This window comes from Zingiber officinale, chromosome 8A, assembly GCF_018446385.1.
Source record: "Zingiber officinale cultivar Zhangliang chromosome 8A, Zo_v1.1, whole genome shotgun sequence".
In the NCBI taxonomy this organism is placed as follows: domain Eukaryota; kingdom Viridiplantae; phylum Streptophyta; class Magnoliopsida; order Zingiberales; family Zingiberaceae; genus Zingiber; species Zingiber officinale.
The window spans coordinates 77,350,600-77,477,278 of record NC_056000.1 but is presented as its reverse complement, the minus strand read 5'-3'; the positions used below and the strand labels follow the sequence as shown (position 1 = coordinate 77,477,278).

The window sequence follows — 126,679 nt, the reverse complement described above, 5'->3', positions numbered from 1 at the left end:
AACTTGGAAACTTTTAAAAACTTTAGTGTTTTCTTCCAAGTTTGTGCCTAACTATTCAATGATGATTACTATCAAAAGATAGCCTTCACCAAAGTTTTCCAAAAGCATTTTAAAACCATTTTCAAAACCAATATCCAACCATATTCTTTAGGCTCAATGTACATGACTTGTACATTAGCTTTCCCAATGATTGGAAAACACATAACTATGTGTTTTGATGAAATTAAAAACTCAAAAGAATGTACTAAATCAACATCTTGAGTTTGGTTCATCATCCTATCATCTCACTTGTATTTAATGTGTACGAAACCACATACAAGTCACCTTATAGTTCTTTAGTGAGATGTAAACTTTGGTTTTGCCCTAATCTAGGAGTCATGCATATCTATCTAGGCATTTTGAGATTATGAACATCCACCAAGGATATTACTTGTTAATGGATGTCATTTGTCCTTAATTTGAAAGGAATTAAACATGATGCATGATGATGTTATGGCATACATTAAAGATAAATAATTTTCAAAAGATAATTTCCTATAACTACATGATGTATGTATCACATGACATGATATGATATTTTTGTATTTTTCATAATAAAACATGAATGCAAAACATGATGTCATGGCATATTATGAACAAACAAAGCATGAAAAATTAGTATAAATAGAATACCTAGATTAACTATCTAAGTATCCTTAAACCTTAGCTAATCTTAAATTTAAACCCTAGATTGCTCAATATTTCCCAAGAAAATGTCAAAACCCAACTTGATATTTCTTTAACTCTTGATTAATTTGTGCCAGTTAAGATTTTGCATATTCCTCAAATCTTTGGCACAATTTACTCTTACCACAAGAGTAATCATTTTAACCTTAAGGCCCGGATTGCCTTTAATTTCTTAAGAGCATACCAAAATTCTAACTTGGTAGTTCTTATGATTTTCCTAAATTGTGCCAATTTAGATTTGATCAAATTCCTCAAATTTTTGGCACATTTTACTCCTTTTAAGAGTAAATGAATAATCCACTTCATTTTCAAAGGTTAATAATAACCTTAAAAATGTTCTCTGAGTGTCAACTTTATCATGATTAGGTTAACTACCCTTTCAATTTGAGTTGACACTCTCTAACCCATCTAAGGGGTAGAGAAAATGCTCCTAGGAATCCAAAATCTATTAGTGCTCCTTGGATGCTCTAGGTACTCACTAGGAAAAACTTCCCTAGATACCTTTCTAGTGGCCTTGTTAGGCTTCTTAGAAGCCTTGATCACTTTTTCTAGATCAACCCTATGGATTTCTTCCCTTGTGACCTTCCTAGTGACTTTCTTAGACTTCTTAGAAGTCTTAGTCACGTTTGTTGTTGCAAAAATACTTCTAAGGATAACTTCCCTTGTATTTTTGACTTGACCACTAGTCCTAAGGTTAGTTCCATAAGTATATGGAATCCTATGGTAAGAAATTGCATCCTTCTTGGTTTTAGGTTTGTATCCCAACCCCTTACGACCATTGGATGACTTTTGTACTCCTAGACCTAGGTTATGATTTTTGGACCCTTGTGTTTCATTTGTGATTTTCCTAAGGATCCTTTCCATTTTATCAAGTCTTGACCTCAAGACTTGATTTTCCTTCCATAGTTCCTCAACCTTAGATTTTTCACTAAAATCTTGATTTTTTCCTTTTCTTAGGCATATGCTTAAAACCCTAAGAATTATTTCCTAGTTGGTTATCTACCTTCCTAACCTTAGGTTGAGTGGTTTTAGCATGAAAAGCTACATGTTTTTCCTTAATGCTATCATGCTTCTTATTTTTGTGGTAAATAGCATTAAAATGATAAAAATTAGAACTAGGATGCTTTTTACCATAATTTAAAGAGGTAGGCTCAATAAATGATACCTTGCGTTTTACCTTTGAAGCTCCCCCTTGATCCATGCTTCCTCCTTTAGCTTTGACCACTTTCTTCCCCTTAGGACATTGACTCCAGTAATGTCCTTTTTGATGGCACGAGAAGCACACAATGTGCTCCTTACTCTTCTTTGTAGTGAGGGTGGTCTCCTTAGGCTTCTCCTTGCCCTTTAGTGTCACTTGGCCCTTCTTCTTTACCAAGTTAGGGCACTTAGTTTTGTAGTGCCCATGTTCCCTACATTCAAAACATATGATATAATTTTTATTATTAATAATTGAAACATTTTTACCTTTGCTTGTAGGGATGACACTTGCTCCTCCATTTGATGTTTCTTGATTTTTGGAGGATGCATTGTCTTCTTCTCCATTTGACCAGGATGTAGAAGCTTTTCCTTCTTCTTGATCCGATGTCAACAAAGGTCTCTCCCCCTCAATCCTAGAGGTGGAGGCTTCTTCATCTTCCTCTTGTACATGGAACAAAGAGTATGCTCCCTCTTTGCCCTTTTCATTGTATTCCTTTGAAGATGAAACTTCTTGACCCTCTTCTTCGGAAGTTGAGCATCTCTCAACTTCGGAGTCCTCTTGCTCTTGGTTTTGCTTCAATGAGTTGCCCTCTTTGGATTTGTCTTGATTTGGTATAGTGGAGGGTTCTTCATGAAGCTTGGCCAATTTTCTCCACAATTCCTTTGCGTCTTCAAATTCTCCAATTTTGCATAGAATTGTGCTTGACAATAAATTAACCAATAATTTGGTTACCTTTTCATTCGCCTCGCACCTTTGGATTTGTTCTTGGCTCCACTTGCTCCTCTTGAGGATCTTGCCCTTTGAATTTCTTGGAGCTTCGAAGTCTTCCATGAGAGCAAACCATTGCTCTATCTCCATCATAAGAAAATTCTCGATCCTTAATTTCCAAGAATCGAAGTTGGTAGATACATATGGTGGAGGCACCCTTGTGTCGAATCCAAGTCCATCTTGGAATTCCATTTTGAAGTTGAGCCTTTTGATGAAGTCTTCGACTTGTAGAATTTTCTCCAACTTCTTCACCCTCTAGCTTTTTGCCCATTCCGGCGATGATTCCGGTGAAGAGCGGCCTCGCTCTGATACCACTTGTTGGGACTGAAATGTAGCTAGAGGGGGGGGGGGGTGAATAGCTCGACGCGATCTCATGCTCGTCGTTGCTTGCCTCTTGCGATGATGTGCAGCGGAAATACAAGAAAACAAACACACAATGCTAACTCTAGGGATTTACTTGGTATCCACCTCAAGAAGAGGTGACTAGTCCAAGGATCCACACACTCACGCACCCTCCACTATAAAAACACTCCTTCTCGGTAACTACCGAAGGCGGAGAAGCCTTACAACCTCACAATACAACAATGAGAAGAAAGAAGCAAAATACAAATGAATCTTACAAGATTACAATGAAAACCCTAGCTTCTTCTTCTTCTTGTTGCAACTTGCCTCTTGACTTGAATGAGCCTCCAAGAACCTTCAAGAACTGGCGGTGAGGAAGAAAAGATCGCTGTGGAGCTGTGCTGTGATCGCCTGTGGAGAAGAGAGGAAGAAGTGCCGAAGAAATCGCTCACCAATGGCTTTATCCGCGCCAACGATCGAATCCCAATCGATTGGATTGCTCCCAATCGATTGAGGAGGCTTTGGATCGATCGACCGATCGATCGAGAGTGCCTCTGTGCTTTCTGGAATTGTCCTGAATCGATTGCTCGATCGATTCAAGGCTTCTCGAGTGATTTCCAGTGCTCCAATCGATCGGTCGATCGATTGGAGGTTTCAATAGATCAATCGATCGATTCAGAAGCTTACTGTTCGCTCAGAAACTCTCCCAATCGATTAGTGGATCGATTGGGGAAGTTTCAATCGATTACCCAATCGATTCACAACATTTCTGCACAAAATCGCGTCACCCAATCGATTGAACCCCCCAATCGATCGGCCAATCGATTGGGAAGCAGAAATCTGTGTAGAGTTTGAAATTATCTTCGTTTCGCATCCGAGATCACCTCATTCCGATATCCGAGTCAAAAGTTATGGCCTTCGGAAGCTCACTACGTTCGAACTTCCTAGTTCCATGCCAACTCCCTATTGGACTTACGATCGCTAAGAGTTCGGTCAACTTTTGACTCATCTAGACTTTCTCCTTGTGCCAAGTGTTCAGTAAACCTTGACCCACTTGGACTTATCATCTCGTGCCAAGTGTCCGGTCCTCCATGACTCACTTGGACTTCCTTCTACCAGATGTTTGGTCACCCTTGACCCATCTGGATTTCCTCGTGCCTGGCTTCACTCATCAGGTCTTTCCATTGCCCGAATTCACTCACCAGGACTTTCACTTGCCTGGCTTCACTCACCAGGACTTCTACCTGCCTGGCTTTACTCACCAGGACTTTTCAACTGCCCGGCTTCACTCATCGGGACTTTCACCTAGCTTCACTCACTAGGATTTTCATTTGCCTGGCTTCACTCACCAGGACTTCCCACACGGACGATTGCACCTGCAATCTCCATAACCTGTCAGTCTCCATGTATTGTCTCAATGTATTGTCAAACATCGAAACTCAAACATCAAGACCCAAGCTTGAGCCAACTCAAGCTTAGTCAACCAGGTCAACCTTGACCTAGGGAATATTGTGTTGGGTTTTTCGGGCCGCGAAAACCGCTTTTTCACGTCGCGGAAACCCCGAAACCCCTTAGCCATTGGATCTGTGCGAAGAAAAACTTTCGAAAATACGAGTACGACTTTCAAACTATGATCTACAGTAGATCTACAAAGGAAAAACATTTTATACCTTTGAAGCGTGCCCTTCGCGTATCCCGCTCGTCCAAGGTACGCCGGATCTCGAAGTTGTCAACGTAGACAACTCTCTAGTGATATCCACACGAACAAGAAGTGTTCTCTAACACTCAAGGATGGAGAAGAGAACACCACAAGTGTGCTAGCACTTCTTGATGCTCTCGGATAGGATTGGAAGATGAAGAAAGGAAAAAGAAGAGGACACACTCCTCTAAAAACTCTATGTGACTTTCACTAACCTTTCTTCTTGGATTAGACTCACTCACCTTTCTTCTCCCTTGCTTGAAACCCACGACCAAGAGAAGAGAAGGAGCAAGAAGAGAGCTTAGGAGGAGGAAGATCACTTGAATGAGAGTTACACTTGCAAAATAAAACTCTTTTCATCTAATTAAGTGGTTTGTAACCTCCATGGGATACCAAGAGTCACAACTCTTGGTAACTCCCATGAGGTGGCACTTCACTTAAGTAACCATGATGATGTGGAGCATCATCATTGGTCCATTTAATGCCAACTCACCAATGAGGTGGCATAAAGTCAAGTCAAACTTGACTCTTCATCTTCCTCTCAAGTCAAGTCAAACTTGACTTAATCTCTCTCATGGTTGATCTAATCCAACCATTTAATTCAAGCCAATTTAATATAATGAATCTAATTCATTTAATTAAATTGATTCAATGAGTCATAATCTAAATTAGACTCATTGAACACATGAATCAACTTGAGTCCAACTCAATTAGCCCAATTAGGATTACTCTTAATCCAATTTGATTCATCAAATGAATCTAATCCTCTTGGTTCATCATATGAACCTAATCTCCATCCACTTGTTCTTTGTGTGTGACCCAATAGGTTCTTGTAACGTTGGCAATGCCCCTAAACTCATTTAGAAACATAAGTAATGAGCGGTATCTAGCAATACATCATTACTACCCAAGTTACAAGAATGTTGAGATCCAACATCACCTTGTGACTACTAATTGTGACTCCTCACAATATATGACAAGTGTCCTTCTATCCTAGACATCTAGATTGATCAATGTGAGGCATAGACCGTGTCATCCTCTGATCAATCTAAATCTTGAACTCCAAGTAGACTCACTAAATCAAATGAGCTCAATATCTTATATTGACTCATTTGGGCATGGCCATGCACTTCGTGGTCTCACTCTATCAAGAATACCGATGTCTCTCCCGTCATATAGGAGGGATAGATCCCATCTACGTCACTCACATCCCTCCGCATAATTTGTTACATACCCAGTAATCGCCTTTATAGTCCACCCAGTTACGGGTGACGTTTAACGAAACCAAAGTACATAACTCCTTATGTAGGGAACCATGGTGACTTCAGGTCTAAGGACTAGTAGTCATACTAATAGTCACATGAGAAAGTATATGACACTCATATAACGATCCATGATACTTTCTCATGGCGGGTCATTCAGTATACATTCTCCAATGTATACCCATGTGTCAACTTGATATCTCTATATCCATGACTTGTGAGATCAAGTCATCGAGTTGACCTACATGCTAGTCTTATTGCATTAACATTGTCCCTGAATGTTAATACTCGACTAGGAATAATTAAGAGTAGTGTTCCCTATATCATCTCACTATCGGTTCAACTAACCGATTGATATAGGTGAGAACTGTCTACTCAAGGACGTTATTATACTTAGTTTATTTGGCACCAATACAAGTAAGTATAATAACCAAAAACCAAATGCCTTTATTTATATAGAATATGATACAACAAGTCCAAAATACAATCATCAAATGATTGGCTCTAGGGCTCTAGCTAACAATCTCCCACTAGCACTAGTGCCAATCGGTGTAGGCTCTAAGCCCAAATGACCTAGTGTGACCATCATGCTTCCTCTAACCAAATGACCTAGTGTGACCTAGAATCCGTAAGGTTTAATAATAGTTTTCACAATATATGAACGGTTTCAAACCACTTCTAACTAAATGTCATGGATATAGGAATATTTTAAAACACAGTTAAAACTTGAGATTTATGAGTTCTTCTAAGAGTTATTTCAAATTATGTTTAAAAGTACAATCTATTGATTGATTAAAAATGATCAAAATAATTTTACGTATTAGTTAAGTTACTTGATCAATTATGTAAATCAAAATTATCATGTTAATCATGTATGATGATGAATAAATCAACATGATTTGAGATTAGATACTTATGAATAATGCCATTGAGAGATGTTTCTAATTACAACTCTAAAGATTTTTTTTACAATCAAAATATGAAGATGAAAAAAAAACCTAGAATTCTTGTGAGGATGATCTGATTTCTATTGATTGATTAAAAGTGATCAAAATAATTTTACAGATTAGTTAAACTACCTGATCAATTATGTAAATCAAAATTATCATGTTAATCATGCATGATGATGAATAAATCAACATGATTTGAGATTAGATACTTGTGAATAATTCCATTGAAAGATGTTTCTAATCACAATTCTTTTACAATCAAACATGAAGATGAAAAAAAAACCTAGAATTCTTGTGAGGATGATTTGATTTCTGGTTCACTCTTCCCTCCGCCTTACTTCTTGGGCAACAAAGCCTAGTGAATGTTGGGCACGACCCCACCATTGGAAATCATCGAACGTGCTAGGAGCTTGCTAAGCTCCTCATTGTTCTTCATGGGCAATTGAATGTGCCTCGGGATGATGCGGTATTTTCAGCTAACTCCAACACATTGAACAATAAAGAAATGTAAATTTAGGTAGAGAAGGGGATCCCTAGTGAAAGAACAAAATAATGAAGCGATTTACCTCAACATATATGTACTCAAGGACTGCAGAGAGAGACCGGTGCACTGGAACCAACACACTGAGCATATTGACCGACCGTAAGGTAGCGAGAGATGCAACCTATCGGGAATTGGAGGTCAACCTTCTGCGACCAAGAAACAACCTTCATCCACTTGGCCTTGCCACGACCACTCTTACTCATCATCTCCCCCGACCCCACCGTCGTCGAACTCATCTCAAGAAATTGAAGCTATTCTATAGGAAAAAAAAAATAACAGCAATGATGGATGCCAGATGGGTAGGATTTACACATGATTTTATTGAATGAGTCACCACTCGGATTGCTAGCATGGAACAATTAAAGGTGTTAAATGATGTGCAAAATTTAGATATCCAACTGTCATGATTAGTTTTCACCTGGCGATAATCCTTCCTTTCCAATTCAGTAAAACATGCTACTCAAATCCTCCATTATCAATAATACTTAATAAATGACAATAGCACGATCCATCTCATCGGTTTTTTTTTTTCCTTTTTATTTATTTTTACACATTTTTACTTTTTTAAAAAAATTTAATTTTTACATGTATTCCTTTTTTATTATTTACACACTTTTCCTTTTTAAAATTTTTACATACTATTCCTTTTTTAATTTTTACATATTTTTTCTATTTTTAATTTTTTCATGTTTTCCCTTTTTTATTTTTAAATGTATTTCCTTTTTTATTATTTACACGGTTTTCATTTTTAATTCTTTACACGCTTTTCCTCACACTTTCTGTTTTTTTTTTTCCAAGTTTTTACACATTATTTTTAATAATATTTATTTATCTACTAGTATAATTTAGGCGGGTGCAATTTAAAGTAGGTGTAACCATTATTCATTAGAAAAAAAATAATAATTCTAATTAATTTCATTGACTATCTTTGAGGTAATTAGATCCCATAGAAATTTTCCATCAATCATCGGGATAAATCGAAAAGTGTACGTCGCAGATAGCCCAAAAGCCTAGTATCCTTTGGTTGCGCGTCTCATTTGGAGGAAAAAGTTCTACAAATATGTCATAGCTGAGAACCGAACTGCAGCCACGTCGGAGACAACTTGGATGTCCTACCATGGTACCATAGCCTCGGGGATAAAAAAATGATAATCCCAGTTAGTCTCATTGACTATCCCTGGGGTGACGGGTCTGGTCGCACAGAAGTTTCCCATCGACCACCAGCGTAAATCGTGAAGTGCACGCGGTGGCCAGCTCAGAACCCAGCATCCTTTATTTGTGTCCCCCATTTGAAGAAAAAAATTCCACAAATACGCCATAGATGGGGATCAAATAGTAGGTGTCTAGGTGACAACCTGGATATCCTACCTCTCCACCATAGCCCCGGGGATAAAAAAAAATGATAACCACAGTTAGCCTCATTTGACTATCCCTGGGGTGACCGGTCCGATCCCACAAAAGTTTCCCACCAACCACTAGGATAAATCAGGAAGTGCACGCAACGACCGGCTCAAAAGCCCAATATTGTTTGATTGCACACCCCATTTGAAGGAAAATTTTCAGAGCAATTACCCGTTACCCGTTAGACGAGAGAATATAAGTGGTTTATTGCATCACTAATTCTTATCCATTAAAAGAGAGAATGGTTTATTGCAACACTTTATATAAAATGTTGTTAGCAATTTAAAAATTATTCCTAGAAGTTAAGCTATAAAAACGATGAGTAGTAGTATTTGACATAGAACCGTTGCTACGTAGATAATATCAAAGTGTTGTGATCCATTGCGCCATGACTAGGGGTGCAAACGAATCGAGTCGGTTCACGAGCTTTTCAAACCGGCTCGATAAATATTTGATTTGTATTTGAACTTATTGAATTTGAGTCGAACTCAAATATGTTCCAACTTTTTTCGAGCCGAACTCGAGCCCAAATTATTTAGTTCGATAGTTCGGAAGCCGCTCGTGAGTCTTAATATTTTATTAATATAATATAATTATATATTAAATAAATAAATTTTGAGCCTTTTGAGTACTTATTTATGAGCAATAGTTCGAATAGCTCACGAACATGTTTGAATCTTTTGAGTCGAAGTCGAACTCGAACTCGAGCTTTGATTCGAGACGAATTTGAGAATCACACTCGAACTCAAATATAACTAATTTGAACCATTCAAGCTTTAGATTTTTCTTCATATTCGGCTCAATTTGATTCGTTTACACTCCTAACCATTACTTTGAGTAGAGCCATCAATTTAGGTTGGGTCTATCAAGTTGATACACTTTAATTGTTATTTTTAAAAATAGTATTAATTAATTTTAACTAAGTTATTAGCTAAATTTATTTGGTAAATATATTTAATTAGTGATTAATTCTCTTTTAGCATCTACGATAAACAAAAGATACGCGCGTATAATAATTAGTGGACAAACGAGAGTACGATAACAACAATAGTATAAAAATTGACAACAAAAGAAAAAAATTAAGAAAGAAATAACGGTAAAGTAGAGAAAAATTCCCAATGATAACTTGAATTTTGCATGCAATCCTCACTCATAAAAAACTTTGTTTCCACTCCCTGACAAAGTTTTATTTGCTTCAACTCCCTCATGCAAATATTGTAACCTAATTGCCTCTTATAATTCCTCTTAAATTCAGCACTTTACCTTAGAATCGAGTATATTTTCTATTAAATTGAGTATATTTTTTTTCCTGTTTTAATATAATTCCTCTTAAATTCAGCACCATGTAAAAAGAAAATCTAGTATATTTTATATCCAATTAAGTATCATTTAAAGAAAATCTAGTATATTTTCTATCAAATTGAGTATCATTTAAATAAAATCTAGCATATTCGAGTATATTTTCTATTAAAATTGTCCTTCATATTTTTAGGTATAAATAGTCTAAAAATGAGTATAATTCCTATTAAATTCAGCATTTTAAACTAGAATTGAGTATATTTTCTATTTAATTGAGTATGATTTTTTTTCCTATTTAATATAATTCCTCCTAAATTCAGTATCATTTGAAAAAAATCTAATATATTTTTTATCCAATTAAGTATCATTTAAAGAAAATCTAGTATATTTTCCATCCAATTGAGTACCATTTAAAGAAAATCTAGTATATTTTCCATCCAATTGAGGTGAAAAAGAATCGTACTCAATTTGATAGAAAATATACTAGATTCTAGTTTAATGTACTGAATTTAAGAGAATTTATACTCATTTTTAGACTTTTTATATTTAAAATATCAGGGACAATTAGATAAGTATATTAGATTAGGGAGTGAAAAAAAAAAAATTTTCCAATGGGGAGTGCATGCAAAGTTGTATTTGCCAATGGGGTATGCATGTAAATTTTCCCAAGAAATAAATTTAAAGAGAAATAATCTATTTTAATATTAAATATAATTTTATAAAAAAATAAATATAAAAATATCATGTCCAAATTTAAAAATAAATAAATATTTTAATTTATCAGTAAAACCTAACTTACACTGGAAAAAAAATGAAATATTACTATTCAAATATAATTTTAATGAACAATAAATTAAACATTACAAACAAACTAAATTTAGCTAGTAAAAAATTATATATTATCGGCCAAATCTAACCTTGGTTATAAAAAAATTAAATATTATTGGTCCAAGTTTGTAAAAAAATACACATTACCGACACATAGATTTAACAAGCTAAGTATAACAATTAAATATTACTAGTCAAATCTAACTTTAGTCAGTAAAAAATTAAATATTACTGATCAAATATAAGTTTGATCAGTAAAAAAATTATACATTATTAGTCAAAGCTAAGTTTGACCATTAAAAAAAAGTATACATTACCAATCAAATCTAACTTTGACCATCACACAACTAAGGAAGAGAGAGTGCAAGATTAGGGTTTGAAGATCAAGAGTTGGATGCCATGAAAAGGGCGAATGAACATGTGGTTTAAATAGGAAACAAAGGAAATACAATGATTGGCTATTTTAATGCATTGAGTAGGACAGAGGGGATAATAATTTTTAATTATTGGACCAATTTTAATCTAATGGTAAATAGTATCAAAGGTGGAGCACCTTGCTTGTAATCCATTGCTCTTGTTTTATTCAGTGAGCGATTGTCATATAGATAGACTATTTTAGATCTTAATCAGCAATTCAATATCATCTTGATATCCTTTTTGAAAATTTAAAATGCAAAATATTTCACAATTAAATTTAGAATTCAATATGAGCAATTTGGAAATTGTTTCTAGAAGTTAGAACAATAGAAGCGATTAACAACAACGTTTGATAAAGAACTACTATTAAAAGTATTCATTATCAGTAGTTTCAAGATTATTTTTTAATGGTTGTATCATTAAAAGTGATTTATAACAACAATTAATGTAAATTGATTCTCAAACTATGCAACATGAGCAATTTAAAAATTAATTCTAAAATATAGAGCAATAGAAACAGTTTATAGTAGCATTTTGTACAAAACGATGTTAAAAGTATTTAGTAAGAATGATTTGATAATTATTCTTAGAAGTCAGAGTAATAGAAATAGTTAGTAGTAGCATTTGACATAGAATAACTAGCATGTGACATAGAATCACTGCTGAAAGTACTCAATATTAACAGTTTCAAGATTATTTCTAATAGTTATATCATGAAGAGCGATTTACAGTGATGGTTTATTCAAACCGATGATAAAACTATACAATAGAAGTAGTTTGAAAACTAATTCTAAAGTAATGGAGCAATAAAAATGGTTTATAGTAGCACTTTACACAAAATGATATTAAAAGTGTTCAGTAGGAACATGTTGATAATTGTTCTTAAAAGTTAGAGCAATATAAATAGTTTGTAGCAACGTTTGACGTAAAAGTGTTGCTAAAAGTACTCAATATCAGTACTTTTAAGATTACTTTTAATAGTTATATCATTAAGAGTGATTTATAGTGGCGGTTATTTAAATCGGTACTAAAACTATTCAACAAGAGTGATTGTAAAACCGTTTCGAAAAGTTAAGACAATAGAAACAGTTTAATTCAAACTGATTCTGTTGTTAGATTTTCAAGAGCAATGTTACAACCACTTCTAATAGACCGCATATCCAAATACTCGAATATTTATATCCAATTATTTAATTAGGTTTTAAGAATCTCTCCATACCCTCTTCTATTCAAATTAAATATCAAATTTTTCATCAGGTTTGGATAAAATTATACACAAGCATCAAATATTAAATAAGAGATAAAATGAATGTGTTATTTTGTTGGCATTGCACCCAAAAAAACAGGAGGCAAAATTGATGATTCCTAATGACATGAACTGAAAATATAATTAAATGTAACGAACATTAATTGTTTGATCTTATCATGGCATCTCTCTCACCTCACCTCGCCTCGCCTGTCCTAAGGAAATATAAAACATGGTAATTAATGTCATTGAGGAAATTGAGCAAAGTGAATTTGTCTCCATTTTTGTTTAATTAAGCTCCAGGTACAAGAACAAGTTGACCGACTTCCTTAAAGGAGCCATTATTTCCGGGGGTTGAAATTGAATGGCACGGGCTCGACACTGAATTATTGCCCCAACGACAGCAAAATCATATATATATATATATATATATATATATATAATCATGACGATGACGATGAGTAACTCCAATCTACACCACCTCAAACCGAAAGGAATAACACACTGACCACTACAAGACAAGACAATAAATAAATATAATAATTTTAAAAAACAAACAGATAATACAATAATGAGAATCATATAATAAATAAATAATAAGGTAGAAACTACAACAGCCTGCCGACAAAGATTGCAAGCAGGGTACGGATTTTGCGAGCAACCGTTCTTGCCGTATCCACGAAACCCGGGGAATAAATTCGTATGCCTTTTTATATAATTATATGCCGAGCATAAATGCGCAGTATATGAAATTCACTGATTTAACTCTAATTACATCATTAAGAACTAATATTGCTAATTATTTCTTCACTGATCAGAGCCCAATGCTCCATGTCTGAATGCACAGCCGCACCCTTTTCCTCCACTTTATCATAAAGCAAAAGCAGCTTAAAAAGTCACAAGTAGGAAATTATATAAATATATATATTTATATAAATCGCACCCAAAATTGTTCTTATCGAAAAAGGAAGAGGAGTTGTGAAGAGAAAAGCACACGAGGACAAAAGTGTCCACACCTCTATGCATTGATCAGCTTCTTCCTCTCCAGCCTTTTCTTCACTGATCAAGTGCAGCAGCGGTAGCAAAACATATTCTTCCAAGTTTGGAGATTCTAATCAGTTCTCCTTTCGAGTTCAGTTTAGTTTGAGAGCCAGCTCCAATCTGTGATGCATGCGGCAGATGATGGAGGGAACCAGTGGCTGTTCTGCTCCAGCTTGGTGGAGCTTGAACGCATCCATGGCTCTTCCTCAACCTTCCAATTCTGAGATGTGGCAGCAAGACCATGATCATGGCGGCCAAGATTTGCCAGAGTCATGGTGCCGACTTTTGTTGTAAGGAAAATAGCAAAAAACCCTCTTCTTTTACAGTCATGAGTTAGATCTAACTAGCTAGGGTTTCTGGTTTCTTTGTTTATGTATGTATGTATTTGTGCGTGTTCGATCTAGAGGAGGGTTCATAATTGGGGAAGAAGACCAGAAGCATGGCTTGATCAAGTGGACTGATCAGAGCAATAACTGTGGAGTAGAACCATTTGGAGCAAAAGGTGGGAACCGCCCACCCCAGCGGCCCCCTGCGCCCGGCCCCACAGGTGTGCAGGAGGAGAACCATTGATACATGAGCAGATGGTTTCATCTGTGGCAACACATACATCAGCTACAGGATTTCACGATCAACATCATCAAGCGCAGAGCCATGGACCATCCTCATGGACACAAAATAGTACTGTTCTTCAAGCATCATCTCCCGGATCCTGTGTCACCACCAGTCTCAGCACCCACAGCATGTTGGATTTCTCAGCCAAGCGTAGACACAAATTACCCGCAGACCATAATAACTCTTCTGAGGTAATTATTAATTATTCATCAGGAAGATCATACGAAAATTCTCTATTTCTGAAACTTGTGATGCACAATTTCAGGGAAACAGCACAGAAGCTGCTCCAACTTTGAAGAAAGCTAGGGTTCAAGGCTCTTCCTCTCCACAATCTAGTCTCAAGGTTCATATATAAATATTTAGTTTTAGTTTTCTAGATATTCTGCTAGCTAAAAGAATTGCTTTTGGGAAATTAATGGTCAGTGATGATAACAGGTGAGAAAGGAGAAGCTGGGGGATAGAATAACAGCACTGCACCAGTTAGTGTCGCCATTTGGCAAGGTATTGAATGCATCTTTTAATGCTATGCGTGTATATAATTATCAACCATCATGGAGCTCTCAATAATTATCAAAGTTTGAAATTGATTATAGATTATAAGAATTTTAGCTGACATAGAGTACTCCTTTTTAGACTGACACAGCGTCGGTATTGCAAGAAGCCATTGGGTACATCAGATTCCTCCAGAGTCAAATCGAGGTCAAATCTCTACTCTCTTTCTCTCTAAACTGGTACACTGAAAGCAAGCGAAGCGTTTCTGTGTTTTTATAAAACAAAAAGCTGATGGTGCGCATGCAGCACGCACGCAGTAAAAGCTACATCAGAATTGTTGTATATATATATATATATATATATATATATATATATATATGCAGTACTATATTTTAGTTATCGGTGTCTTGTAAAATCAGGAGGTTGGATTGATCGATCTCTTGTTTATAATATATCTTTGTAGGCACTGAGCTCGCCATACCTGCAGCAATATCATCATCAGCAGCAGCAGCAGCAGCCTGTGAGTATAATTATGAATTAGGCTTAGCAATCCCCTCCACACAAAGTAAAGTACCACTGTCTAAACAGGGGATAATTAGACAATTAAGCTGAACAGGAACCACTGTTTTCAATTATTTAACAGGGAAATAATGAGGAGGAGGAGGAGGAAGAGGAAGAAGAAGAAGAAGAAATTAAGGACTTGAAGAGCCGAGGGCTGTGCCTTGTGCCAGTGTCCTTCACCATGCACGTAGGAGGCGACGATGGTGCAGATTTCTGGGCTCCTTCTCTTGCTGGAGGATTCTGACCGTGGAGGAGAGCAAGGAACTTAAGTATTTCACATGCATGCGGCCATGCAGTGGGTATAGGGTTGGAGGAAGGCATAACATCATTAGCAGTCATTCTGATTGCAAGCTATGCTCAAGGTTGATTGCCAATGATGTTATGGAAGGTTAATCGATTAACTACGTGCTAGATGTACACAATTCATGGTATGTTTGCTAGATGCTAGCCATTGGTGATGTATATGATGTATTACTTGTGATTAATCACGATCAGTTTTGTTAATAAAAAATGTGTAAGTCATTAACCTACCATTAAATATCATATCTTTGTTTGTGTTATAGTTAAATACTCTCCCCTTTTCTCATCTCTCCCCTTCTCTAATCACAATTTTATCCTATTCTAATTGATCTAGAAAAAAATTGAACAAAAAAAAAAAAGTAGTCCGGTGCACGAAGCTTCTGTCATGCGAGGTCCCGGGGAAAGATCAATTGTACGCAGCCTTACCTTGTTTTTTTTATAAGAGATTGTTTCCAGTACATTCGAACCCGAGACCTTTTGGTTACATGATAACAATTTTATCGTTACGCCAAGACTCCTCTTCTAAACGAAGAATAAATAAAAAATAAAATTAATTTAATTATATATATATATATATATATATATATATATATATATATATATATATATATATATATATATATATATATATAAAAGGAAATAATTTGATTCGATTTGGATAAATGAGTGGTTTGTTTGGTGTGCGCTTACTTTCTTGCTTGCTCCGTCGCAGTCGAGAGCGAGGGCCACGATGGCGGCACCGGAACAGGGCCGTACCTGAGTTTTCGTAGGCCTGAGTCGAAGTTTCAAAATTAGGCCCCTGTAATTAATTTTTCTTAATCAAAAGTATTCTTCATTAAGACCTACAAAATACAAAGCAAAATATTAATTTGAAATTGTATATACAATATATGTAATTTAGTTAAACAATAATAAATTATAGATATTACCAATACTCACTTAAATATAACACGTTTTGTCGTTTTTGATGCAAAAATATCAATTAAGCATGAGTAATCAAGATATTCCACAATTTTCTTCTCAATTGACAGCATGGCCAGCCCGTTCAATCTTTCTTGTGACATAGTTGATCGAAGATAATTTTTGATCAATTTCAACTTCGAGAAACTTCTTTCGGCAGTTGCAACTGTAACTGGTATAGTCAACAAAATTCTGTAAGCAATATAAGCATTCGGATAACAACCATCCACATCTTTGAGATGATTCAACACGTCTATTGCTCTTTTTGCTTCTGTTGGTAAAGAATACTTCAAAAGAGTTAACTCCATGAATAACTCATGTCCATCAATATCAGAATTGTCATTATGCTTTAAACATTGTTCAAGATTTTCACAAGATCTTAACAAATTATCATCATCAACACACTTTAATTTCTCCAAACTGAATAAAAACCCAAAAGTTTCTTCATATTTTTTAAATTGTTCAAACCGGCTTTGTAGAGAAGAATACCCTTGATCAATCAAAAAGAGAAAGTAGTTAACTCTGAAAGATTCCTCCGCTGATTGTGTTACCTCATTTGTAATAGTTTCATCAAACTATTTTTTTCTTCTAATAATACGTTTTTCCTTGAATGAAGCTTCAATTCCCAATTCATTTGCCATTTGTTTAGCTTCATTAACAGCCTTTTCAAATCCATGTTCTCTATATTCTTCAAAATTCAACATAAGACCCTTTATATGTTTAATAGCAACATCAATATCTACATCTTCAGCTTGGAGAATCTTGCTTACAATATTTACTGAATGCAACAACTTATACCAAATTACCAAACCAACCAAGAATTCAAAATTTTCAAGATCATGTGTTGCTAAAGACTCAGCCTCACTCTTTCCTGTTGGATCATCACCCATGTCTGCTAAGTCAAGTAAAGCATCTCTTATCTTTGAAATTTGTTCTTTTATTGGTCTCACACTTTCAACGTGACTTTCCCAACGGGTTTGTGACAATGGCTTAAGTGTTAAACCTTCCATGTGATGTTTGAAAATTTTCCATCGCTTGGTAGAAGATGAGAACAATTTATATATCCGTTGTATTACTCCAAAAAATGACATAGCTTGAGGACAACAATTCGCAATATCACATAATGCCAAATTTAGGCTGTGACATCCACAAGGAGTATAGAAAGCTCTAGGGTTAATATCTAATAATCTTCTCTGCACTCCATTATGTTTTCCTTTCATATTTGATCCGTTGTCATATCCTTGGCCTCTTATATCATCAAGATTAAGTCCAAGATTTTTCAACACAGTTTTTAACTCAGTAAAAAGTCCAAGTCCTGATGTATCATCTACCTTCAAAAATTCAACCCAATATTCTTCTATCACTGCAGAGGTTGCTGAATCATCCACACAACGTATTACAAGGGACATTTGTTCCTCATGACCTGCATCTGGAGTACAATCTAGTATAACTGCATAATATTTGGCCTTTTTAACTTTTGCAATGATTGATTTTTTCACTTCATGTGCCAACATCTGTATCAACTCATTTTGGATTTTAGGACCAAGATATGTATAATGAGTTTCACTTGATTGTATCCGACGAATGTGTTCTTTCATTATTGGATCAAACTCTGCTATCATTTCAATCATTTGCAAAAAATTGCCATTGTTTTCAGCATAAATTTTCTCATAATCTCCTCGAAATGCCAAGTTGTTTTTTGCCAATCTATGCACAATAGCAATTATCCTCTTTAATAGTTGTCTCCAATGCTCCTTCTCTTTGTTGATTTCTACTTGTATACTATCATCAATTGTCTTATTTTTTTCCAACCTTTTCTCCAATTCAATCCAATTAATCATACAATCAATATGTTCCTTACTTGCTTCATGATTTTTCAGACTACGACTCAAGTTATGCCAATCTTTGTACCCTTCATTAGCCAATTGACCAATTTTGTACATGGTACTTTGAGTTTTGAATAATTTGCAACAGAAGCAAAATACTTTGTCGGAAGAAATTGAATACACAAGCCACTTTCTATCTTTTTTTTCGCCATTAGGTAGTAATCTCTTGTAATGTGATGCATCAAAATGCCTACCATTATTGTCCTTAGGAAACAAAACACCATCAACTCTACTTGAACCCCTTTCAACTAAAAAATCCCGAATATTTTGATCAATCTTATCCCAATTTGCTGGATCATCAACATTAAGTGGAAACAAAGTCTCTTGATTTTCAGATTGATTATTAACCACATCCACATCATCTTCATCATTCGATTCATTTACATTGAGGGTTTGAATCAATTCTATATCCAAAGATTGATCAAGTTCTTCAACATGAATGTTGCTTTCATTCTCTTGTTCCACATTCGTTGGATTATCAATTGTTTCTTCTACCATCATTCTCTTGTTACTAGAAAAATATTTATCAATATCTCCTGCTTGACTTTGAATTAATGCTTCTTCCTTTTGCTTTCTCTTTCTTTTCTGATAGCCAGATAGATGTTTGGGATTGGAAGCCATTAATTATATTTTACCTAAAAAATATGTAAGAATTATCTAAATATTAAAACTCTTATAGTCTTATGTTGTCAAAAATTTTCTAAGAAATTATATTAACTACAAGAAAAACCCACCTCAAGGGAAGAATTTCCAATTTGATATTTTTACCTATATTATGCTCCTCTTAGTTAACTGTAAGCAAATATACAAGATATAAATAAGATTCCAATTCTTACTACTGCAACTATGAATGTTTTTGCATCAAGAGATAAAAACTAATATCTTATTACTGATTAGGATCGATAAATCAAAAAAGCAGATTACACAACTCAAGAAGACTGCCCTATCAGAAAAATGATTGAGAAAAATATAAAATGAAAAAGAAAAAGTGAATTCTGGTATCACAATCCAAGACCGGAATACACTGAAAAAAATAGAATAAATGCTAAAAAATAATACTTGAGATTTCAACAAAAAAGAAAATACCTGAAATATGAGTCCGGCTAGCAATAGCTTCCACTTCTCCCTGAGAAGCTTAAGTTCCACAGAAGTTTCCGTGAAAACCCTCTTCCATAGCTGCAAAACAAAAGACGAAAGCAACCATCAAAACAAATAAAACGTCAAGAGAGCGATAGAAGTCTCCCTGCACCAAAGTGCAGAGGGAAAAAAAATACTAATCTTTTAGGGAAGACGAGGACCTTCACCTTGGAAGACTCACGAACGACGTAAAGCGTGCAGCAGCAGTGCAGACCGACGGCGTTAGTTGCTGGCGGCAGGGGAAATGAAAAATCGAGAACCTATGGAAGAAAAAGGGGAAATAGGGTTAACTTATTATTTTACACTTTTACATAAAGTTTTTAAAATTATAATTAAGTCCTGAAAAGTGTAGCATGATTATTATAAAAACACTCTATTGTGCTCCAACTAATGGGCCCCCTAAGATGATGGGCCCTGAGACAGTTGACTCTTGGGACTGTGCTCAGGTCCGGCCCTGCACCGGAATGAAGTGAGACGGCGATGCTCGTCATCGATATGCAGGTAAGCCCAATCGAAGAATCCTCTTTTGATTTGGTCTTTTGCTTCGATTTATGGTTTTATTTGGATCAATTGGCAGAAGGATTTCATTTTAGCGGAGAGAGGGAGCCCGTTGCCCGTCGCAGGCGGCCAGGGCATCGTCCCGACCGTGATCCAGGCCGTTGCAGCAGCACGGGAGCGTGGCATATTGGTGATTTGGGTCCGTCGTCGTTTATCACCGTTTGTTTATATATCACCATTCTTCTGATTAATTTTTTTTATCCACGATCTGATGTATAGATTCAAAGGGTTTGCTCAACATTCGAGTCGGGGAGATGTATATAGATGAAAAATACCTGAACCTTAGGGTAGCATTTATTTCTTGTGAGTTCAATTATTTGGGGAAAGGGGGAAGAATGGAGATAAGAAACTTCTGCTACGCGTTTTCATGAATTAGGTTGCTTCTTTGGCAGACTACTGTGAATTAAATGCATAACCAGTTCTTGTACAAGAATGTATGTCAAATAGATGATGGAAGAATTGAGGTATAGTATTGTGGTGGGCTACTTTCCTCTATCTGAGGACAATAACCTGCTAGCGTTGGAATGGCGTGAATAATCTCATATCTTCCATTCATTTTACTTTTTATTCCATTATTAACTCTCTTCCATTGTGATTCCATAGGATAGAGATTTCACCCCCTATTCATTTGGCCGTCGGCTATAAGCTAGGTACTCACCCATATAGGATAGAGATTTCACAATGAGTTGGACAAGGACTCTGGCTTAAGATGTGTCAATTATTGACATTATCCGCAAATCGAAGCCTATTTGATATTACCATCCGTGCTAAAAGTACAATTGAGATTGATGAGGATGATCACTAGAACTTCTAGTTGCATGGTTAACATAATGGGTCTGATTTTTGCACATTTCTATCATCGAACTGTAGAATGATACTCGAGTTCCGGAGTAGCTTTTATGACGCTGGGTATACAGGGATGTCAGCGCTTTATAAGTAATACTTGCAAAGCTACTGTTTGAGGTCGAATACATTCTTTCTTTGATTCATGCATAATCATTATCATCATCATTTAGCTATTTTAGTTCCAACTATCCTAGTATGTGTTAGGGTCGATTTGTAGCTAGAGGGAGGGAGGGGATGAATAGCTCGTCGTACTTCGTTTGCTTGCTTCGGTGTTGTTGATACGTAGTGGAAAGAACTCGAAACAAGACTCACAACGCTAACATGTAGATTTAACTTGGTATCCACCTCAAGAAAAGGTGACTAATCCAAGGATCCACACACGACGCACTCTCCACTAAGAAAAACACTCCTTCTCGGTAACTACCGAAGGCGGAGAAACCTTGTATAATCTTTCAATACAACAAGAAGAAAAGAAGAAGCAAATACAAAGAAAATCTTACAAGATTTTACACAAATGAAACCCTAACTAATTTCTTCTTCTTGTGTGGAACACCTCTTGACCTTGGAAGTGCAGCAACACTTTGCTCCAAGAAGCTTCAAGAACTGACGAGAACCTGTGAGAATCGTGAGAGAGGAGAGCTTCGAGTGATTTTTAGTCGCTGCGAGGAAGACAACTTTAAACTCGACGCTTCCTTCGCAACGGTCACATTCCAATCGATTAACCAATCGATTGGGGAGACTTGAATCGATCGGCTAATCGATTCAGAGCGCTTCTGTGCTAATTGGAAACTGCCTGAATCGATCGACCGATCAATTCAGGCTTTCTTGAGATCGCGCGAGAAAACTAGCCTCCAATCGATCGACCGATCGACTGCAGTGCCCAATCGATCGGCTGATCGATTGGGTAGTATTCTGTGCTCGTGATTTTGCTTCCTAATTGATCGATCGATTGACCAGCCTTCAATTGCAGTCCACCTTCAATAGATCAGTTGATCGATTGAATCGCAGTTCAATCGATTGGCTGATCGATTGACCTTCATTTGACTTGCTTAACTCAAGTCTAAGGTTCCCAAACCCAACATCCGGTCAACCGTGACCTGTTGGGACTTCTTCATGCCCAGCATCCGGTCAACCTTGACCTGTTGAGACTTCTTCACCAAGTGTCCGGTCAACCCTTTGCCCCACTTGGACTTTCCAACACCAAGTGTCCGGTCAACCTTGCTCCACCTGGATTTCCACGTGTCTGATTTCACTCACCAAGTCTTTGCATCTGCCTAGCTTCACTCATTAGGACTTTCCATCTGCCTGACTTCACTCACCAGGACTTTCTGGCTTCTCTCACCAAGACTTTCTGGCTTCACTCACCAGGACTTTCCATCTGCCTGGCTCACTCACCAGGACTTTCCCATTGCCCGACTTCACTCATCAGGACTTTCACCTAGCTTCACATACTAGGATTTTTCCACTGTCCGACTTCACTCACCGGGACTTGCACCTAGTTTCACTCACTGGGACTTTCACCTGCCTAGCTTCACTCACTAGGTCTTTCACCTGGCTTCACTCACCAGGATTTCCCAACTACCTAGCTTCACTCATTAGGTCTTTCACCTGCCTAACCTCCAGTTAGGACTTTCCCAGTCAAGTATCCAGTCAAACTTTTGACCTACTTGACTTTTCTTCACATCTAAGTGATCAGTCCTAGACCAGAAGGGAATTGTATTAACAATCTTCCCAATCGGACGATTGCTCCTGCAATCTCCATATATTGTCAAACATCGAAACCTAAACATCGAAACTCAAACTTGAGCTAACTCAAGCTTAGTCAACATGATCAACCTTAACCCAGGGGATATTGCACCAACACAGATACATAAATCTTAATCCATTGCTATATGGAAAGTCATATCTCTAACTTTTGATGCATGTATACTTAAATTTGACTTTGTATTATAGTCTCATGGATTGAAAGAAAATGTTAAGAGTTGCAGGTTGTTCGAGAACATGATCGTTTTGGAAGAGACGTGGAACATTTTCGCAGGCACTTCTATTCGAATGGTGAAGGACCAGCAGTAAAGGGTTGCGTTGGTGCGGAGCTAGCTGATGGACTTGTAATTGCAGATGGAGACTATAAGTTGGTGAAGACACGCTTTAGTGCGTTCTTTGCCACAAATCTTCATCTTCTTCAGGGCTGTGGAATCAAGAATCTGGTTGTTGTTGGTGAGCAGTGTTAAATATTAGAAATGATATATTTATTTCCACTACTTTTTTTCGCTTAATGTACTTAAAAACAGGGCACCAATTGCATACTATAATTATTGCTTCTTATATATGTTAGGACTTAGGACTTGCAAACAATTTTGTTCAATGATATCAACAAACATTGACACTGGCTTCCAATCTGATTGCAATTAACTTCTCCTGCAAACTAAAAATTAATTGGCAGACCAAATTAAAACTATCGGACATTATTCTTCCAAACTTTTCTTATTTAACAAAGTTGAGGGCTTCATCTTTGGAATCACAAGTTACTCTCTCTAACTTATTTCGTCACTCAGATTATTTCTTTTCATGTTCATTCTCTTTCTTATGACTCCATATGTAATTACTGAGTTTATTTGAATTTTTTTGCTTGGAGAAAATGAATTCTTGTTATCAAAAGCTACTTTCAAAGTAAAATATTATGGCAAAATCCTTTTGTTCTTCTCACTTTACGGTTTGACAAGGCACTTGCAGTTTCAGTCATTGAGTTTTTTTGTTCCTTTTTTCATGTTATCTTGAAATGGAACTGACAAGAATGAAATAGAAGTACGTATTTCAAAAGAAATATGTATTTCTGTGTTTGGTTCATGGAATAATAATTACAACATATCAAATTAAGTATTCTTATCTCTGATACAAAGCATACCTCCAAATTCTGTCAGAGTTGATATTTTAGGTCATTTTGCAATCAGGAGTTTACAACTTTGCAGAACTATCTACATCAGTATGAAATACTATTATCCTTGTGAACCAAAAAGATACACTTAGAGAATGTTAACCAAATTAAACGTCCTTTTCAAGGATTAACATCAAAGACAAACTTTGAAAGTTTAAGAGGACATGTCATTTAAGATAGTTTTGAGTTGGTAATTATCTTATTAGGAGGGTATAACAATCTTGGTAGAATTTAAATTTGATTTGATATGTTACTAGTTCGTTGTCAATTTTGTCCAGATTCTTTAGAAGAGACCTCAACCTGAGCGAGTCTCCTTGGCTGTTGTGCAGCATAACCATCTCTTTTGTATTTGATCACTCTCCATTTCTTAATGCTTCTTTATATAATCCAAAAGTATGTTTGAAGGATTTGGTGGAAAGTAATTAAATTCGGTATATCAAAAACTACTAATTCTTTTTTCACTTCAAGATTAAATGAGGCAGTATGATTAGTTCCGTTTACTAAGTTTTCCTCGAAAAATTCTGATAGGCTTTATTATTATTTGTAGGAGTTCAAACTCCAAATTGCATAAGACAAACTGTATTCGATGCTGTTGCACTGGATTACCATTCTGTGACTGATATCCGATGCTACCGCCGCTGCTACTCCTCAAATTCACTCAGGTGAGTTCCTCAGTCCATTCTTGCCTATGCTTCTGGGTTGTCTTTTGATTACTCAATTCTCTTATATTTTCCTCAAGTTCTTGTTGTGCATAACTCAACGATAAATGTCTATGTGAAACAGAAAATATCTGAGATATGAAAAATATAGGAGTAGCTGCACCAACGTTGCAAGAATGGATGCAGCTTTGATGCTTCATCAAGTGTTCCGTAGAGCATGTTGTCTCAGTATCATAATTTCGTCTGTGGTTCATCATCTTAATTCATCATGGTTAAGAACGGCGTCCAAACTAGCGTGTATGGTTCCTGTTCTGCACTGGAGATTAGCTTGGCTTTTAGAACTCGTGGAGGAATAAGATTTATGTGGTGGATGACTCGACTTGTAGTGGGCTAAATAGAATTTTATTGGTGATGATGATTATACATTACTACCCACTTAGGCTGCACTTGTTTTTTTTAAAAATATTTTTTAGAAAATTAATTTTATAATGTACTTTTTACTAACAGAAATTATTATTATTATTATTATTATTATTATTATTATTATTATTATTATTTTGTAAAAAAAATTATTTTCATTTGTGAAATGTTATAATTGAAAAAAAATACTATGAAGTAAATTGATACTTTTATTATTAAAATTACTATTTTTAGTCATTTGATAACCATTACTTTGGTAGGAATTTTAAGGGGGCGTACACTCCCCTTTAAGTTATGTTTAGTTGAGTGTAATGTAATCTTGATTACATTACTACGTTTGGTAATGTAATGTATGTAATCTTTGATTATAAGGATGATTATATTCTTTTGTTCGGTGTCCATTATTTTTTATAAGGAAGGTAATTCGTATTACTATAAAATGACAAAAATATCCTACGACCTCTACCGACGGTCGTCACACATTTACTGGAGCTTGTGGCAACCAGCGGTCGTCGCCGTTGGCATCCTCCGTCTACGGTCGCCACCGGCAATCGGCGACGGCGACGACCGTTGGCGGCGAAGGCAAAGGCGGCTGGCGATGGCGGCGACGACTGCCGACGGTGGTCGCTGACAGCGGTCGATTGTGGTCGCTGATGGCGGTGGTCGCGGCGACGGCCGGCGGTGGTCGCCGACGGCGGTCGACTGTGGTCGCCGACGACGGCCGACTGTGGTCGCCGACGACTGTCGGTTGTGGTCGCCGGCGACGGCGGCTAGCGGTAGTCGTCGGCGGTGGCGGGCGGCGGTGGTCGCCGGCGGCGGCGGGCGACGGGCGGTGGTGGTCGCCAGTGGCGGTAGTCGGCGGGCACCCGCGGCGGTGGTCGCTTGCAGTGGCCGGTGGTGGTCGTAGGCGGCGGCGGCGACAGCGGCCGGCGGTGATCGGCGGTGGTCGTCGACAACGGCTGGCAGTGGTCGGCGGCGACGACTGGCGATGGTCGTCGGTGGTGGTCGCGAGCGGCGACCGATGATGGTCTCCGGCGACGGCCAGCGGGCGGGGTCGGCGGCGACCGACGGTAGTGGACGGCGACGACGGTGGACTAGGGGAATATTTGATATTTAAATTTTGGTTAAACGATGACATCATAATGTAATCGGATTACATAGTATTTACTTTGTAATCTAGATTACAAAATTTTATTATATTTTGTAATCCAAATTATATTATATTATAAATTTAAAATTAAACCAAACAAAATAATCAATTTTGTAATAAACGTAGTCTTATTTACTAGGTAAAAATAAAAAAGACGTGTCATATTTACTGAATGCCCAATGTAAAAACATTAAATGGGTAAAATTACGATGATGTAACATCATTTTTTTTATTTAAAGATTTTATTATAAATTTTAAATAGGATAACTAAAATTTTTTTTAGTGATCTTATGTATTCTTAAACTTTATAATTTATGAATAATATTTATCTAAATTTAAGAAATTCAATTCATTACCTAAAAAAAAGTTGATTTATTATATTGACGAATGGTCTATCAATACTTATCTAATTAACTGTTATAATGGGTAGTAATTATAATATGTAATAACTAACATAAACTTTATTATAGTCATTTTGACTTAAGTGATTTAAGTTTAAATAATTTTAAAAATTATTTTTTGATATAATAATATTTATATTATAAGATTTTAAGGTTTTTTTTTACAATCTTATAACAATTAGCTAAATAGTTAGTACATAAAAGTGATTTTAATTAATAATTTTGATTAAATTTAAATAGTTTTTATTAGGTTAAAAAATAATATTCTGATATATGATGTTTTATATATGATATTTTCATTAAAATGAACTAATCATTTTTTTTTTACTTTTTATAACCAATGAATAATGACTACTCATCAGCTGCTGTTACAATTTAAAATTTATGGTGGGTGGAAACTTCTCTAGGTGGACCATGTTATCTAATTCATTATTGTTTTTTTAATATAATTTAAGATTGAGAGTGAGTTCAGTTGTAGTTATATAACAATTAATTAAATAGTTATTATAACAGTTTTAAAATGATTTTCATCAACATAAACTAATTTTAATAAAATTTATAAGTTGATAAAAATATTTTAATTTAAGAATCTTTTAATTTATAATTTTAATTAAATTATATATACATATATATTAGAACACTTTACAAGTAGCTGTTGTAACTTGTAATAACACTGAATGGATATTTTCATATAAAATATGTGGTTGCCAGCGCATTTTTTTTTTATTTTTGCTAACTCGAGTTCGACAGTGGAAGTTGAGAGGATAGCATTGTTTGACAAAGAAGTGGAGTGAGACGGCGATGCTCGTCCTCGACATGCAGGCAAAGCCGACCAAAATATCTCCAATTCCGTTATATTAATGATTCTTCAGTATCGATTCCATATATATCTAGAGAAAGGTACATATAGATAAATCTCGGGTCATTATATTAATTCTTAAGAATCGATCCTTGATCATTACGTCGTCAAAGATACCATGCGTCCACTATCTATGTTATCTCCAATTTCGTGTCCTCCTCTTGCAGTTCAGTGATCTTTCCTTTAACTTTTTTTTGTGGGGATTTTTTCTCGATTTATTTCCAGAAAGATTTCGTCTTGCCGGATATGGGAAGCCCAGTGGTTCTCCCTAGCACCGATGTCATCGTCCCCACTATGATCGAAGCTGTCTCTGCTGCCCATGAGCGCGGTATTTTGATCATTGGGTAAGCCATGTAAGATTTACAATACATCATGATCCGGGAGATGAATCACGATAATACTGTTATTCGACCGGTAAGACGCTGAACTTCCTTACACTACAACAAAAATGCAAACGACAACACCCCTACGATAACTGTTTTAAGAGAAAGCGTTACGTATTTGCTCAAAGACAACGGTTTTTGCCAAAACTGTTGTCTTTGAACTCCCCATTAAATATAAAAGACAACGGTTTTAGAAAAACTGTTGTCATTGAGCGATTTCTTTTTGAATCAACAACACTTTTTACAACGGTTTTCTAAATCCGTTGTCTTTAAGCGTTTTTTTAGGGGCTACGACAACAGTTTTGATAAAACCGTTGTCTTTAACTTTATTCGTTTCGTCATTTCCCTCTCTCCGCAAATCTTTTCGGCGCCTTATTTTCCCCTTCGCATTCCCGAACCCTAAGCCATTTTTCTTTCCCTCTCCCCATACCATCTCTTCACGCCATCCTGTCAACCGCGCGACAGTAAGGGGTGCCATCTCCGCTGGATCTTCCTCCACGACGGTGTGCTATCTTCTCGTTTCTTGGTGAGCGGGTTTCTAAGCTCGACGAGTACCTTCCACTGTTGCTTCTTTGGCTCTTTGACTCCGTATTTAGCATGCTTTTTCTCTTCCAATCTATTCTGATCTTCTCTTTGCTAGCTTTCTTCCTTTTCCTTGCTGCTGTGGCTTTAGGGTTGGTTTCCCGCTCTTTGGTGGCCTTAGCTGCGGATTTGAGTGAGGAATGGGGGAGTCATCGCGGGTGAAGGAGCAGTGAGTGGATAGGGCCCGCCGCCAGGTGGTTGCGGGGACTTCTCGGCGGGAAGAAGATAGGCGTCGGCGAGCTCCCGGCGGACCACAAGGAGAAGCGCAAATGAGGCTTCGTCAAGTCCTCTCTCTCTCTCTCTCTCTCTAGACTGCAGGAGCGATTGGCGAACACTACAGAGAGGTGTGGATCGGCGAACACAGTTTTGTAATATGAGAGCAGCAGTGATTCGTCGACGGTTACGGATAATTAATAATCCTTCTTCTGTCATCTTCTTCGTCACCGATTCCTTAAAAACTGGAGTTTGAGCTTTTGATCGAAATCTGATTTAATTTTTACTCTTTTGGAGGCCCATATTTGAATTAAATTTAGCTTTTTATTCTCTTAGATTGCTGACTCTTGCCCTGTTGATTATTATCGAAATCTGGTTTACATTGAAGACGATTCCCCAATATGTTGGATCGGTTCGAAATTGATATTATCGCTCCATGCCCAATTCATGCTTTCGTTGTTTTTTTTCTTCCTATATCAAGGAACTTTAGTTTGACAGTTATTTAACACATTCTTAAATGATTCTTATTTCTGCAGTTTTTTCCTTCCTGGATCAAATTGTTCTTAGCTATTACTTTATTTCCTATTCAGTATTATTTAGAGTGTTGTCCTTTACACCTTTAATATTCAACATTACTGTCACCCAGTTTGACTCGAACCAATATGTGGTATTCTAGCATAATCTACCGACTTTCATATGTACATACATTTTAAACAGATTTTTGACAGATTTTCAATCATCAAAGAAGCATTGCATTTGTCATATAAGCCTTCTTTCTCATTGTATTGTAAGTTGTTATAATTCGTTGCTCTTTTGTAGAATAATTTGATTTTGTGTACTTTTTTAGTGAGGGTTAGTTTGAATAATCAACTAATTTTAATTTTGATTTCTGATACAAGGATATGAATTTAAGGATTTCAGTTTATTATCACTAAAAACATACATATGAAAGTTAATGTTAGCAATACCAAAATATCCTTGAATATAGTATTTAATATTAGTGTTTTAACTATTGTGTGCTCCTTAATCAAATGCAAACAATATTATAGATAATGTTTGACAGTTCAAGCAATTAAGTTTGGTGTCGGAAATTATACCATTGGTAAGGAAAAGTATTATACAATTTGACAAATTGAATTAACTAAAGGTTTGATATCTATGTTCCTGCATATTTTATTTACCTCCTTGGTGTTCCCATTCTATTAAAATGAAAATAAATTTCCTCTACCTTTAAATAACACTTCAAAAGATGGTTGAACTTCATTTGGGATCATTTTGAATCATTTTGTAAATTCTATGGTTGATGATTTTCTTTTTATCCCTCTCTCATTTTAAAATCAGTTCTAAATTCTTCTTTTCTTTAGTTCATGTATCTACTGCTAGTTTTTATTACATTAGTTCCTATTTTTAGACCATTAAGCCTAACTCCCTCACTATTTAAGTATAAATGCAGGTGCACATGGTAGTTTCTTATGTCACTTTCTATAAAAGATTTAAAGGTGATTGATATGGTGCACATAGAAGTTACCAAGACAACTCTAAGTTGGTTAAATTGCTTGTATTGCATAAGTTTGTATTGCATAAGTTTTATTTCTTACAAACTATAAGTTTGTATTGCATAAGTTTGTATTGAATAAGTTTTTTTAAGGGTTTGAAAATTTTCATCTTGTGATTGCTCTATTTTGACGCGTGGAGGCATGTTCTTCTTTGGACAATCGATAATTTTGATGAATGTTGTGCTATTCATGTTTCCAGTTATAAGAGTTATCTTAATTTTTTTTTCTCTAGTTTCCTTATCGAAATGTTGTCTTGTGAAACTCTTCAATGATGCTTTATTGAAAGAAATTAAGGTGATGGTAGTTCGACATCCAGATACTTTGACTGTAAGTGGCTCAGCTTATTGTCCTTTATCAAACACTTAGTTTCTTGATGATTTCTGAGCCGAGTAAAATCATTGGTATAAGATGGAAATTATAAAAGCAGGCAATAAGGGCTATGCTGCAGAGATTTTGGTTGTCACGTACAATCGACATACGGAGGATGTAGATGACGAATCAAAGCTTAGGATACTTCTGGTAAGTAGTATGAATTTACATCTGGCAGATATTAACATGGTGAAGTAATAATAACATCAAGTTGTGCTAAATAAGAGGTACTAAACTTGGATATCCAAAGAAATTATGGTACTTTCTTTGCATCTAACTCATTTTCACAGTGAAGAGTTTATCTAAAATTTAAATATTCTAAAAGTAAAAAAAAACTTAAAGTCATTCAAGTTGTATGATATCCTTTTCATGATGTTTAATGCAATTTTGTCAGATTTTAATGGTTCATATTTGTGACAGAACATTCCTTGTATTCCAAAGCTTTGGACAGCATGGGAGAGAACTTATTACCTCTGAGGTAGCTTGGCAACTACTTTCTATTTTAGCCAAAGAATGTAATATGCAAAGAGTGGATCTTATGTTCATCCAAAAACTGCTGGATAACCTTGTCATAAAGGTAACATAAAACAAGAACTTGAAAGAAACCTTTTGACAGATCATACAAATACTAAATCCTGAAATCACTAGTCATTTGTTAGTTTTACACTTTTCTTAGATAAATTGTTTTTAGATCTTTGTAATTTCAAGTTATACCAGAACTCTGAACTAGATGATATGCATTAGTCATCTGAAAATATCTTTCATTTTATCCCTCTCATTTTAAAATTAGTTCTAAATTATGCTTTTCTTTAGTTCCTGTATCTACTGTTAGTTTTTATTACATTAGTTCCTATTTTTAGACCATTAAGCCTAACTCCCTCACTATTGAAGTATGAATGCAGGTGCACATGGTAGTTTCTTATGTCATTTTCTATAAAAGGTTTAAAGGTGATTGATATGGTGCACATGGAAGTTACCAAGACAACTCTAAGTTGGTTAAATTGCTTGTATTGCATAAGTTTCTATTGCATAAATTTTATTTCTTAGAGATTATAAGTTTGTATTGCATAAGTTTGTATTGAATAAGTTTTTCTCTTCCGTTTTACAGATATTGAGTGTTGTCCTGGAATTCTGGAAATCCTTCTTTCATGTCCAGATATTAGAGCTATGCGAAATATTTATGCTCTGGTTATAGTTCATACAATACTTACTACAATTCTCTTTTTTCTTATATTTTATATTTTTTTTTGATAAGTTTTGTTTAATTTTTCTCTTGTAGGTATGTAACTCGGGCAATTCGTGAGGCTTGAGATTTTTGATGCAAGGAGTGAGCTTTGTTAGGTTCTATCTTGCCTTGCTAATGTGTAAAAGCCATATGGAGAACAATAATGGAAAACATGTGATTTATGGTTTGATACTACTAAGTTTGATGAGTACAACTCATTTTGTATATTTTAGCTGTCATATTTTGGATTTAGTTTTGTATTGGTGGTTGTTTATATTAAATAAAGATTGGTTGTTTGGTATTATCATGTTACATCATGAACATTAAAGACAACGATTAAAAACGTTGTAAAAAGTATGTAACCACAACGAATTTTTTTTTGTAAAAAGTGATAAAAGACAACGGTTTTATCCGTTGTAAAACATATTAAAATTATATACCACAACGTTTATATCTATTGTAAAAAGAGTCTACTACAACGGTTTATATCTGTTGTAAAAAGAGTCTACCACAACGATTTATATCTGTTGTCGAAATTATCTACCACAATGGTTTTAAAACGTTGTCGTATCCTTCGTAAATAAATTTTGAGCATATAAACAACAACAGATAAAAACCATTGTCGAATGTCTACAAAGACAATGGATTCAAAACCGTTATTGTAGGGCAATACATTCTGCAACACCCTCAGTTACAACGGTTTTTTTGACCCTACGACAACGGATAATATCCGTTGTCGTTTGCAGTTTTTGTTGTAGTTAAGATTTCTGGGTGGCGACATATCTTGCAATGCCTTCACCTTGCTAGGGTTCGCCTCGATGCCACGCTCGGTGATGATGTATCCCAGGAAGCGTTCGCTTTTGGCTCCAAACAGACACTTCTGGGGGTTCAACTTGACTTCGTACGTTCTCAGTGTCAGGAAGGTTTCTTCTATATCTGCACACAGATCGACCGCTCGAAGTGATTTAATGAGTATGTCATCTATGTATACCTCCAAGTTCCGCCCGATCTGCTTTCGGAACACCTTGTTCATGAGCCGCTGGTACGTAGCTCCGACATTCTTTAGTCCGAATGACTTCACGTTGTAGCAGTAGGTGTCGTCCGCCGTAATGAAGTTGACTTTCTCTTGGTCTTCCCGGGCGAGCGGCACTTGGTGATAACCCTGATAAGCATCCAGCATGCATATTAGTTTGCACCCGGCGGTTGAGTCCACCATTTGTTCAATCCGGGACAGTGGGTAAAAATCCTTCGGACACGCCTTGTTCAGGTCACGGAAGTCGATGCAGACTCTCCATTTGTTGCCTGACTTGGAGACTAGCACCACATTTGCGAGCCAGCTTGGGAACTGTACCTCGCGTATGTGGCCGACCTCCAGGAGCTTCTCGACTTCCGCCCGTATGATGACGTTCTGCTCGGCACTATAGTCCCGCTTCCTTTGCTTGACGGGACGAGCGTCCGGCCGGACGTGTAGCTCGTGCTGTACGATGCTTGGAGAGATTCTTGGCAGCTCGTGCGTCGACCACGCGAAGATGTCGTGGTTTTGTTGGAGACATCTAGTCAGCTCCTCCTTTTAGCTTGCCTCCAGGTCGGAGGCTATGAACGTCGTGGCCTCCGATTGGGCTGGGTGGATCTGTACCTCCTCCTTTTCTTCATAAACAAAAGTAGGCAGCTTCTCGGTTATAGCGTTTACCTCGAGGCCTTCCGAGCCGACCTCAACTCGGCTCGCACCATCTCCACATAGCAACGCCGTGCTGCCAACTGATCGCCTCTAACTTCTCCCACTTAGTTTTCCACGGGGAACTTGATCTTCTGATGGAAAGTTGAGACGACAGCCCGGAACTCGTTGAGTGCCGGTTGGCCCAAAATGACATTGTACGCCGAGGGAGCGTCCACAATGATGAAATTAGCGGTCCGCGTCCTACTGAGTGGTTCTTCCCCAAGCAAAATGACCAACTTCATCTGACCGACTGGTTGAACCTCATTACCAGTGGCTCTGAACAAGGGCGTGGCCATTGGTAGCAGCTCCGCCCTGTCGATCTGGAGCTGGTCGAACGCCTTCTTGAAGATGATGTTGACCGAACTCCATGTGTCAATAAAGATGCGATGAATAGTATAGTTTGCTATTACCGCTCGGATGATGAGGGCGTCATCGTGCGGCACTTCGACTCCCTCGAGGTCGCCAGGACCAAAGCTGATCGCCGGCCCGTTCACCTTCTCTTGGCTACATCCCACAACATATATTTCAGTCGTCGGGCGTACGACTTGCAAGCTCGGTTGGAGTTACCACCTGTTGGTCCACCAGCGATGATATTGATTTTCCCCCGAGCGACATTACTTCTATTTTCTTCCTTCCGAGCAGATGGTCTGGCTTGCTCATGGGAGACTCGAGGGTTGGCCCTTGGTTGGTGATGGTGCTGCTGATGGTGGTGCTGCTCGGGTGAACGCCTAACTATTCACCGCTTGGCGTGCTGATGATGAGCTCGCCTGTCCAGTGAAGGTGATCGGCGGCGATAGTTCCTCGGCTCAGGTTGGCTGACCAGGGGGAGACTCCGGCAGTCTCGAATGTTATGAGTGGCTTATTGATGGATTTTGCAAAATATGGGTGTCCATACCTTGCCTTTTTGTCTAGGCCGCTCGGCCGCAATGTGCTGAACGGCGGGCGACCTGGAATCTTGAGGTGGCCTCATCCCCTCGTCACGTGGTCCTCTCGGTGGTTGCTGGTTGGTGTGTGTTCTCCATTTGGTTTGGGCTGGGGGCTCGCCTGACGCTTCCTTCTTTCAGGCCGCTTGCGCTTCCTTCACGTTAATATACTCACTTGCTTTTTTCAGCATGTGGTCGTAGTCGCGAGGCGGCTTCCTGATGAGCGAGCGAAAGAAGCCCCCGTCGACTAAGCCTTGTGTAAAAGCATGCATCATTGTCTCAGACGAGACCGCGGGCATGTCCATAGCTGCTTGGTTGAAGTGTTGGATGTAGGCTCGGAGAGTTTCTCTTGGGCCTTGCTTCATGGAAAAGAGGCTGACGCTGGTCTTCTGATAATTTCGGCTGCTGGCAAAGTGATGGAGGAATGCCGTTCGGAACTCTCTGAAGCTCTGAATTGATCCGTCCGGCAACCTCCGGAACCAGCGTTGTGTCGAACCGGACAATGTAGTGAGGAAGACTCTGCATTTGACTCCGTCGGTGTATTGATGAAGAGTAGCAGCATTATCGAACTTACCGAGATGGTCATCCGGATCGGTTGTACCGCTATACTCTCCGATCGATATGGGAGTGTAATGCTTTAGGAGAGGGTCTTGTAAGATCGCCTCGGAGAACTGGCGATTGACCCGCTCGGGGGATGACTCTGCACGCGGTGCCTTCCCCTTCCTGGCGTCCCGCACGGGCGCTTCATCGGACGATCTCTGGTTGGCTAGGGCTAGCTCCGACGGAGTCTGGAACAGTGCCCGATGGAACGGAATAGGGGCGGCTGGCGCGTCTCCTGGTGTGCCGGTCTGCCCCTTGCTCTGCGCCCAGGTAGAGTATTGTTCCGGTCGGTCCTCCATTACCGCTCGACCCCCAGAAACCGAGGCAGCTTGCTGCGCTATCCACTCGGCTTAGGCCTTCTGTTGTTGCTCGACCATCTTCGCAGCTCGCGCTTGGATGAGTGCGTCGAGCTTCTCGGGAGAGAGCATCACCATGAGTTGGCGTCCAGCTTCTTCCATCTTCTCTACTTGGATTCAGGTGCGTTCCCATAGACGCGCCAATGCGACTATAAACCCCCAGCCCGAAGACCGTCGAGCGGCGACGTTAAATCCCAGAGTCGGACCGAGGACTATAAACCCCTCGGCCCGAAGACCGTCGAGCGGCGACGTTAAATCCCAGAGTTGGACCGGTGACTATAAACCCCTCGGCCTGAAGACCGTCGAGCGGCGACGTTAAATCCCAGAGTCGGACCGACGACTATAAACCCCCGACCCGAAGACCGTCAAGCGGCGACGTTAAATCCCAGAGTCGGACCAGTGACTATAAATTCCCCGGCCCAAAGACCGCCGAGTGTCGCTCGGAAAGAATGTGTTCAGAGAAGTAAACAAGAACAAAATTAAAAGGTTATATTGACTCGTCGCAGGGCCAGTACATAGACAAAAGGCGGATAAAAGTCGGATAAGAGTCAGATAAATTCGGATAATATTAACTCGCTGAACGACGAGTATACAGATGAAACACCAAAATTTAAAGGCGCTCCTCACTCCAGAACATCGAAGATTGGCTCAGAGATGGTTTCCAACAGTTCGACAATGTCTTTGGGGGGGGGGGGGATAGACGCTGTTTCCAGAACATGGCCCTTCGCCTTCAGATAAGCAGTTGTAGCCTGGATGACTTCCTCAAAGGCCAGGACTAACCGATCACTGAACTTCTTGCCAAACTCATCTGAGCGGAAATAGTTCTACCTCATCACAGCGAAGCGACCTAATTCACCGTCTTGGTACTCCTTGAAGGCAGCTCGGGCGGCTTCGAGGTCGTCCTGGAGAACCTTCTTATCTCCTTGAAATTTAGCTTCGTCAGCCGATCAACTTTCCCGCTCGGTGGATAGCAGGCCAGTCAATTCTTGGACGCGTTGCTGCAGCACTCGGGCCTGCACATTCTTTGCCTCTAGATCAGAAACGACCCTATTTTTCGTGTTGGTCGATAACTTAATCTCCTGGTCGTGAGATTTGACCTGGGCTTCGAGCTCAACCACCCTGTTTTCCAGGCCAGAAGACTTGTGTCGCTCGACCTCCAGCAGTTTCACTGTTTTATTCAGCTCGGTCTGAAGCATGGCATACGAGGGCCCTTGAATTGGCGCCCCTCCAGAAATCTGAAGTTTCTTCAACTCTTCCTCCAGCGCCGCCAGGCGGTTGCTGACCGCGATGTTCTTCACTTAGTTCTGCGCTCAGATGAAATAATATCAAGAATCAAGTAAAATAGTCATATAGAAGTTTGAGGGGCATACCCTGGTAGCCTGCTGCAAGTGGCTATCATTGAGCTAACCGGGAGTCATTAAGGCAACGCGGGCCCTCGCATCCTCCCATATTTTGGCAAGTGGCCCGCGGATGATGATTTGATGTTCGGGGGCAGTCGGTCGATCAGCCGCCAGAAGGAATTCTTCTGTTGGGAGATGTAGGACAACTTTAATCACTCAACGACCACTCGGATCAGACTGGGATGAAGTTGAGCGATCGGACGACTCGCCAAGCAGAGCGGAGATTATGCCTGAGTGCCTAAGCCGACGAGGGGCTCGGGGCAGAGAATTGACCGGTTGTGCTTTGAGGGAGGCCACTGGTAGATCGAGTTGTAAGGGAGTTTGATCTGAGGAAATTGCCTCGACTGAAACGGGGGCTGGGTCGACTGCTGCAGAAGGAGCACCGACCTGCTCTGACACCGGTTCCACAGATGTGGCCGAACGGGCAAGGGGATCCGTCCGGCGTCGCTTGCGTGTCACCAGTGGAGCATCGTCGGCCGAGGGCCCAACGCCCTCCGACGTAGGATGTCCAGCAGACGAAGTAGCATCGCCGACCGCCTCGGCTGCAAGTTCCTGAACGGGCGACTCTCCGACGGCAAGTGGATCTTCTTCTCTTTCACCCTTGTGTGAGCCGACCGGCTCAATGCCCAGGTCGGCCATCTCCTTAGCTATTGCCGCCTCTATCTCAGCGGCCCTCAACTTCATCCGATCGGCGGCCTTGGCGCGCTACATGATGTCAGCTGCATAAAAGAAGAATAAATCAGTTAGATCAAAAGGAAAGGGGGCGAGGAAAACGCTTACCCATGCTGCTCGGAAGCTTCGTTTGGATCAGACTTAATCCGAATATGTACAACACACTCTCACAAAGCAACTTATGGATGTTGAACTTTTGCCCGGCCAGTTGGTTGGCTGCATGGAGGTAGGTCGGCTGGCTCTTGTATTTACCAAGGTCCAGCGGGGTCAGCACGATGGTCTACCATTTGGTTCGGAAAGCTGGTAGCTTGGGAAGACGAAGGTAAAAGTATTACTCCTTCCAATGTTTATTCGAGGTCGACATTTTGTCGAAGAAAACAAGGCCGATCCGCGACTGGAAGAGGAAGGTACTCCACTCGAACTGTTTGGGATAGTAGAAATAATGGAAAATCTTGGGGACTAAGGGAATGTCGTGCAACCTAAAAAGGACGACCACTCCACACAACAACCTGAATGAGTTTGGGACGAGTTGGCCGAGCGGAAGGTGGAAGTAATTACACACTTCAAGGATAAACGGATGTAGAGGAAAGCGCAGACCGGCCACAAACTGGTCTCAGAAGAAACAAGTAGTGTCGGGTGGCGGGTCGTGTGGTCGATCGGATGAGGTAGCTAATATTAATCTATAGGCAGATGGGAGTTCGAAGTCGCAGACGAAGTTCGTCGCGTCACCCTCATCGAACCGACTCTCCATGGTCGTATACCAGAGGCCGGGAGAGGGATTAGATGGTTGCGATGTGCTCGCCATCGCCAGAATAGTAGAAAAAGCAAGAACCAGAGAACAGAAGGATGGATGAAAGAGAAGGTCGGAACAGTACCGAACGAACACAGAGGTTGCTAAAATACTAAAGAAAGCACAAAGAAGAAGATAAAGGGCAGGGAATCCTTACAGGAAAGGGTGACAGGGAGAGGAGGCGAGAGATTGCCGGGACGCTGGGAAACTGGTTCGCCGGAGTACGGAGCGTGAAAGAAGGCCTCTGAACGCTCGAATGCAGAAGTGCGGCGGGGGATAGCGATGAAGGCTTTACAAGGATGGGCCCGATGCTGCCCAGCCGTGGGATTCAGGTCACGGGACCCGAGGCTTGCATCTAGCCGTTCATTTCAAACAACCTGGGGTCCCATCGGAAGTGACGCCACCGCTGCATGATGATGACGATAGTGCCACGTGGCGCCCGGGCATAGGATCACATTTAATGAGCGCCATTACGTATTCAGGGACGCATGCTCGGCCTTAATGGCAAGGATTTGCACAAATGTTGAAGGGATTCTAAAAGCGTCAGCATGGATCGACTTACAACTGGCCCGACAGCTAGCGGAAAGAAATGAAACAAGTTCTATCAGGCAATCCGCCGAACGGCCGAAGGGCGCTTTCATTGGGCCCGTGCAGAAAAACATTTACATTAGTGGCCGAGCGGCCATCAGACCACTGAGCTAATAGTCTAGTTAGTCGGACCTACAACCTCCTTCGACTAGACTTGAGGGGAAGGCAAGTGATACGGGGATAAGGGTAAGGGGGGCCATATTGGTAGTGGTCAACGACACGTGCTGGGAAGTCAAAGCCCAAGGGGCCCGCCAATGGTTCCCGCCGATAGGAGACAAGACTTGGCCCAGCAGCCGAACCAGCATGCAGTCAAACCAAACCACAGGTCGGGGTGCCAACGCTCAGAAGGGGAGTTGGTCGGCCGAGCGGTCTGTCCGCCCGGTCGAACGCCAAGCCAAACAATGTGGCTCGTTCGAGTGTGTGGCCGAGCGGGCTTCTGGCTCGGTGCGGCACGCCCTGTGACCGGATGCTGGAAGGCCTAAGCGGTCGTCCCGCTCGGCCCGGTGACAGACAAACAACGCAGAAGAGGACAAAAGGGGTAATGGGTGACATCGACCTCGAGACAACTGCCGCCGACGGGCAGCATGGTCGGCGGTCGGGTCGTACAGAGAATCGTACGGTGGAAGTTTCCACTGCCATGGCAGAAATATGCTCGGATAGTTGCGGTATGACGTCAGGTACGCTTTTCTGACATAACCATTCTGAGGTATGCTTTGAGGGACGTGTACACCTCGGGAAGCGTGCACGCACCTCTCCGGGGTCCTATATAAAGACCTCTTGACTTCGACGGAGCTATGTTTTTCTCCTCTACTGTAGCCACAGTCTCGTTATTTTGCCTCTACTTCATCTCGCCGCTGCCTGACTTGAGCGTCGGAGGGTCGTCGTCGGGAACCTCTTCCCGGCCCGGCTTTGTTGCAGGTTCACCAGAGGTCCACGTCACTGAGGAGATCACCCGGAGGCAGCAGAGAGCACTACGCCCCCAGTTTTCATCGACTCAGCGCTCGGACAGGATCACATCAAATATGATCTAACTGATGCATCTACAACAGGATTTAGCTTCAATCAATCTCTAAAGTTCAAAAAATCAAAACAATAGCTTAAAATGGCTGACCTGAATCCATCACAAAGACTATTGCTTTTTACTTATCGCCAGAGTTCCTGCTAGTACAGAATAGTCTTCTACAGGAGTGGCGGCGACAATCCTTATCTCTCTCCTAATGAAGAAGAGAAGAGGTTGAAGAGACTCTCAACATGCCATAATTCATGAGCATCTTCTTTTATATACCAAACTCATCTTATAGGGACTATCCACCTTAAAGCCCATCCATCATTAAGAGTTCATCAATGTTATAAACCAGGTTTTGGATCTACTAATTGAATTCATATCCATTTAATCTAAAGCCTCTTTATATGCTTGAATCATTAGATCACTTAATTGAGTTTAGTTACTTTAATGATAATTAGTTGTGTGTATGTTAATCAAGTGTAAGTCTAACCTTATGAAAATCAAGTTCACCCCTCAATTGGATCTAGTCCACTCATGTGGACTTAATCCTACAATCTCTCACTTGAGCAATACTTAATTCTTTATACACCATACAATCCCTAAGTTGAGCTCAACATACCAAACTTTATGGGTTAAATACCCCTTTAAATAATCTTGTCCATTAAATCAATTATTACAGGACTAAAGAAGTTATAGTTATTATAACTATAACAAAATCCAACAATAATTACAGTAGTAATATCATTAATGACATAGATTGAATGTGGATGTGTAGTTAAAGAATGACATGAAATGTGATCTATAAGTATTCATTCTCAATAAGTCATCTTTATGATCTAGATGGGTCCAAATCTATTTATCAAAACCTTATGCTAAACCGTAGTGGTAAATCATGATTCAACTTTATAACTCTAAATGAAGTTCACATCATATTTACAACAACCAAATATAAAACCATAATAGTAAATATGATATCCATATATCAATGAAGTCAAAATCATGCACACATATAGAAAAACTACAATATATACAATGAGCAAAAAATATGTGTTCATGAACATAGAGCTCTACACAAAATACAGATTCCTACATAATGAGTACTTCATCAAAAGAAAGTATTGGATCGTGACGCATGTGAGAGGGGGGGGGGTGAATCATGTGGTTTTTAAAACTTGTTTACTTTTAAAAATTAAAAGCATAGTACGCAGTGAAAAACGAAAATGAGAAAGTAAAAGCCAAGACATAAGAAAACACAGACAGTTTTTACTTGGTTCGGAGCCTTCGGCGACTCTTACTCCAAGGCCTAGGTCCCGCGGACCTATCGATAGACAATCCACTAAAAACTTCTTTCGGTACCCCTGGAAGAGATAATCAAGTACAAAAAGGTTAGGTCAAGTGCAACACACTGCACTTGCCCTTTTATAGTAATTAAGTACAAAGACAAAGTTACCAACACTCTTATGGATCGAAATGAGAACTCTTCTTGTGTTGATGTCTATCTGTCAGGCGCGATCGGAACTCCTTGGATCAGTCGTTAGGCTCAGCAGCTTTGTAGTAGAGTCGTAGCAGTAATCAGGAGCAGTCGAAAGCTTGAATGAGCGTACAGTAGCTCGTATGTAGTTGTTATGTCAGTGTCTACTTGAGATTGCCTTATAAAAGACTTGGAGGGCGCCTCCAATAAGGCAAAACTTATCCCTAGCAAACCGGCACTTATCCGTGACTTGTCAAAATCTATCCTGCGGAAGGCGCCTTTCATAGCCATGGAAGGCGCCTTTCATAGCCATGGAAGGCGCCTTCTATGAACAATACCAAGGCGTCTTCTATAGCCATGGAAGGCGCCTTCGGGTATTGTTCACCCGAAGGTAGACTTGCTTTCTTGCTTGCCCTGCACAAAATGTGCTAGTCTAAATACCCTGCAAGACAAGTGTTAGCACAAACACAGACAAATAGAAAAGAGAAATTAGTTCCTGTCCTCTCAGGACCAGGAACTAGTCAAGGTCTCAGCTTAGGGATCCCAAATGGACCTATACTGGACCAATGCTTACTATCCCTCAATTGGGACGCGCCCTCACAGTCACTCTTCTCCAGTGACTTACCTTTATTTACTTTTTGCCAAACATCCGATCAACTCGTTGACCAGTCCGAACTTCATGCCAGCTATTCGGTCGGTCCGTCGACCTAGTTAAACTTCCCTGTAATACTGAGTTAGCACAATAGATAAAATGGTAAGGTAAAATAGTGTTAACAGAATTTAATATTCGCTGGTCTGATCAACCACGCGCGGCCGATCGAAAATCAATCGATCACATATAACCTAGGGTTATCTCTCCCTAGGGTTGCCTAGCTTCACTCACTAGGACTTCCATTGCCTAGCTTCACTCACCAAGACTTCCTCCATCTAGCTTCACTCACTAGGGTCCGACTTCACTAATTAGGACTTCCACCACCTAGCTTCACTCACTAGGGTCTGATTTCACTCACCAGAACTTCCACTACTTAGCTTCACTCACTAGGGTCTGACTTCACTCACCAGGACTTCTACCACCTAGCTTCACTCATTAGGATCCGACTTCACTCACTAGGACTTGCGCTACCTAGCTTCACTCACCAGGACTTCCACTTTGCCTAACCTTAGGTTAGGACTTACCTTTGCTAGTCATCTAGTCCTGATTAGACTTATTTCTCCCAAACATCAAGTCCTGTTTAAATCAAATCTTAGTCAAGTTAACCAAACTTAGATATATTGTCAAACATCGAAACCCTAGAGATCGATTGCACCAATAAAAAGAATCTCCATATTCAGCACATGTTGATGAAATACCTTGGGTGACAAATCCTTGATGAGTGGATCCGCTAACATGAATCTGTTCTTATATGTTCTATCATTATTTGACTATTCTGAATTCTTTCTTTAACCGCCAAAAACTTTATGTTGCTGTGTTTAGATTTTGAATAACTGCGGTTATTTTTGGAATACAATTTTGCAGCTTTGTTATCACAATTGATCTTCAATGGCTTGTCAATGCCTCCAATGATCTGTAATCCTATGATAAGGTTCTACATTCATATCCCGTGGTTGGAAGTTTCATAGCAGCCTATAAACTCTACCTCCATAGTGGAAGTGGATATTAACATTTATTTGATGCTTTCCCATGATATAGCCCCCTCCGCCAACATGAAGACATAACCAGAGGTGAACCTCTGGTTATCCAAGCATCCAGCAAAATCGGAGTCTGAGTATCCAATGATCTCTAGATCTCTGATATGTGAGCATGTAATCCTTCGTTCTTTGTAAATACTGCATAACCCTCTTTACAGCTTTTCAATGCACTGGTCCAAGGTTACCTAAATATCTGCTCAATATTCCTATAATGTACATAAGATCCAGACACGTACATACTTGAGCATATAACAAACTCCCTACTGCTCACTACAAGAAAATTACTTATTCGCAGCGCGCTATTAACAGCGCACATTAAAAGTATGCTGTTAATAGTATTATTAACGACATATATGTTAATGTGCACTATTAATAATATAAATTTAAAAAAAGAAAAAAATCATGTATATATATTAACAGCGTACATTAAAATTTATTAATAGCTTGCATGTTAACATGCGCTGTGAATATTTGACAACAATGACTGCATGCAAGAATAAATATGCTATGGATACTTTCATTTACCAATAGCATATGGTATGCTGTAAATGGAATTACAATAAAAGAAGATCTTCCTCAATTAAAAAAAATTAGCCATCGGCGCAAAGTGCCAAATAGCAAGCAAGTTAAAAAAAATGCCAAACGTTTTTTCGCTTAGTTAAAAACACCACAGAGAAGATTAAATAAAAAAACACGGAGTAGATTTTAAAAACGTAACATAGGTTAAAAAAACGCCGAACTTTTTTTGTCTTCTCCTTTCCCTCGCTGCACTCGCTCTGCCTCTCTGCAACATATCTCTCTTTCTCTCCTCACTCGCCGCCACCAGCCGTAGGACTCTTCTCTGCCTCTCCACACTCGATGCCTCCGGCCGCAGGACTCCTATCTGCCTCTCCTCATTCGCCCATCATTGGTCGTAGGACTCTCCGTCTCTTCGCATCGCAGGACCACAGCAAGAGTAAGCAAGCCCTCCGCTAACCACTCCATACTCCGCATCAAACCAAAAGGTCAAAGCCAATGGTAAGCTTAATCTCTAAGTCCCTAAACTTAAGTGGGTGACACCGCTCGACACTAGCGAAGCAATCGTTGTTTGTGAAGTTTGTTTTGCTGATTTGTGATGATTTCCAATGCGTGTAAACTTTTTTTTTAGGTTTTTTTTGGATTTGGAACTTTTGTTTTAGGTTTTTGCTGATTTGCAATGCGTGTAAACTCGAAAGTAGATTCTGGTCAGTTTACTCTGTCTCACTTATATATTTACATTATAATGTGTTCCTTGAAGCACTAATTATCCTTTACTGCATCATTTTATTTTAGACATTATTCTCATGAGAAGTTATGGTCATGCCCGGTAGATCAGCCATTTCATTCTCTTTGGTGATCAGGTTTTCTTTGTCTAAATTTCATTTCTAAAGGTGATACTATGTTAGTATTCACATTAGTTTTGCTTTCAGGTGGTCCTATTTGTACAAAACCTATCAGGTAAGCATCCTATAATTTCTTTTTTATTTTCTCAAGTAATTGTTGTTTCTTTTATGTCATGGATTTGTATTCTTGTATCCACATTAGTTTACTTATTAGCTTCATATAATATTTTGGAAGTTGGATTTGTTTTATGCATTTCTCTTTGAGTGTGTAGAGAAGTTATGGAGTTCTTCCTAAGGTCAACGGCTTACAAGTTGTGGAGTAGGTTATTTTCTTCTGAAAATGGTGAGATTCGTTTACATTTCTTGATAGCTTTGTTAAGGTTTCTATTTGTTTTTTTTTTCTGTAAATGAGTTCTTACTTGCACCTTTTCTTATGTTGAAGGTGATATGGTTGATGTTGTTGTCCCATTCATTGGCGAATATATAACTGATGGAACTTTAGCAACTTTTCTAAAGAGTATGCAATCATCTTTCTCTATCTCTTTGCCAATGTCTGTATATATGTACATACACTTGTACTCACTTGTATGTGTGCATTATGTGCATTTTCACATAACATGAATGGTCATTACTAGTTGGTCTAGATCAACAGAAAATGCATACTAAATGGAGAAATGTAAAAGGTGGACATCAACTTATGACACAAATAGCAAGTCAAGTGAAATTTGCTATTATGAGTAAAAACTTCTCTTGTTCATTGTCTGGACAAGGTTACAAGTTTTTGAAACCCCCTTTCTATTCATCGAATCACCTAAACAGTGTCACACTTTGTTGAATATGGTGTATGACTATGTTTTAATTACATGTTACATCTTGAACTTGTGATGAATGTTTGTCACAAGCAATAAAGATTCAACCATATTTTTGTTATTTGTCTTAATAACAAATGATGCACATTGCCATACAAGAATAGGTTTTCCTTCTATCATGATAAAGTATTGCCATATTTTTGCATGCGGCCTTTATATAATCTGTAGATCACTTTTGACTATCAAATTCTAGATTATGATATGACTAAAACAAGGTGTAAGTAACATTGATCTTTTCTTACCTTTAAACTTTATATGTCAATGTCTGCAACAACATTAATATTAGCTAGATAATTAAATCTTTATGGCTTCATTCTATCTCTACACTTTGTTATGCAAATTCAGTAACAAGAATGACCATACTTGGGATCAACAACATTGATCTTTTCATGTAATCACATTGTGTAAGGCCATATTCTTGGTATTAACAAAATCATTTAGGGCACGCTTGATTGTCATTAATTTTCCTCTCTCTTTTTCCCTTTTTAGACTATCATACTTGATCCAATTTTTAACTAACATTAGATACTGCTAATTTTATTTTCTCATACTTGATTCAATTTCTTCTCATCTTATTTATACCTACACAATTAGTGATTGTGGATTATTTTGTGAAACCTAAGTGAATTTTGGGTCTTATTTTGTTGGTATTGAAAACAGAACCTGGTGATAGAGTTAAAGTTGATGAACCTATTTCTCAGATGAAACTGGCAAGGTTTCAAGTGCTATTCATATATATCTTATTTAAAACATTTTTTTACGTAATTAAGTTTTTATCCATAATCCTTTAGTCAACTCTTATAATTTTATTTGTATATGTTTTAAGTAACTATTGATGTTGCTAGTCCTGATGATGGAATTATTCTTGGAGGATCTCTTTTTTATTTATGCTTTGTTTATATTTTAACGTTTCTTTCTCATGGAACTTAATACCATTGAATTTTTATATGATTGATAGTTCATTGCCAAAGAAGGTGAGATAATGGCTCTTGGGATGAAAGTTGTTATCTCTAAGTCTACTCCTAATGACACTCATGTACCGCCATCAGAAGAGATAGTCGGTAAGGATACTTCACCTGCTGTTCCTGTCGAGAAGAACAAAGATACACAAGTGTCTAAAGTGGAAGCTCTAGTAAAAAAGAAGTCAACTAATTTATAGCGTTGTGTGATTGATATATATTCTACTGATTTGTATGGATTGAAAGTATAATTGCTGTTATATATGTACTAGCTAGTTTGTTAGAGATTTCATATCTTGTTTTGGATCTTCATCCCTTATATTTTGGTATAATGAAAGACAATGACTTTTATTATTTTTGTGTATGGATTAGATTTAAATTTATACTAAATTTGTTGTAAACATTTGGTTAATCATTTTTGTCAATGAAATTGAATTTATTTTAATATAGATAAAAACATCAATATCGTACGTTCGCATGATGCGAATTTGAATATTAACAGCATGCATTGCATTTTATAGAAAATACATTCAATAGTGTATTCGCAGCGCACAACACACGCTGCGGAATGTGTTATCCGCGGTGTGCATTGCACGCTGTGGAATGTATTTTCTACAATGTGCAAATGCACGTTGCGGAATGTGTTTTCTGTAGCGTGCAAATGCACGCCATGGAATGTGTTTTCTGCAGAGTACAAATGCACGCTATCAATAACCTATGACTTTCAATAGCTTTTAATTGTGTAGCATACAATGCGCGATGCGGAAAGCAAATTTGTGCGTTGCGAAAAACTATTTTTGTTGTAGTGGCTGATGCATAGGGGAGTTGCTGCATTTCCTTGATCTCAAGTTTATGATGTGAATATTGTTGCAAGCTAAGTCTATCACCCTTTACCTTTGGAGTGCCACTGGGAGCATAATTCTGCATGCCATATCGAATGAGCACCTTTTCTATATAGGTCTTTTGTGATAGTCCAAGTGTGTATCTTGAATGATCACGAACAATATGTATGCCTAATACAAAAGATGCTTCATCAAGATCTTTCATTTTATATTCACCGGATAGAAATAACTTGGTTTCTAGTAGCAGACTCATATAATTGTTTGCAAGCAATATATCATCCATGTAAAGAACAAGTATAATGAACTTGCTCCCACTGAACTTGATATACAAATATTGATCAACTGAATTCTCCTTAAAACCATATAAAGAAATCACTTGATCAAACTTCCAATACCATTGACGAGATGTCTGTTTTAAACTATAAATAGACTTTCTTAGTTTACATACTAGGTGCTTTAAATCATCCAACTCAAAGTTCTTCGACTGTACCATGTATATAGTTTTTTAATGTTTCCATTGAGAAACACAGTCTTAACTTACATTTGGTGTAGCTCTAGGTCATAATGAGCTACAAGTATCATAATTACTCTAAGGGAGTCTTTCGTCGAAACTGACAAAAATGTCTCCTTATAATCGATGTCTTCCTTTTAAGTGAATTACTTGGTGACTAGGCGTGCCTTATACTTTTTGATATTGCCATGTGAATCCCATTTGGTTTTAAATATTCATTTACAACCAATGAGTTTCACACCTTCAGACAACTCTACAAGTTCCTAAATGTCGTTGTCTGTCATAGACTTCATCTCTTCCTTCATGGCATTGATCCATTTTTCCAAATGAGGGCATTGTTTGACTTCTTGGAATGATGTGGTATTATCTTTCAGCCCAATGTTAAATTCATGCTCTTGGAGATATACATAATCACGAGACATTGTGGATTTCCTATCTCTCATGGATCTTCTCAGTGACACTTGATCTTGAGGTTGTTGGGAGTCATTCTCAACCATAGGAGGGAATACCTCTATTGAGATGATGTACCTTCTAAATAAATTGAAGGTGACATGAGAATATCATGGCCAACTACTTCTTTCGATTGTGCAGCTTCAATTATATGTAGAACGATAACAATTTCACTATCAACCGCATCAGTAGTTACCATAATAGGATCACTAATGTTTTCCTCAAATGAAATTTCTCTAACTTTATCACTCCCACTATCCTCAATGAATTTGATATTACCCGTCTCGAAAAAGGATATGCTCAAGGGGTTATAGAACTTGAAACCTCTTGAGTTTTCAGAGCATCCTACAAAATGACAACTAACGATTCTTGAGCCCAATTTTCTTTCGTTAGGCTTATAAGGCCAAGCCTCAGTTGGACAATCCCAGACATGTAGATACCAAAGACTAGGCCCTCTATCTGTCCACAACTTGTATGGGGCTTTTGTTACTGCCTTACTAGGAATTCTGTTGAGTAGGTAAACTGTAGTCTTGAGTGCTTCATCTCACAAGGACTTCGGTAAAGAAGAAAATGCAATAATACTTTTCATCATGTTTTTAAGGGTTTGATTTTGTCGCTTTGCTATATCATTTTGCTAAAGTGTCTCAGGCAAGGTGTATTGCTCCATGATAACACACTCAGCAAGGTAATCCGCAAATGACCAAGGATGTTGTTCACCTGATCCGTCAAATCTACCATAGTATTCACCACTATGGGTTGATCTCGCGAACTTAATTTTCTTATCAAGTTGATTTTCAACTTCGACTTTGAAGGTTTTGAACATGTCTAGGATTGCGACTTCTCATGAATAAGATACAAATATCCATATCGAGAATAATCATCTATAAAGCTTATAAAATATACTTGACCATTCCAAGAAGTCTTAGGAAATGATCCACATATATTCGTATGTATAAGCTCTAAAATTCCACTACTCCGCTTTGAACTCTTATTACTTTTATTAGTTATTTTCCCCTTAATATACTCAATGCAGATTCCAAAAGCTAACATATCAAGGGAATTGAGAATTCTTAGCGATATTAACCTTTCTAGGCATTGTTTCAAGATATGCCCTAAACTCCTATACCACAACATGGATGAATTCTCATTTATCACACCATACTTCACCTATACTATATATCATAAAATTATCCGTATGAATTTCAGTGTCCAATCTATATAGTTTGTCAATCAAGGAACTAGTACCACACAAGATAGAATTTAAAAAAAAAACTAAACTTTTCATTTCAAAATGAACAAGTGTATCTAGATTTGTCCAAGCATGAAATAGAAATTAAGTTCCGTTTAAAAGACAACACTACAAATATATTTTCTAAATTCAAAAGTACATTGTTCCACAAACAAACTCTAAAGACACCTATCGTCTCTACTTTTACCTTCTTGCCTATTCTAGTATAGATAAATCTTTCCGCATCAATTGACATTCGACTCATGAGGTAACCCTGCATATTTACACTTATGTGAGTAGTTTTACCAGTATTTATCTATCAAGTGTTATTAGGTACAATAACTAGGTTGACTTCTGAACTAACAAAGTTGAAAAGTATACCTTTCTTGGTATGCCAGTTGGTGTATCTAGGACAATCCTTTTTCAGTTAGTCTTTCTTTTTACAAAATAAATAAGTTGAATCCGGATCTTGTTGCTTTTGCACCTTATACCCTGAAGCCTCAGTCAATGCAAGTTATTTACACTTACTCTTTCCATTACCTTTTTTCTTTTTCTTTTTCTTTCTTGTTGGTGCGGGAAGCATCCGACGATCGAACCAGAGTTTTGATAATGACAAAGGGTTCAAAGTTAAGATGTGGTGTTATCTAACAAAGTTCATGGAGCTTACAGGAAAATCCTAAGGGGGGGGGGGGGTAACCTTAGGCCCTAGGGGGAGGTAACCCTAGGTGGAGGAAAACCCTAAGGAGTGGCAACCTTAGGTCCTAGGGGGTGGTAACCCTAGGTAGAGGAAAATCCTAAGGGGCGGTAACCTTAGGTCCTAGGGGGTGGTAACCCTAGGTGGAGAAAAACCCTAGGGGGCGGTAACCCTAGGTCCTAGGGGGTGGTAACCCTAGGCGGAAAGTCCAGTCGGTCTGGAGGACCGGACTGGCATCAGGTAAATATCCTGAGTGGAGTAGGTGAGGACGCATTCCCCGCAGAGGGAACAGTAGGTGTCGGGTCGACCTAGGGTTTTCGGTCGAAAATTCGAAGTCAGACTCGGACAGTCCGATGACTGTCGTTCACTTATATTATTATGTTTTATGTGCTAACTTTGTGTTGCAGGGTATATTTGGGATTAATATATCTTGCAGGGACCAAAGTGCAAAGAATAGCCCCGGATGAATAGTACTGAGGTGCCTCCAGGAGCTTGGAGGCGCCTCGGGTGCGAGCCGAAGCCAGCTGTCCAGAAGGGTTGGAGGCGCCTTGAAGGAAGCTCAAGGCGCCTTGAACAGGTGGTTTAAGGCGCCTTGGACAGTGATGAAGGCGACTTGAGATGGATAAAAGGCAGCGGTCAAAGCTTTATCGCAGATTCATTTCCGAGATAAAACTTAAGGATTCAAGGCGCCTTGGAGCCTGATGGAGGCGCCTTGAACACCTTTTATAAGAGGGTCTTGACCAGCAGCTCAAAAAATGAAGTACCAAGCGATCCATCTACAACGTGCTGCTAACGAAAGGCTCCAGATAAGCTGCGACAAGTTTTCGACAACCCGACGCTCCGATTTCTGTAAATTTTGTTGTCGGTATTGCTTAGATTTTCTGTACTCATTTCATACTTGTACTATTGACGATTCTATAGTTGTTACCCACCGAAAGCAGTCAACGACCGCGGGCCTTCGAGTAGGAGTCGAACTAGACTCCGAACGAAGTAAACACCTTGCGTCTTTCTGTGTGCTTTTAATTTCCGCTGCATTTATTACTCTGTTAACTCTTCGTATGATTTATGGTTACGAATTGAACGAAATAACCACGAGCGCTATTCACCCTCCCTCTAGCGCTTCTCGATCCAACAATTTAGTGTCAATTTCTCCTTTTAAGTATTATAATTAATCTTAAAATGAGTGAACTGTGTAGACAAAGAGATTAATATGAGGTTTATAAGGGTACTTTCAGGCATATCTAACTTTAGTGTCTTAAGCCTTGAAGCAAGTTGGACATTTCAATGATATACTCCCTAATATTACCCTTTCCTATGTACCTCATGGACACTAACTTCATGAAAAGTGTAGTAGTCTCGACCTTTTCGTTTGAGGCGAATCGATCCTCTAATTCCTTAAGAAAGGTTTTAACATTCTCTTTCTCAGTTATTGAACCTCTAAGTGATTCCAGAATTGACATTTTGATGATCATCAGACTCATACAATTAGATTGCTTCCACTTATCAAAGTTCACCTTTTGATCCGTAGTCGAATCATCAGTCAAAGGTGCAGGGTGATCATGCCTGAATGCATATTCCAAATCCATGCAGCCTAATAAAACTGTAATATTCTCTTTCCATTGTCCAAAGTTTATGCCAGTAAGTACGGGGATGCTCAAATTAGTAGACATTAAAAGTACTGAATAAACAAAAGCAAAGAATATAGCTCAATTTAACAAACAAGACATGTATCTTTATAGTTATGCAATAATAAATTCCACAAACAAAACATGCAACTGTTGGACCCCGTGGTAGTTTTGATGTGATCAACCAAGTTGGTTAGGTCCTGCTGTGTTTGATCCCTGTGTCTGAGTGTGCAGGAGTTTAGGAGCACAGGAAGTCAAGCGGAAGACGCAGCTAGCGAGAAGGACGGCACGGGAAGGGAGCCGACGGGCTCGGTGCGTCCGAAGGATGAGAGAGCTGCGGAAGAGTACTCCGGTGGGCGTGAAGAGCGTGCGCGGCGTTCGAGGGACGTGAAGCCGGGACGGAAGGCTGCTCGAGGAGAAGACCGAGAATTGGGTTCGGGTGAGCCCTATTCCGGTTGGCCGCAATCATATAAAAGAACGGAGCATCGGAAGCTGAAGAAACCAAGCTGAAAAATGGAGCTGCCAGCTTGGAGGCGCCTCCAGCAGGCTTGGAGGTGCCTCCATCATGAAGGCGCCTTCAACCCTGTTTAAGGCGCCTTCAACAGGTCAGATTTGACCGTTCGCGTTGCGGATAAAGTTTTATCCGCTGACCGAGCTGGAGGCGCCTTGGACCCTCAGGATAGACTTTCCAGGAGCTATATAAAGGCCCCTGGAGCTAGGAATAGAACAACAACTCAAGCAATCAATCTGTAATCAATTCCTAGCAACTAAGTGAGCGTTCTAAGTGTAAAAAGGCTTCTCCACCTACAGTAAAGGAGATTCTGCTAGTAGAGCTTTTTCATCGCCCTGGACTAACAACCTCCTTGGTTGTAACCAGGTTAAATTCTGTTTCTGTTTCTTTTTCTGTCTCCTTAATTTAGTTGTTATTTTATTGCTGATTTAAATTCTGAGTTGAAATCCGAGGAGGGTATAGTTTGTTTTTGTTTTCAGCAATTCACACCCCTCTTGCCGGTCTCCGCTGCACAACCAAGTGGTATCGAGCTCGATCGCCTCGACTAATCGAATGAAGCACTACGATCAAGACGATGGGCGGAGCGAACATCCATCCCCAGTGACGGAGACTTCGCCACTTGGAAGCGCAAAATGGAGGTATTTTTAAAACGGATTTTGATATTCTTATTACAATGAAATATGGTTTTGCAAAGACAAAGAAGAAAACACATGGAGCAAGAAGGAGCAAGCCGATTTCGTCGCCAACGGAAAGGCAGAGTTCCACCTGCTTAGCGTGCTGCCACCATCGGATCAGAAGCTACGACTCAGCGAAAGATCTCTGGGAGAAATTCTTGGAGCTTTACGAAGGTACTTCCGAAGCGAAGCTAGCGAAGTGCGACATCCTCCGGAACCAGTTAACGAACCTCCGGATGAACCAAGGCGAGAAGGTAGCGCAACTCCAAGCGAGAATCAAGGAGCTGATAATGCAACTAACGAACCTTGGAGAAGAGGTAACCAACCGGGATTCTATCCGATACGCGCTCAATGCCTTCCCGAGAACTCCAGAGTGGGCCTCCTTAGTAGATGCGTACTACATCTCTAAGGACCTCGAGGTAAGTACGTTAGAACAATTATTTTCGACTTTTGAACTTCACGAATCTCGAGTTTCAGAACCCAACGGAGCAGAGAAGACAAGTCAGAACATTGCTTTAAAGGCAAAGATGAACAATTCTGACTCCGAAGCCTCAGTCGACGAATCCGAAGCGGCACTACTGGTAAGATGCTTTAATAAGTTTTTCAGTTCTAATAAATTTAAATCGCAGAGGCATCATCGAAAGAAGAGGACGGTTCATTGCTACAACTGCAACGAAGAAGGGCACATCAAGGAGGACTGCCCAAAATTGAAGAGAAAGGAGAAAGAAAAGGAAAAGCCAAAATACAAGAAACCAGAACCCTCCAAGTACAAGAATCTGAAGGCTACTTGGTCAGATTCGTCAACCTCTGAGTCGGACATCGAAGAATTCTCAGGGTTAGCGCTATTGGCGAACCATCAACCGGAAGAAGACTCAAGCTCAGAGATGAGCATCGATGAAGGGGGAGGAACATTAGAAGAAGAAAGCAGGAGTGAAGGGGGAGCGTCACCAGACCAGGTAAGTAAGGTACGCAATTTAACCCCAACTCAATCTTTTAAATTTATCGAATCTCTTTCTAAAGAGTTAAATCAATTAGAAAAAGAGAATGCTGAACTAAAGTTGAACCTAGCAAGAGCATGCCCGTTAGAAATGTATGATCATCTAAAATCAGAAAATGAAAATTTGAAATTAGAAATTGAAAAACTAAAATCTGATGCATGCTTAAATCAATTTCCAAATTCAAAATTAAGAATTTATGGTAAATTAAATTGGTATATAAGGAAGCATCAAGGTCAACTTAGAAGAATACCCAAAAATTATGTACCCCCTAAGTATCTGAATAACCCTGTAGGTAGGAACCTCTATTGGGTTCCTAAATCTGTGCTTAATTAATTTTTCAAAAAATTAAAAGCTTACAGTGAGAAAATTAAACATTGAAATTTTTTATGGAAGCTTTGTCTAAGGAAGTGGTTGTTGCTCCAATAACCAAGAAGGTCTAGTGCCTCGCCACGACCTAGAAGCTAAAATATTGAAAGAAAATGTTTAATTAACTTTCTGAAAAAGCATTAAACAAGAATTAAATAATGTTTTGAAAGTTTATCAAATATTTGTTAAAATAAACAAAAATTCCTTAGAATTTTTTTAAAAAAATTCTAAATTTTTTTTGGTTAGAAATTTTCTTCTGGAAAATTCTAAAAATTCATTCACTTGACTTAGAAATTTGTTTTGGGAACATTTGAACATTGACTTAGGATTTTTTTTTACTTAGAATTTTTTTTAAAAAATTCATTTTTAACTTAGCAATTTTTTCAAAAATTTATTTTTAAACTTAGAAAATTTTCAAAAACTTCAATCTTACTTGAAAATTCTGAAGACCCCATTTTTGCTGTGATCAAAGGGGGAGAAAGAAGTACAAGTTTAGGGGGAGTTAGAGAAATTAGAGAAAACTTAATTAAAAAAAAGTGTTGCAATTTTACTAATTGCAAAAATTATACTTAACTTGTTAGTTTAGTAATTTTTTCTTTAAAATTACTGTTTATGTCTATTTTTAACCCTAACTTGAACTTGGGTTGATGCACATTAAAAAGGGGGAGATTGTTGGACCCCGTGGTAGTTTTGATGTGATCAACCAAGTTGGTTAGGTCCTGCTGTGTTTGATCCCTGTGTCTGAGTGTGCAGGAGCTTAGGAGCACAGGAAGTCGAGTGGAAGACGCAGCTAGTGAGAAGGACGACACGGGAAGGGAGCCGACGGACTCGGTGCGTCCGAAGGATGAGAGAGCTGCGGAAGAGTACTCCGGTGGGCGTGAAGAGCGTGTGCGGCGTTCGAGGGACGTGAAGCCGGGACGGAAGGCTGCTCGAGGAGAAGGCCGGGAATTGGGTTCGGGTGAGTCCTATTCCGGTTGGCCGCAATCACCCAAAAGAACGGAGCATCGGAAGCTGAAGAAACCAAGCTGAAAAATGGAGCTGCCATCTTGGAGGCGCCTCCAGCAGGCTTGGAGGTGCCTCCATCATGAAGGCGCCTTCAACCCTGTTGAAGGCGCCTTCAACAGGTCAGATTTGACCATTTGCGTTGCGGATAAAGTTTTATCCGCTGACCGAGCTGGAGGCGCCTTGGACTCTCGGGATAGACTTTCCAGGAGCTATATAAAGGCCCCTAGAGCTAGGAATAGAACAACAACTCAAGCAATCAATCTATAATCAATTCCTAGCAACTAAGTGAGCGTTCTAAGTATAAAAAGGCTTCTCCGCCTACAGTAAAGGAGATTTTGCTAGTAGAGCTTTTTCATCACCCTGGACTAACAACCTCCTTGGTTGTAACCGGGTTAAATTCTGTTTCTGTTTCTTTTTCTGTCTCCTTAATTTAGTTGTTATTTTATTACTGATTTAAATTCTAAGTTGAAATCCGAGGAGGGTATAGTTTGTTTTTGTTTTCAGCAATTCACACCCCTCTTGCCGGTCTCCGCTGCACAAACAGCAACTATATGAGCATTAATGGAGATATCTAGTACAACATTACATTAAGTCTTTGGACTAAATAGTAACTTGCTATTGATACTCTCTAAAATAACTTATGATTACCTTCATCTGCCGCATAACTCGTCTTCCTTTGGGCTGACACATTATGCATATGATACTTTATTCATGAGCTTCATTAGTTAGCTTATGTTTTCTAGGATCATTCACAATGCTTCTAATCAGCCACACAGTGTCTTTTCCTTTGGGCCGACACGCCATGTGCATGATCAAGAAGTTTAACTTAATTTGTAAGCTTCCTTTAATATATATCCGACATAAGAATAATTTTCTTTTGGGTCAATCACTCTTAGCATGGGCATACATCCCTCTACACTAATACTCCTAGCCTCTCCAATAGTTCTCCCTTTGGCGATAGTATAGGTTTGATTAAGTAGCAAGAGCGAAGAAGAATCCAAGAAGAAATTGTTGAAAATTAGGCTAAATTCAGTTATCAATCGATTGGTATTGAATAGGAATCGATTGACACATTTTTCAATCGAGCGAGAATGGATGTGAATTTATTCACACGTGTGCCAATCGATTGAACACACATGAATCGATCCATCGATCGATCTAAAAGGCTTCTGTTCGCTTGTTCATCCTCATCGATTGACTAATGCCAATCTATTCATCAATTAATTCAGAAACCTTTTTTGGGCAATCCAGCGAACTCTAATCGATTGGTGAATCTCAATCAATTAGTCAATCGATCCAGAAGCTCTCTATTGGCTTCTCATAATTTTAAATCGATTAGCCGATTGATTGGTAACCTCAATTGATTAGCTAATCAATCTAAAACTCTCTGTTTGATTCTTCACGAACTTCAATCGATTGACTGATCGATTGGTGACCCTAATCGATCAAACGATCGATCCAGAAGCTCTCTATTCTATTCTTCACAAACTTCAATCGATTAACTGATCGATTGGTGACCCCAATCGATCAGCAGATTGATCCAGAAGTTTTCTGTTGGATTCTTATAGTGATTGGGTAATCCGAATCGATTGATTCCTCATGTTGATCAATTGACAAACACCAATTAATCAGCCGATCAATTTCGGACCCTTCTGTTCATAGACTTGAGCATCCCAATTGATCAAGCCTTACGCCAATCTATTGGTAAGCACCAATTAATCAATCGATCGATTTGGGAAGCTTCTGTTTGCTAATCTACGATTCTTGAACGATTGGAAACCTGATTGATATCAGAAAGTGCCTATTTTTAAACACGATTTTAACCCTAAAATCGTGCCACCAATCTCGTTCTTCGCAGATAATGCAAAAAAACAAGATTTATAGGTTAAATCCTAATCTATCCAAGCTACATTCTGTAAGTATCCTGGGTAGTTTTTATGTGATCAATCAAGTTTAGTTAGGTCCCGTTGTGTTTGATCCTTGTGTGTAAGTGTGCAGGAGCTTAGGAACACAAGAAGTCGAGCGGAAGAGACATCTAGCAAGAAGGATGGCACGGAAAAGGAGCCGACAGGCTCAGTGCATCGGAGGGACAAGGTGTTATGGAAGAGTACGCTGATGAATGAGAAGAATGTGCACGGTGTTCGAGGGACAAGAAGCCAGAGAGGAAGTCTGCTCGAAGAGAACATCAGGAGATAGGTCCCGATGAGCCAAATCCGAATGGACGAAATCATTAGGTGATCGAAACAACAAAAGTATCAAGTGGGAGCTGTTGAGCTGCTAGAGGCAGTTGGGATGTATACTATAAGCCTAGTTTTTGTATGAACATATGTTTTGAAATATTTTGAAATGAGAATCACTTTGGTCAAATATTTACATTTTATATTTATATATATGTCAATGCAGTTTGTCCATTTAATTTATATTATAGATAACATGGTGTGTGGTGCGACACAGAAAATTATGTTATCAGTTCTTTATAAATTATAAATAGTAGCTCACAACCAAGATGGATTGGGACAAACCATTGGAACGGTTGTAGTGTAATTTGGTATTAGTCTGTCTTGACTATAAAATTACACTAGTACACTATGTGTGTATTGAGTAGGACCGTTTGAGATTGTTTGATTTGTACTGACTACATAAAATAGCAGAACTTCTGTTATTATGGATGTGTGTCCTCTTAATCCATATATAATAACAAGCACGTATACTTAGTATTTATTTCTTTAACTTATCAATGGGTGAGATTTATTCGTTAAATCAATAGGTCTGATGAGTTGGGAAATAGTACTGTTTATGTGGTGTGTTGTTGATTATAGAAGGAATTTGTGTCCTAATTATTTAGGTTGATGATGTCCTCTTGAGGAACTCATAAGGATTATCATGTAAACCCTGCAGGTGGACTTAGTCCGACATTATAATAAAGTTGAGTGATACTACTCTTAGAATCAGATGTTAATTAATTGAGTTGTCAGTAACTCAATTAATTAATGGATATACGATGTCTTAAACACAGGGAGATTAACGCACTCATGATAAGAAGGAGCTCATATTGTAATATGGAATTGGTACTGTAGTTCAATAATAACCCTTTAGTGGTATGAGTTATTATTGATGGATTTGAGTTGGGTCTTCGGGCCGAACACAGGAAGCCCAAGCCCATCAGGAGGCCTAAACCAATTCCTCCTCTAGGCCCATGTTGTAGCCTCTATATAAAGCCTCGCATCCACCCATCCAACTTAGTTTTTGTTTTTGGTTTTTCTCCACTTCCTCCTAGGGACGACGCCACCCTATCTTCTCCTAGAGCCGGTGTCACCCTCTCTTCTCCTAGGGTCGGCACCCCCCTCCCTCCTCCTTGCTAAGGGTCGGCGCCCCCCTCCTCCTTGCCAAGGGTCGGCGCCCCCTCCCTCTTCCTTGGTGGGCGGCGGATTGGAGAAGAAGAGGAGGAGAAGGAAGAAGAGAAGAAGGCACCCCATCCTAGAGCCTCTCTTGGTGGTCAGCGGTTTGGAAGAAACGAAGGGAAGGGTGGTTGTTGTCTTGGTAGATCGTCGCTCACACGATGTCCAAGAAGAGAAGAGTAATATAACAGAAGATCAAGAGGTCTTTAACTACGAAGAAAGGTACAACTAGTTCTTTGATTCCGCTGCGTAATTAGTTTAGTTTTATTTGTATCGATTTTGAATACCAATACAAGAGGCCAACGATCTTGTACTTCGATCAAGGTGTGCTTTGATCCGTCAAGAACTTGCTTGATTGATCAAACACACGTCTGATCAAACATGTGGGTTGCAAAGAAAAGTTCTGTACTTGTACAATTTTTGTACAGGAAAATTTAAACAGAACGAAATTCCAGCGCCTTCAAAGTGGTATCAGAGCATGTTTTCTGATTCTGTGTGATTAGTTTTCGATTAAATTATGCACTGCTCATATATAAGTTTAGGCCGAATAATAGTAGGATGTGCAAGAAAGATTAACTCTGTGGTTGCAGGCGTCCTAAGTCCAACTATTATGACTTTGTGTGTTTGTGTATGATTTGAATCCTCAGGCATGTCGAGGTTGTTTTGTGTGCATGATTGTAATAATTAAATACGGTCGGTTGTCGTATTATTTTTTACATTTTATTCGATCTACATTACATGTAAATTCCTTTGTGGAACATATGATCGATAAATATAATTTTGTTTTGTTGCGGCTTGTATCCTTACTATGTGTGATGCTATTTTGAGGATCGGAGGCGTGGCAAAAAAGGAAGCAAGATAGACACAACGGCTTGATCCATTGGCGACATAGTGGAGGACAGCATTGGATGAGGTCATAATAGTTGAAAATTTTATTTTCATATTTATTGACTTTATATGCTGCTTTTATATGTTATGATGTGCGTGTTGTGTTGTGTATGCATGTTAAAATTCCTCAATTTAAATAACTAAGTAGGAGAGAGATTATTTAAATAAATTCCATGGTCTCTATTACTGGTTTGTAAGTGATGCATTCAAACTTGCGCATTGGCTTTAAGTGTCTTCTTCCATATCGGATGAGTTTGTTTGCGGATCACTAGATCAAACTTCCTCTATGGATGATTATAGGAAATTATTTAGGTATGTGTGATCTTCTCCATCTGAAGGAGCACAGTCTTAATTAATGGACTAAGTATCAAGTAATGGTATATACTTAGGCGCATTTAATAGTATCCTCCCCATTGGAGTCACTGTTATTATTTGTGTGACCGAAGATGAACCAACTATTAATTTTATTTGTCATAAAGTTAGGTTGACAGGATAATAAAATTAATGGGTAAAATCTCCTCTTACAAATGTTTGAATTAGTATACGTCCATACTATTGTGGCATACGAAATTCACGGTGTTTTGAGGTGTTGGTGAATTTAAATTATATTGTTTGAGGAATCAATATTATTTTAAATTCTAAAGTTTTGACTAAATATTTTATTTTGTGATTCTCAGGATTTCAAAATGGCTTTCAATCCTCTTGTTGTTATTTTAAAAGAAAATAAATTTACTGGTTCAAATTATATTGATTGGAAACGGAACTTGTACATTGTCTTAACTGCTGAAGAATACAAGTTCGTACTTCTTGAGGTATGTCCTAGCGTGCCTGATAAGGATTCTAGTGAAGAGGAGATAGAGAGACATAGGAAATAGGTCAAGGCAGATGAGATGGCGCGGTGTTATATTTTAGCTTCTATGTCAAATGTGCTGTAACATCAGCATTAGACCCTACTCACTGCTTATGACATGGTGATCAATATCAAGGAACTCTTCGGATACCAGAATCGGACTGCCAGGCAGGAAGCCATGAGAAACTTAATGACGACCACCATGATTGAGGGAACACCCGTGAGGAATCATATCCTCAAGATGACGGCTCATTTGAATGAGATGGAAGTCCTTGGAGCTGAAATCGATGGGGAAACTTAGGTCATTATCATTCTCCAAACGCTGCCCAAAAGTTTTGAGCAGTTACGCCTGAATTATAACATGAACAAAAGGGTTTATTCATTGGCAAAACTTCTGACAGAACTCCAAGCGGCAGAAAGACTATTTTGTCAAAGTTCTCAAGTTCACATTGCTGAAAACGTTTCTGCCTCTAAGCCGAAAGGCGAAAAGAAGAAGAAGAAATAAGTTGGTTCGGCAAAGAACGTGATTCGACCTCAAGGGACTGGGCCGTAGGCAAGTGTGAAGAAGCCGAAAGGCAAGTGCTTCATATGCAAGCAGTCTGGACATTTGAAGGTGGACTGTCCTCGCAGAAAGGAGAACAATAACGATATATCTTATTCACTAGTTGTTGAAACATGTTTAGCGGTGTTATCTATCAGTACATGGTGTGTAGATACGGGAGCCACTGGTCATGTCTGCAATTCATTACAGGGGTTCCAGGAAACCAGACGACTACATGAAGGGGAAATCACCGTCTACATGGGCAATGCTACGAGAGTGGTGGTTGTTGCAGTGGTGATGTTTATTTATCTTTTGATAGGAATAAAACTTTGATTTTGAAAAATTATCTTTACATACCATGTTTTAGAAAGAACTTGATTTCAGTTTCTAAATTATTTATGGATGGATATTCTGTTTCTTTTGATAACAAAGTGGTTGTCAAGAAAAATAGGGTGATTATCTGTTCTGGTGTGTTGGTCGGCAATTTGTATACTCTTAATCCAATAACTCCCATGATGCAACAAATGTAAATTAATAACACATCTTCTAATTCTAATAAGAGAAAGCAACCTTCGGAAATGAACCAAACATATCTTTGGCATCTAAGGTTGGGTCATATTAACTTGAGTAGGATTCAAAGGTTAACAGCCGATGGACCTTTGGGTTCATTGGTAATGGAAAACTTTCCAACCTGCGAGTCTTTCTTGGAAGGAAAAATGACCAAAATGCCTTTTAAGGCAAAGGGGTATAGAGTTAAAGAAGTGTTGGAATTGACTCATTCTGATTTGTGTGGGCCTATGACTATCCAGGCAAGAGGTGGTTTCGAATATTTTGTCTCTTTTATAGATGACTATTCGAGATATGAGTACATTTACTTGACGCACCGTAAGTCTAAGTGCTTTGATAAGTTCAAAGAGTACAAGGTTGATGTGGAGAAATGTCATGGTAAAAGTATCAAGACACTACAGTCTAATCGTGGTGGAGAGTACCTCTTAGGAGAATTTAGGAGTTACTTATCAGAGGCCGAGATTCAATCCCAATTGTCTGCACCCGGTATACCCCAACAAAATAGTATGGAAGAACGAAGGAATATGACTCTTATGGAAATGGTTAGATCAATGATGAGTTATTCAGAATTACCCCAAATTCATTTTGGGGATATGCTCTAGAAATGGTGGCGTACATTCTGAACTTGGTACCTTCTAAGTCAGTACCCTCTACTTCCACAGAATTGTGGAATGAGTGTAAGACTAGTTTGAAACACATTCGAATTTGGGGTAGTCCAGCACATGTGCTGAAGGGAGATGCTGATAAGTTGGAATCATGTACAGAAGTTCACTTGTTCGTGGGATATCCTAGAGGAATGAAAGGTGGTTTGTTTTATAGTCTTAAAGATCATAAGGTCATTGTTAGTACCAATGCCCGATTTTTAGAAGAGGACTATGTAATGAACCACAATCCCATGAGTAAAATTGTTCTTGAGGAAATAAGAGAGGACACTTCTACTTTAGTACTAACGGTACAAGATGAGATACCACAAGTAACTGCAACACGTGTCACAAATGATGCACAATTACAGGCAGTGCCTCGTCGTAGTGAGAGGGTTCTTAGGCAACTTGAAAGATTCATATTTTTGGGAGTCTTCCGACTTGATCCCTGGTGAACATGAAGCTGGTCCTTGGACGTATGATAAAGCACTCCAAGATAAAGATGTAACATCTTGACAAAGCGCAATGGACTCTGAAATAGAATCTATGCATTCTAATCAGGTTTGGGAGCTTGTAGAACCACCAAATGATGTAAAAGTCATTGGATGTAAATGAGTCTACAAAAGGAAAAGAGGAACAAACAGGAAGGTGGAAACCTTTAAAGCAAGGCTTATTGTGAAGGGGTATACTCAGAAAGAGGGAATCAATTATGAGGAATCTTTTTCGCCGGTAGTCATGCTTAAGTCTATCCAAATTCTTTTATCTATTGCTGCTCATATGGATTATAAGGTTTGGCAAATGGATGTCAAGACAACTTTCCTTAACGGAAGTCTTGAAGAAAACATTTATATGAAGCAACTAGAGGGATTCATTGCGAAGGGCAAAGAGCATCTTGTATGTAAGCTCAATCTGTCCATTTATGGACTGAAGCAAGTTTCAAGATCTTGGAACATCTGGTTTGATGAAGTGATCCAGTCTTATGGATTCATTCAGTATCTGGATGAGTCTTGTGTATACAAGAAAAGTGACGGAAACGTGGTGGTATTTCTTGTACTATACGTAGATGACATTTTACTCATTGGCAACAATGCCAAAATATTGTCAGACGTAAGGGTATGGATACCCAAGCAGTTTGATATGAAGGACTTGGGAGAATGTGGGCATATTCTTGGGATCAAAGTAATAAGGGATCACAAGAAAAGATATTGTGATTATCCCAAGTTTCATACATCGATATTATCCTAGCTCGTTTCAGCATGCAAAACTCCAAGACAGGTTTTTTACCTTTTCGACATGGAGTACCTTTATCTAAAAAGATGCGTCCTAATATATTAAAGGAGATAGAGGAGATGAAGGCAGTTCCTTATGCTTCGGTTGTAGGAATCATGGGTTTATAAGAGAAAAGATATCTCCATTGGCATGAGGCCTTTTGGGGAGCCCAAGAGCAAAACCATGAGGGCTTAGGCCCAAAGTGGACAATATCATGCTATTGTGGAGATATCTAAAATTCTTTTCGATCTTACAATTGGTATCAGAGCCCGGACTGCCAGAAGGTTTAACCGCCGACTGTGCACAAGAGCTATGGTCTGATTGAGCCATGTGGGTACAATATTGACCTCGAACAAAGAAAGCGGGGGCTCCTATGTTCGGATCAAGAGGACCAGACACCAGGCAGGAAGTCCTAGTTGCGACTAGGCAAGGAAGTCCTAGTAGGTCGGGTGGACCGAGGGGCAGGAAGACCTGGTGGGTCGAGGATCGGACGTGGGAAGTCTATGGTCCTTTGTTTGAGGGGGGGATTGTTGGGGTTGCAAGGTTGCAAACATAGTCCCATATTGGAAACACATGGGAAAGATCATGAGTTTATAAGAGAAAAGATATCTCCATTGGCATGAGGCCTTTTGGGGAGAGCCCAAGAGCAAAACCATGAGGGCTTAGGCTCAAAGTGGACAATATCATGCTATTGTGGAGATATCTAAAATTCTTTTCAATCTTACAAAAGTAACCCATAACCAGGACATTGGACTGCAGTAAAACATATATTAATGTACCTGAAAAGGACTAGAGATTATATGCTGGTTTACCAGGCAGATGATTTGCTCCCTGTGGGTTACACAGATTCAGACTTCCAATCAAATTGGGACAGCAGTAAATCAACCTCGGGGTATGTGTTTACTTTAGGAGGTGGGGCCATAATATGGAAGAGTGTTAAGCAGAAATGTGTTTCAGACTCCACCATAGAAGCTAAGTATGTGGCAGCCTCTGAGGCAGCCAAAGAAGTTGTATGACTCAGAAACTTCTTGATGGACTTAGATGTGATTCCTGGTTTACCCAAAGTTATCACAATTTATTGTGATAACAGTGATGCAGTAGCAAACTCGAAAGAACCACGAGCCTATAAGGCAAGTAAACACATTGAGCGCAAGTACCACCTGATACGAGACATCGTAAAACGAGGAGAGGTTGTTGTCGCCAAGATTATATCAGCAGATAACCTGGCAGATCCTTTCACTAAGGCCTTTCCCGTGAGAGCTTTTGATAGGCATGTTGAGGGGATGAGAATCAGATATATGACAACATTTATGGCAGCATAGTAATTTAGTATAAGTGGGAGATTGTTGGGATGTATACTATAAACCTAGCTTTTGTATGAACATCTGTTTTGAAATATTTTGAAATGAGAATCACTTTGGTCAAATATTTACATTTTATATTTATATATATGTTAATATTGTTGTCTATTTAATTTATATTATAGATAACATGGTGTGTGGTGCCACACAGAAGATCATGTTATCGGTTCCTTATAAATTATAAATAATAGCTCACAACTAAGATGGATTGTGATAAACCATTGGAACAGTTGTAGTATAATTTGGTATTAGTCTATCTTGACTAATAAATTACACTAGTACACTATGTGTGTATTGAGCATGACCGTTTGAGGTTGTTTGATTTATACTGACTACATAAAAGAACAGAACCTCTGTTATTATCGATGTGCACCCTCTTAATCCCTATATAATAACAAGCATGTATACTTAGTATTTATTTCTTTAACTTATCAATGGGTGAGATTTATTCGTTATATCAATAGGCTTGATAAGTTTAGAAATAGTACTGTTTATATGGTGTGTTGTTGATTATAGAAGGAATCTGTGTCCTAATTATTTAGGCTGATAATGTCCCCTTAAGGAACTCATAAGGATTATCATGTAAACCTTGCAGATGGACTTAGTTCAACATGATAATAAAGTTGAGTGGTACTACTCTTAGAATCGGATGTTAATTAATTGGGTTGTCAGTAACTCAATTAATTAACGGACATACAATATCTTAAACACAGGGAGATTAACGCACTCATGATAAGAAGGAGCTCATATTATAATATGGGATTGGTGCGGTAGTTCAATAATAACCCTTTAGTCGTATGTGTTATTATTGATAGACTTGAGTTGGATGTTCGGGCCGAACATAGGAAGCCCAAGCCCATCAAGAGGCCTAAACTAATTTCTCCTCTAGGTCTCTGTTATAGCCTCTATATAAAGCCTTGCATCCACCCATCCAACTTAGTTTTTGTTTTTGGTTTTTCTCCACTTCCTCGTAGGGTCGGCGCCACCCTATCTTCTCCTAGGGTCGGCGCCACCCTCTCTTCTCCTAGGGTCAACACCCCCTCCTCCGTGCCAAGGGCCGGCGCCCCCTCCTCCTTGCTAAGGGTCGGCACCCCCTTCATCCTTGCTAAGGGCCAGTGCCCCCCTCTTCCTTGGTGGGCAGCGGATTGGAGAAGAAGAATAAGAGGAGAAGGAAGAAGAGAAGAAGACGCCCCATCCTAGAGCCTCTCTTGGCGATCGGTGGTTTGGAAGAAATGAAGGGAAGGGTGGTTGTTGTCTTGGTAGATTGTCGCCCACACGACGTCCAAGAAGAGGAGAGGAATATAGCAGAAGATCAAGAGGTCTTTAGCTACGAAGAAAGGTACAACTAGTTCTTTGATTTCACTTCATAATTAGTTTAGTTTTCTTTGTATCGATTTTGAATACCAACACAAGAGGCCAGCGATCTTGTACTTCGATCAAGGTGTGCTTTGATCCATCAAGAACTTGCTTGATTGATCAAATACATGTCTGATCGAACATGCGGATTGCTAGGAAAAGTTCTGTACTTGTACAATTTTTGTACAGAAAAATTTAAACAGAACGGAATTCCAGCGCCTTCAGAGGTGCCTTCAATAGGGTTGAAGGCACCTCCGCACCTCTCTGTGGAAGTCACCTTCTATGGTTGGAAGACGCCTTCAATGAATAGTATGAAGGCACCTTCAAGGGACTGAAGGTGCCTTCTCTAGCCGTTAGCCGAGGATAATGTTTTATCCTCAACAGATAAAATTCTATCCGATGGAAGGTGCCTTGGACCTCTTTAGAGGCACCTTCAAGCTATGGATAAGATTTTACAGAGGCTATAAAAAGAGTCCTGAACCTAGAAAATAAAAAACAACTTGAATTACAACTCTTGTACTATTTCCTAATCGATTTCTTGAGCTATCAACGCCTGTAAGAGACTTCTCCACTTACAACGAAGGAGATCTTTTTAGTGTTGTTCATTGCCTTAGATTAACAACCATCTAGGTTATAACTAAGTAAACCTCTGGTCCTCTTACTTCTTTCTTTAAGTTGTTTAGTTTAATTTTATTATTGTTGTTTTAATTGTGCTACTAATCAAGTCCAAAGATAGAGAAGGGATTTTTTTGTGTGTAAGTAATTCACCCCTTCTTGCCGGCCCAACCTGGTCCAACAAATGTCATCAGTTCAAGGATGCCTCAAAAGGACTAACCGTCGACTAAAACAACAAAATGGCGGCCGTTATAAGCATTCATCCACCAAAGTTTGAGGGAGACTTCGCGCAATGGAAACGCCGAATGAAGGTATTGTTGGAATGTATACTAAAAGCCTAACTTTTTATATAAAAATTTATTTAGAAATAAGAATCACATTGGTCAAATGTCTACATTTATGTTAAGTGTAGTTGTCCGTTTCATTTATATTGTAGATAACATGGTGTGAGGAGACACACAGAAGTTCATATTATCAGTTCCTTATAAATTATAAGCAGTTGCTCATAACCAAGATGGAATGAGACAAACCATTGGAGTGATTGTAGTGCAATTAGGTATTAGTTTTATCTTGACTAATAAATTACACTAGTACACTATGAGTGTATTGAGCATGACCATTTGAGGTAGTTTCTTTTTATACTGACTATATAAAAGAACAATACCTCTATTATTATGAAAGTACGCACTCTTAATCATGATATAATAACAAGCACGTATACTTAATATTTATTTCTTTAATTTGTCAAATGGTACGATTTAGCTCGTTAAATCAATAGGTCCGATAAGTTGGGAAATGATATTATTTCTATGGTGTGTTATTGATTATAGAATGAAACTGTTGTTGGGACTGATGTGCCCGCTAGAGGGGGTGAATAGTGTTTCGTCGAGCTTGCGTCGGTTTGCTTTGTCTTGTTGTTGTGCAGCGGAATACTCGAAGACAAACACTCACAATGCTAACACCTAGGATTTACTTGGTATCCACCTCAAGAAGAGGTGACTAATCCAAGGATCCACACACGACATGCTATCTCCACTAATAACAACTCCTTCTCGGTTGCAGCCGGAGGCGGAGAAGCCTCGTACAAACTCACACACAACACAAATACAAATACAAGAAGAAACTCTAAGAATACAAGTGAATACACCTTTCTTCTTGCTACTTGTTGTTGCCTCTTGAACCTTGGAGATGCTCCCCAAGTGCCTTCAAGAACTGGCGTGAGTACTGAAGAAATCACTGTGAAGATCGTTGTAAGCTCGCAGGAGAAGATCGCAAAAATCTGACGAAGAAAACGCTCCACCCAGGCTATATACAGTGCCTCCAATCGATTGAAATCAACCCCAATCGATTGCCACGCCAGCACCGCTCCATCGCAACCGTCCATCACCTGCATCCTGCGTAACGGTCGAATCCCAATCGATCGACCAATCGATTGGACAGTCTGAATCGATCCACCGATTGATTCAGATGCTTTCTGTGTTCTCGCGATCACGCGAGAACTCCCAGCTCCAATCGATCGACCGATCGATTGGAGATTCCCAATCGATTGCCCGATTGATTGGGAAGGCCTCTGTGCTCGCGACTCATGCTCCCAATCGATTGGGCCATTTCTTCCTTCGCAGCATACTCCAATCGATCGACTGATCGATTGGACCCTAGTTCAATCGATTGCCCAATCGATTTACCATCCTGGACTTGACTCAATCTCAAGTCCAAAGTCTCCAACCCAACTCCCAGTCAACCGTGACCTGTTGGGTCTCCATGCCTAGCATTTGGCCACACCCGACCAACCTCCTCCATCAGCCTCGCGTCCCTCGGATATCTCTCCATCCTTCACGCTTTGCCTTCAGGAGCTTCCTTCGGCCTCATCCTGGTTGTCGGGTCTTCCTTGCCAAGTTATAACAGGACTTACCCTGCCAAGACCACATGCTTGGACTTATATCCTTTGCCAAGATCACACTTGGACTTTCCAATTGCCTAGCTCCTCACCAGGACTTTGTCCTTTGCCAAGATCACACTTGGACTTTCTCTTGCCTGGCTCCTCACCAAGACTTTCCACTTGCCTAGCTCCTCACCAGGACTTTCCAATTGGCTGGCTCCTCACTAGGACTTTCTCCTGCCTAGCTCCTCACTAGGACTTTCCCGTTGCCTGACTCCTCACTAGGACTTTCCCGTTGCCTGGCTCCTCACCAGGACTTTCTCCTGCCTAGCTTCTCACTAGGACTTTTTTGTTGTCTGGTTCCTCACCATGACTTTCCAAATGCCTAATATCCAGTTAGGACTTTCCCAATCAAGTATCCTATCAACCTTGACCTACTTGACTTGTATTCTCATCAACCTGGTCAACCCTTTGACCATCTCCATAACCGGACGATTGCTCCAGCAATCTCCTTATATTGTCAAACATCAAAACTCAAATCCCGACTCAAACTTGACTCAACTCAAGCTTAGTCAAACTGGTCAAACTTGACCTAGGAAAATTGCCCCAACAATTGTGTCCTATTAATCTAGGTTGATGATGTCCCCTTGAGGAGCTCATATGGATTGTCATGTAAACCCTGTAGGTGGATTTAGTCTGACATGACAATAAGATTGAGTGGTACTACTCTTGGAGCTAGATATTAGTTAAGTGAGTTGTCAGTAACTCATTTAATTAGTGGACATTCAATATCTTAAACACAGGGAGACTAACGTACTCATGATAAGAAGGAGCCCATATAGTAATATGGGATTGGTGCGGTAGTACAATAATAACTCTTTAGTGGAATGAGATATTATTGATGAACTTGAGTTGGGTATTCGGGGCGAACACAGGAAGTTTAAGCTCATCGGGAGACCAAAATCAATTCCTCCTCTCGGTCTCTATTGTAGCCTCTTATTTATAAAGTCTTATATCCACCAAAAACTCAACTGCTTACCCACTTCTTGGTGGCCAACCAAGACTAGCTTGGAGCCCAAGCTAGGGCCGACCAAACCAAACCAAGATGTGAGCCAAGTTGTGGCCGACCCTAGCTTGGAGCCCAAGCAAGGGTGGTCGGCCACATAAATATTAAAAGGAGTTTTAAATTTTAAATCTTTCCTTATATGGAAGCCATGGTTTTCAAAGAGAGTTTTTAAAAATTTTAAATCTTTCCTTTTATAGCTTTCTACAAAGGACTAAGAGAAATATTAGTTAAAAGGAAGATTTTAATTTTTGATAAAACTTTCCTTTTTAGCAACCATCCACATGTTTTAAAAGGAAGATTTTAATTTATATAATTTTCCTTTTACAACCAACAAGGGATTTAAAGAAAGAAATTTTTTAATTAAAATTTCTTATCGGAAACAAATAACGAAGTTTTAATTTCATGTTTAAAACTTTCCTTGTTTGGATTTAAAGGGGTGGTTGACCATGATAAGAAGAAAAGGAAGTTTTAATTTTTTGTTTTAAAACTTTCCTTTTTAGTCATTGGCAAGGAATATAAGGAAGTTTTAATTATGTTTAAAACTTTCCTTATTTGCCAAGACTAAGGAATATAAAAGAGAATGAGGGGGTGCCTCACCCAAGAACACATCTTTTATTCTTCCTCTCTTATTCCTTGTGGCCGACCCTTCTTCTTCCCCTTTTCTCTTATTTGGTGGCCGGCGGCATCAACCTTTGTGGATATATTGGTGGCCGACATATGCTTGAAGGAGGAGTAGAGAAAGGAGACATTGTTTCCTAGCATCCCTTGGAGATTGGTTGGTGGTCGGAACTCATCATCCTTGAAGGTTGTTGGTGGCCGAAACTTGGAAGCAAGAAGAGAAGGCTTGGGTGGATTTCATCTTGGTAGATCGTCCCTCACACGACGTCCAAGAGAAGGAGAGAAATACAATAGAAGATCAAGAAGTCTATAAGCTATAAAAAGTATAACTAGTTATTAGTTTCTGCATCATAACTAGTTCATCTTTTATATAGATCTTGAAAAACCAAACACAAGAGGTTATCGGTTTTAATTATCATTTTTGTTATCGATTTTATTTTTCGATTTCATGTTTCTATAATGTGTTTCTATTGAGGTCTCTGTAGTTAAACCTAGTTTACTGTGAGAAGTTTAAATATCTGATTTCTTCGAAAGGCTTTGTCTAGGCAGTGGTGGATGATCCCATATCCAAGAAGGCCTAGTGCCTTGCCACGTTTGACCTGGAAGCCGATCCTTAAAATAGATATTTGATCAACTTCTGTATTATGGTTTAACTTAGGAAAATCACATCGGTTGAACTTGAAGTAAGAATGTTAAGTTTCGTTCCCAATTCAAGTTTAACTTCTAAAGGGAAATTTGGATTAATAATGTTAAGCATCCTTTGCAATCCAAATTAACTTTAGTAGAACACATGGTAGCTAGGATAGTTCTATGCTTGTACAAATTTTTGTACAGGGGAACTAAGATGGTATTCCGAGTAGCAACCAACAGGTATTTTTTAAAATGGACTTTAAAATTCTGTTAATTATAAATATGATTTTGTAGCCCCTAAAGACCAATATGGAGCTGGAAAGGAAGAGTGTTTATGGACGAAGAAAGAACAAACTGACTTCATGGCGAATGGTAAAGAAGAGTTCCATCTACTAAGCATCCTTCCACCCCAAGAGGTCAATCGAATTGGCAGCTACGACTTCTCCAAAGAGCTCGAGGAGAAATTCCTAGAAGTCCACGAAGGTACTTCAGAAGTAAAGTTAGCAAGGCGAGACATCCTTTAAACCCAGCTAACAAACCTGTGGATGAACAATGTGTTAGAATGTAAACTAAAAGCTTAGCTTTTTGTATGAACATTTATATTTTGAAATGAGAATAACTTTGGTCAAATGTTGCATTTTATATTTATATGTTAATGCAATTGTCCATTTAATTTATATTATAGATAACATGGTGTGTGGTGCCACATAGAAGATCATGTTATCAGTTCCATATAAATTATAAATAGTAGCTCACGACCGAGATTGATAGGGACAAACCATTAGAACGGTTGCAGTGTAATTTGGGATTAGTCTGTCTTGACTATAAAATTGCACTAGTACACTATGTGTGTATTGAGCAGGACCATTTGATGTTGTTCGATTTATACTGACTGCATAAAAGAACAGAACCTCTATTATTATGGATGTGCGTTCTCTTAATCCCGATATAATAACAAATACGTATACTTAGTATTTATTTCTTTGACTTATCAATGGGTGAGAATTATTCGTTAAATTAATAGGCCCGATGAGTTGAGAGATAATACCATTTATATGGTGTGTTGTTGATTATAAAAGGAAACTGTGTCCTATTTATTTAAGTTGATGATGCCCCCTTGAGGAGCTCATAAGGATTATCATGTAAACCCTGCAGGTGGACTTAGTCCGACATGATAATAAGGTTGAGTGACACTACTCTTGGAGCTAGATGTTAATTAATTGAGTTGTCAGTAACTCATTTAATTAACGGACATACAATATCTTAAATACAGGGAGATTAACACACTCATGATAAGAATGAACTCATATTGTAATATGGGATTGATGCTATAGTTCAATAATAACTCTTTAGTGGTATGAATTATTATTGATGAACTTGAGTTGGGTGTTCGGGTCGAACACAGGAAGCTCAATTCCATCAGTAGGCCAAAACCAATTCCTCCACTCGGTCCCTGTTGTAGTCTCTACATAGCCTCACATTCACTCATTTGATTTTGTTTCCTGCCCAAGAAAGGGGCCAGCCCAAGCCTTTCTTGGTGCCCAAGCAAGTGGCCGACCAAACCAAAAGAAAAGAAAAGAAAAAGGAAAGAAAAGGAAGAGAAAAGAAAAGAAAAAGGAAAGAAAAGGAAGAGAAAAGAAAAGAAAAAGGAAAGAAAAGGAAGAGAAAAGAAAAGAAAGAAAAAAAAAGAGAGGAGATTTTTTCTCAACAGAATTAGAGATTTTTCTAAAAAGAATTATGTTGATTCTTTCTTAGAAATTTTCTAAAAAAAATTATATTAATTCTTTCCTAAGAAATTTTTATAAAACAAATTATGTTAATTCTTTCCTAGAGATTTTTTCTAAACAAAAATTCTGTTAATATTTCTCCTCTTTTATCTGGTGCCAAAGGTTAGAAAAAGGGAAGAGGCCATGCCACCAAAACCTAATCTCTCTTGAGTTATTTTCCCTTGCTTGTGGCCGGCACCACATCTCTTCTTTTCTATCTTTTCTTTTCCCCTAGGGTCGACGCCCACCTCCTCTCTTCCTCCTAAGGCCGGAGCTCCACCTTCTCATCTCTTCCTCCCTTTCCTCCCTCTAGGGTTGGCACATATCTCCTTTGGTGGCCGGATCTTGGAGGAGAAGAAGAAGAAGAGAAGAACCACCCTAGGTGGTAGGCGGTTTGGAGGCGAAGAAGAAGAAGGAGGCGCCCCTTTTCTTTGCATCTTTTGGTGGTAGGCGGCTTGGAAACAAAAGAAGGTTTGAGTGTTTTGTCTTGGTAGATCGTTGCCCACACGACGCCCAAGAAGAGGAGAGGAATACAAGAGAAGATCAAGAGGTCTTTAGCTACGAAGAAAGGTACAACTAGTTCTTTAATTCCACAGTGCAATTGGTTTTGTTTTTCTTCGTGTCGATTTTGGATATCAATTTTGAATACCAACATAAGAGGCCAACAATCTTGTACTTCGATCAAGGTGTGCTTTGATCATTCAAGAACTTGCTTGATTGATCAAACACATGTCTAATCGAACGTGCGAGTTGCTAGGAATAGTTCTGTACTTGTACAATTTTTTTTGTACGGGAAAGTTAAACAGAACGGAATTCCAGCGCCCTTCACAATGGAGAAAAGGTAGCGCAACTCTAAGCACGAATCAAAGAACTCATCACCTAGCTCAACAATCTTGGAGAATCAGTAACGAACCGAGATCAATCCGGTACGCACTTAACGCCTTCCCGAGAACTCCAGAATGGTCATCCTTAGTAGATGCATACTACATCTCTAAAGACTTCGAGGTAAGTACACTAGATAGTTTGTTTTCTACTTTTGAACTTCATGAAACTCGATGTGCATATCCTAAAGAAAGCAAAAAGTCGAACAACAATCTTACCTTGAAAGCCAAGAAGGAAGATCCTGACTCCGAAGCATCAATCGATGAAGACGAAGCAGCCTTAATGGTAAGAAAATTCAATAAATTTATTAAATCTAATAAATTTAATAAGTCGCTGGTAAAGAAACAAACTCAGAGCAAAAGGAAGGTATGGTGTTACAACTACAATGAAGAAGGGCACATCAAGGACGACTGCCCTAAACTGAAGAACAAAGGCAAAAGACCAACAAAATCGAAGCTCGAGACCCTGAAGGTGATGTGGGACGAAACGTCATCATCAAAATCCGAAGTTGAAGAATACACCAGACTAGCCCTATTAGCAGACCATCAAAGAAAAGAGGAAAGCAACTCAGCAATGAGCATCGATGAAGGGGGAGTTTCCTCAAAAGAAAGCTGCGATGAATGGGGAGCATCTCAACACAAAGTGAGGTACGCACACTATCTCCCAAGCAGTTTTTCAATTTTATTAAAATGCTTTCAAAGAACTTAATAAAATTAGAAAAAGATAATGCTAGGTTAAAATTAAACTTAACAAATTCACACCCCTTAGATATGTATGATAATTTGAAATTAGAAAATGAAAAATTAAAAACACAAATAGAGAGATTGAAAGATAACCATGCATGTTCTAATAAAAAACCAAGATTTGGAAATTATGATAAAATTAACTGGTACATTAGAAATCACTAGGGCCAAATTAGAAAAATATCACAGAAATAAATATCTAAGAAATTTTTAATTAATCCAGTATGTAGGAAATTATATTGAGTTTCAAAAACATGCTTAGATTAAAGTATTATATTTGAAAGAGAGACCTAAAATATCCAGGAAGAAAATTGAATATTTAATTTCTTTAAAATACTTTGTCCAGAAGTGATTGTCGTTCCAATATGCAAGAAGGTCTAGTGCTTCACCATAACCTAGAAGTCAATTATTGAAATAAATATTTAATTAACTAACTAAAATAGAAGTTTTTTCCGTCTTTATTTTTCACTTAAAATAATTTCAATATTGTTTAACTTTTTTATGACCATTCAATTGGTATAAAAATTCTCAAATTTTTTTAAAAATTCTAAAAACTTTTTGATTTTTTTCTATCCCTTAGACTTCTGCTGAAAATTCTTTCTAGTTATTTGCGTAGAGTATCCCTAGAAGAATATTTTAAAATTTCTAAAAAGTATATTTTGTTTTTCCCAACTTTTTTTGATGTGATCAAAGAGGGAGAAATAAGTACAAGTTTAGGGAAAGTTAGGATTTAGAATTTTTTACTTATTTGCTTGCAAGCAATTTGTTTTTTTTTTTGCAAGAAATTGTTTATCACTTTTATTTTACTGTAACTTTTACCCTAACTTGAACTTGGGTTGATACACATCAAAAAGGAGGAGATTGTAAGTACCCTGAGCAGTTTTGATGTGGTCAACCAAGTTCAGTTAGGTCTTGTTGTGTTTGATCCTTGTGTCTAAGTGTGCAGGAGCTTAGGAACACAAAAAGTCGAGTGGAAGACGCAGCTAGCAAGAAAGATGACACGAAAAAGGAGCTGATGGGCATGGTGCATTCGAAGTATGAGGTGCCGCGGAAGAGTACACAGGTAGACGAGAAGAATGTGCACGGTATTCGAGGGACGAGAAGCCGAGAGGAAGTCTTCTCGAAGAGAAGGCCGGAAGATGGGTCCTGGTGAGCCCAATTCCGGATGGACGAAATCACTCAGGCGATCAGAGCAGCGGGAGAAGCAAGTGGGAGTTGCTGAGCTGCTAGAGCTATCTTCAACAGGGTTGAAGGCGTCTCCGTGCCTCTCTGTAGAAGGTGCCTTTGATGAGTAGTACGAAGGCGCCTTCCAGCCCTTGAAGGCGCCTTCGTTAGCCGTTGGCCGAGGATAATGTTTTATCATTGGCAGATAAAATTCTATCTAATGGAAGGCGCATTGGACCTCTTTGGAGGCATCTTCAAGCTGCGGATAAGATTTTCCAAAGATTGTAAAAAGAACTCTGGACCTAGGAAATAAAAAACAACTTGAACTAGAACTCTTGTACTATTTCCTAGTCGATTTTTTAAGTTGTCAACGTCTGTAAGAGACTTCTCCGCCTACAACGAAGGAGATCTTTTTAGTACTGTTCATTACCTTGGATTAACAACCATTTAGGTTATAACAAAGTAAACCTTTGGTCCTCTTACTTCTTTCTTTAAGTTGTTTAGTTCAATTTTATTATTGTTATTTTAATTGTGCTACTAATCAAGTCTAAAGATTGAGAATGAGTTTATTTTTTTTGTGCAAGAAATTCATCCCCTCTTGCCGGCCCAACCTGGTCCAAGACATTCAACTAATATACATCAATTTCGTTCATCTATATGGAATCAAATGTAAAGTTGATGTATTTGTGCCAAAACATTGAAAAATATTCCTTACGCCTTAAAAATTGACAATAAGCCAATCCTGTGCTTTGACACCAATTGTAAGATTTATAATACATCAAATATGATCTAAATGATGCATCTACAACAAAATCTAGTTTCTATCAATATCTAAAGCTCAATAGGAAATCGAAACAATAGCTTAAAATGGTTAACCTGAATCCAGCACAAAGGCTATTGCTTCTTACTTGTCGCCGGAGTTCCTGTTAGTGCGGAATAGGTTGAAGAGGTTCTCAACATGTATTAATTCATGAGCATCTTCCTTTATATATCAAGTCCATCCTTTAGGGACTATCCATCTTAAAGTCCATCCATCATTAATAGTCCATCGATATTAATGAATCGGATTTTGGATCTACACATTGAATGCACATCCATTTAATCTAAATCCTCTTTATATGCTCGAAGCATTAGATCACTTAATTAAGTTTAGTTACTTTAATAATAATTAGTTATGTATGTATTAATCAAATGTAAACCCAACTTTATGGAAATCAAGTTCACCCATGTGAGCTTAATTGGATCTAGTCCACTTATGTGGGCTTAATCCTACAAGCTGCAAGCAGCTGTCCTTCCATACTTCCTTTGCAATGTGTTCCTATTTATTTAGTTCCATCGGCGTTTCCAAACTAATTTGTCCGATCAATCACTAAATTTGGGATTAAATTAATCATGTGATCCCACATTGTAAATTCTTGAGAAATTACGTTGGTATTTTGGAGATTCATGCCGAATTAGGAATTGTTGTCGATCTTTGACAGTAAGTATACCTAGTAGCAATTGGGTTCACAGTTTTCGATCCCAAATATTCGGTATAGAAACGGCTTGATGATGAGGTTGTTAAGCTTGATTCTTAGTTCTACTAGTATAACTTTGCTTAAAATACTTTCAACAGCATGAAAGCTAAAAATCAAAAACGTGCAGGTTGTTCGAGAACATGATCCCTGGGGAAGAGATATACGTTGAGCCCTTTCGCCGACACTTCTACACCAATGGTGAAGGGCCAGCAGTGAAGGGTCGTAGCGGTGCAGATCTAGTCGAAGGACTGGTCATCAAAGATGAGGATCCTACAAGGTCGTAAAGACACGCTTTAGTGCCTTCTTTGCCACAAACCTTCATCAACTTCTTCAGGGCTGCGGAATTAAGAACTTGGTTGTGATTGGTAAGGCATAATTTATGCCTAGTCGTTGAATGATAGAAATTAGTTTTCCTTCAGGAATTAAGAATTTTGGATGCTCAAGTTCTTGCTTTTGATTCCTTTGCCTAAAATTTGGGTGTTGTTTGGTGTAAAGCAAATATGCTTGTTAGAATCTTGCTGTCCTTCTCAATTCATGTTCCGATGAGGCAACATGGTCACTCTTCTACTTTTTCATTGCCGATATTGTAGGGATTCAAACTCCAATCTGTGTTTGATGCTGTTGCGCTGGATTACCATCAGGTTACTGTCGTTGCAGATGCAACAATTGCTGCTGTTCCTCAAGTTCAGCTCGGTGAGTTTCGTCTTTACATTCTAAGCTTCACCTTCATATGCTTGAATTTGACGGTAGCTTTATTTTTTAGATTGGTTTTCAGATAGGTTTGGTGAATCCTCTGTTTTTGTTTTGTTTTGTTTTGTTTTGTTTTTGAAACAGATAACATTAGAGACATGAAGAATATTGGAGTTGCCACACCGACCCTGCAAGAATGGCTCCAGCTTTGATGCCCATTTCTTAAGATGGAGCCCTGATAGGCTGATATTGTGTTGAACATCTTATCTAAATAAGAACAGTAGTGTATTTGTGTCAACTAAAAAAAAATACTCCGTGATACTGGTTTGCTTGGGAGCGATATTTTGTTTTTTTATCCAACATGTGATATTAAAATGCTTTTTAAAAATAATTTATTATTTTATTTAGTTTGATACATGTCAACTTTACTGGCTGTCCGGCCTGCAGACGACCGGTTCAACTTCGAGAGGGAATATACTGCTGAGTTGGTGCTGTCTATCCAATCTACAATCTCCACGTGGTACGGCCGGCATTCGCCTGCTTCGAACCTTTCAACGCTTACGTTTTCATGTATTAATTTTGGTCTCTATTCACACAAAAAGACAAGGGGAAAAGTCGCGATAATTATCAGAGCATAAGGGTATTTTAGGTATCTCATAACTGCCAAACTCGCACTACTATTAAAGCAGTAGCACCACGATTCCTCGCCAGGTAGGCGTCCGATGATCTGCTGCCGGTGAAATGATGGCCCCGACTCCAGCAGCCGTTCTCCGCCACACCACCGCCTTCCTCGACGAAGCCCTTTCCAACGCTGATCTTCGTCACCGCATCCTCTCATCCGCGCGCTGGACCATCCCCTCCGCCTCACCCGCCTCCGTCCGAGCCCTCTCCCTCCTCTCCGACGCTCTCGACTCCTCCTCTCCCACCGCCTCCTCCGCCGCGGACAAGATCCTACTCTCCGTTTCCGGAAGAAACCCACTCTCCGCCGTCCTCCTTGCCCTCGCGCACGCCCTCCGTGGCCGAGCCGCCGCGGCCGCCCTCGCCCTCCTCGATCTCTTCTCCCTCGATCCATCCCTAGCCCGCCACGACGTCGCACCGGCGGTCTTTGAGGCGCTCTTCCTCCCGCACCTCCTTCCGGCGCTCCGCTGGTTCGCGGACCAGCGGTCGCGCATCCTCTCTTCTGCCTCCCTTCGGCGGGGAAGCCCGAAGGATGAAGAGGACGAGGAGCGGTCGGTGGAGTCGGCGGCCGCGATGAGCCTACTGTCGCAGATGAGTGGGGGGCAAGCGGGGAGGTTGAAAGAGTTAGAGAGGCGGTATGAGGACGTTATTGATGCAAATTGCAGGGTTTATGCAGAGTACCTGAAGGGGCTGGTTCAGACGGGTGGCGGAGGACGACGTCAGCCCTCAGCACCACCGCAGTTGGTTTTGACGAGTACTGACGATGAGGAAGCGGGATCTGATGGGACGGTGGAGCAGGAGAAGGTAGAAACGAGCGAAGCTATCGGATTCAGGGACGGACGGTATAATGTACTTTGCCTGCCTTCATTAATTCCTAAAATCTTGAAGTTAACTACCAATTCCTTTAATTGAAAGAGCATACGTGCGTATACATTCTTCTTCTTCTTGTCCAATCTCCCGTGGCTTCTTTCTGCCACTGAATAATAGTTTCAGTACATAAGCCGTTCGTTTATGGATTCAAACATATTTTATGTATCCGACTGTTAGTTGTAGTCTTTTCTTGCTTCTGCGCTTAAATCTGAGTTAAGCTTCAACAAGCTAACTTCTTTTATTGACTTTTTAGCCAATTTGGGCAGAAGCAGATCCTTCTGTTGAATTCTTTAGCAGGCAAAATAGCCGACTCCAAACGAACAATACAAGAGTTCCACCTGCATATCCTCAAAGGGTGTCTCCAGAATTCTTTGCCGGGCCACCATTTAGAGATTACAGAACTGCTGAAGTTAAGTGGGGCCCGGATAATGGACCTACTTATTTATCTGAAGACAATTTGGAGTGCTCTTCTTCTGAGATCGATCTTGATGTAGAGGTCAAATTCTTTGATTCTGACGATAGAAACATTGTTCTTAGTTAGTCATTGACTGATCTATCTATGTGCCCAATTTTCCTGGTGTGAAATTTTGACATCGTTAATGCTGTTTGTCATTTAGGAAAGGAAAACAAACAGAAAAGTGTTAGAAACAAATAGCCAACAGCTTCAGAGGCATGCACAAGGCTCTGCAGAACGGATATGGTAAGCTTTAAATTCTGAAAGCATGCGACCCACCTCCAGCATTTTCATCTCATTTGAGTGAAAACAAGAGCATCTGGCCTGAGGCCATAGCTTATATTCAAAATTGGAACACCTTTACCTATATTAATTGTTTATTTTCTCTATTTTATAATTATACTTCATGGTCTTCTTCCTGTTTCATGATATGAATTTTTTCTAGAGCATTAACTTACTCTCACTGCACAACTGAGATCCTAATACTTGATGTCTCTTTGTTTTGCAGTAACCCGAGTATGCAAATGACTGATTCTAGTAACACCTTTTCCGTGAGTAAACAAATTCCTCCCAAGGAATTTGTCTGCCCAATAACAAGCAATCTGTTTGATGATCCTGTGACACTTGAGACTGGCCAGACCTATGAGCGCAGAGCGATCCAAGAATGGCTTGACCGTGGAAACTCAACATGCCCCATCACACGGCAAAAACTCCAGAGTACTCAATTGCCCAAAACCAACTATGTCCTAAAACGACTTATAGCTAGCTGGCTGGAAGAGAATCCATATTCTACTCCTAGTAGGTTGGAGGATTCTCCTGGTGAGAATTTTAGAGATTCGAGTATGTCACAAAGCCCATCTTCACCACCGAGTGCTGTAACCCAACCTTCAAATATTGACGTCTCTTCTACTGATATTCGTCTTGCAATATCATGCCTCTGCACATCTGAATTTCTTGATGAATCAGAGAAGGCTGTTCTCCAGATTGAAACGTTCTGGAGGAATGCTAGCTTAGAAACTGAGATAACAGCAGTTCTCTCAAAACCGGCAGTTATAAATGGTTTCGTTGAAATCTTGTTCAATTCTGTTGACCCGAATGTACTGAAAGTGACAATTTTTCTGCTATCCGAGCTGGCTTCAAGAGATAAATTTGTTATTCAAACACTTAACAGGGTTGACTCTGATGTGAAATGCATGATTGCACTATTCAAGAAGGGTTTGATAGAGGCAATAGTTTTGATATTTCTGTTAAATCCTCTATTGGAAACCCTTATTGAGATGGATATTGCTAATGCTATTCTAATGGCTATTGCAAAGAAAGATGATGAATTAATCAAGATGTGTATGAGCCCCATGACCGCTTCAATTCTTATCTTATGGAAAATCTTACAAGAAGGTAATAGTGGTTTATCCAACATTGTTCGCTCAATTATATCAGATAGAGTACTTGACAGAATATTGCTGAGCTTGGAAGCCGAGATGGTGGAGGAAAGGATTGCAGCAACTGGGATTGTGCTAAAATGCATGGGAGAGGATGGGCGTTCCAGGAAACTAATTGCTGAGAGAGTACAACTTGCACCAGTTCTGGAAAGCTTTGCCATTGTGAATGATATGGAGCGCTTTCAGATTATTTGCTTTCTTTTCGAGTTAACTAAGCTCAGCAGGTTGGTTGTGAGCTCTCCTTGCCCCTTTTCTTCATATAAACTATAACATTTCTAGTTTGCAATCTATATAGTGTTGCATATTATTTATGGTTGAATGTCATGCCCATTGAGATGTATAGTGGTGGTGATTGTTACACCGATTCAACTACTGATGCTAAATAGCTGAGGCAACATTTGATCCGTGTTCTGGGGCAGCTATAATACTAGAATATATGGAACTTGATGATGCACTTGATCTGAATTCAAGTTCAATTTGATCTTTAAACTTAATAGTTTTGATTTTCCTTTTTGATCTTTTTCAGGAGATTGTCCAACGAGAAGGTTCTTCAAGCTATAAAAGGTGGAGGTGCTTTTAGTATGATGCATTCACTCCTCATCTACCTTCAAACTACGCCAATGGAACAATCCCCTGTTGTTGCTGGTCTTCTTCTCCAGCTAGATCTTCTGGTATCCTTCCTGATCGAACTTGACATTTAGATTGTTAAATTGAAGATAAGTAAGAAATATGTACTATGTTGTGGCTTCTGTTAGATTTGAGAACAAAATCTCAGAGTAAAATTAGCACGGTGGTCATACCTGGTTCAGTATTATCACCTCTTTTTTTTTTTTTTGCTTTGTACTGGTCATTAAGTTGCTTGTTTTTCCAGGTGGAGCCAAGAAAGATGAGTATATACCGTGAAGAAGCTGTAGACACACTTATCACGTGCCTCAAAAATGTGGATTTTCCTAGCATTCAACTGAGAACTGCTGAGACAATCTTAGCTCTCTTAGGAAGATTTTCATCCTCTGGAAGGCCTCTTGCTCGAGCTCTTCTTTTAAAGCATGCTGGAATAAGAAAAGGCTACCGAGCACTAATGGAAACTGAGCAGACTGGCCAAGCTCCTGAAGGATCTGAGCACAATCTGGTTGCAGCTATAGTCCTTCTCACAAATTGTTATTGGCTGTTGTTTTTCTTTTTTCTTTTTTTGCTTTCTGAATGAATGAGCAACTATAAGTAGTCAAATATAAGGTATATAATAGTGCATTAAACATATAAGTCCCACCAATCTTGTTTAAAATCACATAATCCATCATTTGATGAATTTCTTCTTATTTTTTATCTGCTCCACTGTTGTAAAGTTCTTTTTGTTCCCCTCATTGGCTTATTGTTTTCTGGTTCCGTTATGTAGGAAGAGGAAAAGGCTGCTGAAGCTTGGGAAAGGAAAATGGCCTTTGCTTTAGTGAGTCATGAATTTGGGCTTCTCTTTGAAGCTTTATCTGATGGTTTGAAGAGCAGAAATCTTGAGCTGTCCTCTTCTTGTCTTGTCTTGGCAACCTGGCTTAGTTATATGCTCTCCCTACTCCCTGATACTGGGGTAAGAGGGGCTGCACGAGTCTGCTTGATGAAACAATTTATCACAATTTTGAAGTCCGCAAGGCATACTGATGAGAAAGCACTTTCAATGCTTGCCCTCAGAAGTTTCATGCATGATCAAGGTATTTTATATTTTACAGGGATTTGATATTTTCTTAACATTAATTTTGGTGCAGCAGTGATGACAAAAGAACCACATATTTCTACTATATAACTCCTTTCTCAATATCTGATTCACCTAGCAAACATATACATGTGTGTGTGTGTCTATATATATATATATATATATATGTTAGAGTATGCTACTTTCCTAGTCATGAATAACATTGTTATTGCTTTCAGAAGGTCTATTCAATCTTACTCTTTATATTAAAGACATATTGAAAACGTTAAGGGAGCTCAAAAAGTCATCTATATTGGCATATGAGATGCTAAAACTTTTATCAGATGGTCATGATTCAAGCATTGTAAGTACCTATTTGTGCCTGGAATTTTCTTCTATTGAATTCTTGCCTTTAAAGATTAAATTATCGAATTTATGCAGAAAGATATGTGGGTCTATAAGGAATTGATGCAAGTAGATTGCAGCACAAATGGTGAAGTCGTATCAGTAATATGCTTCAAGAATATGATATTCTCTGGCCACCTCGACGGAATGATAAAGGTCTTTACTTATAATATCAATCCCCTAGTCTAGTGACTATGCTGTGTGTAAGATACTTGTGGACGAAAAAATGTTTACACATTATTGATATAACATAGGTCTGGAAAGGTGATGAGAATCTTCTTAGTCTGTTACAAGAAACACATGAACACTCTAAGGCAGTCACCACTTTGGCCATACTGAAGCCCAGTGACAAATTATACAGTGGGGCACTGGACAAAACTATAAGGGTATCTATTTTCTCTTTTAATGCACACAGAAATTGAGGAAACTTGATTTCTTTCTTGTTATTGTTGTTTTATACAGGCGTGGGCTATTCTTGATGGAAAGATCCACTGCACAGAATTTTTTGATATGAAAGATTCAGTGCGTAATCTTAGTGTTACAAATACCTTTGCTTGCTTCACTCCACAAAATTCTGGTCTCAAGGTAATATTTATTGTTTGCCACTTCTAATGATCCATGATGTGTTTCTGTTATTCTGCTAATCTTGTTGCCTTTGGTTGTCAATTACTGTCAATATAGACTCCTCGATTCCAAGAGTTGCATTGATTAATGTGTAAAGAGAAAATAAATGTATTCTACAAATATTTACGTAACTTTAAAAAGTGCAAAATGAACTCAAATCAAATGATTATTTTTTCAATCTCTTTTGGATGTAGGTACTATCTTGGAATGGAGGCTCAAAGACTTTTAATTCCGGTAAGAATGTGAAGTCTTTGGTTCTTGTTCAGGGGAAGCTATACTGTGGTTGCAATGACAGCAGTATTCAGGTACGCTTATGGAGTTAAATCTACAGCATTTGTTTCGTAATTACAGATCTTCCATCTAATCAGGATGTCTTTCTGTCATCGTGTCAACTTTTAACAGGCAGTTATACATATATATTCTCCTAACTCGATCTCTAAAGTTCGGACTCCTAGTATTTGCTGCCCCTGCCTTTCAGTTGATTTTCTCAAAATGAATTTATAGTATCTTCACCTGATACTTCCTTGATGAAATGGTTTCGCTCTCCTTGCCTGTAAATATTGCAATATCAAAAAACTGTTTATACTATGACCCTTCAAAGCTTGGGAATGAAGTAAAATTAATATTAATGCCATCTTACACTGTTCTTTCTCCTTTTCTGATTACGGAGAACTAGTCGCGTCATTATTTTGAAGCTGCTAAAACCAATATCACATGGTATTTATTGTTATGATCTACTAAGAAAGCACTCTATTTACAGGAAATAGATTTGGCTACTGAAACGTCTGTTACAATTCACCCTGGTAAAAAGAAGTTGTTGGGGAAGGAAACTCCAATTTATGCTGTGCAAGTACGTGATGGGCTGATTTTCTCAGCTGGAATGTTTGTAGATGGTGTAGCAGTTAAGGTGAGGCAAAGAACCTTGTTTTTTTTTTTTAATTCTGTTCTATTTGCTCTTGGAGATGAGAACCATTATTCTGAAAACTTTATGGGATAATGTTAGTGAAGCATTTGATTCGAGCAAGAAAGTATTGTCAGTATAGTATGTGTCTATTATGCTCCGAACTGCAGCATTTAAGGAGTTATTGTCAGTCTATTATGCCCGCAGCACAACAGATAAATAGGTGCGTAGCTGGATGAGTGCAAGTTTGAATCCGTTCTTAAGTCTACGGAGTTAGAACTTAGAAGCAACTTGATCTAAGGTGACTAGGGTCTTTCTTGGTCTCATCTAAGGTGGGGAAGGGGAAGGACTAAGCAACTTGATCTAAGGTGACTAGGGTCTTTCTTGGTCTCATATAAGGTGGGGAAGGACTTAGCTCAGCTTGGTTGGAGATGAGCGCAGGGGTACCAAGCTCCTTCTTTGTCACTTCCACAGTTGAGTGCTCCGATGCTCTAAAATGGCAGTGTGATGGTAGTGAAAAGGGGGCTACAGAGACTCTAAAAAAGCTTTTCTCGAGTTGTTCTTTTAATGACATGGAGAGCATCAATTACCAGCGGATTTATAGACTTGTGTTCGCACTAATCTCATTTGGGTTGTACTCATGTTGCCCATTTGTCCATCTAGAAGCCTTTCTATAGGACATTTGTTTGTTTCTATGAAATACGAAACTTAACTTGCTTGAGGTAGCTAGCTTAGTTTTGCTTGCCTTTCACTTTTATCTTGCTACTAAAATCAATATGGTGTTGTAGATATGGAGTACTTCTGATTACAGCCTCGTCGGATCTATACAATCTTCCATAGAGGTAAGGGCGATGGCCATCAGCAAAGAATTGATATATCTGGGCTCCAAAACTGGAACTTTAGAGATTTGGTCCAAAGAGAAGCACACCGCTGTGGGTGCTCTTCAGATAGGCACAAATTGCAGGGTTCAATGCATCGACGTTGATGAGGAAGGAGAAATGCTGGTGATAGGAACATCCGATGGACGGCTTCAGGTAACTACTGCTCATTCTCTTCTAGCATGGGAATCAACACCAGACTGTGAGGACTGAGAGCATGCCAATATGCACGTTGTTTGTTTGAACTTGCAATGACTGATACCAAATCATAAAAATTGCAGGTCTGGGGCTTGACTTGAAGAAATATATATCTATAAATAAATAATTAAGCATACACATTGAGCCCATTCATTTGATTTCATCTGTATCTTCTCGTAGTCTCTAGTCTCCTCCTAGACTCCTAATTTTGTTCGGATGTCTTTCATCTAGTAGTGAATTCATTCGAAAAAATTATTATCTAAATTATCTCAATTTTGTACATAATTTTTTTTTTATTTTTTTAATCTTATCAATATATTTAATTGGTTTTTTTTCAGGGATCATAGTTTGAAAAAAAACTTAATTAAATACAAAACAATATTTAAAAAAATTATAATTTATGCATAGAATTGAGTTAATTTAGTGGTAATTTTTTCGGATGAATTTATCAAATGAAAGACATCCAAAAAAAATTAAGGGACTACGAATAAAGGACAAGAGGATCTGGTAATTTGATGTCAAAGCTACACGATCTTATGATTGCAAAATTTAATGCCAAATCATAAATGTTTTGAACCAGTTGATGATTGGACGCTAATGAACTAAAACCACGATTAAAATGATACTCTATTTTCTATGTTGCCATGTTCTCAGGGCATATGTAAAATTTTTGAGAGGTTTGTGAAATTTTAGAAAAGTTTGCATTATGAAGGTGAGATTTGAGATTTTTTATTTTAAGAACAGTAATAAAATTTTAAAGTTGTTTTCTCATAAAATTGGTACCATCAAGATCATTTACTAATAAATAAAAATATATGATTAAATAGGTTTTATATTTTTGATGTGTATTTACGTGACATTATTGGGAAAAAAATCATTTAAAATTGTAATCATTGGAAATGCCTATTAACATCAAAACAATCCTAAAAATTCTATTCTATGCTAGTAAAAATATCTGTGTTTAAAACGTCTGTTTTGCCATTCTAAATCACCACTTATTAAAAAACTGCAAGGTATTATTTTGCAAAAAGGCCATCATTAACTGCTGGATGAGATTTTGAAAATTAACCATCTTAATCTTATTGGATGTTTAATTCAGACCTAAGTACGTGATTTGCCAACCGGACAAGCAGCACCAAGCGAACTCTCTAAGCATATATATGTATTGACAGAGTTGGTAGTTATATCCATATTCATTTTAGTAGTTTCACGATAAATTTATAGCCGGTATAAAATATCACGTTACTTTTTCATGTAAAAGTTACTGCATTAAAATAAAATATTTTTAGAATTTATTTATCTATATTTTATTACAAGGTCGATGATTCTACATCGTTGATGAATAATCGTTTCTATACGAATTCAACCAAATTTTAACTTATTATTTTTTTATTTGAATCATAAAGTTCATTCATACCTATGATAAAAGAATTGTACAAAAATCAAGTCCACCTGGATAAAAACACCAGCACCTTGAGATGACTGTCTGTCAATTCGCCTACTACAGTAAATTTTGTATTGATGACACATGTGTGTATGTGATTGGAGATGAACAATTCTTTCTTTTTCCACCGCCTCACACTCATCATCACACAGTTCCCAATTGATCCTACCTTTTCTACTATTACTATCCAATGACATGACTCAGAAAAGTCTTTTTATAGAATCTCTAGAAACGTTTTACGAAAAAAAACTAAGGGTGCGTTTGGTTTGCACCGTTTTCATTTTCATTTTCTGGAAAACGCGCGTTTTCTAGAAAACAGAAAATGACTTTTTGTCATTCTCTGTTTTTCTAGAAAACGATAGCCAATTTTTTAGAAAACGCGCGCGGAAAACGCAAACCAAACACCGTTTTTCAGAAAACGCGCGTTTTCCAGAAAATGAAAATGGAAAACGCGCGTACCAAACGCCCCCTAAGGTTTTTCTCTTTTCATCCTTGTCTTCATCGTTTTCTTTACAATTTTCCGTTACTCCTCTTCTTTAGTTCGTGTAACTCTCCCTTCCAAGAATGACGGAAAACCACGAGTGATATACGCAATGCTCTTTCGGCTTCACTCTCGAAGAAGCTTACCATCTCTAGGTCAACTATGACCTTCCTTCAGAGATAGTGATCCTTACCCCCGAAGATCATCTCCAGCGTCCTCCCCTGGAGAGCGTCACCTTTTTGTAGAACAAGTTATGTCAGGACTTTGTTTTCCCTTGTATCCTTTTTTTGTTGCTGACAGTCGCTACTTTAACATCCCACTGAATCAACTTATTTCTCAATCCTTTTGTATATTAATTGGTTTTGTCGTCGTTTGCCACTTATTCAACATTCCTTTATCACTCCTATTTCACTATTACTTCCTTCCCCGTCTTGTATCAATTGACCTGTTTAAATTTCAATCTCCCCCTAAGGCAATTTTATTTAATCAAGTACCAGCTCAGGAGGAATGGAAAGATAGGTACTTCTTCATTGTCTTCCAACTCCTTCCCCCTAGGCTACAACTTGGCAACAAAATCTTTCTTCTATTCTTAATTTAAGGAACCTTTATACAGACCTCACCTTGGGTCCGACGATAGAATATCTGAAAGGCTTAAAGTTTAGCTTGCCTGAGTTAACTATAGAGAGCATACTATATATTGTTGGCCTTACTCTAGTCAACTTCGAGTTAAGTGTCTCATTTGGTAAGAAGAAATTTTTCTCTTTTCTCTTAATTCGTTTACTATGAAAATTTTTAATATTCTTGTAGCGGAGGCTATCACCGTGGCCTTTCTCTTCAAATCCTGAATAACGACATAAACCTTAAATCAAATAGGTGAGAATATGCTAAGGGAACGTCAATGTGAACAAGCTTCCTCCTCTTCCGGGTTACTTCCCCCCGCTCCACGGCTCGCCTACAACTCTTCTGAGTCAGATGTCCCTCTTATTATCAAGACGATCGCAATCTTCCACTTTACAGCTATTAGAGCTTCTTTCCATTGGGCAAGTCTTCTCGGATATATCTGAAAATCCTTTTGCCAAGGGGAAAGAGCCTGCATTTCCAGTACGTTGTCAATATAACTTCAAGATCGCTATGATGCAACCAACTAGATTGATTTCTACCTCTTGCAAGTTAACGCAAGCTCCCGAATCAACTAGATGGGATACAAAGATGCCCAAAGCTTCTTTAGAGTCAGTCATGGGAATCTCAGGATCTTCTATCCCTCAATATTTGACCCTGGGTCTACCCACGCTTCCTTTATCTACGCCAGCTTCTCTCGATCTACCCATGACACCTTTTGCTCAAGAAAATCAATCTAGGTCTACCAAGCGCCCACGCTCTCGCACCAAGTCAACTGAAAAGTCATTGGCTATAAGTACCCCAACTCTTATTGATCCTATGCGGGACCCTGAGTTACCTCTAATGATGTTTGAACATTCTAGCATTCATTTGCCAGAATCCTCTTCTCCTCCTGGTCCTCATTGTCACTTTAAGCAAGCATACATACAACCTTCCGAACGAGGGTAGGAAACTCTTCCTACATATGGGATACTACAAGTAAAAGACTCCTTAACCAAATCCTAGATGCAAACTTACAAACAAATACAAGGAGCTCCAACATTAGAATACGCCAACGAACTATTGGAGTGTATACTGAAAGCCTAAGCTTTGTAAACATTCATTATGAATAAAGAATCACATTTGGTCAAATTGTCTACATTTGTTTGTAGTTGTTCATATAATTTATATTGTAGATAACATAGTATGTGGTGTCACATACAGAAGATGATGTTATCAGTACCTTATAAATTATAAACAGTAGCTCACGACTAAAATGGAAAGGAACAAACCATTATAAGGTCGTAGTGTAATTAGGTATTAGTTTATCTTGACTATATAATTACACTAGTACACTCAGAGTGTATTGAGTAGGACCATTAGATGTCGTTTCTTTTATACTGACTTTATAAAGGAACAAAAACCTCAGTTATTATGGAAGTATGTGCTCTTAATCCTAATATAATAACAAACACATATGTTTGATATTTATTTCTTTAATTTATCAATGGGTGAGATTTAGTTCGATGAATCAATAAACCCGATAAGTTGGGAAATGGTATCACTTATAGTGTGTGTTGTTGATTATAGAAGGAAACTGTGTCCTAGAGATACTAGGTTGATAATGTCCCCAGGAGGAGCTCATAAGGATTGTCATGTTAAACCCTGCAGGTGGACCTAGTCCGACATGACGATAAGGTTGAGTGGTACTACTCTTGGACATAGATATTGATTAAATGAGTTGTCAGTAACTCACTTAATTAGTGGACATTCGATATCTTAAACACAGGGAGACTAACACACTCATAATAAGAAGGAGCCCAAAAATGTAATTTGGGATTGGTGCGGTAGTTCAATGATAGTTCTCTAGTGGAATGAATTATCATTGATAAAATTAAGTTGTGTGTTCGGGGCGAACACGGGATGCTTAATTTTATCGGGAGACCAAAATCAATTCCTCCTCTCGGTCCCTATCGTAACCTCTTATTTGTAGAGTTCTATACCCACCTATACCCACCTTCTATTCCCACCCAATAGGGGCCGGCCAAGCTAGCTTGGAAACAAGCTAGGGTCGGCCTAGGGGTGGCCGGCCCTAGCTTGAACCCAAGCTAGTGGGGGCCGGCCAAATTAAATTAAAAAGGAATTTTAATTTTAATTTTTATTATGTGGAAGAAATAATTTATTAAAGAGAATTTAAATTAAAATATCTCTCTTATAAAAGATCTACAAAAGATTAAAGAAAGAGATTAGATCTCTTTCATTATTTGTAGATTGGTGAGATATTTTATTTTCTCTTTAAAATTATTCATATGTTGATAAAATTAAAATTATAGAAATTTCCTTTTATCAACCATGAAGAGATTTTAAAGAGAAATTTTATTTTTTAAAAATTTCTGAAAACAAATTAGGAAGTTTTAATTGTTGATTGAAACTTGTCCAATTTGTTCTCCAATGATGTGGCCGGCCAATGTAGATTTAATTGGAAAATTTTATTTTATTTTTCTCAATTAAATCATGTCAAGGAAATTGAGAAAATTTTATTGTAATTAAATTTCCTAATTTGCCTAGGCCAAGGAATATAAAAGAAGGGGTGAGGGTGCCTTCAAGAGAGATAACCTCTATTATTTTCTCTCCCTCTTTTCCTTGGTATTGTGGCCGGCCATCATCTCTTCTCTTCTTCCTCTTTGTGGTGGCCGAAACTCTCTATTGCTTGGAGCTCTTGTGGAGGCCGGATACTACTTGGAGAAGAAGAAGAAGAAGGAGAGGAAGTTTGCATCTCTTAGAGCTTGGTTGGTGTTTTTCCTTCTTCCTTGGTGAAGCTTTCTTGTTTTGGCCGAACCTAGCTAGGAGGAGAAGAAGGTGCTCGGTGGTTTCTCATCTCGGAAGATCGTTGCCCACACAACGTCCGATGTTAGAAGAGGAATACGGTAGAAGATCAAGAGGTTTTTCTACAAGGTATAACTAGTAATTTTTCTTTCCGCATCATGCTAGTTATTTATGGAAATAATACCAAATACAAGAGGCTTACGATTCTAGAATTTCGAAAATGTTTTTCGATGTTGTGTTCTTTTGTGTTTTCTTTTCCTTGTGATTTGATCGTTCTTTTCGGTTAACCTAAAGTTATTTTAGGAAATTAAATATTAGCTTTCTATAAAAGGTTTTGTCTAGTCGGTGGTGGTTGCTCCCATATCCAAGAAGGCCATGTGCCTCGCCACGTCAGTACTGGGAACCGATTATGGAAATTAATATTTAATGGAATTAATAACTTAAGGCGATTTGGGTCGAACGTGTTAAGTTCCGCAGGAGACCCAAGTCTAAACCTAAAAGAACGAATAGATTAAGTTTTGGATCAAACGTGTTAAGTTCCGCAGGCGATCCAAAATTTAATTTAAAAGAACACATGGTAGCTAGGAAAAGGTTCAGACCTTTGTATAAAATTTTTGTACAGTGGAACCTCTAGGTTTTCCGAGTAGCAACCAACACGAACATGCTTCGAAGGCACTTGTGGTAAGTTCATAATTAATTTCTCGGGTAAATTACCTAGCTAAATCATAATCTTTCCTTTACTTCTTCTAGTTTTATTCTTCGAACATGCACTTAAGCCAACTGGTGGTATACTTGGGACAATCTAACAAGATTTTGAAGGACCGTGTGAAAGAATTGGAGTACAATTCTGCCACTATAGATGACTTAAGAAGAAAAGTAGAGGAACAAGCTCTACTTATCTCAAGTACAAAAAGTGCATTACGAGAATGCTGATACTTGGTGGAATCTCATCGCTCCGAAAGTCAAAAATTAGAGATACTATTGCAAGGCAGGGAGTCCATTCTTCAAATAGATAAAGCCTTGAAAGACAAATTCCTTGCCGACTTAACTCTTAAAACTTCTTTGTTGGAAAGGATAGAGCTTTTCCATTCATACGAGTCCCCTGAATTAACTCAGGAATTAGTTAGCAAGGACTTCTTATTATTGCAATGATGAGAAGAGTTGAAGAAACCCAAATAGAGTCTTTGCAAACGAAATTAGATACTGCTAAGGCCGAAACTAAGTTGCTCGAGCCAAATTTTCAACCTATCGAGCTAGGGAAGATGAACCAGCCGAGGCAAGGAGGAGGGTCTATCTTGACTCTACTGAGTTCAAAGGAAAATTGACCGCGAGTTTATTAAAACACTTAATCACAAGGCCAAAGGAGTAGTTCAGCAGTTTCGCGAGGGGGGATATCTATCAAAGGAGTCTCCTCTATCATTTATAGATCAGGACCAACTCCTTGAGGGGCTTCCAGAAGATATCTTAAGCAAATTTGACTAGTACATTTATGCTTCCTATTGTGTAATCTCAGCTATTTATGAAAGGAAACTCGAAATTAACTATTAATCTGTATACTAAATAGTGTTAGATAGCACCTGGTTCCTTTGTGTACTTTTGCATATCTTCAGAACCACCATATACACCCATTTACCTCATATACTAGCTGAAGGAATAACATTGAAAAAATGACTTGGCTCTTCATAATGGATTCTCTGATTGAATATTATGTTGCACAAACATAATGAGTTCTTGACCTGAATGAGAAATTGGGCAGTCGCATAATGCTGAACGAAATCAATAAATCAGATACTTAGAAATAACTTATAATGAGTTTTCGAACAGAATAATAGCTTTGACCGAACATATGATGCTGGGCGAAATGAACAGGCCAAATATATATATGAGTATTTCATAATGAATTCTCGAGCTAAATAATGAATTGGACGAATATATAATGTTGAGCTAGATAAACAGACCATATGTATATGATTAATGTATAATGAATTACTGGATTGAATAATAAACTAATCGGATGATGTCGAACGAAATAAATAGACCAGATATTTGTAAATATTTCTTCATGAATCCCCGGACTGAATAATAAACTGTGGTGTTGAGCGAAATAAACTGACAGGATATTTCTATCTTGAATGATATCTGGAATGAATATGATTTAAAGTCAAGCTTGACTATGTAGAGTTTAAAATCTTCGATCGTCTGTTTAAAATGACTGATCAACTATGAGGTTTAAAGTCTTCGGTCGTCCATTCAATGCAATCGATAGACTGTGACTCTGTGAGGTTTAAATTCTCAAGTCATTTGACGTGACCGATCGACTGTAAGGTTTAAAGTCTCCGGTCGTCTGATGCAACTGATCGACTGTAAGGTTTAAAGTCTCCGACCGTTTGATGCGATGATTGACTGTGGGATTTTAAGTCTCCTATCGTCTGACACGACTGATCGACTGTGAGGTTTAAAGTCTCCGGTCGTCTGACGCGACTGATCAACTGTAGGGTTTAAAGTCTTTGGTCGTCTGACATTAAAATCGACTATGAGGTTTAAAGTCTCTGACCATCTGACGCGACCGATCGACTATGAGGTTTAAAGTCTCCGGTCGTCTGATACGATCGATCGACTGTAATAATTCCACCTGCACTTTTCATTTAATATATTGAGCAAAATACAAAAGTAGAATACAAGAATAAGTTACAGGCATACTTGTCAAACTCTATAAGATTGTAGATGATTGACACTCCAAGGTCTAATTAATCTCTGACCTTCAACATCTTCTAAATAACAAGAACCAGAGACGAGCTTTTGTACCACCCTACAGGGTCCGCCCCCCATTGTGGCTCCAACTTATTAACATCTCCGATCGGCTTGATGCGTTTCCAAACTAGATCGCGCGCCCACCTGAAAGAATCTAGGAATAACCCTTTTGTTAAAATTTTGCCTCATTTTTTGATGATATAATATAAGCCAAGCTGTTGTCTTGTCTCGTACTTCTTCTATCAAGTCGAGCTCCATAAAACGCCGATCAGTATTATCTTCGTCATATACGCGTCTCTGATTGAATTCCATACCAATTTCGATTGGGATTACGACCTCACCATCATAAACTAGATGAAAAGGAGTTATACCTGTTGATTTTCTGGGAGTTGTGTATATACCCATAATACACTGGGTAATTCGTTCACCCAACTCCCTCCAGCATGATTTAATTTAGTTTTGAGTCTTCTGATAATTTCCATGTTTGTTACTTTAGCTTGCCCACTACTTTGCGGATAAGCCACAGAGGTGAAAGCATGGATAATACAATATCCCCAACACCATTCTTGAATTTTTCTACCGTGGAATTGCCTTCTATTATGAAAAATCAGCTTATGTGGGATGTCAAATCTGTAAATAATATGTTGTTATAAGAATTTGATAACTGCTTGTTCAGTAATTCTGACCAATAGTTTAGCTTTTACCTATTTTAAAAAAAAAATCACAGCTACCAATAAAAACCTCCTCTAAGTAGGTGTCATAAGAAATGGTCCCACTATATCTATACCCCATTGATCAAAAGGACAAGATACAATGGAGGTCTTCAGTAATTCAGTGAGATGATGAGGAATGTTCTGATGCTTATGACAAGATAAACATATTTTCACGAGTTGAGCAGCATCAACTTGCAAAGTGAGCCAAAAATATTCCGTCAATAATATTTTCCTGGCAAGAGATCGACCTCCTATATGATTACCACAAGAGTCTTGATACGCTTCCTGTAGAATATACAATATATCATCTGACCCAATGCATTTGAGTAGAGGACAAGAGAAAACCCTTTTATAAAGATGACCCCCAATCATAGTGAACCGACCAACCCTCTTTTTGAATATCCGTGCTTGCTATCCATCATTTGGTAGAATACCTCGTTGTAAGAATTGTAGGATCGAAAAGAATTTAGATATCTCCACAATAGCATGATATTGTCCACTTTGGGCCTAATCCCTAATGGTTTTGCTCTTGGGCTCTCCCCAAAAGGCCTCATGCCAATGGAGATATCTTTCTCTTATAAACTCATGATCTTTTCCATGTGTTTTCAATATGGGACTATGTTTGCAACCTTGCAACCCCAACAATCCCCCCCCTCAAACAAAGGACCATGGGCTTCCCACGTCCGATCCTTGACCCACCAGGTCTTCCTGCCCCTCGGTCTACCCGACCTACTAGGACTTCCTGCCCCTCGGTCCACCCGACCTACTAGGACTTCCTTGCCTAACCGCAACTAGGACTTCCTGCCTGGTGTCTGGTCTTCTTGATCCGAACATAGGAGCCCCCACTTTCTTTGTTCGAGGTCAATATTGTACTCACATGGTTCAATCAGACCATAGCTCTTGTGCACAGTCGGCGGTTAAACCTTCTGGCAGTCCGAGCTCTGATACCAATTGTAGGATCGAAAAGAATTTAGATATCTCCACAATAGCATGATATTGTCCACTTTGGGCCTAAGCCCTCATGGTTTTGCTCTTGGGCTCTCCCCAAAAGGCTTCATGCCAATGGAGATATCTTTCTCTTATAAACTCATGATCTTTTCCATGTGTTTTCAATATGGGACTATGTTTGCAACCTTGCAACCCCAACAATCGATACCAATTGTTGGTGCAACCTTAGGTCAAGGTTGACCTGGTTGACCTGACTCGAGTTGACCTGACTCGAGTTGTGTTTTGATGTTTGACGATGTTTGATGAGAAGAGAGTTGTATTCTTGATGTTTGACAAGAATAGGTGTTTGGGAGATTGTAGGTGCAACCTTAGGTCAAGGTTGATCTGGTTGATCTAATTCGGGAAAAGTCCAAGCAGGGAGCTTGGCACGCGAAAAGTCCAAGTATGGAGACTTGGCACTGGAAAAGTCCAAGTACGGAGACTTGGCACGGGGAAAAGTCCAAGCAGGTAGCTTGGCACGCGGAAAGTCCAAGTATGGAGACTTGGCACGGGGAAAGTCCAAACAGGGAGTTTGACACGGGGAAAAGTCCTGGTGAGTGAAGCCAGGCAGTCGGAGAAGTCCTGGTGAGTGAAGCCAGGCAGTTGGGAAATCCTGGTGAGTGAAGCCATGTGAAAATCCTAGCGAGTGAAGCTAGGTGAAAGTGGAAGTCCTGGTGAGTGAAGCCAGGCAGTGGGAAAAGTCCTAACTGGGATGTTAGGCAGTTGGAAAGTTCTGGTGAGTGAAGCCAGGCAGTGAGAAAGTCCTAACTGGGATGTTAGGCAGTGTGGAAATCCTGGTGAGTGAAGCCAGGTGAAAGTCCGGGTGAGTGAAGCCAGGCAAGGGAAAATCCAGATAGATCAGGGATGATCGGACATCTGGTGTTGAGGAAAGTCCAAGTAGGTTAAAAGGGATTGACCGGACACTTGGCGGGGAATTCTAGCAGGTCAAGGGAGTGACCAGATGCTAGGAATGAAGTACCAACAGGTCGAGGTTGACCGAATGTTGGTTTGGAAGGCTTGGGACTTGGTTTGGGCAAAAACCAAGTCACTAGTTATCTGATCGGTCTGGTGACCGATCAGTAACCGATCAGTGTGCTACTGATCGGTATCTGATCGGTATCTGATCGGTCTGCAGACCGTCTGATCGGTCTGTGGACCGATCAGGAGCTTCCCTGATCAGTCTGTGGACCGATCAGGAGGTTCCCTGATCGGTCCATGGACCGATCAGAGACGGAACAGAAGCAAAGGCTAGGGAATGGATCAGTCTGTGGACCGATCCACATGAAGCCTGATCGGTCTATGGACCGATCCAGGAACTAGCCGTTGCGACGCAACGGCTAGATTTCTTCTGTGTTTCTTCGCTTTCTTCGCAGGATATAAAAGGAGGGATGCTGTTGCGGGCTTCTTACTCTTCTCTTCTGCTACAGAGCTGCTGTTCTGGTGCTTGAGCTTTGTTGAGCTCTTCTTCGCAAGCTTCGCGTGAGCTTCTTCCTTCGGTTGGGACTCCGACTGAGGTCTGAGAAGCTGTTGCTTCTTCAACAGTCGACAAGAAGGCAAGGGTTGTTTACATTTGCTGTGTATTTACTTCTTGTTTCTCTTGTATTTGTACTCCTTATCTTGCTGTTGCAAGAAGTAGTTGTGGCGAGGTTTCTCCACCCATAAGGAGCTCATATTTAGCCGGTTCTCCGGGGACTCATCCACCGACGGATTGGTAGGCTTCGTCCACCTTACGGACACACCGAGGAGTAGGAGTTCATCTCCAAACCTCGTTACATCGGTTTGTTTTTCTTCTCCTTAGTTTCTTCCTTGTATTTCCGCTGCGACTAACCCTAACTGTAGGAAGAAACGAGTAATTTGGGGCGGCTATTCACACCCCCCCTCTCTAGCCGAGTACGAACGATCCTAACAAGTGGTATCAGAGCGAGGCCGCTCTTCGACGGATCAACACCCGGGGGAGCACGGGCTAGAGATGGATCTCTATGGAGAAGATGTCACGATTCAACCCTTCTACGAGTCTCACGACAACTTCACATATTGGAAGGTAAGGATAATGTATTTTCTTAGGACTAATATGTTAAATTAGTTTTGTGTACAAGAAGGGTTTTCCCCTCCGATGGATGAGGAAGGAAAACCTATCAAGAAGAAGGAGTGGACGAAAGAGCAAATCCGACAATCCGAAATCAATGACGAGGTAACCAAAATTATTGAATTTGCTTTACCTAATAATGTTTTGTGCAAGATAGATAGGTACAACAACGCCAAGGAATTGTGGAACAATTTGGCAAAATTCCATGAAGAGGAGCCTAGTGAGCCAAGTAGCTCACATCATGGAGGAAGCGAATTGGGAGTTGAGGGCTACTCAACATCCAAGGAATAAGAGGAGGAGGGCTCTTGTTCAAGATCGGAGCAAGAAGAGGCATCTACCTCCGGAAGGGATGAAGAAGAAAGCTCATCTACATCCACAACCCTAGGTAACTCAAACACTGTGATTTCAAGCAAATTACACATAATGTGTTTTGAGTGTAGGAAGTTTGGGCACTACAAGAGTAAGTGTCCAAAGAGGGTTAGAAAGACTCCACCGGCACCAAAGGTCAAGGAAGCCGGAGTCCCGACATGCAAGAGCAAGAAGCACGTGGTGTGCTTCCAATGCAAGCAACGGGGACACTATAGGAGTCAATGTCCAAGGGGGAAGCAACCTCACAAGGACAAGAGGCCAAACACGTGTAAAGGGGGAGCTAAGGCAAACTCTAATGTAACATTTAAAGCTCATTCGTGCAATTCTAGTAGGATGCATGCTAGTAGTCTTATTGCCATTGTCAATAATGATAAGCATGTTAACACTAGAAATCGATACATGTGCTTAGGAGCCAAGCATGTTAGCCTAGATAAGAACAATTCTAGAAATGCTAACCCTAGAATTAACTCATCTAAGGCTAAGGAAAATCTAGATAGAAATCCCAAATCATCTAGACACATGCCTAGGAATACCTCAAAGAAAAATGATAAATCAAAACTTGAGGTATTAGAGAAAGAAAATCAAGTCTTGAGGTCAAGACTTGACTCTCTAGAAAAGGCTATTAAGGATTTGACTCTAGGGTCTAAGGGTCAAAAACTCAAGTCCAAGGATAAGAAAGGTTTGGGTCACAAACCTAAGTCCCAATTGGTCAAGCCCACTTATCATAATGTTTCATTCGATTATGGAACAAAACCTAGGGCTAGGAAGACCATTACCAAGATCACAAGGGGAGTCACCCCTATAGTTGACCTTGATGAGACCCAAATGACCAAGGCTTTAAAGCCTAAGAGGGTCATTAGGAGGGTTGCTAGGGAAGTTATCCCTAGTGGATATTTAGTGAACCCAATGAGCTCTAATAGGTATTGGGTTCCTAGGAGCATCTTCTCTACCCCATAGATGGGTTAGAGAGTGTCAACTCCGATTAGAAGGGTAGTTAACCCAACTTTGAGGAAATTGACACTCAAGGAGCATTTTCAAGGTTTTGAGAACTTTTGAAAATGAAATGGAATTATCATTTACTCCTTTGAAGAGTTAAATGTGCCTAAAGATTGGAAATTTCATTTTTAATCTCAATTGGCACAATTGGGAAAATCTAGAGAACCATCGAAAAAAAAAATGAAACATGCCAAGTTTTGAGGATAAATTTGATCTTTAAGTGGCATGAATTAATCTAGAGTTCAAGAAGTGTCAAAATTAGGATTTTGGCATTTTGGGGCAATCTAGGATTAAATTTGAAGTTAGCCAAGTGGTTAAGGATACTTAGATAGGTAATCTAGGTATATTTATTTATGCTAAATCTTGCCATGATTGTTTGCCCTCACATGTCATGACATCATGTTTAGTTTTATTATCATTTGAAATGTCATGATAATGCTTAGGCTAGTTTTTATGTCATGTTTATTTAAGTTTCAAACTTTATGCCATGACATCATGACTTTGGCACATGTTTTCATTTATGATACCATTTTATGCCATGTCATCATCTCTTGCATTAATAATCAATTGAATTGATTTAAGGATGAAAAACACATTTTGATATTGAGATCAAATTTGTGTTTAGAAAATGCATGAGAACTTAGCTTAAGTTGACCTAAACCCATATCTCACATCAAAATTGACTTGAATGTGTTTGATACACCTTAGATGTGTGTGAGATATTAGGATGATGAGTTAGGATCAAGGTGCATAGTTCTTGTACCTAGATGAACCTAATTCAAAATTGGGGGATCATAGGGAAAGCTTATGTACAAGTCATGTACATTTAGCCCTAAGATTATGGTCATAAATTAAAAGGTTTAAAATCATTTTGAAATTGATTTGAAAAACCTTGATGAAGCTTTTCTAGTGATAGCATTCATCATTGAACAAAGTGATACAAAGTTTTTGAAACTTTAAGCTATTTCAAAACTTTTCGAACTTTGTATCAAGATTTGAAAATGGAAGTTATTTTCATAGAAAACTATTTTTCCTTGATAGTATATGTTATGAGGAATATATCCTCAAAATTTTATAATTTTTGGAATCTTCTGGAATTTGTTGTGAGTTTCTGAATTTCGGGAGAAGGAAATCAGAACTCGAGTCTGTCCAAGGCTGGATCGGTCACTGGACCGATCCAGGGAAGGCTGGATCGGTCTGGGGACCAATCCAGAGGGGTCCTGATCGGTCCGGTGACCGATCAGGCGTGCTGGATTTGCTGAATTTCGACTGTGGTATGAAATTTCAGCTGTGGGAGTTGAGTTTCGGGTTTCTAAAGGTTTGAAACTCTCCAAGACATTGTTGGTGCAATGGTCAAGGGGGAGTTGACCTTTAGGGGGAGTTTTAACTAATTGTCAAGGGGGAGTTGACTTTTAGGGGGAGTTTTTACTCCTTAAGACTTTTGAGGATTAGTGATATGAGATTGTCACTAAGTTGAGTGTTGAGTTTAGTATCAAGGGGAAAGTTAAAGGTTTCAATGAAAGGTATGGGACTTTCATTAGGAAGAAACTCTTGACCTTGATTCCCTCTTTTTGATGTGTGTCAAAAAGGGGGAGAGATGTCCCAAGGGGGAGAGTGTAGGTTTTGGAAGAATGTTCAAGGAAGAACATTGGAAAACCTAAGTTAGGTTATCGGGTTAACCTAACTTGATTTTGAATTTTGTCAAACGTCAAAAAGGGGGAGATTGTTGGTGCAACCTTAGGTCAAGGTTGACCTGACTCGAGTTGACCTGACTCGAGTTGTGTTTTGATGTTTGACGATGTTTGACGAGAAGAGAGTTGTATTCTTGATGTTTGACAAGAATAGGTGTTTGGGAGATTGTAGGTGCAACCTTAGGTCACGGTTGATCTGGTTGATCTAATTCGGGAAAAGTCCAAGCAGGGAGCTTGGCACGCGAAAAGTCCAAGTATGGAGACTTGGCACTGGAAAAGTCCAAGTACGGAGACTTGGCACGGGGAAAAGTCCAAGCAGGTAGCTTGGCACGCTGAAAGTCCAAGTATGGAGACTTGGCACGGGGAAAGTCCAAACAGGGAGTTTGGCACGGAGAAAAGTCCTGGTGAGTGAAGTCAGGCAGTCGGAGAAGTCCTGGTGAGTGAAGCCAGGCAGTTGGGAAATCCTGGTGAGTGAAGCCAGGTGAAAATCCTAGCGAGTGAAGCTAGGTGAAAGTGGAAGTCCTGGTGAGTGAAGCCAGGCAGTGTGAAAAGTCCTAACTGGGATGTTAGGCAGTTGGAAAGTTCTGGTGAGTGAAGCCAGGCAGTGAGAAAGTCCTAACTGGGATGTTAGGCAGTGTGGAAATCCTGGTGAGTGAAGCCAGGTGAAAGTCCGGGTGAGTGAAGCCAGGCAAGGGAAAATCCAGATAGATCAGGGATGATCGGACATCTGGTGTTGAGGAAAGTCCAAGTAGGTTAAAAGGGATTGACCGGACACTTGGCGGGGAATTCTAGCAGGTCAAGGGAGTGACCAGATGCTAGGAATGAAGTACCAACAGGTCGAGGTTGACCGAATGTTGGTTTGGAAGGCTTGGGACTTGGTTTGGGCAAAAACCAAGTCACTAGTTATCTGATCGGTCTGGTGACCGATCAGGAACCGATCAGTGTGCTACTGATCGGTATCTGATCGGTCTGCAGACCGATCAGAAGGTGATCAGTAGCCGCGAGAAAGACGCCTGATCGGTCTGTGGACCGATCCACATGGAGCCTGATCGGTCTGTGGACCGATCCAAGAACTAGCCGTTGCGACGCAACGGCTAGATTTCTTCTGTGTTTCTTCGCTTTCTTCGCAGGATATAAAAGGAGGGATGCTGTTGCGGGCTTCTTACTCTTCTCTTCTGCTACAGAGCTGCTGTTCTGGTGCTTGAGCTTTGTTGAGCTCTTCTTCGCAAGCTTCGCGTGAGCTTCTTCCTTCGGTTGGGACTCCGACTGAGCTGCTGCTGTGGTTGGCGTCTGAGAAGCTGTTGCTTCTTCAACAGTCGACAAGAAGGCAAGGGTTGTTTACATTTGCTGTGTATTTACTTCTTGTTTCTCTTGTATTTGTACTCCTTATCTTGCTGTTGCAAGAAGTAGTTGTGGCGAGGTTTCTCCACCCATAAGGAGCTCATATTTAGCCGGTTCTCCGGGGACTCATCCACCGACGGATTGGTAGGCTTCGTCCACCTTACGGACACGCCTAGGAGTAGGAGTTCATCTCCGAACCTCGTTACATCGGTTTGTTTTTCTTCTCCTTAGTTTCTTCCTTGTATTTCCGCTGCGACTAACCCTAACTGTAGGAAGAACGCGAGAATTTGGGGCGGCTATTCACACCCCCCCTCTCTAGCCGAGTACGAACGATCCTAACAAGAATAAGATAATTGGCGCCTCCAATCGCTTTGTAATTCTAAATTGGCCTGCCTCTCAATGTAAGCTACCAATAACAACTGCTCCATAGGCTTATCCAAATTCCAAGGAATTATGGCAGAGGCTAATTTAGCTAACTCATTTGTTGTTTGATTATTTAAACGGGGAATTTTATGTATATTAACTTCTTGAAGTTCCGCCTTTAACTTATCAAATGCCTCTGCATATAACTTGAGTCGTTCATTGTTGATCTCAAAATTGTCAGATAATTGTTGAGCTGCCAACTAGGAATCGAAATAGAGTATGACCCGAGCGGCTCCCACGTGCCGAGTAGCTTACAATCCTGTTATTAATTAAGGCCTCTTTTTTGTCTTATTATTGGTAGATCGATAATTTAACCGAATAGATAATTGCATTCGATCCTCCCCGGGGGACACAAGAATAATACCTATCCCACTACCCTGGTTGGAGGATCCATCAACATATATTTTTCAAGTTTCTTCGATTTCAGGACCTTGCACTTCTGATATGAAATCAGCAAGAGCCTGGGCTTTGATGGCCACTCAATGCTGGTATGGTATATCATATTAGCTAAGTTCGATCATCCATTTGATCAATCTTTCAGACGCCTCTGAGTTAACGAGTACTTGGCCTAAGGTACTATTAGTTAATACTATGATTGAATGTGATAAAAAGTAAGAATGCAACCTTGGATCCATATGCCAACTTCTCGAGTGTAGTATAGCAGCATTCTGCTCCTCTTAATAAATGACTCAAAAAGTATACAGCTTGTTACTATTTTCCCTCCTGCCTCACCAATATTGAACCAACATCATGTTCATTAGCTGATAAATAAATCCACAAAGTTTCACCTACTATTGGTTTAGATAATATAGGAAGAGTAGACAAATAGTCCTTTAGCTCCTCAAACACCTTGTTGCAATCATCGTCCCATTGGAATTTGGTTGCTCGGCGCAGTATCTTGAAGAAAGGGAGACTCCGATCGATCGACCGAGAAATGAAGTGAGACAGGGTAGTTATTTGGCCAGTCAATCTCTACGCCTCCTTCAAATTATGTGGAGGAGTCATATCTTGTAATGCTCATACTTTGCTGGGATTGACTTCTATTCCTCGCTCGGTCACCATGTAACTCATAAAATTTTCACTTTTAGCTCTAAATAAACATTTACAGGGGTTGATCTTGAACCCATACTTTCTCAAAATTTTGCAGGTTTCTTCTATGCCTGCACACAGATCTGCCACTCAGAGAGATTTGATAAGAATATCGTCCATATAGACCTCCATGTTTCTTCCAATTTACTTTTTAAAAACCTTATTTATGAGCCTTTAATAAGTAGCTCATGCATTTTTTAGTCCAAATGACATAACATTATAGTAATAAGTACCCTTAGCAGTTATGAAGCTAACATTTTCTTGATCTTCTTTAGTCAAAGGGACTTGATGATATCCTTGATAAGCATCCAACATACAAATGAATTTGCAGCCAGTAGTAGAATCCACCACTTGGTCGATGCAGGGCAGAGCATAATAATCCTTCAGACAAGCCTTGTTGAGATCTCAAAAGTCGATGCAGACTTGCCATTTGTTCCAGGTTTGGACACCAGGATAACATTAGCTAGCCAGCTTGGGAATTGCACCACCTAGATGTAGCTTGCTTTCAATAATTTGTCTACCTCTTCTTTGATGATCTTATTCTGGTCGGCTCTGAAATCTTGCTTCCTTTGCTTAACCTGGCGAGCATCAGAATATATATGGAGTGCATGCTCCATGACTGTTGGAGACACACCCATCATTTCTCTGGGCATCCATGCAAATACATCACTGTTGCGTGTCAAACACTCCAACAGCTAGGCCTTGAGCTTAGGAGACAGGTCGACTACTATATGAGTAGTTGCCTTCGGTCGGCCGACCTGAATCTGTACTTCCTCCTTCTCTTCATATACTAGGACGAACGACTTTTCTTAAATGGCGTTAATCTCCATCCTTTGGACTTTCCAAGCGGCATTAGCTTTTGTCTTCACTATCTCCACATAGCACTTACGTGCTACTAGTTGATCGCCTTTGATCTCCCCCACTTGATCGTCCATGGAGAATTTTATCTTCTGGTAGAAAGTTGAAATGACCGCCCGAAATTCATTTAGTGCTGGTTGACCCAGAATAACATTGTATGCAGAGGGCACGCTCACCACTATAAAGACCGATCGACATGTCCTCATTAGGGGCTCCTCCCCTAAGGATATGACTATCTTTATTTGGTCAATCGAGTGTACTTCATTACCTATAAACTCGTATAGAAGAGTTGACATAGGCTGAAGCACGCTCAGGTTAATTTGCAGCTGATCAAATGTTTGATTAAAGATGATGTTGATGGAGCTACCTATGCCAATAAAAGTATGAGAGATATTGTAATTGACTATTACAATTTAATTATTAACGCATCATCATGTGATACTTTTACTCTCTCTAGATCTTTGGGCCCGAAGTTGATTTCATGCACAACTGCCTGCTTAGTGTTGCATCCGATTTCATGGATGACCAAATGTCGAATATGTGACTTCCTCATTCGGTTGGAGTCACCATCAGTGGGCCCCATGACTATCATGTTGATATTACCCTGAGCGACATTATTGCGATTTTCTTCCTGTCGAGCGAATGGTTGCTCTTGTTGCACCCGAGCGGGTATTTAAACTTGCTTGATCGGGAGTTGTAAAGTTCTCGACTGTGGCTAAGTCGTTCAGTACTCAATCTTGAGCGGACTATTTTGTCGTGGATACAGTCAGCGATTTGGGGCTAGGGAACGCTGACGATATTTAGGATTTCTTGATTCCTCAGAGTGTGACACTCCTCCGTGTCATGAGCGGTGTCTGATGATATGTGCACCACTTTCGTGGGGCTTCTCGAGGAACCCCCACATGTTGTATGACTTGTGGGCGTGACTCCGGATGACGATATTGAGGGCATACACGAGGTCCTTTGGTTGCAGGAGAAGGTACCACTGGGTGCTCGGGAGCTGGAGCGGAGACGAATGTAGCACCCTCCTTCTTTCGAGCAGCTTGAGGTTCTTTAATATTGATGAATTCAGTTGTCTATTCAATCAGCAGGTCAAAGTTGGCTGGAGGTTTTCTAACCAAATCTTTGAAGAAATTATTATCATTAAGTCTCTAAGAAAAAATATTTACTAAAAGCTCTGTGGTGGTTGTGGGAACATCCATAGCCACCTGATTGAATCTCTTGTTGTATGCTTGAATTATCTCCTTAGGCTCCTGTTTAAGTGAGAAGAGGCTACAAGGGGTTTTGTGATATCGTCGGTTGTTAGAGAAGTTTTGGAGAAATACCTTACGAAAGTCCTTGAAGCGACGAATAGAGTTATCTGGCAATCGTTTGAATCATCGCTGGGCTGCTCCGCCAAATCTGGTGAGGAACATCCGACATTTTACACCGCCTGTGAATTGCTGAAGAAGGGCAATATGCTCAAATTTAAGAAGATGATCCTCCGGGGTCAGTTGTTCCCAAATATTTTCCAATGTTCAGGTTCTGATAACATTTGGGTAATGGATCATCCAACACTCTCTGTGAAATGGAGTAACAATTCGCTCAGGGGAGATATCACTGGCCACAGCTTTTCCTCTGTACCCGTCCCACACAGGTACCTCTCCAAAAGACTCCTAGGGTATTATTCCTTGGCCCAGTTGTTCTAAAGGTGTACGAAAAAGTACTCGGGGCATCGAGTTGGTGTGAGAGGCACAAGGAGCAAGCGAGTAGGACCCTCCTCCTAAACCCCTCTCTCCCTTTGATGAGCGATTGTTGATGCTTCCGGATTTGGTGGTGGCAGCATACAACCAGTGTTGGTTTGTTGTTGTTGTTGAAGCAACTTCTGCGCTCTGGCGTTGATGAGCAACTCTAGATTTTCTTGCATTAAGGTAATGGTATTGAGTTTTCCAGCCTCCTCCATCGCAAAGCTTCAGATTCAGGTGAAGTTTTCCACAGACAGTGCCAAACTTGATCCTGTCTAAAGGCTATAAGATGGTGCGCTGGCTCCGATGGGTGGTTGATCGAGGAATAATGAGTTTCTTGAGATCTGAAAGAACTCCCCAATGATCCTGTGCACAATCAGACGAGCCAACAAAGCATCAGTGACCTAAGACCAAGGTGGGAATCCCTTGCTAATCCCTCCGATGATCAAGTCAGTCTCCTCTCTTAAAGGTGGAAGAAGAACAGTAGCGAAAGTACAAGAAAAATAAGGTTTCAAATGCAAATATTTAGGTACCTTGCCAACGGAGAGGATTCCCCTTTGATACCACCTAACAAAATCTCCGCGATCATGAGGTGGTCCCCGGTTTATTAAAGTTTGTTAAAAGATGAGAGAAGTACAACTTAGACGTCATGCTATAATTCTTCGAAGAATCTTTTTCCTACCCCATGTACCTCCTTTGTCATTTATGACTTGGGCCCCTGATGAAATACTCGAAGGAGTGTATCATTGTAACTGATTCATTAATGAAAAAACTTTGAGGGAATATTCCCCGACAAGTTTGTCAGGTTGTTCTAATATTATCGACTGCTTATCTGCTAAATATATACCTCAACCGATCACTAAGTCAATCATATATTGAGAATAACTTATGTTGAATATATCTCAGCCCATTAAGTCGGTCGTATTACTGAGAACACTTTCTGTTGAATATATCTCGACCGGTCATTAAGTCGATCGTATTATTGAGAACCCCTTCTGTTGAATATATTTTGGTCGTTCATTAAGTCGGTCATATTACTGAGAACACCTTTTGTTGAACATATCTCGACCGATCATATACTAAGAGTTTATGAGGCTGAGTACCCTTAAGCTCGCCCGGGCTTTGCTCGGTCGAGCGCACACACGAAGCTTTATGTTCGCTCGGCCTTCACCTGACCTATCATATGCTAAGAGTTTTATAAAGTTAAGTACCCTTAAGCTTGCCCAAGCTTTGCCTAGTCGAGCGCACATAGGTAGCTTTATGTTCGTTCAGCCTTCACCCGACCGATCGTATCCTAAGAGTTTTATAAGGTTGAAGCTTGCCCGAGCTTTGCCCAGTCGAGCGCACACAGGAAGCCTTATGTTCGATCTGTCTTCGCCCGACCGATCATATGCTAAGAGTTTTATAAAGTTGAGTACCTTAAGCTTGCTCGAGCTTTGCCCGGTCGAGCGTACACGGGCAGCCTTATGTTCGATTGACCTTCGCTCGACCGATCATATGCTAAGAGTTTTATAAGGCTGAGTACCTTAAACTCGCTTGGGCTTTGTTGGGTCGAGCGCGCATGAGAAGCCTTATGTTTGATTGACCTTCGCCTGGCCGATCATATACTAAGAGTTTTATTAGGCTGAGTACCCTTAAACTTGTTCGAGCTTTGCCCGGTCGAGCATACACAGGAAGCATTATGTTCGATCGGCCTTCGCCCGACTGATGTATGTTAAGAGTTTTATAAGGCTGAGTACCTTAAGCTCACTCGGGCTTTGCTTGATCGAGCGCGCATGGAAAGTCTTATATTCGATCGGTCTTCGCCTGGCCGATTGTATGCTAAGAGTTTTATAAGGCTGAGTACCTTTAAGCTCACTTGGGCTTTGCCCGGTCGAGCGTGCAAGGGAAGCCTTATATTCAATCGGGTTTATAACTGGTCGGTCCCATCCGAGTATCCTGCTTAGGAAACGCTCAGGCACACTTCCAGTATTTCGATGCGGGGCGATAAATAGAACCAGGTAACGAACATCATCCTATCTTAACCTTGACTACCATCTCACCCTGAATTTAATATCCACGTCATCTCCTGATTCTACTCGCCATGACCCGTATTAGTGATTTTAAGGAGCTTAAAATAAAATGAGAAGGGCGATCTTAAGGAGAATGAGAATGAATTTAACTTTAATTTCTATTTTCCTTAAATTGCTAAGGTTTCTTGCGGAGAATTTTTAATTTCCTTAATTTTGCTATGGTTTCTTACGGAGAAAAAAGAGGACTGGTTGATATTTTGCGTTGAATGGATGAAGACCCTTGTTAACTATTGCTATCAGAGAAGAGGACTGTTATTTCGTGTCAAATAGATGAGGAATTCCTACTTGCCGTTCAAGGAAGAGGAAGAAAGAGTAAAGAAGTGAGATCACCAACGAGAGAGGAGGAAGACATCCTTTGAGAGATCAAATTACTCGTGAGGGAGGGAAAGGGAATGAGATGACTGATGAGAGAAAGAAAGAGCATATGATCATCGACAAAAGAGTGAAAATAGATGGGATTACTGTGAGGGAAGGAAAGAGTGTGAGATCACTAGCAACTACGAGAGAGGGAAAGAGCATATTTTTTGAGAAATCGATACGAAAAAAAAGTAAGAGTCAGTTGGATTTTTTTTAAAAAATATCAATGTGAAAGAAGTGTTTGCTAGTTTTCAAAAAAATGTAATTAAAAAAATTAATTAAGATTTTTTTAATACAAATAATATTAAAAAATATTAGGGCTTTTGGGGACCCCAATAAAATAGAGGTCTTAGGTATAGGTCTTAATGATTTATACCTTGAGCCGATCCTGGATAAGACTGACATCTACATATGACACTTCAAATTGTTGCTTGTTTTGTTGTCGTTGTTTCACCACCACCACCCTTCTTTTAGCAAGTGATGGTAAGGGTAAGTGTCAAATGGTGAGGTAGTTGGAAGCACAAAACCAGATGTTCAATTAACAGGCCAAGGATCATGAACTATAACAGTAATCAATATTACAGTTCATACTACAATCACTCAGCGTATTATATGCCAAGAGTTTAAGATCAATAACTATAATAGCCATCAATATTAAGAATTTCATACTACAATCACACATCATATTATATGAGAGGGTCTAAGAAGTTTTGAAGGATACAGTTGATGCTTAGCCCTTTTTTGGAGCAGCAGCGAGTCTAGTGTACATTCTTGCCATCGAACAATAGCCCCTTATATCGCCGGACCGCAGGAGATTTCCTATATACAAGGTAAAAATACGATGCAATGCAAGTATATGAAAATACTGTTCCACTTTTATTCATTTCTTGAAGAGATATACTTGATGTGAACAATATGGCCTTAAGATATTGAGCATTTAATTAGCTCGACAAACCTGAATCACAATTGAGAGGGCTATCAGGCTCTGGATGGGCCATTAAAGCAATTATGGCTCGGCAAACAGATTGTAGAGTCCATGCAGGGCTCCAAGCATTCTTCAAGATGTCGAGGCAAATCTCCCCGGTCTAAGCAACAAAATGATAACAGAATTTCAAATATTTCAAAGGAACTAGCCATAATTGCAATGACATCTTATGCAAAAAGAACAATCAAAATCGTTCACCTTCGTCTAACTTCCAAGGTCAAATGCAATTTTAATCTTTGTCTAAACATGCTAGACAGATGTAACCATCAGGTGAGCTTGTGCCAATTTAGAAAAAAGAAACAATCCATTATAAAATTACAACTCCTCCATTAAAGCCCTACTAATCTACAGCACATACAAACATTTACTAGTCTCTCATGAAAATTAAATTTTTATGTGGTGATAAAGAAGAAAATGATTGCAACTATGCTTGAGTATCAGAAGAATGATGAAAGTATATATATGGAGTATGTTTCATGCTTCAGAAAGCACACTAAGGACCTCTATGAGGCTTCCACCTTAGCCAGGATTTAATTTGAAAGTCTGTCACTTGTGTGATCGAGTTGCACTGAACAAGCTTTTGGAGAATTAAGGAATTACACAAGTGATAGATCTAAGATGCATGAGGCTCAGAATCACATTAAAATAACAGACATCTGCACAATTTCAAGAATTGATTAGTACACACTTAACACATGTTTCACCCCCATCCAACAAGATAAAAATATCATGCTCACCTTGAAATGCACATTCGGGTGAAAGATCAAGTGATAGATCTAAGATGCATGAGGCTCAGAATCACATTAAAATAACAGACATCTGCACAATTTCAAGAATTGATTAGTACACACTTAACACATGTTTCACCCCCATCCAACAAGATAAAAATATCATGCTCACCTTGAAATGCACATTCGGGTGAAAGATTTTTGTTAGGAATCGAACTTGTGGGGGTAACAAAGGGTACTGCTCAGGAATAGCAATTGCAAGCTGAAACACACCGCCTTCGTATGGAGTTTCTGAAGGTCCCTGTATGCAGGAAAAGCAACAAATTTAGTGCTCAAAAGCTAACAATGAAGTACAGGATTTTCCATTGTATGCTAACCTTAATTAGAGCGGTCCACTTGTAAATGTTAGAATCATCACAGACCAATTGAATGTCTGGGTCAGCTGCTTTTTCTCTCTGAACCTCTTTGTACTCCTTGAAAAGCCTAGCTCTTGATGCCTGTGGAATACCGAAAAAAAGTAAACTAAACAAAATCCAAATCTGGAGACTAGAGATCCATTAGATATGAATAAGAATCCTAAATTATGTATGGACTGGATCTTAGATTTATCAACGTGGAGATTTCATGATTCATCACTCATAGCACAATCTTAGTCATGGTACCTTCAGCCAATTGTCCGTGCATGGTCTCCTATGGCACCTAGTTAATGTTGGTGGATGCATCCCATCCTACTTTGAGGTCATCCGCACAATAAAATGCAAAATCCTTTACTTTATCATCTTCCATGATTGACTATGCATGCATGCCATAAGAGATATCTGTTTATCTCGCTAGATCCAGGTTCATGAGTCAAGTGGCATATGTCTCTGAAAACCAGAGGCAACAAAACTGCTATTTTAGCAACACTGATCCCATGTAGATGTGCTTCTCAAATGGACCTATGCTTTTAAAGAATGGAGATGAGTGCAGTCATATAATTGTATATTAATGGACAAACCATCAACACCAGCACTTCAACCAATCGTGTAGGCATGATTCATCTGGCTAGTTTATAATGACTTTCATTTACTTACCACCACTTCAGTTAATAGTTTGAGGCACGTACACAATATCAGGCTACTAAGTTACTAACCGCTTTCTCTGAACTGACCTATTGAGTTACTACTATCTTTACATTGACAACACTGGCACTTCAGTTTTTTAACTTTTTCCCATAAAAGAAAAGAACATCATACTCAGTAGCCCTAAATCAGATGCAATTATTAGTATGTTAAGAGTTCCTTTTTAAGTTTAGTTTTTAGAAGGAAACAGGAAAGTAATTGCTTTCTTCAGAACAGAAAAGGTGGCTGTTCATGCATCCATCTATTGTTACAAGTCATAACATATTAAATTTCTTCTCAACCTTCTATTATTTACTCTTTTTTCTGTTTCTTTTTGACCTTACATCATGTAAATATCTTCTGGTGCCTAAAAAGTGAATTTACTCACATCTTTAGCCTTAACAATTTTATGTAATCGTAAGGCTGTATCCATTTGAAACTTCATAAGAACCAAAAACTTCTAATATTCATATCAGTCATGAACTGTATCTACAAGCATGACAACAAGATGAATAATGAAACAGTAGAAAGAGGATAACTGCTAACCTGCATGATATTTGGTTTCCTGGAGATTGGAGACTCAAAACCAACAGAACCAAAACAAGGCAACCAGCTGCATATGGCTTAAATTAAGAATTTTTTATAACAAAATCAAGTGACTTCAAGTAATTAGCAAGTGCATTATCAACATGCGTCGAAGAATTCATGATTGTATGCCCCAACCAAGATATTTGACACCACCAATAACTCAAATTCCACTCTATAAATGCTCTCAATGTTCACATACCATGAAATTGACATAGAGTGAATGAAAGAAGAAAGACATACGAGAAAAGTATTCAGTATTGTTTGACTAATTTCCATCCTAATATCACAGTATTGCTTCTAAATGGATGCTCACGGAAAAAAATATTTAGCAATAATTGATCATTTCAATCAATATTTGATCACCTTGATCCTTGACGCCCACCTAGCCATTATGCATATTCCTACAAGAATTCACTATCTCTACACCCACTTTTCATGCCCTAATGATCTAAATTGCAGGCAAATTTTCATTGCTCCGAGAGAGAGAGAGAGAGAGAGAGAGAGAGAGATTGTTTCTTCGTTCAACACATCACAATCAGATCCTAATTTACAGGCAGAAAGTCGAGAAATTTTGGGAGAAAAAAGGGATCCATTGAAGAAATGGGCACGAAGCTACCAGTGATGGGTGAATTCGATTGCTCAATCAATTAGTTTGAAGGAGTAATGCTGCTCGTGAATTGAAGAAAATGGAAGTTTTATCATACCTTCAGGTAGTAGAACCTCCAACCGTGGAAGGGCAGATCGAAAATGTTCCCGCAGCAGGGAAAAGAGGAACGAACTGGACGAGAAATACGAGTCCGCTGGATGGAAGAATCGTGTATCGTCGAATCTAGTAACATCTCATCCGTCAATTACGGGCATCATCAATCAGTTCGACGGCCCCTGTTCTATTTCGCGAACTGGTAAACTCCGACACGAATGGTCTTTCCCCACCTTGCTGTCACTGTGTAGTCGGGATGGCGGCTTTGTCTCCCACGGTGCGCTCTAGGGTTTCGGCCTGGGCGATTTCGGCAACGCCTAGGGTAAGGAAAAACGTGATCACTAAACTGGGGGCATCTCCGTCAGCGAATCAACTCGCTCCGTTGAGGCGCCGCAGTTCCTGCACTTCAAGGTGCGTGATTTTTTCTTGTCGTCGATTCGTCGTAGAGGTTTCTCGTAGATTATCCAACAAGTAGGGATTTTGATTCCGTCCCTACCGGTAGCGAAGATTACCGGCGAGTTCGAGTTGCTTGATGTCGATGCTTCCTCTCCACAGTGCGATTGCTACCGCTCGTCTGCAATCGGTTCTTGCGGCGGATTCTCAACGATGGGGTTTGGTTCCACAAGGTACAGTCTTTCTCGGTCTTCTTCGCATTGTCTCCGTAGCTTCAGGGAATGTGGTGATTGCATGCATATGTTTGTTGGATACTTCAGCAGATGCTATATAGAAAATCTATTAAAGCTAACAATTTGCTTCATGTTTTGTATGCCACTAGATGAATTGACCATTGCAGTGAAATCTGTAGAGATTTCATTAAAATCTTGTAGTATAGATAACTTTGGTATCAAAGCATTGTTTTTGTTACGGTTCTACGACTAACTTTATATTAGAGTCCTCGCATAGGATAGATATGCTGCAAATTAAAAGATGTTTTCCCTACTTTCTTTACTGAGAAAAATTCAAGTCATTGCTCTGTTATAAGATCATACTGAGCACACATATGCTTACTGCATTTCAACTTGGGCAGGAATCTCAATGCCTTTATGACAGTACCTGGCTGTGAGTAACCAGCTCGGCATGCAAAGGCTTCAGACGGTTTTCTTGCAACGTTCTCTCCTTCCTTCAAACAATGAACTCCAGCTGAAAGTTCTGTCAGTGAAGGCTTTGATTCCCATTTTCATAGTAAGAAAATAACTGGCAATTCATGGTGAATGGTGATTAGCATGTTTAGTTATTTTCTTAACTAAAATAAAGAAATCATTGCCGGGGAGTATGTTTCATGCAAGGTAGCCTGTCACTCGCTGCCTAGTTGTCTGAAGTCAGTTGGTGAAATGTCTATCTAGGCACCAAAAACCAACGGACTCTTCGTGGATCCTAACGCCTACTTGCTCCGACTAAATTATCGTAGAATCACCAATCTCCAATAAAGAAAGAAACCAAACATTTGGTAAAAATGTCGGTCGCATTCTGCCGACACTTCGGATTTCAACTCCCGGTATTATTCTTAACCACTGCGTGCTCCATAAAATCGAGTACCGTTCAAGAACAGCACCCAGGATGAATTGATGGCGTGTCAGCTTTTTATTGGTTAATTTGTGTTTTAGGACAATACCTGCCTTCGAGAATGAGCAGCAGATCCGATGGAAGGTGGCCTTTCAGTCTCACGGCTCACCTCCGCTCGTCGGCTGAGGTCTTTCTTTAGGAGTGAAGTGAATGCTCGCTCTATTTCCATCCTCGGTTCCTGGTGTAGATAGCTCGTAAGCAAAGCTTGAATCTTTGGGCGGTGCGGTTCCGCCAACGAGTAATTGCTGAAATGGCGCGAGAAATCCCCATTTCCTGATTTCTCGTTCGTGAATTTGTGATTTTTGTTTGTCTGCTCGCCGGTTCCTGCTAGAAGTTTGAATCTTTTGTGGAGTAATTGTTTCAATCGAGATGTTGCACGCCAAGTCGGAATCCGACGTTACCAGCTTGGCCCCATCGTCGCCGCCTCGGTCGCCGAAGAGGCAGGCCTACTACGTGCAGAGCCCGTCACGGGACTCTCATGATGGCGACAAGTCGACGTTGCAGGCGACCCCTGTCTTCAACAGCCCCATGGAGTCGCCCTCGCACCCTTCCTTCGGGCGTCACTCGCGGACCTCGTCGGGGAGCCGTTTCTCCGGGCCCTTCCGGTCCTCCTCGGGCCTGAAGGGGTACAGGAAGAGGGTGAATGATAAGGGATGGCCGGAGTGCAATGTAATTCAAGAAGAAGGGTCCTACGATGATCTTGATGACGACAAGGGGCTGTCGCGCCGTTGTCAGATCATTCTAGGGTTTGTAAGCTTCGTCCTGCTCTTTACCCTCTTCTCTCTTATTATTTGGGGAGCAGCACGGCCTTATAAACCTGACGTCGTTGTCAAGGTATCTGCTTGCTTAATAGTATAAATTCATCTGAAATTTGTCATTATCAATTCAATCCCTCTTTCTGTTTATTAGAGTAGTTTATTTGAGATTACATTGTACATTTGTTACTCATTGAAGGTTTACCAAGTGAAAAAGCTTTCAGCTTCCGTTGATGAACTTTTCCCTTTACTTGAGTTTAGGAAATCATGGTAGTCTCACCTAAAAGCAACTAAGACCTGATACTCTAAAGGACAGGCTTACATTAGTCATCAACTGCCTCTTAATTGGAGGGATCAATATTGATTGGCACTTGCAGAATATTCACTTTTAACCTGATGAATGAAGCTTGATGATGTCCTATTATGAAAACAACAGAGTTCACTTTATTGATGGTTTCAGTTATTAAAACTTATTTCTCATTGACTAAGCTGCAAGTTATTTAGTTGTTGTCGGAATGTATGAATTTACTCAACGATACTTAGCTTTATATTAGCAAAGGAATCTCAATGTTTTATCTTTCTCTCCAGTGACACTGTGCTTGACATCCCATTTAAGAGAACACTTCTAGGTTTCAATTGTTATGTGTGCCTGCTAGACTTTTGTCTGATGCAAATTTGAGCCTGCTGCATTATCTAACCAACACTCTTATCTCAGAGCTTATTGATGGATGACTTTTATGCCGGGGAGGGTACTGATGAAACCGGTGTCCCAACTAAGATGGTCACACTCAATTGTTCAGTGAAGATAAGTGTGTACAACACTGCTGCAATGTTTGGCATTCATGTTACTTCAGGCCCAATTCGTCTAATGTTTTCGGAAATCACAGTTGCTACTGGAGAGGTGAGTTTGATACATGATGGTAATTGATCCTTAGATTCTTGAGATGACAATATATGAAATAACTCTATATGATATCTTATAGTGGCGTTCTGCAACTGTCTTAACCAGTTGGGTGATTACAGATTACATTTTGTTTCTTATAACTATAGATAGTATTTTGAAGGTGAGTCAAACTGATTCTTACCTATAGTATTTTGAAGGTGAGTCAAACTGATTCTTACCTTCAACAATTGGCTACTTGGAGTCTATGCATATTTCTTTACACTCTAGTACTTGTATCAATTCTAGTACCGAAAGGATATTCCTAAAAGTGCTGGGAAGTTTATCTAGAACGACTATAGTTCTTGGAGGAGCTAATTGTCATGTTTTTTTCCCACATTGCAGTTACAGAAGTATTACCAGCCTAGAAAGAGCCATAAGACTATATCAGTCGTATTACATGGCGAAAAGGTCCCACTGTATGGTGCAGGAGCAGCCATGTCTTTGTCCAGCACCGGTGGAGCAGTACCCTTAACGTTGGACTTTGACATCATATCGCGTGGATATGTGATCGGGAAGTTGGTCCGGGTGAAACATAGCAAGCACATTTCATGCCCGCTTGTCGTCGATTCGAGCAAAAACAAACCTATAAAGTTTGCCCAAAGAGCTTGCACCTACTTATGAACACCTTGCCAAAATGGAAATGAGCTTAAATCGCAAAACTCATCATCATCATCACAACAAGAAGAAGACTAGGTTTTTCGCCCATGTTGATAGTGGTTAAAGCAAATAATATTTGATTTGTTAAGAGGTTTGCTTGATGCTTTCGTTGTTAGCACTCCTGTTTACTGTAATGCTTGTAATGCTGTGTAAAATGAAACTTCTGTTATGATCTCTAAATGAACTTGTTACCAACTCCTGTGTACTGTAATGCATTTGTGTTCATTAACAGCAAGACTCACCTCCTAACCAGAATTAGTTCATAAAACACAAGAATTTTTCTTGTTGTTTGTTTGCTCAGTTATGATGAAATGTTGCTAGAGTTGATTCGATTCGTTTCCTTAAAGTCAAGATCCAGCATAGTTGGTTTTGGTTGGTTCCTTTTTATTTTGCGCGGCATTGAAGCTAAGAATTTTGCCTTTTGTCTCGTCACTTGAGTAAACTAAACGACAATGTAAGCCTTTAAGAAATCATAGGTGTAAATACAAACGGATGATAAATTTAATATAAAAAATGACTTAAAAGGAAAATAAATAAATAAATAAACATTACGATGTATTTGAAAAATTTTAAAGAAAAACTTGGAAATTGTAAAGTAAAGGTAATAGAGTTATTAATTAAGTCTATGATAATGAATCTGATTTTATATTCTCCGTCCTCATATATACCGGGTATAAGGTCTTCAATAAATATATACATACTTATTAAAGGATCGAATATCTTATATAATTATAATTTTTCTTTCTATCCAACTATTATCGTTTAAAAAAATATATTAAAATTAATATCCTATTAAAAAAATATATATAATTAAAAAAATAAATTAAATATCTATATAAACTTTTGTTAATATCAACAAAATTAGTAAAGTGATTTAAAAAAATATTTCTTTAATTGAATATTCAAATTAGGTATCAAATATTGATAGTTTTTTCCATTTTAGGTCGGAGGATATCGAAACCTCCATCAAGGGTGAAATTGCCATCCCAATCCGGAAGTGTCATCCAATCATCGTGTTTCGATTAATTTTGTCCCGCTTTACTTTTATATTTTTTTTAAAAAAAATGCTGAGTCTTGGTCGTCGTCGTTTTCTGGAGGAAGCCTCTAGAACTCCTTTGTATAAATCTTCTGTACTCGCCTTCTCTGCGGCGTGGTATTCCTGGATCCGTTCGAGATCGGACTCTCTCTGGCGCTCGCTCGCTCGCTAGCTCTTTAACCGTAATGGCGACGGATCTGAAGAAGAAAGCGAAGGACGCTTTCGTCGACGACAACTTCGAGCTCGCCCTTGATCTCTACACGCAGGCGCTGGGTCTGGAGCCAAGCAACGCCGACCTCTTCGCCGACCGCGCTCAGGCAAACCTCAAAGTCGAAAACTTCACTGGTATGACCCGCCGCCCCGGGACCGCTCGCCTTGGTTTGGGTGTTTGGTTTTCCAGATGAGTTTGGTGCCTGCCCTCTAGCGTTCATTAAATAATCGATCGATTTTGAAGTTCGTGATTTTCTCATATATTGTGTTTAGGTAGCAAATTTATTATTTTTTGGGGACGCAATTGAGGATTTGGTAAGCATGAGTGGCTTCCACCGAAAACTATTTTAAGGAGTTAATCTTCTTTGGGGGTTGACTTTGGCCCCATGGATTAGTGCAGCGGTTTCCGTGGATAGTAAAGTTAATCCTGATACGTATTTACGTCTTAGAAGTATTTATGCTGTTCGTGAATAGGATTTCAACTTTAGGACTTTAAGAAGCAGTAATACATTATGTACTAGTCTGTCTGGGTTGGCATGGAACACTATCATCGACTAATCAAGTGACCATAAGCGTGTTTTTTTGTTTTCATCATTTTTTTTTTTTTTTTTTTGCTTAGTCAAGCTTAATTAACAACAATTTCAGCCTTTTTTAATTCGCTGAGAATTCTATTAACTTCACATGTTACTTATAATTTTGCAGAAGCTGTTGCAGATGCCAATAAGGCTATAGAACTTGATCCTTCAATTCCTAAAGCTTATATGCGCAAGGGGTTAGTTGAAGATGCTTGTGGATGTTATGTTCTTTTTGTTTGTTTTTTGTTCAAAGCTATAATTGTCACTTTCTTGGGGATGCATGCCATATTTTTGGTGATTTCTCGCAAGTAGATGGCCATCTAGTGATCCACTTGTTTAATAGCGTAGATTCGGATTATTAATAGTTCCTATTACCTAAGAGGTCAATCTACTCAGCTATGGTACCAAAATACAGGTCATTAGTTCCAGTCAACATTCCTTCTTCTGCAATATTATCAAGTAGATATTTTTGGGCACATATTGGGGTATTTCATTTAGCCATATTATTGGTTAAGATTTGGCTATCAAATAGAAAGATAGGTATCTGTTCTAGATGATTAGTATTATAATTATAATTTGAGAATGATGGACACCTTCAAGCTCTTTATTAAATATATATCCATATGCAATATTGAATCTACTGTTTCCTCAGTATTTTTCAGCTTTGGAATGTCATTTTATCCGTTAGTTTGATAATAATATGACATCACAGATTAAGGCCTTTTGGGATAATTGATCATTAATCAAATTAAATATGGTAGCAGAATAGGAAATAGAAGATTTATGATCAATCTCACTAGTGCTAAATGAAATGAGCCTGATACATGATGAAGTCATCAGGATCGCCAGTGCAAGATAAATAAATATGGTATGTTCCTCTTAAGGTGATGATATGCTCATAGAGCTTGAGTTAGTTGAATCTAGTTTATGAAAGATACCCTCATGGAAGTGCTAATAATATAAAAACAATGTCTGTCACCTTGTCTAATAGCTTAAAATTTTTGGATAAGTGGTCATGAAATCAAATTTGAAGCCCTATTTAGTTGCTTTAGAAGCACATTCTATCCAGGCGCAGCTCATTCAAATTTTATTGTCCATTAAGTTGTATCTAAGGCGTCCTATCTTTTCCCCTAAACAATCTGATAATGATGTGATCTTCCTTTTATAGTATTGCTTGTATGAAGCTTGAAGAATATCAAACTGCAAAGGCAGCTCTCGAAGCAGGTCTTCAATTGGCATCAGGAGATTCAAGATTCACCAAATTAATCAAAGAATGTGATGACTGCATTGCAGGTACATGTCTCCACATAGCTTAATTCACTTACCAGATGGAATGATCTCCTGTCACATTCTGCAATGATCACTTGCTAACAAGTAATCCATCCTGGCTTTCTGTTGTGTTTAATCAATGGGAGTATTGTGTATTCCATCTATAAGTTGCAGTACCTTGTGTTGCAACTCTGGACATTTTTAAACTTCCATCAAACTGAATCTAACTAAAACTTATCTTGCTGCATCATTCTTTTTTTGGTTGAAGATAAAACATTGATGGACAATTCTGCATTGGAGGACAGTATTTATCTGTTAGCTTTATTAATTTAAATATTTATCCTATATGTAGAAGAGGCTCGTGGTCTATCAAAGGAAGAAACAGAAAATGTTTCACAAAGTTCATTCTCTGCTTCCAATCCAACTACCAACTTTGGGAATACCTCTAATTCTACACCTGATTCATCAAATCAGACCAAGGAAGCAACTAAGAAGCCAAAATACAGGTAAGTTTGAAGTTATGACATCAGTGTAAAAAATCATATATGCTGATACATCTTCCACATTATGAAAATTATTCACATAAATGCTTCTTAGAGGTATGCTATGTCTGCTTCCTACAACTTAATTGTTTGGGTGATGTATTTTGACCAACATTCTTACAATTTTGGCACATGTGGTGCTTCAAGATATTGCATTTAGCTATTATGTGTTTTGGAATATGTTATTCAAGGGAGTAATTTTCTTGCCCAAACTAAAAAGACTATATATGACTTGTTGGATTGGCAGAATGGTATGTTTTGGTTTGTGAAATTTGTTTCCTAAGTCTTCAACTATGCTCTATCTCCTCTTTGTGCCCACTTTGCGGATGCAGAAGCAGATCATGATTAGACATTGCTATTTTAGATATATCAGTTATGAAGTTGATGTCTTTTGATCTGTAAATTGCATACCTTTAATGTACTAATTCTCCTTGTCTGATTGTTGAGGGCATTTACTATGCATTTGTGCATTGACTATAGTCCCTAAATAATTTGAACAACCCAAGCATAGGTTGGTATTTATTATGTGTTCATTGGTTGACTATATTTTCATGGGTGATGTAGCATTATCATCACAACTGAATCTTGAACTGGATCCAATATTCTTTTAATTTCTTGTCATATTTGTTTGACATCTAACTGAATGCAGGTATGACTTCTATAATGCGGCAAGGGATATAGTGTTGACCATTTTTGCTAAGGGCGTTCCTGCTACAGGTGTTTCAGTTGAATTTGGGGAACAAATAGTATGCACTTCTATGTGATTTTCTTCCTTGTTCTATACGATTCAAAGTTTACCTGTCTTATGTTATGATTGAACCTAGCTCCAAAATATAATAGTGGTTGACATGATTATGCATTTATACTGTCATGGTGCAGTTGAGTGTCATGATAGATATACCTGGGGAAGAACAGTATCATTTTCAACCTCGTTTATTTGCTAAGGTATTTCTCTTTTTGACATTTAGGCTATTACACTGACAGAGTATAATAGTTATTTCATATGAAGTTAGTATTTAGTACTACTCATCTAGTACTTTAAATGACTATGTAAGGCATTTTGAAACATGGTTGTACAGATCATACCTGAAAAGTGCAGCTATCAAGTCTTATCTACCAAAATTGAAATCCGACTATCAAAGGCCGAGACAATTGCTTGGCCTTCACTAGACTACAGTGACAAGAAAACAGTTCCCCAGAAGATAAATTTGCCAGGTAGGCCAATGATGAGGTTTTATGCATCACTATGTTAAACTAGAACATCTAATGACTTCAAATAGTACTAATATAAGATACTCGCTCAAGTCTTGCTGGTTGATTTCTATCTAGATTATCTTGCATCTCGAGCTGGTTTTTGTCAGTTGATTCTTCATTTGTGCTCACTTGTAGAAGCATTCTGTGTATTTAATAACTGAGAGATAATCATTCTTGCATTCATATATTTGGTTTTTATAGTTTCTCAATTGAGCCAACCCTATCTAGTGGGATAAGGCTTAGTTGTTGTTGTTGTATAGTTTATCATTTGTATAAATATTTCATCAGAGACATCTCTTTGGCTTGATTGTTTGTTTTTGCTTCTCTTTTTTTGCATTGTTGGATTTGGGTGGTTGCTTGTTCCATCCCAAAATGAGTAGGAATTCGAGAAGATGGCATCCTGCTATTACATTGATATAATGGATCACTGTTCTTGTCATGTAGGACTAATAATAGGCATGGAGCATCCTTATTTCAATGTGACCCATTGTGCCCACCATGTTTTAGAGTCACAAATCTATTGCTTCGCTAGCACCATGTTGAATTCTAGTGGAGCCTGTCACTCCAAAATAATGTATTTACACACCACAAGTTCAATATATCTTGTTGATGAGTTGAGGAAATGAGGGTTTTAGTTCATCGATTAATTCTTCAATGTCTGTATCAATTACACTCAATTTACAAATTTTTGTTCCTGTATTGGATGCCACTGAGACAGTGTGTTAACTAAAATACCGAAACCTGCAGCTTCAAACTCACCCAGACCATCTTATCCATCCTCAAAATCGAGAACAGACTGGGATAAACTAGAAGCACAAGTGAAGAAAGAGGTATAAAATGACATTCGAAAATCTTGCACCTTTTTTTCTCAACTGTCTCATTGTGATCATTTCTTCAGGAGAAAGATGAAAAACTAAATGGAGATGCAGCACTGAACAAATTCTTTCAGGATATTTATCGAGATTCCGATGAGGACATACGGCGAGCAATGAGCAAGTCATTTGTAAGTCATTCTGGGACACTTCTTTTGCCTAGAAAAGGACAATTATTGCTCAGAATAATTGCAAAGACTAATTGCTGCTAATCTAAATGCATCCAAAGAACAATCCACGAATTTAGGAACCTCATTCAATCTCCTATCTCAATATAGGTTGAATCAAATGGCACAGTGCTGTCCACAAACTGGAAGGAAGTGGGTTCAAAGAAAATAGAGAGTACTCCACCAGATGGTATGCAGTTGAAGAAATGGGAGTATTGATCTTTATTATTTGTGGCGCTGCCTTTTGCAGCAAAAGTACCAAAGACTTTTAGTTTGATGGGTATGATTTAATCAATCCTAGCATGCTCTTGTTCCTGTTCATAATTTGATTGGTTTGTCGGACATACATTCATGGACCTTGCTGGTTGATTGTGTCTTATTTGACTCTTTCCTGTTGGTGTGTCTTTATTTAAACAAGTTTCTTCTCTTTATTCACTAGTAACTTTCATTTGGGTAACATAGGCGTAAATTCAACTGTCTTGTGTGTTCCTTTACTCGTCGAATTAGATCACTATATTAGTACACCATACGAGATCAAAATTTTTTACATTTAGGAGTTGATATTTTTGTTGAGATTCAACCTAATTTATAGAATCACAATGAAATAATAATTATCAATAATATTAATAATTAATATTATGCTTGATTTGATTTTGTTTGTGTCGTACTACCCAATGGAGCCCAGAACAAGTGAAAGAACATGTTTCCACTTAACATTGTCTGTTAATGTATACAAAATAGCTGGGCACTCCCCACTAAATCCTTTGGTCCCCTTAATGCTTGGTTTCATGATTAGGTCCGACAAAAGAAATATAGTAGACAATAACTCTTACAAGATTTTTATTCAGAAAAGATGATACTTAATAATTGGGAAGAAAATGGTTGTTCATTTGGATTATTATAAAAGAGAATGTGGCATTGTTATATTGTTATAATTATAATCGTAGTTATGACAACTATGATGAGATATTTTTGAAAAAAAAAAACAAAAAAAAATAGAGAGGTACAAGAGATCAGATCAAATCAAATCCAATAAAGTATGAATATTAACAATAATTGAAATGTCTATCAACTAATATTAGTCCTAGATCTACATCAATTACAATTTAAAAGCAGTTGCGTGTAAATGAGCCAAGATTTGTTGATTGTGATGAGAAAAAACAAAGCAAGTTGTTTTTTCTATCAATTTTAAAGCCCCACAAGATTGCTTTTGTAAATGACAAAGAAATGCTCTCATTCACTCAAAACAATTATGTTTTACTTTTGTAGAGCTTTTGAATAGACTTAATAAAATCAAATTTCAAATAATTTAAATAAATATGACTTTGCTATGATAGATTATGATTGCACGCTTATATTCCTATATTATGAAATAATATGCTCGCTTTTTAAAAGAAAAAAAAATGAAGCATTAATGGTATCTTTCAAGAATTATTCTACCATGCTTTGAAATGTTGCCATCATCTTAGGTTTGTGATTTCTTTCTTTTCATATTCATTTTTGAAATTAAAAAAAAATCATATTTATAATTAAGTTTGGCACCTTTCAATTTGTAAAATGAGCTACATGTTAGGACTTGTACTATGTTGCTTTAATTGGAACTCGGACCCATTAAAAAAACAATACAAAATATGAAATATTAAAAGTAAGATTGATTTGCCCCACTAATTAAGTACAATTAACAAGGTATCAAATTTATTGAGCAACCAACCCACGCACCATTGTGGGATCATTTCGTTTCATTTGGTCAAAAGATGATAAGAGAGTACACAATTGTTTATTAGCCAATCAAATATTTTATGGTTTAATTAAGTTGATCGAGCCTATGATAATGTTAGGTTGATGGATCATGTAAATATTTCTTGATTTATTTTGATAGTCAAAGGAAGATATAAGTAAATAAATTATAAAGAATATTTTTATCCTATCATAATAACTTTTTTATATATGAAAGTCTAATAAAATATTTTACATGCTTAATCTTAAGACATTAAAACAAACACTTATACTCATATAAATACCAATTACATCAGTAAAGGACAACCATCCATGGCCCTCGCTTGGGTCGTAAGCTGCTGTTTAGCTCGGCCCTTGGTGGGTACTTAAGTCTAATTATGTAATATTAGTATTGTACTTAGATACATACACTTAAGCCTAATAATTAAAAATTAAAATGTACCTTGGCCACTTTGCATTGCATGAAGTCTATCTCCACAAAAGACAAACTCATGCACAAGTTTAAAAATGATTTATGAATCATGTGTAGTTCATAATGCGATAGATCACTTGTCACCATCATACTCATCCCCATGTGTTGGAGGTGGACCCCGCACTAATTCAACATTGGACTCCATATTAAAGTCAAATAGACTGATAAATAATAAATGCATTCAATTCAACAGATTACTCAATTAGTTAGTTCCACATCAAATCAAATAATATGATTTAACCATAAAATAGAATAAGTTTGTGCAAGATTAATTATGAAGATTTGAAAAATCGGAGCCTCGATTTAGATTTAAAAATTTAGTTGAATAAAAAAGCAAAATCAAAATTATGAATTTTGAATCACAAACACCCATCCCTTTCGGCATATCAAATATTGGAGAAACCTTGTTTTTGGATCCGTTTCGTTTGGTTTGGTTTGATTTTTCATGGATCGGGTGTGTTAGATTGATTTGGCCCGGCCGCGGCGAGCAAAAGAGAGCATCGGATTCGCTCACTTTCTCACTGCGAAACAGTCGTGGACGTCCTCTGTTTCCCCTCCCAAAGCTCATTAATGGCGAAGTAAACAACATTTGCAGGGGAGAGTCGCGCTGTGGCAGGCCTCATGTGCGTGGCGGGCAGACAAACCCCGTGGCCAGACGTACCAGACTCTCCCCAGAAAAAGCACGAGCGAGAGCTCACGTCCAGAAGCAGCTGCAGCAACTACATCACGGAGAACGAGGTGTGATCCGGGCATGGCCAATATCTGCTATTCCCACATATATCTGTATAAAAAAAAAATCTACCAACCCTAGACCTTGAAGCGAGTAAAAGGCGACGGAGAATAGAAGGAAAGCTAACCTTTTGCAAGCGCTCGCTCTCTCTCGCTCGAACACCAAAAAGCAGAGAGGACTTTGAGGTACCTCAAACCCACCCACGCCGGGAAAGCATAGAGAGAGAGAGAGAGAGAGAGAGAGAGAGAGAGAGGAAAGGCGAAACAGATTGGCGGACAAGAAACAGGACATGGTACATAAACACAAGTGTTGGTGCAATGGGACAAAAACGGAGATTGGGGCAAAGATGATGGCAGCTTTCTCGATGCCATGGAAATGGAGATCTTTCACATCTTCCCCGTAACTTATTATGTTTATCATTCTGAGGAGAAAGTTCGATCTTTGCCATCACTTCCGCATCATAACACAAAGTTTGTGATTCATGGGAAGAATTAACATATTACAATCAACAGAGGGATGAAGAGATGGAGTCTCTCTCTTCTCCTACATGGAGACTAAATAGCACACGGACAGATGGTGAGATGGATGATGAACTAAAACGGAGCATCGAGGGCTCAGGATGATGCGTCATTCCGGTCGGCTCTGCCTTCGCCGGGATCGCTCATCGATCGCGCAAGCGGCGACTCGGAACCTGAAAAGATTGCGATGGATTGTTAATCTGCTGTTCAAGAAAGAGGTGGGGTAAGAAATATGTCAGCGTCGTACTTTGGTCGGCGACAGTGAACGAGCGCTTACAGTGCGCGATGGCGCTCTGAATCCCGTCCTGCTGCTGGAGGAGCGAGTCATCGCGCCGACGAGGAGGCGGCGGCGGCGGCGGCGGCGAAGGGACGGCCGCCACGGCGGCCGACGCGGACCTGCTTTTCCCAAGCCGCTTGTAGACGACTCTTAGCCCTGCTGCTAGAATTTTGCCGCCGCCTGCGACCACAGCTGGTACAGGCTGCGGTGGAGGCGCCGGCGTTTCTTCGGCCGGAGTCGGTGGCGGAGCTACTTCCTCCGCTGGTGATGGCGGAGGTGGTGGTGTAACTTCGGATTCCGTCTCCTCGGCTTCAAGAGCGACCGGCTCCGCCGCCACCGTGTCAGCAGGAGGTAGATGGCCTGTGAGCCTCAGTCTCTCTGCGTACTTCCTCGAGACGCGAACGTAGAGCGGCTTAATTTTGTTGATATATTTCTGTAGCATTTCTCGAACCAGCTTCTTCTCTGCCTCCGTGGTCGGTGAGTCGGCGATGTGAGCT

General features: G+C 39.1%; 7 protein-coding genes, 1 long non-coding RNA gene and 2 pseudogenes across 13 annotated transcripts in view; 7 read left to right on the top strand and 3 right to left on the bottom strand.

The window, feature by feature from the left end:
* Positions 1-13,633: 13,633 nt before the first annotated feature.
* On the top strand, positions 13,634-15,954 carry LOC122009628 (transcription factor bHLH68-like). The gene is made up of 7 exons (XM_042565860.1): positions 13,634-14,011; positions 14,126-14,524; positions 14,599-14,676; positions 14,769-14,834; positions 14,967-15,032; positions 15,289-15,345; positions 15,469-15,954. The coding sequence occupies exons 2-7, from the start codon at positions 14,303-14,305 to the stop codon at positions 15,628-15,630; spliced, it is 651 nt and encodes a 216-aa protein (XP_042421794.1). The 5' UTR covers positions 13,634-14,011; positions 14,126-14,302; the 3' UTR covers positions 15,631-15,954.
* A 667-nt stretch (positions 15,955-16,621) lies between these two features.
* LOC122010992 (zinc finger MYM-type protein 1-like) lies at positions 16,622-19,153 on the bottom strand. Its single transcript, XM_042567443.1, has 2 exons — positions 17,245-19,153; positions 16,622-17,136 (listed from the first exon to the last, which is right to left on the bottom strand). Exons 1-2 carry the CDS (start codon positions 19,151-19,153, stop codon positions 16,622-16,624), a joined length of 2,424 nt encoding a protein of 807 aa, XP_042423377.1.
* A 778-nt stretch (positions 19,154-19,931) lies between these two features.
* Positions 19,932-24,977, top strand: LOC122010991 (annotated as a pseudogene).
* Positions 24,978-25,740: 763 nt separating this feature from the next.
* Positions 25,741-77,902, top strand: LOC122010990 (annotated as a pseudogene).
* Positions 44,653-46,494, top strand: LOC122011841. Its single transcript, XR_006120044.1, has 3 exons — positions 44,653-44,741; positions 44,841-44,915; positions 46,226-46,494. It is a non-coding gene; the product is annotated as an uncharacterized LOC122011841 (long non-coding RNA).
* A 370-nt stretch (positions 77,903-78,272) lies between the features above and the next one.
* Positions 78,273-85,835, top strand: LOC122009627 (putative E3 ubiquitin-protein ligase LIN). Of its 3 annotated transcripts, XM_042565859.1 has the most exons (15): positions 78,273-79,098; positions 79,373-79,615; positions 79,737-79,819; positions 80,082-81,236; positions 81,539-81,683; positions 81,884-82,141; positions 82,406-82,712; positions 82,933-83,057; positions 83,135-83,254; positions 83,353-83,484; positions 83,561-83,683; positions 83,917-84,027; positions 84,483-84,629; positions 85,412-85,657; positions 85,783-85,835. In XM_042565859.1, the coding sequence occupies exons 1-15, from the start codon at positions 78,313-78,315 to the stop codon at positions 85,798-85,800; spliced, it is 3,999 nt and encodes a 1,332-aa protein (XP_042421793.1). In that variant the 5' UTR covers positions 78,273-78,312; the 3' UTR covers positions 85,801-85,835. The 3 variants fall into 3 exon arrangements, with proteins under 3 accessions (XP_042421793.1, XP_042421792.1, XP_042421791.1); XM_042565858.1 differs by having other exon boundaries at positions 82,936-83,057; positions 85,412-85,835; XM_042565857.1 differs by having other exon boundaries at positions 85,412-85,835.
* A 23,225-nt stretch (positions 85,836-109,060) lies between these two features.
* Positions 109,061-113,889, bottom strand: LOC122009626 (protein PEROXIN-4-like). 3 transcript variants are annotated; one of them, XM_042565855.1, is made up of 8 exons: positions 113,659-113,889; positions 112,610-113,270; positions 111,864-111,930; positions 110,880-111,083; positions 110,595-110,714; positions 110,390-110,518; positions 109,460-109,589; positions 109,061-109,323 (listed from the first exon to the last, which is right to left on the bottom strand). In XM_042565855.1, exons 4-8 carry the CDS (start codon positions 110,937-110,939, stop codon positions 109,235-109,237), a joined length of 528 nt encoding a protein of 175 aa, XP_042421789.1. In that variant the 5' UTR covers positions 110,940-111,083; positions 111,864-111,930; positions 112,610-113,270; positions 113,659-113,889; the 3' UTR covers positions 109,061-109,234. The 3 variants fall into 3 exon arrangements, with proteins under 3 accessions (XP_042421789.1, XP_042421788.1, XP_042421790.1); XM_042565854.1 differs by lacking the exons at positions 110,880-111,083; positions 112,610-113,270; XM_042565856.1 differs by lacking the exons at positions 110,880-111,083; positions 113,659-113,889.
* A 355-nt stretch (positions 113,890-114,244) lies between these two features.
* On the top strand, positions 114,245-116,718 carry LOC122009625. Its single transcript, XM_042565853.1, has 3 exons — positions 114,245-115,002; positions 115,639-115,824; positions 116,209-116,718. The coding sequence occupies exons 1-3, from the start codon at positions 114,538-114,540 to the stop codon at positions 116,485-116,487; spliced, it is 930 nt and encodes a 309-aa protein (XP_042421787.1). The 5' UTR covers positions 114,245-114,537; the 3' UTR covers positions 116,488-116,718.
* Positions 116,719-117,641: 923 nt separating this feature from the next.
* Positions 117,642-122,905, top strand: LOC122009624 (protein SGT1 homolog). Its single transcript, XM_042565852.1, has 10 exons — positions 117,642-117,904; positions 118,472-118,541; positions 119,513-119,637; positions 119,966-120,119; positions 120,805-120,901; positions 121,035-121,100; positions 121,235-121,370; positions 122,157-122,239; positions 122,308-122,412; positions 122,560-122,905. Exons 1-10 carry the CDS (start codon positions 117,745-117,747, stop codon positions 122,665-122,667), a joined length of 1,104 nt encoding a protein of 367 aa, XP_042421786.1. The 5' UTR covers positions 117,642-117,744; the 3' UTR covers positions 122,668-122,905.
* A 2,943-nt stretch (positions 122,906-125,848) lies between these two features.
* LOC122009623 (probable membrane-associated kinase regulator 2) overlaps positions 125,849-126,679 on the bottom strand; it is a 1,961-nt gene continuing 1,130 nt past the window's right edge. The window contains exons 1-2 of one of the 2 annotated variants that reach the window (XM_042565851.1): positions 126,183-126,679; positions 125,849-126,078 (exon numbers count right to left, since the gene is read on the bottom strand). The exon at positions 126,183-126,679 is cut by the window's right edge and continues 1,130 nt beyond it. In XM_042565851.1, the coding sequence (XP_042421785.1) occupies positions 126,002-126,078; positions 126,183-126,679 (574 nt within the window). In that variant the 3' untranslated portion in view covers positions 125,849-126,001. Of the gene's footprint in view, positions 126,079-126,152 lie in introns of both variants that reach the window. The other variant, XM_042565850.1, reaches the window with a different exon arrangement.

Bases quoted from the DNA above. Each gene is read 5' to 3' on its own strand.
- LOC122009628 (XM_042565860.1), top strand. From the start codon at position 14,303: ATGGTTTCATCTGTGGCAACACATACATCAGCTACAGGATTTCACGAT. The intron at 14,525-14,598 runs GTAATTATTAAT...GCACAATTTCAG, and splicing joins ACCATAATAACTCTTCTGAG to GGAAACAGCACAGAAGCTGC. The intron at 15,033-15,288 runs GTCAAATCTCTA...ATATCTTTGTAG, and splicing joins TCCTCCAGAGTCAAATCGAG to GCACTGAGCTCGCCATACCT.
- LOC122010992 (XM_042567443.1), bottom strand. From the start codon at position 19,153: ATGGCTTCCAATCCCAAACATCTATCTGGCTATCAGAAAAGAAAGAGA. The intron at 17,137-17,244 runs GTATTATTAGAA...TGATTGATCAAG, and splicing joins AGCTTCATTCAAGGAAAAAC to GGTATTCTTCTCTACAAAGC.
- LOC122009627 (XM_042565857.1), top strand. From the start codon at position 78,313: ATGATGGCCCCGACTCCAGCAGCCGTTCTCCGCCACACCACCGCCTTC. The intron at 79,099-79,372 runs GTACTTTGCCTG...TTGACTTTTTAG, and splicing joins TCAGGGACGGACGGTATAAT to CCAATTTGGGCAGAAGCAGA. The intron at 84,028-84,482 runs GTACGCTTATGG...CTCTATTTACAG, and splicing joins GCAATGACAGCAGTATTCAG to GAAATAGATTTGGCTACTGA.
- LOC122009626 (XM_042565854.1), bottom strand. From the start codon at position 113,684: ATGCCGAGCTGGTTACTCACAGCCAG. The intron at 110,715-111,863 runs GTTAGCAGTTAT...GGTATTCCACAG, and splicing joins GGAAACCAAATATCATGCAG to GCATCAAGAGCTAGGCTTTT. The intron at 109,324-109,459 runs GTTTGTCGAGCT...CCTTGTATATAG, and splicing joins CCCTCTCAATTGTGATTCAG to GAAATCTCCTGCGGTCCGGC.
- LOC122009625 (XM_042565853.1), top strand. From the start codon at position 114,538: ATGTTGCACGCCAAGTCGGAATCCGACGTTACCAGCTTGGCCCCATCG. The intron at 115,003-115,638 runs GTATCTGCTTGC...CTCTTATCTCAG, and splicing joins AACCTGACGTCGTTGTCAAG to AGCTTATTGATGGATGACTT. The intron at 115,825-116,208 runs GTGAGTTTGATA...CCCACATTGCAG, and splicing joins TCACAGTTGCTACTGGAGAG to TTACAGAAGTATTACCAGCC.
- LOC122009624 (XM_042565852.1), top strand. From the start codon at position 117,745: ATGGCGACGGATCTGAAGAAGAAAGCGAAGGACGCTTTCGTCGACGAC. The intron at 117,905-118,471 runs GTATGACCCGCC...ATAATTTTGCAG, and splicing joins CAAAGTCGAAAACTTCACTG to AAGCTGTTGCAGATGCCAAT. The intron at 121,371-122,156 runs GTAGGCCAATGA...CGAAACCTGCAG, and splicing joins CCAGAAGATAAATTTGCCAG to CTTCAAACTCACCCAGACCA.